Below are 144179 nucleotides of genomic sequence, written 5' to 3'. Positions count from 1 at the left end.
TACCCTGCCAACTTCGGGCGAACAAAGCAAATACAAGGAGACTGTACAGTATCTTCAACGCCTTCAATATCCTTACCTCAAGCTACAAGAAGGCCTAATGAATAAGTTACAGATTCTGCAGAATGCAGCGGCCAGACTTCTTTCAGGAACGCCTAAATATTCATCTATCACTGGTGCAATTAGAGGGCTACATTGGCTGCCTATAAGGAAGCGCACCAAGTTCAAGGCCTTGTGTCTGGTCTTCAAGGCACTGCATGGAATAGGACCTAAATTCCTGAAACAACATTTTAAATGGTACTCACCCAAAAGAACTCTCCGTTCTTCTGATGCCAAATTGGTGGTTACACCCCGGACGAAGAAAGCCAATTGGGGCGACAGAAGCTTTGTCGCTAATGCAGCCATAGCCTGGAATTCCCTTCCCCTGCACCTAAGACATCTAACCAACTTGATGGCCTTTAGAAATGCCTTAAAAACATGGCTTTTTACCAATTAGGCTGAATTTAATATACAACCTCTTTCTCAGCATTCAGCAGTAGGCACCTCACCCCAGCGCCAGGACACCTTTGGTAACAGCAGCGCTTTACAAATGCAAGTAACATTAACATTAACATATAAGGACCTCTCCATGGAAGTCAATGGCCAAGGGCTATTGACGCTTGAATGGGGCTGAAGACTGCATTCTTTTTTTTTAATTTAATTGTTTTTTCACCCACGTGAAAATTTAAATACAGCAATATTGAGTAAAGAAGAGGGTCAAGGCTATACATAATACATAGCTATGTTACCTGTTGATAAACAAACACCTAATATTTCAAAACAAGAAGCCAGAGACATTCGATTTCATACAGTGATAATAAGCTGGATGGAGCAGCAAAGGTATACATAATAAATAAAATGCTATTTGTCAATAAATTACAAAGAATCTCCGTTTGCCTCATCAGCCAGCAATTTCCATATACATAATCATTAAATAATGGTTTTAATTTTATATACAATGCGATAAAATGCTTTATAACCATAAATACATATTGCATGCCTTTTATCAGGTTAAGACCAATGAGAGACATATCAACCCCAAGAAAATGCTAGGTCAGTGAAATTTCATTTTATTTAGGTGTACTAATATATAACCTTAGTCCTTCCACAGTTAGAGATTCTGACTCTAACTCAAATCAAAGCCCTGCAACCCAGTTCATAACTGGGACCATAACTTGTCACCCAGTTTTTTCTTTTATGGCCTCCACATTATAGATAGACATAAATCTGTACCTCCACAATACAAATGTTGGAGGGTCAGGTTTCAGCCAATCCGAGGCAATACATAAACGTGCTGCCGAAGCAGCAACAAAAATCAAGTACATTCCTTTCGGAGCTCTGATGTTGGATCCTATACTATCTACCAGTTCTATTAACATTGTTGCTGAAGTGAATTTATCATTCATTTCTGGCGATATAGCTGAAAAATAACCTCTCTCCCATTAATAAAGGGGGATGTATGACGTTACAACTCATACTTTTACAACGCATGCCATTACAACGAATTTTTTACAACGCAAAAACTTTTACAACGCATGTATTTACAACGCATGTTTTTACAACGCAGGTACTTTTACAACGCATACCATTACAACGTAAGTATTGGTAAGTATATATTATTTTTTTTTAATTTAAAATAATTGAAAATAATATAATTTAATTTAATTTAATTGATTTAATTTAAATTTTATTTTATTTTATTTTTACCTTATACCCCTGTACCCCAAAAACCCAAAACTGACCCTGAACCCTAAAAATACCCCTGTACCCCAAAAACCCAAAACTGACCCTGAACCCTAAAAATACCCCTGTACCCAAAAACCCCAAACTGACCCTGAACCCTAAAAATACCCCTGTACCCCAAAAACCCAAAACTGACCCTGAACCCTAAAAAACTCCTTTACCCAAAAACTGAAAACTGACCCTGAACCCTAAAAATACCCCTTTACCCAAAAACTGAAAACTAACCCTGAACCCTAAAAATACCCCTTTACCCAAAAACTGAAAACTGACCCTGAACCCTAAAAATACCCCTTTACCTAAAAACTGAAAACTGACCCTGAACCCTAAAAATACCCCTTTACCCAAAAACTGAAAACTGACCCTGAACCCTAAAAATACCCCTTTACCCAAAAACTGAAAACTGACCCTGAACCCTAAAAATACCCCTTTACCCAAAAACTAAAAACTGACCCTGAACCCTTAAAATGCCCCTTTACCCAAAAACTGAAAACTGACCCTGAACCCTAAAAATACCCCTTTACCCAAAAACTGAAAACTGACCCTGAACCCTAAAAATACCCCTTTACCCAAAAACTGAAAACTGACCCTGAACCCTAAAAATACCCCTTTACCCAAAAACTGAAAACTGACCCTGAACCCTAAAAATGCCCCTTTACCCAAAAACTGAAAACTGACCCTGAACCCTAAAAATACCCCTTAAAAAAACCCAAACATATAAAATTTAAAATATAATTATATACTTACCAATACTTACGTTGTAATGGTATGCGTTGTAAAGGTACCTGCGTTGTAAAAACATGCGTTGTAATAGTTTTTGCGTTGTAAAAATTTCGTTGTAATGGTAGTGCGTAGTAAAAGTTGCGTTGTAATGGTTGTTTCCCATAAAGGGTAGTAATTTAGGCCATGAGTAAAACATATGCACAATCTCTGCTTGATCGATCAGCATCGTTTACATTTTCAATTGAGTTCAGGACCCATTTAGAAATTTTTGCAGGAGTATAGTACAAATTGGAGGTGGTCCGAAATAACTGGCTCTTTAGATTTGCTGTTATTAGATTTTTTTTGCACATTTCTAACGTCTCCTGGAGGCATATTGCTGTGGTATCTAGCCTAGTCCTCAATTTAGGGTCTTGAGCCTCTAAATTATCTTTTTGTATCGCACCCAATACATTATATATAGCCCCGATCCTGTAACTATATCTAGCTGCCTCAGTTGTAGGCATCTTCTCTATTATATATAATTCCTGCTTCTTTTTTAAAAGAAAATCCCTAATCTGTAGGAATTTTAAAAAATCTGTCTCTGACAGCTCGAACTTCTCCTGTAATTCTGTAAATGAACATAGCTGAGCATCATTATATAGATCCCAAGTCGAGTCAATACCTTTTTGTTTCCACCTTTCCATCACTGAATGTTCAAAAATAACAGGTAGTCGGGCGGTACCAGAGACTAGAGTGTAAAAGTTTATTGTAGGAACCACCAGTCGTCGTCTAAGATGAGACAATATTTTATAAGTGGCTCCTAAGACCTTAAATTAAGTTTTCTTGTACTCGCTTGACTTTAATATTCTCATAAAGCATCCTTTTGCTTCATTGTCAAGTTTTATTTTTATAAATAGTTGGATAGTCTATAGCAGCGCTCCCCCTGGTTTCTCCAATCAATAAAATCCCCATATATTGAATCGCGCATGCCCAATAATAAGAGGTAAAAGTAGGAAATGACCACCCACTCCATAATCTCGGCAAGGTCATATATTTAATAGACCTCCTATTTTTTTTATACTCCCACAAGAAGCTCACACACATAAATTCTAGTTTCTACAGACAAGATTTACTAATCTCCACAGGTATTGTCCTAAAAAAATACAATATTTTAGGTAGGATGTTAAGTTTTATTACATTGCATCTCCCAACTAATGAGAGGTGCAAGTGCTCCATCCTGCACAGATCTCCTTTAATCTTCGCTAATACCTGGGCTGAGTTGCTCTCCACTAAGAGATCCAGACTTGAAGTTATCCTGACCCCTAAATACGTTGTCTCTGACACTCTCCATCTATCCTTCAAATGTGTTCCTTCCACACAAATTATCTGCCTTTTGGCCTCATTTAGCTTATATCCTAAGACAGTTCCGAATTGTCCCGCAAGAGTTTAGATCTCGGCGAATGCTGTTGCTGGATCCAGAGTTGCTACAGCCACGTCCTCTGCATATAAAAATACCCTATACTCAGTCTGGCTCTGAAATACCGATCTTTTATTTGAGCTTTCCTAAATGTTCTTTTTTAAAAAGGTCAATATATAGCGCAAATAATAAGGGGGAACAGGGACAGGCCTGTCTGGTTCCCCTTGACATATTAATAGTCTCAGATTCGAGACCTATCGCTCAGACTCTGGCTTTAGGGGAATCATATAATGTTTTAAAAGCCCCTATAAATCAATTCCCAAAGCCTTTCCATTCCAAGAATGCCCACAAAAACCCCCAGGCCACCTGGTCAAATGCCTTTTATGCATCTAATAAAATCAGTCCCAGGGGTTTTTTGTGAGCTTCAGCCAGGTTGAATAACTTGATCACCCTCTTAATGTGATCCCCCGTAACATCCCAGGAATAAAAACCATTTTGCCTGATAAACACTAATGGTGTAATGTCTCTGGTTAGTCTGTGTGCCAGTACCTTAGCGTACATTTTTTCCATCACAATTCAGGAGTGAAATTGGTCTAAATGAGCCAGGTAAAAGAGGTTGTTTATCTTCTTTTTTTAAAGACTACAATTTTGGCCTCTGCCCATGAGGGGGGAGCCGAACCTCGCTGCGCTTCTAAAAAGGTTGACAGTATATCCTGTTTCAGTTCATGAAAAAACACTTAAAAAAATTCCAATGGAAGTACATTTGGGCATGCAGCCTTCTCTAGAGACAATGAAATTATAGCTTGGGAGATCTCCTCCAGAGAAATAGGAAGATCCAGGACCTCTTGATCATCTTTACTTAGAACTTTCCTTTCCAGGTCCTGAAAAAAGGCACCATATCTATTTTCCGGATTTTCAAGGTCTTCTCGATACAGGGACTCATAAAATTGTCTAAATACTTCAAGTATTTTGGATTTTCACTACCCCCCTGGATCTGTTATGACTTCTATCCCCTTCCCTACTTCCTTCTGTCTTGTCTTTTTTGCTAACAACCTGCCTGTGGTTTCCCCATATTCATAGCACTCTGACCAATACGTAGAATATTTAGCAGCAATTTCATTACTAAAGTGCTGATTGATTTTAGCTTTTCTGATAGACATCCACAAGCTCTTTTTCAATATCCTGGACATCAGACAAGCCTTTAGTCATTTTTTCTTCAGCCGGTGACATTTGCAGAAACAACTCCTGAATCTCCTCCTATTTAACTTTCTGCAAATGTAGTCTAAAGCAAAGAGTCTCCACCCTGACGCCAGCTTTCATTGCGTCCCAAACAATCCCTGTTGCCGCGGTCCCCCGATTTATCTCCAAAAATTGCTTTATCCATTCCTTCTTGTGCTCCAGATGTACTAGATTAATTAGTGGCTTCCTGTAAAATGTGAACACCCCCTTGGTCCTAACTAGGCCTGCTACAGGGATTACAAGGATTAGTGGGATATGATCTGATAATACCTTAGGACATTTTTATATCTTAGACACTGCAGCAATGCCTTTTTAAATGAAAAAATAATCCAAACATGAAAATTTGTTATCTGGGATAGAATAGCGCATGACACCAGGATCGGGGGATCTCTTTTTATTCCAGATATCCATTAACCCATGGTCCAGCACCAGACGTTGAAGGGCTTAAAATATTTATGGTTTTCTACCCCCGTATTCCTGTTCCCAAATTTGACTACTCCCCCCTCTAGATGAATATTTAAGTCACCACACAAGAATATGGGGCAAGCCATAGGGCTAATTCCATATTTAATAAGTCCAGGGTGTTAGCTTCATCAATGTTAGAACCATAAATTGTACACAGAGTAAATCGAGCTGTCCCTATCTTACATTCTACAATTACCCATCAACCTAAGTTATCAGCTAGTCTGCACTCCCAAAAACAGTGACTATTGGCTAAAAATGCAACCCCTCATGATTTAATCCCATGTTGTATACATGCCAAAAAATTAAGGCCTAGGTCATTTAACATCTCGCACTTCCCCCAAGGGATATGGGTCTCCTGCACACAAACTTTGTCTGTTCGCATTGCTTTGAGGTTTAGGGCTGTTCGCTGTCTTTTCCCCCCTATAATTGAGACCACAAATATTAATTGTACAAATATGTATATTATGCTCCATTTATATGTGTAGCCTGTTTTCCCCCTAATTAAACAAAACATGGCAGTCTTATTGCTTTTAGCCCAAAAACACATTCTTAATCATCTATCCACAACTGTTAATACAATATATGCTCACCACCCTTCCCTGAATATTGTGCATATAGATTATTGTCAACATTGCTGCCATCTTGCTTATGGTCTCCTCTGTATTTCTGATTTATGCCACCACTGAGGTCCATAATTGATGGTGTGTGCTCCTCCCAGACTGAGTCCCTATTCACTGTCTGAATTTATTGTCATACTGTATTTACAACCCTCTCAGTTTTTTCAACCTTAGCATTTCCTAGGAGTAAAAGAGATTGTTTCTATATACCGCATTCAATGTCTCAAGAAATTTCTTTGCCTGGACTTCTGAAATGACAAAGTAACCGTTGTCCTTGACAATCACTTTCAACTTAGTTGGGTTTAATTGGTAGACCAGTACACCTTTAGCTTGGAATTGCGGGATTATATAATATAATATAATCGCCATTGCCTCTCGACCGTGACATGCCAAATATTCAGTTGGATGACGAACTCATAACCCTTGGCGCTTCATTTCCTGTCCAGGCATGCAAAGTCATACAGGGCTTGCCGGAGCAAGAAGTTACCCAAGTAAATTAATATAGCTCTTAGTTTAGAGGTCCCCTGCCCCACGATGCTGCTTAAAGGGGAAGAGATGAACCCTTTGGACCGTGATATCCCAATCCCACCTAGAATGTTCAGTAAAGGCTTCCTCCATGAGTTCGACCATGTATTTACAGACATCACCCCCTCTACTCCTTCTGGGATACCCAATACTCTTACGTTATTCCTGCAAAGCCTATTTTCAAAATCCTCAAGCTTACATTGTATGTCAGTAGATTGATGATCAAGCATTGAAACTGTTTCCTTTTGAGCAAGCAGATCTCTTTCCATTGTTCCAATTCTATTTTCAACTTCCCAGACTTTCTCCTCAGTTTCTGTACATGATTTGGCAATTCTGCGAATAGCATTCTGCATTTTGCTACAAGAGGATTGGGTTTTCCAGCTCTCTGCCCGTGTCTCATCCCAGTGAAGCATGATGTTCTGGCAGATTAGATCCAGCAAAACTGGCTCACCAGGGTAATTTCCAGTTGTTTCTGGGACAGCCTCCTCCAAGCTAGGTGTAGCAGTGTAGTCCCACAAAAGGTCTTTTGATTTGGCACCGTCTTGGTCTCCGTCTTGACTTGACCTGGTCTTTTTTGCTTTCTTAATTGTGCCATCTAGTCCTATACCTGCTCCATCTGGTTGCGATGCTTGAGTATCATTCAGACTGTTCCCGTCACTTAATCTGCTATCCACCGAGTTTCCCTTCGTACAGCATCTGGTTGGGTCTGGGTCTGATTACCCTTCCCCTGAAGGACTAGAGTGATCTGATAGCAAGAAGAATCTATCACCTGAGTCTGCATTAGCCTGTTCCGTAGCTATTGAACACTGCTCTTTCCTCTGATCTTTCTTAGCTGAGCCATCCAATTGATTTGCCTGTTGCTTATCCTTTAAAGCATTAGATCATGCAGATCCCTGTTTTTGACCAGTTATACCCAATTCCTGCTTGCCTCGCCCCTCTTTCATCTTAACGATGTGGGAATTCTGGCCAGCAACACATATATCAGTTACCGTAGCTATAGATCCATCAATGGTGCCCTCCACAGCACGGCCCACGGCAACCCCCACAGTCATTATCACTGGGTTTTTACTCGCATCTTGTGGTTCATGCACCCATAATTCTTCTGAGGCCCTGGACAGTTGGGTAGTCGCCCCATCAGCGTTAGATGCAGGCTTTTTCAAGAGCTTGGTTATTGCTCAAACTCCAGACAAGGAATACACAACCTAGCAGAGGCAGACTTGGATAGTTAGGCAAGAAAATACCTACTTCCTAAAAGTGGTGTTTTCAAACACAGAATGTTAAAACCAACTTCACTAAAAGATGTATTTTATCATTCTGAGTTCAGGCATACTAAACTCGAATTTCTACCTAGTTCCCGGAGTCAGTTAGGATTATAAGATCTAATAATCAAATTGCCCATTCTGGCTTATGGGGAACAGGTAGCCTTGCAATAGTGAAAACCAAAAATGGCTGTAATTCGCTATACGGACATGCCACACACACACTAGGGCATGTCCTATCTTTTACCTACAATGCACCCTGCCCTTTGGCCTACCATAGGGGTGACTAATGTGCAGAAAAGGGAAAGTTTAGGGACTGGCAAGTGGATGCACTTGCCCATTCAACATGGCAGTACCAGACTGCACACAGGCTCTGCAATGGCAGACCTGGGACACACTTTCACAGGCTGCTTCTGTGGGTGGCACAACCAGTGCTGCAAGCCCACCAGCAGCATTTAATTTACCAGCCCTGGTCACCCGCTTTGCACTGTACTAGGGTCTGACAATAAATCATATAAGCCAATCATGGAGTCACTAATCCATACATCAATTTCCAATATGGAGACCATATGCACTTAAGCACTGATCAGCAGTGGTAACGTGCCCAGAGTCATAAAACTAGCTAAAACAGGTCGGACAAAATACAGGAGGAAGGCAAAAGTTCAGGGATGACCCTGTAAAAAGGGCCACGTCCAACATTCACTTTGAGAAGAGCCTAAAAACGTGGCTGTTCTAGGGGCTCTGGCTGAGCGGGTGGTCGATTCTCTTGCTGCTAGGCGTCGTGAGATCCCCTTGGGGATGATTCGGCGCACCATACGAATGTTAAATAATAATAATAATAATTCACTATTTTAAGCTGTATGTTTTCTAGGTGATGTATTAAAAAATGAATTTTCTAGACCTTTGCCCATCAAGTAATCCACATTAATAGGCATATAATCTGTTGTGATGTGGCACCCATGAGGACTATTTTTTGATAAATTTGCTAATGAACCACAGCCAGGCAATACAGCTGAAACACTGTAGCCTTGACAGTAACTGCCTGCACTACCAAGCTAGCACATCTTGATTCCTCGAGGCATCTCATCACATTGACTGTGGTTAAAATTAATAACTTGCGCAATAATTACCATTTCCCCTGTATACATTGATTGTTGATCTCGAAACATCATTTTTTCACAATCCTAATGTGCTTCGAATTCGTTAGGTCCTGATCATGACCATTTCATTGTATATATAGGGTCGGAGTGTTGCACATGTATAGATTACGGAGAGTTAACCTGATAATATTCACATGGCACGTGACTGCACATTCCAACACGAGCACAATATTTTTTAACTAATGTTAAACACATATGATGATCAGGTTATTAAAACTGATATTATATCAACAAAGAGAGCGGTAGGGAGGGAGCAACACTCTTAATCCCCACTTGACTTATAAGAACAACAATGAAAGAGTGTTACTTGTTTGGAGAACACACAAGTATTAGGGCACAAAGGAAAAACAACACCTATTTGGTGTGTTTAGAAAGCCCTCACTCACCGACCTGGTCGGTGACATGCTTCATCATCGGGCCCCACTGGGAGTGACCGAGTGTCACCCCAGTGTGCTTCAACGCCAGATTTCCTGCGGAGGGATGTATTACTATCCCGACCATGTCAATGTGTACAGGATTGGTCCAAGAAGAGGGGTTATATGTCAGTGGTGATAGAAAACGTGGAATCACGGGTCAGATAATCGACCCGAATGTCCTCTCATGGAGGATCGGGTATACAGGAAAAAAATCAGTGGATGTCCAGTGAATGAGGCTCGCTTCGCAGGTATTGGACGTAGTCCGGTGGCATCAAAAAGCACCATGTGATGGGTCAGAGGATGAACATCCCTTGAGTGTGTGCACTTTTTTACCATCATACGGCCACGCTCCCCTGTGTCTAAACAATATGATTAAAGTTTCTTTGTTTTGTATCAAAGCGAGCGTCTTTAGCGCTCTAGTCTCCTACCAGTGACATGGCACTGTTTACCTCAGTGTCACCGCCATTGGATCACTCCGCGCACGCGCGACGTAGCCACGCCCACCCCGGAAATGCGAGCGCTGCTCGCCCTGTTCACGCTACTTATTCCGCTCTGGTGCACCGGGTGCCCATCGTCGAGACCCGGTTCAGAGGGATCGTGCAGGTTCACATACGGGTGCCTGGCGTCGTGGGCGTGAGTGTTTCCGAGTCCGCTTAACCTGTACCAGCTAAGTACTTCTCATGGCTTCTTTTACAGTTTGTCCCTTTGTTCGTTCTTTTGCAGGGTGTGCCAAATACGCCATCACCCCCCTCCCGTGGTCTATGTGGTGATATTTTCTCACCTTCCAAGTGAGAACCTTTGCATTTTTGTTTTTTCTTTGCGGAGGATAGTGATCACTGGCCTTTGGCCCATTGATCCGCCTGTGGCACATATACAATGCGTTCCGCGTTGTCTAAGGGCTTACTACTATAGCTTCCCATTTTCCCATAGTGTCACTTATTCCTCTGCCCCCCCCCCGGCGCATCGTATCACACACGCGCTCCGGTGGGCGACTTCCATTGCCCACCAGCACGGGCATTTCTATTGATCGGCATCACACCAAACTGCTGTCTTGGACGCAGCTTAGCACACACCTGCAGGCGGTGTCACCTAATTCTACAGTTAGTTTAGAGATGTGTGGATTTGCCGGTCTACATGAGCACTTGTCACTATTTTTGATACTCCCAAACTCGAGAGTTAAAACTAATTGTTTGTTTGTCTCTTCATGTTTGTGCGTGTCATTTGTCTCCACAGGTGCATTTTAATTTTTGGAGTCTCTAATCCAGAGACCAGTAGGGGTTCTCACCACCGATATTTTATGTGTGGTCCCCTTACCATTTGCACTTTTTCAGACGACTTTTAACTTTCACGTCCCTTGGTAGGGTGGGACTTAGCGTGTCCATGCCGCCGGGGTTTAATTCACCATAGGTCCTGACGAATGCCAGGTTAATTACACCAACATTGGCAGAAACATGTTGACCATCACCTAAGAATATTGGAAACAGACCATTCAACTTAGTTGGTCCAGTTTGCCAACATATTTTTTTAATATGTCTTTATTGATCAGCCATTAAATACATTTTTGATACAATATAGGCATTTTTAAACCCACCACGTCACTCTTTTCACATAGTCTATCACTTAGCTCTCACATCTTCACATTACACGCTCCGCAGGAAATCTGGCGTTGAAGCACACTGGGGTGACACTCGGTCACTCCCAGTGGGGCCCGATGATGAAGCATGTCACCGACCAGGTCGGTGAGTGAGGGCTTTCTAAACACACCAAATAGGTGTTGTTTTTCCTTTGTGCTCTAATACTTGTGTGTTCTCCAAACAAGTAACACTCTTTCATTGTTGTTCTTATTAAAACTGATAAACATGCTATATGACTATATATTCGCTTGTTGGACCATTGATAATTGTTTACCTACTGAATGAGAAATGTTGCTTACATTAGACTATACTGAACCACTGTTCTGTTACATAAAGCACCAAGCCATCTGTTGTCTCTTACAAAACATTGGATGCGTGCAAAGCAACTTGCCATCAATGATTTTCTTTATTATATGTAATTCTTCAGCCATCTTTGAGGCAAATAACGACTCTTAGCTACAAAGCATTTTCAGGAATCTGGTCTGCATATCATTGTAAAATGTAATTTTCTTTGTGCCATCTCTGCCTTCTCAGGACTGCCTTATTGCCTAAATTAAAGCCTGTTATGGTACAACCATTGCCACATTTATAATATGGGATGATGCACGGTCTCATTTCACCGGTAAACTCATTCCACCTCATGCTATTAAGAACTTTAGACATTCTCATGACAAATGTCAAATCTATTTCCGATTGTCAGCTTTCACTGAGTAACCAAATGAATTGTAACTTTTTTTCCAAAGGCATCTAGTAAAATCTATTGGTTGCATTCATGTTGATGGGCTAGAGGTTAAGTGCCCCTGCTTAGCGCCCCCTCAATACGTTATTTTCAAAATCTGTACGGCTCTTACTATGTGAAATATGTGTGAGCATCTCCAACACTAACCCAAAAAAATATATTGTACACGATTTCTCTGGTTAAAGATAATCTCATCTGCATTCGTAGCAGCTTAGTAGCCAGCATTATATGTGTCAGGTGCTAACAAGTTTATTGTTGGCAGGTGGTTTATTAGTAGTAGCAAGTAGATACTTTATTGTTCAGTTAATTAAAATGTACACTGTGACACTCTCACATAGCCGTATGACACATCATAAATAAATATAATTTTCAAAAGAACTAATTTAAAATACAGTTAAAATCTTCGTAATATGTTCAGAACTGCAAGGTAAAAATTGATTTTTAACAGCACCGATCTACAGTTGAAACATTTCATAAAGTCCGAATGCACTTAATAGGCCCGTAGCGCCTAAAATGTCCTATTTACACTGTTTTGTGGATTAAACTACAATTCAATTAGTGCGAAACAACGAACAAAGTGCAAAGTGCCTACCAGGGTTCCTCTATTATCCTAATACTAAATGATAATCTTTGATGAAACACACGTATTGAGTACATGCACAGATTTACAAAAATCATTATAAAAACACAAATCTATGATTTTTGCATACCATCAGCCTGGTTATCCATTGTAAGAAAGTGAGTAACTAAATAAGTATATGTTCAGTTAATAATAAACGTATAATGTACAACATTTCATATTCCAAGCTTAAAATCATTTAGTAACAGAGTCTTAAAATGCACTTTAAACTAATTCAAAGTTTAAAAAGAAGCAGAAATGATTCTGTTATTTCCCCCGCCTGTATCTAATCTTTATGGATTCTAAAGTTCTATGTGCTCATTTTTATAAACATCATTATAATTCTTTACCTTAGAAAACTATCATTGTGTCTCGTTCATCTCAGTTCGAGCGCGGGTAAATAGCATGATCGACATTGCAAATCGTTATTTTACGCATTCAGCTAGTTTACCCTCCGCTACCTCAATGAACTTTAGAAATTTACCAGTGAATGATAAATCTTCTCCCAACAAACCAGCTATTACTGCTTGACGACATGTGCGATTGGCATATTTGTTAAAAACCTCTCTAAGCAGGCTTCTGTGTTCTCGCTATAGAACCGGACAACTCCAAACTATGTGACAAACGCCTTCTTTGTAATAATTACAGAAGCGACATGACATTGAATTGCCCACCCTTTTCCAAACTGGCAAATTGTTATGAAATTGAAAATTGCCTAGTCGGAGACTCATAGGGTTTAGCTTTACTTTTAGACCGTTTAAAGCCCACAGATACTTCTGGGGTTTTAGTTGGCCATATGATGCAATTACCATCCAAGCATGAGATCTTTTTGCTAGGGCCTCTCCATCCATCAATGATGATACTTTATTTACTGGTCCCGTTAATCACTCTATTAAATGCGCCTTGTGAGAGGGATAAAAGCAATAATTGTTCTGTATTAAAAGCAGCCATGGCCAGATTAAAATATTCATGGGCTACCGTATTTCTAGGGTTGCTAATAGCCTGCTATCAGTTGTCATCAGAGTAGAGTTGATATCTTTTTTTAGTTTATAACAGAATTTTCAGAAATGCCCTTAGATTGTTTACATTTTGTCCCTTGAGGCCAAACTCTAAACGAATGTGTGCAGGCGAGGCCCGTTTTGGGAGACTAAAAAGTGATGAGAGGTCCCTACCTTGAGTTTATTTATTATTTTATCTGCTTTCCCTCTCAGAGTATCCACGCTATATGACAGAGACGGGGCTTGTTTGGCTGCCATGATTGGGAATAGTGGTTTAAGGGACAGGCCGCTGAGGGTGTTACGGAGTGAGGCAAATGCTACAGTTAATGCATTGTTCCTTCTTTGCATCACTACACAGTGAGTCTTGAAAGAGTCTCTTGCATCAAATATAACCCCCCAAATATTTGTACTCTTGTACTGACTCTAACCTTAGGCCTTCAATATAAAATGTTGGTTGTATTACTAAACCCTGTGTCACCAGCATGGTTTTTGTTTTACTTAAATTAACTTTTAACCCACAAATCAAGGCTTACTGTGCATTTTCACTAATTAGGCTCTGGAGCCACACCTTCGTGTAACTAAGTAAGGGAATATCATCAGCGTACAGCAAATGGGAAAAGTTAAAACCGATCACCAACGGGGAATGTGAATTGGTTATGTTCAGACGAGGGGTAATGTCAGCAAGGTACAAGTTGAGCAAGAGTGGGGCCAAGACGCAGCCTTGTTTTAGGCCATTCATAGTTGGCATTTATTTTTTATTTTTTGCGCCTTGACCCAACCTAACTCTAGTCCATGTGTCTGTATACAGTAAGTGAATTGCTCTAGGTAAGGTAGATGAAATACCCCATTTTGACAATTTACCCCGTAGAATGTTTGTCTACATTGCATCAAAAGCTGAACAAAAATAAGCAAAAAGCATATGAATATTAAAGGAACAACACCTTGCTTGTTCTATTATGAGCCAACATCTGAGTGTTGATGGATGTGCCTAGGCCTTTAATAAACCCAGTCTGATTTCTAGGCAACACATTTTTAGCTTCGACTCAATCTGCTAGCTCAACCAGCAGGCATTTGGCGAAGAACTTGCCCTCGCAGTCCATAAAGGCTATCAACCAAAAATTGGCAGAATCTGCAGTTTGGCTGGCTTTGTGTATTTGGGCCAATATTGATCTCCTCCAGTTATCAGGAATTACTTGGATAAAAAGAATGTAATTGAATAAATAGGCAAGTTCTCCACCCAATATTGCAGATTCTGCTTGTAAAGAGTTTGGGGAATGCCATTTGGACCTAGTGCCCCAGCCCTGCGAGTGTTGCTGATGATTTCTTCCACCGTTCTAGGGTAGATTGTGATGGTCTGGGCTTCCCCGAAGACATTATTGTTGACAGATTTTAAGGATCCAGTTGTAGACACGATGCCCCTGTAAATGGCTACTAGATGCTGCTCCAAGTTTGTTTTGAGATATTTGGTGCCAAGCCTAGCGATTTCCTGCTGGTAGAATAATTAACTATTTTCCAGAATTCTCTAGACTTGTTGTTTGGAGGCAATCGAGGATTTTGCACCATTACCGGTCTAATTGGTTTTTGAAGCCATACCTCTTTATTATAAAGAGACCTTAGCTATGATAAAATCTCGCTCCTGTCTCTTCCGTTCAGGTTATTTCTTAATACCCTTCAGGCGCAATTCAGCTTCTTTTTTGCTGACGGAGTTTTTCCTTGAGCAAGTAGAATGTATAATCGTTGTAACTGATTGGTGACCGGCGTCTTCCTCTATTAAAGTGCTGATAATTGATCCCAATGGCCCAGAAGATTATGATTTACGTCATATAATTTTTCCTATAGATCTCTCACTTGAAGCTCGACCTCTTCGATACTAGTTACTGTCCAATGTAATTTTTTATAGTTGAACATCGTGGCGTGGCCTATGACTGGAGCCCTTAGTTCGTGGAATGAGATTTTTACGCTGAAACTCATTTGCTGCTGGTGGTCACTTATCAAACTATTGCCCAACCCGTAGAATGTGACCCCATGGCATAGTGGTAGAGATACTAAGGAGTAGCCGATCACTGACTGATTTATTCGTAGTGTATAGGTAGGTACCTATCACTAGTAATAAGGCCACAAGAATAATAATATACAGTCCAGTCTAGTTCTCAAATTATTCCCTTGCTCAATCCTTGGGTGCTGGCTGTGAGAAGGCAGGCATAACTTAGGAGAAAGGGGTATAAAGCATTTAAAACTCCAATACATTAAATATGACACAACACGCAATAGAAACCCAACACTAATTTATAAAAATAGGAAATATTTGTATGATAAAAGTGTTACAAAAACAACAAAAACCCAGTGTAGGGAACCACAGATATAATTTGCTTAAGAACAAATACATCTTGGGACATCTAGTTGTGCTTGACTGGGACAAAGTTCTAGGCCAAACGTGAAAGCATGGGTCGGCTACAGTGAGCAGTAGTGCCCAGTCAAGATTTTACCTTCTGAGTTAGTCACTTTTTTGGAGCCTTTTTTCTCGATGTCGAGAAGGTCTCCACGGCAGGCTGGGTTTGGGTCCGACAACAGCAGTTTGCTTCAGAGCTTCTGTAGGGCAAACCTGAATTTCAGGGTGGGTCACAGTTCGACATCACAGGCTTGACTTTCAATGATGAGTCGGTCAACTTATGGAGCTTGCTGGGGGAAATGCTCAAAATTATCTCAATCTTCTGGAAATGCCTCCTGAAGGTCCTTTTGGGTTCTTTATGGGTCCACAACACAGCCAAGGTTCCAGAAGATCTGGACTTACTGCAGTAGTAGTAGGTGTGGTTTATTGTATTAATCAAGGATTACAATAATAAGTATAAAACTTCACATGTAACATAAGAAAAATGGTAAAATTGAACAGTTATAACATACTGGCAGCCAATTTCAATGCATTAAAAACTCCAAGCATAAATGTATATTTATACTCAACTTCTGAGCAGTTTGCATGCAACTTGATATTGTCAGCGTAATGTTAACTATAAAGATGCCCAAGTAAACTTTTTATGTTTCAACCAATAGCAGTACCTACCTTGTTATTCCTACAGTTGATCAACACATTTCAGCCTTCCTTCAGTCTTACTTGACCTACTGTCTTTTCTTTCCTAATCCAATAAAGTGCTAATGTGCAAGAATGCCTTTATGACTTTACCTTTAAGTACATAAGAATAGATCATAAAATCAGACAGCTAGGGCTTTGTAGGCCTGATCTAAAAAGTGTATCAACATTATTGGACTGTCTTCGCTGACTCAATACCTAATAGCCTCCACAGTTTATCCTATTTTTTCTTTGTTAAACAGAGTGTAAGTTATTTTTCCTTGAAGATAAAAGACAACAACTTTGGACAGACACTTATGATATGCATAAGGTATTCAGCTGCAGAGCCAAAGAGACGACAGGCTATTTTTCCTATAAAATCTGGGTTCCATTTTCCTTCAAACTCCCTAATCAGAATGTATAACAATCGAAACCTTAAACATTTCTTTTTAGATTAGCCAGGCAAATTTCATTCTAAATATTGTTGGCTCAGAATAGAGTAGGTATTGGATGCTAAGTCTACATGGATGTATTTCTCAACTCTTGTCAGGTTCGAGTCCCACTGCTTAGCAGAAAAGATATCACGATTTGCCCCAGTGTCTGTGGATCAGGTAGATCATTAGATCTAAGCCCACCAGTAAGATGTGCAACTCAATATCCTTATATATAGATTAACTCAGTTCTTGGTATATTAGATGTTTAAGTGAAGTTGTGTCTTCTTTTACACATTTGCAGATGTAATTCACAGTGCCTCTATAATTGAGTGATGTTAAAACTTTTAGACCGGATTGCAGTCTTACAAGACAGTGAGGAGTTGCTGAGCATAGATGTAATAAATTATGTGCACGTTGCATATAGATTTTTGATCAAGACTGGAAATTACCTTGTAGTTCATTGCAGGAGATGCAAACAGTACATATAGAACAAATTTAAGGTTTAATGCCTTAAGTGATGGCCTAACCGCTTTTCCTCCAAAAGTTTTTATAAATCATGGTCCCTATCTGGTTATCGTTGTTGACTTCAATTTCCTGATGGCCAGGTGGTTCAACCATGATAATTTACTATCTAAAGTCACTCTGAGGTAGTCATATTGTTTAACTACTTCATTTGAAATTTCTCCTAGAACCCACCCCATAGCTTTAATTTGCTGCCCAAAGGTTATAATTTTTGTTTTGGACAGAATGGCGATTAGTCAGTTGTCCGAGCTGTAGGTATGTAATTGGTTTAGTAGGTACTGTAGTCCTTTCGGAGTCTGTGACAAGTTCGCCAGATCACTGGCGTAGGCCAAATGTGTTATTCTTATACCTCCCAATTTTGGAGGAATATCTTGATCAGACTTTAACGACTCGGTTGGGCCAGCGATATAGAAGGAGAATAACAGAGAGGCAAGGATACATCCTTTGCGAAGGCTGTTCTCAGTGCAAAAATGTAAAAGACAGAGTATTGTTAGTTGACAGTTTTACCTGTAGACATGTTTCGGTATGCAATTCAGTAATTAAGTGTAGAAGATTAAGATCTATTTACCACATTATTAACCAATCCCACATCTATTGCCGGTTCAATTTATCAAAAGCTGTGAAATAATCCATGAAACAGAAGTATAACTTTTTTTCTGTACACGTGCTTGCCCCCCCCCCCCCCCAAGTAGAGCCAATGTAGTGATATTATCAACTGTTAAACACCCTAAGCGGAAACCTGTTGGTGTTGAAGGGATTAAGGATATTTCTTCTGCCCAAAGTTTTAAGTTATTTCGAAGGTGCTTAGCAAATAGTTTCCCTTCAAAGCCTAGGACTGCTATTAATCTATAACTGGTTGGATCTGGTTTTGGACCTTGTTTATATATCAGATGTACAATCATCCCGCTTAAAAACATAGGACTTTTTTTCAGGCTTAGTTACATGCAAGAAATGCTGTTGTAGCAATGTGCTCCAAAAAGTGACATCTAACTTGGCCAGATTTAAAGGCATACAGTTAGATCCAGCTGCTTTGGACAAGTGAGAACTTGTTAGCTTTGGTATTTCCTCTTTTGTGATATCCAGATATGTCCAAGTTCTTCTATGGCTCGAAGGAGCAAGTGATTACTGATTTGTACAGGAACTTTATGTGAGTTTCCCATTCATCACTTGGGACATACCAATCATCTGCTGCTTATACCAGCTTGTGCTGTATCCCACCACAGACCAAAATGCTTGTTTGTTTCATAATGAAATGACATGGAACAGTTTTACAACGCGTTATCTTCACTGTACGGATTTATCTGTGTGTTTTTTTTAAAATAAATCTTTTTATTAAACAGTCAGCATAGAGGTACAATTCCACATGGGTCAATAGCAGGGAGCACAGTGAAATCAAGATACATACAGGTACAGCAGGATAAAGTTTAGAAATCACAGGGAGGGGGGGATCATAAAGGTTACGGGGGCAGTACATATATAACCATGGTATGCATTCCAGGGAGCCCAAATCTTAGATCATTTTTGGGGACAACTACAAGCTGTGTATACTGTCTTTTTCCTCAACATACACCAATTGAAATCTTTCTTCCAATTCTGCGACTTTAGGAGCAGGTGGCGCCCCTCCCCCCACAGCTGGGCGATGTGTCTCTTAGCAATCATGCAGCCCATTGTGAGGCATCTGCATTAAGGTTGGTGGGTTACCAGATGTTGAGGAGGCATCTAGGGGCCTCCGGCTTAATTTCGACTTCCAGAGTTTCGCTCATTAATTCGTGAATTTTGTGCCAGTACTCCTGTATTGGATTGCAGTGCCATATTATGTGTATGAACGTGCCCACTTGAGAGCATCCCTGCCTGCAAGACCCATCTGTTGGACCACCCATGTTTGTCAATTGGGGACCTGTGATGTAAATTCTGTGCAGTATCTTTAGTTGCACGAGGCAGAGACACGCTGGGATGGCAACTGTTTGGGGGGAGGAGACTGCTGCCTGCCAGTTTTCGTCATCTAGTTCGATACCATCTCCGACCCATTTCTCTCGCAGGGAGAGCAGGGGATCGTCCATGTTGTTGATGAGTTTTCTATGAGTCAGGGAGATAGCTCTTTCAGGTAAATGGCCATCTAGTAATCTGTCCTCTAGTGGAGAATAGCCAGGTGGGGAGGAGTCACGGGGCAATGCTGTTTGTCGTGCATGTCGAATTTGAAGGTACCGAAAACGCTCAGAGTCTGCCATAGCGTATTGACGTTGGAGGGTGTCAAAGGGCTTCACGTCATTTTTGTCCCAAAGGTCTCTAATGTATGAAATGCCAATTAGATCCCACTTATCAAAGCCCTTGGAGTTTCCCAGGTCTCCCAGTCTCTGGGAGTCCCACAGAGGCGTGGCACGAGTCAGTCTATTGTTCCACCCTAGCGATGTAGTCGCCGAGTACCAGACCTTGACTGTATGGTGGGAAGGATCAGTAAGCGGGTACCTGTTCGTCTTTGAGTATTGAGCTCGATATTTAAAGGGTCGAGTATAGGTATAGTATAGGGTAGACCGATGCGCCCACCGTGCCAGCCGAGCGTAAGTTTTTGTAGGGCGATACGTGGTCTTCCATCCCAGAGAAGGTCCCGTTGGAGCCCTTCTATTTCTTTGAAATACGAATTTGGGACAGGGTCGGGCGAGTTTTGGAGAACATATAGAAAGCGGGTCAAGGACATCAATTTAAAAAGGGCCGCCTTGCCCAGCAAAGAAAGTGGAAGTGATTTCCAGTTTGTAATATCGCGTTTGAGCCATTGCAGTGGGGGAGCAAGGTTACGGGCAAATCGGAGTGAACTATCAAGAGAGACGAATATACCCAGGTATTTAAAACCTTCGGAAACTATTGGGATGGGGCAGTGTCGAGGTATCGGAGGGGGTCTCCACAGAGGACATATAGGAGAGATTTCTGCCAATTAATACGAATCACAGAGTACCTGCCAAAAATGGCCACGATGTCAAATACAGCAATTAGGGACCTTTTGGGGGATGCAAAATATAGAAGGATATCGTCCGCACATAAGGAGATGCGGTCTTTCCACTCCGCCGACCATCGTAGACCACGGATCATTACGTCCTTACGAATTCAAGCCGTTAGGGGCTTGAGGGCCAAAGCAAATATTAGGGGAGAGAGGGGGCATCCCTCATGGGTCCCTCGGCTAAGTTTAAAGGCGTCCGACTTTTTGTTGTTCACAACTACCTGTGCCATCAGGGAGCTGTATAGAAAGCGCACCCATTGGCTGAAACTCGGTCCGAATCCCAACTTTGTGGGTACAGCGAAGAGATAAGGCCATTCGACTGAGTCGAAAGCTATAGTGGCATCTAAGGAAACTATGACTGCATCTTCACGAATGGTCGGTGCCCTGCCCAGGACCCCGTGGACTCTACGCGGATTCAAAGCAGTGTTTCTCCTAGGCATAACCCCTGATTGATCTGGGTGAACCAGACCGCTTATTACCTTAATCAACCTATTTGCTAGCACTTTGGTTACGATTTTAGGTTCTGCAAGGAAATAGGGCGGTAGGAGGAGCAGTCAGTTTTGGGCTTCCCTTCCTTGTGAATTGCGACAATGGTTGCAATTCTTTGATCCAGTGGCAGTGACCCCTGTTCTAGACTGCTTTCGAACATTGATTTCAGGTATGGGGCTAATTCATCCGGACGGAGCTTGTAAAGCTCGATCGGGATGCCATTTGGGCCAAGAGCCTTGCCAGAGTGGAGTGCTCGGATTGCGGTTGCTATTTCGTCAGTGGTGAGGGCACTATGCATAAATTCCCAGTCACCGTCTGATAGCACTGGGAGGGAGATGTCTCGTAGGAGTACAGAAGAGTCAGTCTCGGTGTATGGTGCAACGGAGCTATAGACTGTGTGTTGCAAAGTGGTTGACTATGTCCTGGGGATCTGTTCTGGGGGATCCCTCAGTGCTAATAAGTTCTGGGACAAGTCTACTGGCATGTTCCTTTCTGTTCAACAAGGCAATTAATTTACCTGCCTTATCCCCCCAGTAATAGAGTCGGCCCAGTCTGTCCTGACCCAGTAGTTAAGCACAGTCAGTGACAAGAGCTTTGTATTTGTCCTGGCGGAGGCGTCGGGTGTGAAGGGCACCAGGTGAGGAGTCAGTATTAACGCCTTGCTCAAGGCGATAAATCTCTTCCTCTGCGTCGGAGATGTCTTTTAGCTTGTCTTTTTTGGATCTCGCTATTCGCGAGAGAGCCTCACCCCGAACCATAGTTTTGAAGGCTTCCCACAATGTTTGCGGTGAGTCAACAGTATTGTCATTCTCTAAAAAGTAATTATCAATGGATTTGATCAGATCTTTGCATATTTTCAAGTTTTTCAGATACCAGGGATTGATTGGGGCAACGCGTCCAACCTGGGAGTGGTCGAGAACAATATAGACCCACAGGGGGGAGTGGTCAGAAATGCATCTAGCTAGACGGTGTACCTCGTGAGATCTGTAACCTGTGGGGCAGGGACAACTATATAATCCTAATGAGAGAGGCTGTTGTGGTCCCCTGAGTGGAAAGTGTGCTGGATCTTGTCAGGGTGGTATGTTCTCCAACCGTCCACTAATCCCATTGCCTCCAAGAAGCTCGAAAAGGAGTGTGGAGTATAAGGGATTGTGCGAGCGGGATGCCTGTCCAATGAGCCCGATATTATGGAGTTGAAGTTGCTGCTGAGCACAAGGTGCCCTTCTGGTAGTGCTAACAGCACTGTGCTGAGGTCAGAAAATGTGACCCTGGAGGTGCATATATTGACATGAAAGTAATGGTTCGGCCCTCCCAGGTGCCCGTAATACCAACATACCTGCCACGGTCATCCACGTGGGTGGACGTAGCTGACAGGGGGAATGACTTCTTTTGCATGATGCCCACCCCTCTGGAATTAGACGCAAAACCTGAAAGCGCCACCATAGAGTAGCCCCATCTATGCATAGCTTTACAAGTGTTACCAATGAGGTGAGTTTCCTGAAGCAATACAATGTCCAGTGACAAGGTCTTGACATACTGCAATACTATACTCCGCTTGATTATGTCCCCCAACCAGTTAACATTCCAACCTAACATTTTAACTTCCTTGTTACGCTGTACACCCATTGACCAGTATGCTGAATGCAGCAGAAGCCTCTGCTACACTCTGGGACAACACCATCGAAATAATGTCGAGAACAATAAACAAAAAAAACATAGAACCATTGAACAAAATACCCCACCGCTGCCCTGCCTTCTGGGCTCAAAACTGCCCATCAAAAAACTAGAAGAGTTCCTGTCGCCCTAAAAAAAATTAAAAGGGAGAAAAAACAGGGGCTCCATGTCCTTGCACTATGCTACAATACTGTCACACCCTTATTTAACGATCAGATAGCCCAGTATCCCCTTTAAGTAAAATACAGCCATCCCCCACCCTAACCTGCCCCATACCACTTGTTCCCTTTATTGTTCCAAAAGGCTGCCATAGTCCAAGACTCCATCTCAATCCGGTCCACTGTCTGCTTGGCCCCCAGCTCCTTGCTACATTGGATTTTTAGTCCCTTGGAAGTCAATCCAGTCCACAACTGCCACGTTCTTCCCTCCGATTTAAGTTGTATTTAATAAACTCAGACTTTCAAGCATTGCTGTACTTTAAGCTATTTTGCATTTTTTTTTAAACTTTTTTTAATTACATATTTTTTCAATAGTGAAGGAATTGCTGATAGTTATAATATTTATATATTGTGCTAGATACATTTTAGACCCAGCAGCTGTTGGCTAGTTGGGAACTCATCAAAGCCAGACAAAATCCACCGTCCTAGATAGGATGACTATGATACACTTGTCGATAACCTGCACTCACCTTTGGTAGCTTGGCATAGAGCAGTCAGGCTTATACTCAGGGTCAAAGTATAAAGTTTTGGCCCAGGGCACCCCTACAACACAGCAAGTACGCTACAAAAAGACTCCCCAGCATATGTGTATAAGCAATTGTCAAACTTACATATGCTTTAGTTATTAGCAATTCTCAAACTTTCCCATTAGCAGCAGGATGAACATATATGTACCAGACATATATCGAATAGTTTCTTACCTGTCGGTGTAGTTTTGCAGCTTGAAGATCTTACTGGATTCACTATGCTGTGCATATTCCGCAATCTGGTGGTTTGGTCCGGAATCGTAGTCTTTTTTCTCTTTTTTTTTTTTCGTAGCCCAGGTGGGCGTCGACGTCCCACCATTTGGTGTACCTTCGGTGACGTCGGCTTGCTTCCGGCGGAAGCTCCCACCCTTGGGCGCCATCTTCGGATTCTTTTTTCTGTCTCTTTTCCTTGTGTTTGTAGTGAATCCATGGCTATGTTTGTTAATCCTTTTTTTGTTTTACGTAATTTTTTAACGTATCTTGTAAGCTTAAACTTTCTTTACTTCTTTGTGTTTCCACCTTCTTCTCCAGCCTCTTCTTTCTGGCGGAGGCAGGTGGGTTCGCTAGTGAATCCAGAAAGATCTTCAAGCTGCAAAACTACACCGACAGGTAAGAAACTATTCGTTTTGCAGCGTGAATCTTTCTGGATTCACTATGCTGTGCATAGATTTTGTAGCGGTTTTGTTACTTTTGTGGCGCTTGGGTGGAAGATGAGTGTTGGTTTTTGAAAATATGTTGAAGCACCTTTTGTCCTACTTGTGCTTTTTTGTTCATCTGTACATCCACGCAATAGTGCTTAGTGAACGTGTGCACTGAAGCCCATGTTGCCGCCAGGCATATGTCCTGAATTGGTGTGTTGGCCAGAAAGGCAATTGTTGCTCATTTCTTCCTGGTCGAGTGGGCCTGTGCCCCTCCTGTTAGCTCCTGGCCCGCTTGCTTGTGGCAGAATTGTATTGTTTGTGCTATCCATCGAGCTATGGTGTTCTTAGTCACTGGTTTACCCATGTAACTGTTTGCGAAGGATACGAAGAACTGTTTTGTCTTCCTGTGTCTCTTCGTCCTTTCAATGTAGTGCATCACTGCCCTTCTTGCGTCTACAGTGTGGAGTGCCCTCTCTGCGCTTATTGTGGGATTTTGGAAGAAGCTAGGAATCTGAATACTCTGAACGTCATATATGCTATAAAGTGTCCCTGTGGTTTATTGTTCGTAGGAAAAACTGAACGTAAAATTAAGACTCGCATTTCCGAGCATAAGAGTACGATTCGCAACAAGAATCCTAACAGTAGCATGGCAAGACACTGGGATATCAATAGACACTCAATTGCACAAGTCAAATTTCAGGTTCTCGAGGTGGTCACATCCACACCCAGAAAGAACATCACAAAGACATTACTCCAGAGGGAGGTATTCTGGATTAAACGCCTAGATACACAGGATCCAAAAGGGATCAATGATAGAGTAGATTTATCATGTTTCCTGTGATTACTGCACCATTTTGGTATGCTTCCAGACTATGAAATTCAGATTGTAGTATGCTTTCAACCAACATGTTATGATGATTGCATTTTTTGACCACATGATGTTGTTCATAATTTTCGTAAATAGAGGAAAAAGCGAATACTTATTTATACTTACATTTTCGGTGCATATATGTATATGTTACATTGTCAACATTTATTTACATTTCTGATTATATAAGTACATGTCACATTGTCAATATTTTGTATCCTCTTTTTATCTTTTTTGAGTGCAATAGGTTTCCTCCACATCACGATTATTTTTGTTTAGGTCAATCGCTTACATGGTTGTTTGGTTTTGCGAATGGCTGAGATTGTGGGTTCGAGGCGGAGATTTTTCACGTTTCATCATGGCGTATATTATTGCATGAGAGTTCAGGCTCTCATTTGTTAGTGACAGTCCTCTTTCTATCATTACACTCGTTCCCTATACGTAAGCGCGACCGTAGGCTTAGTTGAACCCATCGGGTGAGATCGCGAACTACGGCGTGGGGTTCCTCCGGGCGTCGTCTCTACCTTTCTCTACAAGGTACGGTGTGAGTGCGTGAATCTGGTTCACAAATTCGTTGTTTGACCGAGTGACATTATATAGGTTCCCTTACTGTTGCACTATTACTGTTTGTTTGTAGAATCGACTTCGAAGTTTAAAAATATACCGGATATTGTCATAAGAAAACGGATGTTTGGTCGTAGGGAACATCGAGGAGGTTAGTCTCTAATGGACTTTGGCTAGTCAGTCTTCATGTTTGATCTATAAATTTTGCACATGATAATGCACTGAGTCAATCGCACATTCATGTTTTTTTCAGATAATAATCGTAAGGTACACATTCTGACCCCCAGCGGTATTGTTCAGTCACCCCGATCATCATTTTTTTCACCCAGGTCAGTGTTGTGAGTGCTTCTTTTTTATGATCGGTTACTGTCATATGGAGCAATATAGTTACACACCTCAATTTCTACCCATAGAAACACGGCAGCGCCGTAGTGAAGAATTTCGGACAGAGCAGTATACTTCGTCGGACCGTATAGCCACGGACATCTAGATTATTTATACTCTCAAGTGAGTATAACTGATAGAACATCGTGATTTTCTATCCAGCGTTAAAATGTTATAGTGTGTCGTCACCTTCTCTTTCGTTTTTCCTGATTAATAACTTGTTTCAGTTGCCATGGTATATGATTGAGCAAATATATGTTGTAATTTAGTTGCAGGAGGTTACAGCGTCATGTTAACCATGTTTTTGCACAGTTACTTGATTTTTTGGATTCATAGCACATCAGAAACGTGTTCAATGTAAATAGAATCACACTTTTTCATGTTTTTCATGAGATAGAAATGTTCATAACTGCAACCTTTGACAATGGAGGTTTTTCAATGTCGTGAAAATGTATTTTTTTATGTTTTTCAGGTATTGCCCCTGATGAAGGGCCGGGTGGCCCGAAATGCATTGGGCATGGGCACTTTTTTGAAAGAAAAATGGAGTTCTAAAGGAATATCGTGTGATACGCACGTTCATGGAATATTATGATTTATAATGTTTTGATTGACTTTCAAAGAACTACTAGTAAAAAACACATTGAATCAACAAACAAGAGATAATTGTTTCGTTTGATGTTTTTTAAAAAAAAGTTTTTGTTCTTATCACGTTTAATATTTCCAATGGGGTTTGCAACAGTGCATTGAGGACAGGCGGTTTCGCTTGGTCACATTGTTTCATGTTTATCGGCGCATTTTGGACATTGCGCATACCTCAATAGCAAGCATGGAAAAATTTAAAAATATATCTGATAACTTCAACAAAATAAGGTGTGCCTCTCCTATTAATAATTTTTTGCTATTCTTTTGGCCCCTTCCAGGAATCTTTTTACGACTTGGGATGTAAAGAAGCTTCTCCCTGTTTCTCCTCTTGTGTATGCCACAATCGCTGCCAGGTGTACCCTCAGCGAGGATGAGCTTAGCTTAGCTTTTATTAGGTGCGTGAGGTACCTTTACACCGTTGATTCCCTGGTCAGCTTTCTATGGAGTTTTTTCTTGCAGCACCATTGAGTGAATCTTTTCCATTTTTCCCCATAGCACATGCGTGTGCTGGGCCTTCTTGTCTCTCGCAGCACCCGCAGGGTGCTCTCTGGTAGTTTTAGATGTGCGAACTCTAAGTCTTCAGGAGCCAAGCTGAGAGGTTGAGGCTCTCCGGCTCTGGGTGTAGAACTTCTCCGTTTTCCATGGAGAGAAGGTCTCTTCTTTTCGAGAACTTGTGGGGAGGGCCCTGCGCCATCTCCATTATCAGTGAGTACCAGGTCTGCCTGGCCCATTGTGGTGCCACCAGGATGAGCGTCATGTTGCTCGTCATGCATTTGTTGAGAACCCTGGGGATCAGTGGTATCGGGGGAAAAGCGTAGGCAAATGTTTTTGACCAGCTTATCCATAGGGCATTCCCCTGGGATAGTGCCTCTGGTTGCCTGGATGCAAAGTATTGGCATTTTGCATTCCGGCATGTTGCAAACAGGTCTATTGTCGGAGTGCCCCACCTCCTGAATAGTCTCTCTGTTTCCTGTATGTTGAGTTCCCACTCGTGGGATGCTGAAGTCTGCCTGCTGAGCCAATCCACTTCTACATTGTCCTTCCCTGGCAGGTGTATGGCTAGCAGGTCTATTTTGAGTGGTATTGCCCATCTCCAGATTTCCTGTGCCAAGCTTGACAGAGGGAATGATTGAGTTCCCCCCTGTTTGTTGATGTAAAACATCTTTGTAGTGTTGTCGGTTTGTATCAGCACCTTCTGGTTGTACATGTGTTTCTGAAAGGCCTTGAGGGCCAGCAGCACTGTTTTCAGCTCCAGGTAATTGATGTGTCTGACCGCATCTGTAGGGCTCCACAGACCCCTCACTCTGAGCCTATTCATGTGTGCGCCCCATCCCTTCTGGGATGAGTCTATGGTGATGGTCACTGTTGGGTCCGGTGGTGTTAGAGGTTTCCCTATTGTTATCCTTTCTTTGGTCCACCACTTTATTTTTTCCTGCACCATGTGCGTTACAACCACTAGATCCTCCCAACTTCCTGTAGCTTGTGACCATTGCTGTTGCAGCGACTCTTGGAGTGTTCTCATCTGAAGGCGTACATTGGGGACTAGGTGTATGCATGACGCCATCATTGCCAAGATCTTGCTCACTGTCAGAGCTCGCCCCTTCTGGTAGTGACGTTTCTCCCTCAGTAGGCTGAGTGTTCTCTTTTCGCTGGGTAACACCCTGCATTGGACGGTATCGATTTGAGCTCCCAGGAAGATCTTCACTTGCTCTGGTTCCATTGAGCATTTTCCCCAGTGTATGGAGAATCCCAGGCTTGTTAGCGTTTTTGTGACCTGCTCTGCATGATCCTTGCATGTCCTGTAAGAGCTTGCCTTTATGAGCCAGTCGTCGAGGTAGGGGTACACGTGTATCCCCTTTCTTCGCAGATGTGCGGCCACTGCTGCGAGGCATTTGGTGAACACCCTTGGTGCGGACTTTAGACCGAATGCCAGGGTTGTGAATTGGTAGTGATCCTTGTTTACTGTGAATCTTAGCATGTGCTTGTGCTGCCTGTTCATGGGGATGTGCAGGTACGCATCTTTGAGGTCTATGGTGGACAAGAAGTCCCCGGCCTTTATCTGTGGGATGACCTCTTGTAGGGCCGTCATCTTGAATTTTTGAGTCTTAACATATTTGTTTAGGAACCGTAGATCCAGGATGGGTATTAGGCTTTCGTCCACCTTCGGCACCTGGAAGTAGCTTGAGTACACTCCCCTGTTCCGTTCTTTGAATGGGACCGGTTCGATGGCCTCTTTGAGGAGGAGTTCCTGAGCTTCCTCTTGGAGTAACTGCAGCTCCCTTCCCGAGTGCTCTCTTTTCTTTGGCTTTTTATTTGGTGGTCTCTTTTCCAACTCTATGCAGTATCCGAACTGCATGATGTTGAGTATCCACTTGTCTGGTTATTTTTCTCCACTCCTGGAGAAAAAATCTTAGCCTGCCTCCTACTGGTGTTGCATGTTCCTTTGTGTCTTGTCCGTGTAGCCCTCACCTCTTTCTTTTCACGTGCTCCTCCCCCGGAGGGTTCGAGTGGGTGAGCACCTTTTCCCGTGTGCAGTCACTTAGAGGGGTGTTGTTCACTGCCTCTCCTTCTATGGCCCCGTCCGTTTCCTCTTGATCGAAAGTACTGGCCCCTGTTCTGATAGTTCAAGTTTTGCCTCTGCTGGCCCTGGTGACTTTGGTTGTCACTCTGTTGCCCCTGTTGGAACGCCTGGTGTGATTGTCCATGTTGGTTTCCACCCCTGCCGTTCGGCCTCCGTGAAGGAGTGCCCCTTCTCATCCCCCTGAATTGCAGGGCCCCCATGGACCTTGCTGTCTCATTGTCCTCTTCAGTTGGGTGAGCTTCTCATCAACTGGGGCTCCGAACAGCGTTTCACCATTGAAGGGTGTGTTGAGGATGTTGTTCTGGACCTCAGTTTTGAAGCCTGAGATCCTGAGCCAGGCTTGCCTCCTCTCTGTGAAGCCTATAGCCATCAGTCTGCTGGCTGTTTCAGCCCCATCCAAGGCTGTCTTCAGGCATGAGTTAGCAATGCTTTTCCCTTCTTCCACAAGGTGCGATGCCCTCTCACGGTATTGCTCGGGGATGTGCATGAGCAATTGGCCCATCTCATCCCAGTGCTGGTATTGTATTTCTTCCCCATCCTCGGCGTTACCGATCTGCATGTAGCCGGTTCCCTGAAAGCTTCCTTCCCCTGGTCTGTGACACTTTTGAGCATGGGCAAGAATTGGCTTCTTGTCTGAGTGGGGAGTAATGTTTCCAGCAGGAAATCTGCTTTTGGCTTCTCCTCTTCCAGCTTAACCCCATAAGCTGCTGCTGCCTTCCTGACGACCTCATTGTATGCCCCAATGTAATCCGGCGGCGAAGGCCTCGAGGGGGTATGTCTCCACAGCCTCCTCCGGGTTTTCGGCATTGATGTCCTGCCATTCCTGGTCTTGGGCCGTCGAGGATCCTGAGCCGTAGTTCGACTGCTGCTCCTCATAATCCCCTTCTGTGTAATAGTGGTCCTCTTCGTGCTCCGAAGTTTTCGGCGGTTCTTCGACGTCGAACTCCTCGTGCTCCTGCACCTCCGCGACGGCCGTTGCTGGCTTAGAGGGGATCCTGTAACTTCTCATCTTTTCATCGAAGTATTTCTTTCTCTGAAGGATGTTCTCCATTTCGGCCTCGAGCCTTCTCTTCTTTCTTTGCATCTCTGCGGCCTGCTCGTCGTCGAGCGTTTCGGCTGCTCTTTTCTACGGCGTCATCGACGTCGAAGCTTTCTTCGTCTCCTTTTCTTTCAAAGTCGAAGACCCTTTTTCGGGGGCTTGCTTCGACGACCTTTGCTTTTTGCCGGCCTTCGGCCTCCGGGAGTCCTTCTCGAAGGATCCGCCGGGCTCTTTTTCGGAGGATGCAGCTTCGGTCGTCGAAGTTTTCGGCGCCGGTGCTCCTTTCGAGGCTCTGGGCTCTGACTTTTGAGTCTGCCTCTAGCTTTCGAGGCCCTGTGGGTGTTTTCGGGGTCGTAGACTCTCCTACCTTATCAGGCGTTTTCTTATCGGTCTCTGCGACCGTGAAGTCATCTGGACCCTCGGCGATGTTGTTCTCGTCGTCGGTGGAGAGGCCCAGTTCGTAAAGCGTCGGGGCCTGGCCCTTGCCCTGCATCGTGTGGTGAGCTGCCCTCTGTCTCTCTCGAACTCGGAGTGTTGTCGGCTTGAAGACGGAGCAGGCGTTGCAGTCTCTGCTTTCGTGGTCAATTGGCAGGCAGAGGTTGCAGACTGGGTGCTGGTCCTTCTGCGCGAACTTGTGGTGGCAGTTCTTGCAGAATTTAAAGGGTGTCTTGTACATCCCTGCGCTCAGGGGGCCCCCTGTGTGCGCATTCCTCCAAGGACATCGAAGATCTCGATCTTCTTCCCTCTCTTCGTCGTCTCTTCTCTGATGGACTTCTTCTCCCAATCTTCTCAGGTCTTTACCGTCGAAGAGCTGTTGTATTTCCTCCTTTTCTCCTCCAAAACTTCTTGAGCTTCACGCGACGATCCAGACCCAACGGCGGAAAAAAAGAATCTGAAGATGGCGCCCAAGGGTGGGAGCTTCCGCCAGAAGCATGCCGACGTCACTGAAGGTACACCAAATGGTGGGACGTCGACGCCCACCTGGGCTACGAAAAAAAGAAAAAAAAGAAAAGAAAAAAAGACTACGATTCCGGACCCAACCAGCAGATTGCGGAATATGCACAGCATAGTGAATCCAGAAAGATTCACGCTGCAAAACTTCCCTTGCCCAATTATCCCTTCAGCCTTGTAAGCTGTATAAACCCATGCGCGTACTTTCAGGAAAACCCACAAAGTGATATTCCTTTTACTGCAGCACAAGCAGCCCGAGGCCACCACAGTCTGCTGTTGATCCAACTCGCAGTCCCTCGTTCCTCTCGTCAACGTCCCAGCATCAAACCAGGGTAGTATGATTCCAATTACAAAAGCATCTATAAACTGCTGAGGACGGAGCCCCAATAGGTTATATCCACAATGGCTTGGGTTAGGTTAGAATTTATTAAGCGCTCAAATCACCCTGGGGCATCTTGGCGCTGACTAGCAAATTTATCTACAGGTGGAGGAGTCGGACAGCTCTAGTCATTGAAGAGGAAGGCTTTCAGCTGTTTCCTGAAGGTACCATATTTTGAAATAGCTCGTAAGGCCCGTTGCGAGCTTGTTCCAGTATCTGGGAGCTAGATAAGAGAATGCTCGACCCACCCGTCCCAGTCGGACGGATTCTAGGGACTCTTAGTAATCCATGAGTGGTGGATCTCAGCCTCCTACTGGGGCAGTATTTAATTACTTTATTTTGCAGGTAACGAGGGCCTTTTTTGCTAAGGGAGTTGTAAGTGAGACAACAGATTTACAAAACAAAAAAATCATTTTTCACAGTGAGCCAGTGCAATGGCCTTTGAAGATGAGATCCGTTCAAAAGGCCACATTTGAAATGCACAGGCCCCCTCCAAATTTAGTCCTAGCTACCATCCTATCCTGGGAGGCTTGAGCAATATCTTTAGTGGGGCCAGGATTCTGGCCCTTGAAATGTAGGTGCCAATTCCACCCCTCACATATCCATCCCATTAAGGCCCCTGAGTGTGAGACATCTGTAGTTTCCCTTAAGAGCCACTAGATTATGGCCATCTATCAGGAATGCACAGATGTAGCTGCTACCCCCAGCACCCAGAAGTGGATTGGAGACAGGCTAACAGGCACGCAGAGAGGTAAAGGCATTGAAATGCACACTTTCTCAATATGACATTTTCCCATTAGTAATCTCAAATCTACTCACTACCAAAGAGAATTTGACATTACTAATCCATCAATACGTAAACACCATACTGCTAGGTTTCTCCAAGTAGGAAATACAGCTTTAATAGCCTTTCCATAGATTCCTCCATATTGATGAATGCAAGAAGCAGTACTGAACACACCATCCAGTGGTAGTCACTACTAGGGCATGTAGTGCACACATGCACATGCCCTACTTCTTCCCTACACTACACCCTGCCCCCAGGGAGTACTCAGATGTAGCGAGAGACATGCAGAACTTTGGCAAGTAGCTTTTAAATGCCATGCTGAGAAACAGTAGCCTGCAAACACAGGCCCTGCCACAGCAAACCTGTGGTACGTTTGAAGAGCTACCTCCGCAAGTGGCACAACCAGTGTCGCAGGCCCACAGAGTAGTATGTGAGTTACATGACCTAAGTATTCCTTACACTAGACAAGGAACTTACTAGCCAACTCAAATTAGCCAATCATGTATGTCACAAGCGCAGTAATTTTTTTAAAAGTTGTATATAGTGCAAACTCGACCCGAAAATATCAAGTATCAGAGCACTTTACATGAGCATCAGTTTAGTTACAAATGGACACAATCATTTTTGTTAGGCATGGGGAGATTAAGTGATTTGCCCAGAATCACAGGATGTTGAGAGTCCCTGCAGAGACTCGAACTGAGTTCCCCAGCTTCAAGGTTGACTGCTCTACCGTAAGGCTACATCCTCTCAAAGCACTCAAAGTTTTAAGCCAGAAAAAACAAGGTCCAGACAGGAGATCATAAGCCACATCAGGGGAGACCACACCAGAAGAGGCCAGGTCTAACAATAAATAAATTGAGAACCATAAGCATCTAATCACTACATAGTTTTCATGTATGTTAAGCATAGAATAAATATATATTTTTTTCAACCATAAGCAATATGTACATTTAAGCAGACCTAAAGAATATATATTTAAAAACATAATGATTATACATATTTATACAAAGAATTACACATAACTAGGTACATGCAATCAAATAAATGTCTATATACACAAGGATATGCTGTACATTTGTGTTTTAGTATGGTGATTATGTGGGGAAGAGCCAACTCTTAAGTAGTCTTCTGAAGATAAGATAGATATCCTTGGATCTTATGTTTTGGGGTAATGAGTTCTATAGTATGGCTGCTTGAACGGAAATGGATGTGCCACCTATGTTTTTTTTGTTACATGGTGGGATTTTAAGACAGAGTGCCAATCTGGAGCAGAGGTTTCTTTGTGGAATGTACTTGGGTGATTTTATTCCTGATTTAAAGAGGTCCTGTTCCATGTGTTGCTGTGTGTGTCATACAAAGCAGATTGAATGTGGATCTTCCGGCAACCGGTAACCAAAGTAGATCCTTTAAGGCAGGTGAGATTTGAGCTTGTGGCTTTACAGGTAGGAGTAGTCTGGCTGCAGAGTTCTGAATCCATTGCAGACGTTTCATAGTTGATAAAGATGATCTGTGATAAAGGCCACTAGCGTAATCAAGTTTAGACTGTATAAAAGAAATAGTAGCCTGGACCTTGTGTGAAAATCCTAGGTGGGGTAGGATGCATTGCAGAGTTTTCATAGTAATGAAACTTGATCTTGCGAATTTGTCCACTTGGCCATTCATTGATAGCTTGAAATCCATCCTAAATTCCAAGGTTTGTTACTTCCTTAGATGCTTTAAAAGGTGGTAACCGATATCAGGCCAGGCGCTGAGTGGGTCATAGTTTTTCCACTTGCCACATGTGAGTATTTCAGTTTTAGAAGCATTCAATTTGAGCTAGCTCCATGTCATCCAGTGATCACCGGCTCTGATGCAACTGAAGATTCGTGAATTTCCAATGTCTTTGGGGCCTTCCAGTTTAAGGAGTACGTGCCCTTGCCCTGCATCGTGTGGTGAGCTGCCCTCTGTCTCTCTCGAACTCGGAGTGTTGTCGGCTTGAAGACGGAGCAGGCGTTGCAGTCTCTGCTTTCGTGGTCAATTGGCAGGCAGAGGTTGCAGACTGGGTGCTGGTCCTTCTGCGCGAACTTGTGGTGGCAGTTCTTGCAGAATTTAAAGGGTGTCTTGTACATCCCTGCGCTCAGGGGGCCCCCTGTGTGCACATTCCTCCAAGGACGTCGAAGATCTCGATCTTCTTCCCTCTCTTCGTCGTCTCTTCTCTGATGGTCTTCTTCTCCCAATCTTCTCAGGTCTTTACCGTCGAAGAGCTGTTGTATTTCCTCCTTTTCTCCTCCAAAACTTCTTGAGCTTCACGCGACGATCCAGACCCAACGGCGGAAAAAAAGAATCTGAAGATGGCGCCCAAGGGTGGGAGCTAACGCCAGAAGCATGCCGACGTCACCGAAGGTACACCAAATGGTGGGACGTCGACGCCCACCTGGGCTACGAAAAAAAGAAGAGAGAAAAAAAGACTACGATTCCGGACCCAACCAGCAGATATAGCATGTGAGCTGAAATTAATTGATGGTAATGATTATGTTGAAAATCAGGGTCAAGTGATAGAGCCTTGTGGGACCCCTCTTTTGTGAAGTACAGTTTGGTGGAGAATGGATGACATTTATTCTGTTTTGAAGGTAGGACGCAAACCAGTTGAGAGCAGTCCCCTCTATGCCAGCTTTGTAGAGCTTTCAGATTAGTGTCATGGTCAACTGTGTCAGAGGCAGCTGAGGTCCAAGAGAAGTAGTGCAACAACCCCATTCGGGTCTGTGTTTTTAAGGTCATCCCAGATGGCAATAAGGGTAGATTCTGTGCCTCTTCCTGGACAGAATCCGGTTTGAAAGTATGGAGTTATCTTCAATAAGTTGTGGCAACTAGTTTGCCCAGAAAAGGTCCATTTGAAATTGGTCTGCAGTTGTCGGGGTTAAGTTGATCCAGGGTAGTCTTTTTCAATAATAGTAAAATGTATGCTGCTTTTCTTTTGTCTTCTGGAAAGATTCCAGTAGTTAAAGAATTATTGAAGATCCATATATTCACTTGATATTTGTTTGAAGGAATTATGAGGCTGTTTTAGCCTACTCTTGGAGGGGATTTTTGGCAATGAGCTACTGGTGGTGGTTTTCCTCTGTTTTAAATAGTAGTCCAACGTATCTGATTTGGCTGTGTAATGATTTGCCAGTTTGTCATAGGTAATAGGATGAGTTCCTTCTGTGCATTTCAGTTTACAAAATTATGTTAGAACGTTAAAGGTCTTTATTTACACAATCAGCATTTTGAATTCTGTCTGAAGAGTACCTCTTTTTGTAGCTTTTTTTGATTGTTGACTTGTTTAATCTGTTAAATTTATGTAGGTTTAGTTTGTCTCAATTGCAGTTTCTTTTGAGTCAGCTGTGTTACAGTTTTCTAATTTGCTGTTTTGTCTCAGAGTTCTGTATTTCGCCATGGTGCCCCTTTTCTTTTGTACCCGGTAGTATTAGGATATCAAACGTTTCCTGTACCCACTCAGTTTTCTAACAGAAATTGTGTCTAGATCCATGATGGATGTTAGTTTGTTTTCTAAGTATATAAAAGGAGTTTTACAATGTTCAATAGACAGATGCTTGTAAGGTGGTTTTAGGTGTGTTGTTTTTTTGGAGTTTCATGCTGGAAAGCTAGTGGTCTGACCATGGAGTAATATTTTCAATGGTAAAAAGTTCTGGATTTGCAAAAATACTAGGATGTGTCCGGTGATGTGTGTGGGTTCAGTAGATCTAGGCCAGTGATGATAGGTTTTTTGATGGGGCCTATTGCGCTCGTCAAACCAAATGTTTAGGTCAGCAAGAAAGCTCAGGTTGAAGTGTAGTTTTATCAGGTTTGAAACTGCCAAGAAACGTGTCGGGGAATGCATGCTGTACTGCTAGGTGGAGGTCTGTAAAGGAGAAGGGAGTTACAGGAAGATGGTGTAGGGTTGCATCTGGTGAAGAGGGCCTCACAACCTTGTATGGAAACATCAGCTTTAGTGAGATTTATTATTTGCTTGAACATAACATTCATTTCACCTCCTCTTTTACCTATACAATTTTAAAGTGGTGCTTGTTTTTAAAGAGTGATTGAGTATTTAATAGTAGGCAGTTTAGAGTGTGTTTTGGTCGCCGTGACTGTTTTCTATAAGAGTGAGCATGTTTTTTGTTTTTTTTAAGTTGTAGCATTGGCGTTTAGTGCTGGCATTAGCTGTATGAGGAAAGCAAGTGTTTTTCTAGATTGCATTCTTTGTCCAACAGGTTTAGAAGGTGCATGTGTGTGTTTTTAATAGGGAGTTGGTGAGTTGTGTTTTTCTAGGGTAGCCTTGTCATGTTATAGACATGCGAAGCTGTGAAGAGTAGCATGTCGTTTATTTTGTTTGTATGTTTAGGATGGAAGGTGTAGGAGGTTTGGGAGGGTGGTGGAGCATGTGGGTCATGTTGTGAAGGCTCCGAGTTGTGCACTGGATTATAGGTGGTTTAATGAGAGCAGTGTTGGTGTATTAGCGTTAGGTGTGGAGAGAGAAAACTTGGGAGTATAGATGGTTTAAGATGTGTATTATTTGTATCAGGAAGGTGGAAGTGGGTGTTTATTTCTAGTTTGTGATTACAGTATTATGAAATGAGTGTGAGATTTTATTGAGCTGGTGTGTTTTATGTTTTGTTTTTGTAAAGTAGAGATGTACGGATTATCTGAGAAGCGTTTGAATGTAAGGTATTGTAGGTGAGTGGAAGCTGAATGGTAAAGGGGGTGATGTGTTTTGGAAGAGTATGTGGGTTGTGAGGGGATGGACGAGTTATGTTTCTGTTAGATTTGATAGCTGGAAGAGGTAGTGTGCAGTGGACTGTAAGGATTGTTTGGTTGAGAGTTTATGGTAAAAAGAGGGAGTTGGTGGATGAAATGATGGAGGGCTGAGTTTAGGTTTGGTGGGGACAGAAAGTCGTCTGTTAAGATTAAGCAGACTGTAGAGCTGGAGTTTTGTATGAACAGGGAGTGTGTGTCTGGATGGATTGAAGTTATGGATAGTGTGTCATTGTGTTGGTGATGTGTGGATTTGTTAGTGGTATAGGACAGAGTGGTGTTGTGTGAAAATGACAGTGCCTTTGTGTGGCATTGGGGGTAGAAGGGTGTATAGGTGTGGCTTTGTAGTGGTTGTTGACAATAAAATGTGGTTAGGGTTCTGTTTGTAGTAAAGGAGTACAGTGCATTTCCTGCGAGTGTGTTGATATGTTCGTTGATGTGGATCAGTTAAGGTGGTTGATGCTGAATGGCAGAATTTTTTACCCTAGCCCTGACCAGGCGCAAATGTTCTAAGACTCAAAGTGTGGGCTGAGTAGCCTTAAGCTTAAATAGCCCTAGCGACACCTTCAGCCAATGGGAATCCTAGCCCTAACCAATGTGAGCACTAGTCCTACACTCCAGGAACAAAAGAAGAACAGGCCCTAGCAACCAACCACAGCCCTAGCAGTCAATGAGAAATCAAACTGCAAGTCCAACAGAAACCCAAGTCCAACAGAAACACCCGCAAGTACAGGAACCAAACAAAACCCAGACCTATCAGCCAATCAGAACCGGACCCCAAGCCAAATAGAAACCCTAGATATAGGAACCAATCAGAGCACAGATGTAACAACCAGTAGGGAACTTTAATAAAAAACAGGCAGATAGCCAGGGCGCAGGGAGCTGCTCCTGAAGTTCGATTCTCCTTGTATACAGAATGGCTCAATCCACACTTTGCAGATCCTGTTTTACCCCGCAGGTAAGGCTGAAATCTAAGCCGCATGAATTACTGCTTTTCGCACACTAAAAAATACATTTAAAAAAGTCACTTTCTAGCCAAACACAAGTGCTACACACACTATCCAAACACTGTTTAAACCATAAAGCATATTAAGCAGTCTTAAACATACTCTGCTTAGTCTCTGAAGGTGCTGCGTGAATTTGTGGATTCACGCAGATTCCAGAACTTTTCACCACTGAAATGTGAGGAAAATGTGGTTTTATGACAATTTTTTAGGTTTGCAAAGGATTCTGGGTAACATAACCTGGTGAGAGCCAGTCCAGTTGCCCCATCCTGGATTCCCCTGGGTGTCTAGTTTTCAAAAATGTATAAGTTTGCCAGGTTTCCCTAGGTGCGGGCAGAGCTAGGGTTCAAAAACTACAGGTAGGCAATTTGCCAAAAAAAAAGAGTAATTTTTCATTATTTTTTTTTATTTATTTATTTATTTATTTTTTAATCGGGAGACTTGGGACAGTTCAGATTTGTAAAGCAACTGTTCTTACCTATTGCCTTTCGATGCATTTCTGCCTCCCAAATGAAAAATAATGTGTAAAAAAAAGTCATTTTGAAAAATCACCGATAATGCTCATGCTAGTATGAGTATTCCCTATTTCGGAAATGTGCAAATATCTATGGTTTCTAAACTCTAAATTTTGTTTCCATTTCGGAAATACATAGGTGTCTTTAATACTGATTTTTCAATGTATACATTTTCCCAGAATTATTGCAATATATCCGGTACATAATAAAACAAGCATTTACAATGCAATGGTTTCGCCTTTGGAAAAGTTAGAGCTATTGGCATTGTAAATGACAAATTTTGTATTTATGTGTTGGTTTTGAAAACCGATAAATAAACGGCATTGTCATTTACATTGCCATTAGCTTAATCTCTCGCAAATGTGAGACGGACGAGCAGTGACACCGAGGCTTGGTGTCTGCAGGAGGAAGGGAGAGGGTGAGCGGGACTCAGAGCAGATACACAGCACAAGCGTGGATTTATACAGGATGACCATACCCAGGCACAGGCGTAGCTACGAGTGGTGCAGCAGGTGCAGTGACACAGAGGCTTGGTGTCTGCATGAGGAAGGGAGAGGGTGAGCGGGACTCAGAGCAGATACACAGCACAAGCGTGGAGTTATACAGGATGACCATACCCAGGATGACCATACCCATACACAGCGCAAGCCGGGACACCGTGTGATGTGAGTCGCTATGTGCGTCGCACAGTGGCACCCTGCGAGTTGACAGGCATGGTAATGAATTAACAGCACAAGGTGTCCATTTCAATATAGCTACTGGCACGAGAGCCTGGGGTGAGAGTCTGGGCAAAGGATGAGAGGCGGCAAGAAGGCACACTAGCAGAGCCTGCCAGTAACCACAGGCACAGACAAAGAAGGATGATGGGGGCGCTAAAATAAACAACCACACCACGCACTCCGAGGCAGAGTCTGCTAAGTACCACGGACACGAGGTGCCCAGGGAGAGATTGTGAACACTAGAGCGCGCATGCAGCGAGAACAGAGCATGTAGTGTGGTCGTGTCACTGGTCAGGCTTGACGGAACATGCACGGCCTTTACTTGCAATACAATCTTGCATACCGGCGCACAGTACCAGCGTGGAGCTTTTCAGGGGCTCGCTCCAACCTTCGCATGCCTGAGACCTTACCCCTGGCTGGGGGTGCTGCTACCACGAAAATGTGCAACAGAGAAGCACTACATCCGAGGACATTTTGTAACTACAGAGAACACAAGGTTTTGGGCATAGATGCTGCAGTGAAAATAAAACACAGACGCTTGAACGATGTAGAAGCGCTTCAACAAGTAGCACAGACAGGACATGAAAAGCAGACGCATGATATGCAGGTGCGCTGAAGAGTCACGCAAGTTTTTATTAAGTCACATAGGCGCTAGGGAGAGAAGCGCTAGGTTGCAGACACTCACCAAAGCCGAGCCCCACCACGATGCGCCCCCCGAGCAGCGTCTCCTTGCTGCCAGCGGCCCAGCACCCCGTTGAGGTACCCCCCCGGCCAGTGTCGCCAGCGCGGCCGCCCCCACGGTGCCCGACACCAGCAGCTCCTGCCACAGCGCCGAGAGGCCGAGCTGCCGCCGCAGCAGCAGCATAGCCCCGGACACCACTCCCGTGTCATAGCCGAAGAGGAAGCCACCCAGCGCCGAGAGGGCGGACAGCACGTACACGAAGGCCGGGGCTTCATCCTTCTGGAAGCGGCGTCGGGCTGCGCAGAGCAACGAGAAGTCGATGGGCCCTGGCGCCATCTTGGGCGAAATGACAAAACACGCCTGCAGAAAAAAAAAAAAAAAAAAAGGAACCGCCCACCGCCGCAATGACGGCAACAAAGGGGCGGAGAGGGAAAAAACCAAAAAACGCCGGGAAAGCCCACGAATCGCCTCTCAGAATGACTGACGCCTCTCTCTTCCAATGGCTAGCCTCCATTTATGGAGCTAGCCAATGGAACAGAGAGGCGGGACTTTTGTCCATACTAGTGAACAAAAGTTTTCGCCCTGCGCGAAAGTCTGCTGCGCAGCTTTCGCCGAGGCGAAACCTAAAAACATTGCAAGTCGCTGCTCAGTTTTTGGCTCTGGGTTAGTCGGGTTCTTGGTGAACCTACAAGTGGATTCCCCAGGAAGGGACCCAGAAATTAGCCAAAATACAGCTACATTTTGGTTTATTTGTGAAAAAAGGGAAAAAAGTGCTGCAAATGAAAGAGTCTCGGTTTTTCCGTGCAAATGTTATAAAAAAGGTTTTGTGGGGCTGAAATCACCATTTTCCTAGCTTTTAGGGAATGACAGCCTTCGGTCAGAAAACCAAAATTTGTTGCACCGTTTTGGCATTTTTCTGGGACATAGCCTATTTTTGCAATTTTTTTGTGCTTTCAATCTCCTTCCAGTTAATGGTAGAAATGGGTATGAAAGCTAAAATGGATTCTGGAAAGCTATACATTTTAGTAAAGTATACAAAATTATGAATTATGCAAGGGGTAAAGTGGTTTATATCCTTCAAGTTTTCTTTATAGAAATTAAGTTAAATAGAAAAAATTGCAAATTAGTTGAAAAAGACAGCCTTTTGTGTCAACGTTTTCACCTGTAACTTCTTCTAATTATGGCAGCTCTTTGAAAGCAATATACAGTTATATCCTCTGGACCTTCCTGGTTGTGGGGATATATAGGACCAGCTATATCTTCAGCAATGGAGACGGCAGTGTCTGCTTTAAGGGTTACTGGGTCTTTTTAACAAAAGAGACATGTGCAGTCTATGCCTATCCCCCTCCTATCGCCACGCGGGCGAGTGAATACTGTAGTGCGTACTCTTGCCAGATCACATCCTGTCGCTGTTCACTCCCATACCTCATCTATCCCCCAACAACCATTAGGCCCTCAACTCTCATAAACCTCCTGCTCAAAGATGTATTTAACAAAACCTAAAATTAACATGCAAAACTGATACATTTATCTATAGAACTGTGTGTCATTCATCATGTTGTGCTAGATATTTGCCTCACTTAGGTACTTTGTATTACTTTTTATTCAGCACAAGTGGTTGGCCATTTCAAAGGAATGGCAGTAGTCACTGTCAAATTAAGCAGAAATACACACAGAAGACAAACTTTTATACGGAGCATAAAGGAATATTAATCTCCTTGAGCTATTAAGATCGGACATAATAAAAAGGTGATGAAGTGTTGGGACATATGGTTTGGTGGTCCGGTGTTGGGACAGATGGTTTGGTGATGAAAAACCAACAATTAACGTATATGCCCGGTTGCCGACCACACGTTTTCAATTAACTTTACAGAATGCACATTTGATCAATCTTAATTAAATATAAACATCTGCACAAGACTAATTAGTGATAGTCACACAAAAGGAGATTCCATTTTATTGCCTTTTACTTACAGAATGCAGTAATTTCAATGCTATAACCTGCGCATTTCAACTGTACAGTTAACAGCAAAGTAATTTGATGACTCTTTATAGGTACCTTACTGGATGCAAATATAAAGGTTTTGTTATCAAAAGTCAATAAATAAAATCCAACCTCTGCCATCTAAAATGTTTTAAATGCACTATACAGTCCATTGGGTGCCATGGTGGCTTTTACATCACACCACCCATCATCATATGTGCAATTTTTCATCCAAGAAACATCAGAATGTCATAGCCTCTTCTCATTCAACATCGTCTTCTGATAAACTCTGTGCAGTAACAATTCTCTGGAAGAAAAAAAAGAATGCAAATGTAAGAAAATAGAATGGACATCTAGACAGTCTCATGTACGTGAGAGCCATGCAAATTTAACAACAGGACATTGACAAACGTTTCAAGCACCACTTTCAGAACTGGGAGAATACGATATTTTTATGTTGCTCATCCTCACATTTAAAAACTTTTCGGTTGCCGCCCTGCATCTGTTAGAATCACCTTTATGGCAGACTGTACACAGAGTGTTATCCAGCTGCCAAATAAACTTCCACGTAAGAGCTTTGAGAAGTGGTTTCTTTCTTACACTTATGGTTTCCAATCAGTGGATTGGGCCTCTGAAAACGTAAAAAGTCCACAACGGTAAAGCAAAAGTGTTAGGTTCCCTAAAATTCTCAAGTATGATTTAATTTTTCCAAAGACAGTAGAATCATGAATGTACATGGTCAACAAAATCAGATTGGCACTTTACTGTTTACATTTATTATGAAGTTACCTTCTGCTTAATTACTTGTTATATTTAGAGCAACATGTTGAACAGTACGCGATAAAAACTTGTTGCAAAAGAGACACATGATGGGTGCACGAGTACTATCAATTGGAATCTTTTCCAAGAGCTTTGAATGATCACGTTTCGCACTCTAAGGTGGTGCCATGAAAAGGAGGAGGAGAGAAAGTCAGATGGCAAAACATTCTGAATTCAGCTTAAGGGTGTTTTAAAATCAGTGCAGGAGACCACAAAAATGATCCCAGCTAATAAATTGAAGGCAATGTGGTAACCTGATTATGAAGCAAACAAGCTATCAAGACCGGTTATGTCAAGGAATAATTTTGGTAATGCAAATGTACACAATTCAAGGAGAACTCTTCAATAGGGATATAGAAGGAAAACGCTATTTACCAGTATGTATCTGTTCTTGGCATGTAGGGCTGCTGACATTCATATCTTAGCATAATCGCCACCTAGTGTTGGGTCCCGATGTTTCCACCATGTTGTCCTGGAAGAGTCTTCGAAGTATCACGAGATAGGTGACTCCTCCCCTGGACTACAGTGCGCATGGCAATCTTCTCCATCGTCAGATTGTTTATCGCCATTGTGGCAAAGATGGAGTATAGAATAGTAAGAGATGACCATGTTAATGTATGTTAAGAAGGTAACCCTGCAGCTGTGACAGGCACCGGGGAGGAGGGTGGGCGATATGAATGTCAGCAGCCCTACATGCCAAGAACAGATGCATAATGGTAAGTAGCATTTTCCGTTTGAGGCATGTGGGCTGCTGAATTCATATCTTAGCATAGACTGTATAGCAGTTTCTCCTCTAGCGGTAGTTACCTGTACCAGCTGCAGTGGTTTGAAAGGGTTTTAAGGACAGCCTGCCCTACCGCAGCTTGTTGCTTAGCCTGCATGTCAACACAGTAGTGTTTAGTGAAAGTGTGTATGGTAGACCATGTAGCTGCCCTACATATGTCTTCTAAGGGAATATTTCCTAGGAAAGTCATGGATGCCCCCATTTTGCGCGTTGCGAGTGTGCTCTTGGGGGAACTGTTAAAGTGCGCTTTGCTTTTTGATAGCATATTTGAATGCATTTAACAATCCATCTGGCTATCCCTGTCTTGGAAATGGGATTTCCCTTATGTTGTGTTGAAAAGGCAACAAATAGTTGTTTTGTCTTTCTGAATGATTTTGTTCTGTCAACATAATATAGCAGAGCTCTCTTAACGTCTAGTGTGTGTAGAGCTCTTTCAGCTACTGATTTCGGGTTTGGAAAGAAAACTGGTAATTCTATGGACTGATTGATGTGGAAAGTGGAGATGACTTTTGGCATAAATTTAGGGTTTGTACGGAGTACTACCCAATTGTGGTGTATCTGCATGAAAGGTTCCTGAATGGTTAGTGCCTGTAGTTCACTTACTCGCCTAAGGGAGGTGATGGCAAATAAAAAAGCCACCTTCCATGTTAAGAATTGTAGTTCACATGAATGAAGTGGTTCGAAGGGAGGTCCCATGAGTTTGGTAAGTACTATGTTTAGGTTCCAGACTGGAGAAGGTGGATGCTTTGGAGGGATAATTCTTTTAAGTCCTTCCATAAAAGCTTTGATAAGTGGTATTCTAAACAGGGAGACATGTTGTCTGTTTTGAAGATATGCTGCTATAGCAGCAAGGTGTAGCTTTATTGATGAGTATGCTAGGTTACATCTTTGTAGATATAGCAGGTAACAAATTATGTTTTGGATGGAGGCAACCAATGGATTGATTTGATTATTACAATAGATTACAAATCTTTTCCATTTAGCTGCGTAGCATGCTCTGGTAGTGGGACATCTTGCTTCCTTGATAATGTTCATACAGTCGGGAGGCAAGTTAAGATATCCGAACTCTAAGACCTCAAGAGCCAGATCGCTAGGTTCATCTGATTGGGATCTGGGTGTCTGATTTCTCCATGGTTCTGTGTTAGCAGTTGTGGCGGGAGGCTTAGCCTTTGGTGGGGGACTACAGATAGTTCCAGGAGTGTCGAGTACCATGGTTATATGCCCATGTGGGAGCAACTAGGATCATTGCGAGTGACTGTTGCCTTAGTTTGCGTGCCACCAATGGAATCAGAGGGGTTAGTGGAAAAGCGTACGCAAATCTGCCTGACCAGTTCATCCATATCGCATTGCCCTGTGACAACGGGTGTGGGAACCTGGCGGCAAAGGACTGGCATTTTGAGTTTTCTTTTGTGACAAACAGATCTATGTCTGATGTCCCCACTTTTGGAAGAATGGATGGAGAACTTGAGGATGAATCTCCCATTTGTGTATTTGCTGATAGTGTCTGCTCAGTAGGTCCGCTGTCTGGTTGTCTATTCCTGGGATGTGTTCTGCCAGGGGGTAAATGTTTTGAGGAATTGCCCACTTCCATATGCTTTGTGCAAGGTGGGACAGTTGTACAGAGTGTGCCCCTCCCTGTTTTTAAATGTAGTACATGGCTGTCATGTTGTCCGTCCGGATTAACACAGCCTTTTTTTTTTTTTTTGCAGAGTTTTATATAGCGCAAACTAGAACCGAACCGAATCAGTTATCAGAGCGCTTTACATAGCACCAGTTACGTTACATGAGGACACACTTTCATTTTAGGCACGGGGAGATTAAGTGATTTTCCCAGAATCACAGGGGGTTTTTGGCGTCGTTACCGAGACTCGAACCCAGATCCCCAGGTCCGAGGTCGAGCGCCTTAGCCGTTAGGCCAACCCCTCTCACCTTGTTGGTCAAGTATTTCTGAAAAGCTCTCATTGCTAGGAATACTGCTGGTAACTAAGTAGTTTATATGTAGTGTCTTCTGTTTTACTGTCCAGAGACCCTGGACTGTATATTGAAGGAGATGGGCTCCGCAACCGGTCAGTGATGTGTCCGCTGTTAATACTATCTGTGGAACGGGCTCTTGGAACAGTCGCCCCTTGAAAAGGTTTTGTGGGTTCCACCACTGCAGAGAACGGTAAGTGCGACTGTCTACTTACACTAGGTCTTGTAATTGTCCTTGAGCTTGGTTCCACTGACGTGCTAGGCATGGTTGTAAGGGGCGCATGTGCAGTCGAGCATGAGGGACGATGAATATGCAGGAGGCCATCATGCCTATGAGCTGCATGAACACTCAAGCTGTAGTGTGTTTTATCTAGGTACCTGAATCAATATTCCTATTCTTTGCCCTTGTCCGGTTATAAATCAATAATATCCCTACAACGGCATAGAAACCCTTTTCATAATTCAGTCATAGTGCATGCTGTCACATTAAGCAAGCATATTCCTCCAGTCCCCTAGAAAGCACACAGAGTTCTTAAACAAATCCAAGCCTCCAGCAACCTGGGAAATCCCCGCTGCTTTGTTTTGATTTCGTCCGAGAACTCCTGTAAAGCACTGTAAGAACGACCAGTTCTTAGTGACATCTTTATTGACGTCTTATGTCCAGCCTTGCGTCAAACCCGGCACCTTTCAGGTATAGATATACCAACGTTGCCTTAAGCAAACACACGGTGGCAATCCTGGAGCAGTGCAGCTATCTACTTCCGAAGAGCTCAGCTGATGCGAGAGCCCACGGACGCTGACCCTCACTTTTGACGCGCTGAGAAAGACGCTGTCTTTTCTCTTGCCGAGAAATCCAGCCTCTGGCGTTTCCAGCCTACCCTTGCGGGTGACTGGGATACCGAGTCCTGGGAGAGAGATACCAGACCTCCTGCCTTCTAATACCCAGGTACTGAACTGACTAAACCCTTACAGAGAATTCTTGAGTCAGATTCTTGGCAAAACAAACTTAACTTAAACTGCTACTTACTTACTCCTTCCCACGTATTAGGCTTAGGTCAGGTACACCGGGGTAGGCGTAGTTAGAAGCACCAGTTGAGTACGATTAGTCAATGTATATATGTATGTATCTATTCTATCCATTTTAAAGTATCATATGGCTAAGAAACCATATCCATGCTTTTACAGTATTATTTCATAATCCTGCTTTTACTGTATGCACTTTACTTAACTATAAGTATTGCAATTGTAGCAATTCATTTCTCTTGTATGAGGAAAGAGACTGCTCAATAAATAACACCTTTTATTGAAAACGCCCGTCTCTCTTTTTCTCTGCAATCTGGTGAAACTAAGTACGCACCTTTGACTGAGTGAAATAGCGGTCTTTTGTTTTCACACGACTCTAGAGATATACTCTTATTCAGGGAGAGCAAAGTTGTCATGTTTTATGGTTGTCATAAACTAAATCCCTTCTTGCCTATCCAGGGAGGTTAAACTCCTCCTCGCTTATTCGAGAAAGTTTCTAGTGAACTCTGAGCTAGCTGGCAAAAAACTTAAGTCTAATATAGTCAGTAGAGACCTAGTTAACCTCAGTCCTACGTCTACATTACTGAAGATATTATTCCAATGAGCAGAGCCTACTGGGACTATAGGAACTACACTACATGGCGCCCAACTACAAGGCGATAAATCTATTGCAAGACGTTAGAGTAACTTAGTCGTGCTTTTTCACACAGACACTTTCTCCCGTAAATACTCCAAAGACGTCTGGAGTGGGTCAAAGGTTAAAATCCGCCGGAACTTAGTAGGAAGAGATTTCTATGTATAGTTTTTGGTTTATTCAAAGTTGAAGGATACAGTGTTCCAAAATATTGTGCACCTAATCTTGGTTTCCTTGAAAACTTGATCTGCAACAAAAAAAAACTTCCTGTCAGTAAAATGTCAGACAATGAAGGAGATATGGAGATAGCTAGAATAGCAGCTCAACTCCTAGCGGAAGACAAGTCTCCTACAGCAAGACCCGGATGCAATACTCATCCCGGTCAGCATAAGAAAAACTATAACTCTTAAACTAATAGAAAATGGACTAACATCGAGAGGTGGTACAGTCATATTCGTAATTGAGGCACATGAATATCGGCAGACAGAGGTATTCTATTCATGGATAAACTTTCCAGCAGCAAACGCACATGAATTCCACTATCATAAAATAGTCTGAATTTAAAATCTGAATTTAAAAAAAAAAAAAAAAAATAATAGAGGAACCACCGGATGAGTACACCCCTTTCGAGGAGGTGGAAATCCCATTAAAATACCAAGAGCACCTGCTCTGGTTTAAAGGCGCCCTAAAACATAATAATCACATCACCAGGCTCGGTCCACTAGGTAGACCAGGAGCAACGTGGCCGGTTCTAGCCAGCTACACACCACATCCTGACATTGAAAAAATGTCAATACCAGAACTTTTGGTACAGTTAAAACAACTGATTAAAATACATAGACAATTAGTCCAATATGTAATGCGGACTTCAACAGTCCAACCAGCTATTAACATTCCACAGCTGACCCCTCATCAGGGGAACACAAACAAAATTACACCACAGAACATACAGTCATGTCTGGGTAAAGTACCCGCAAAACGGGAACAAATTCCATTCTGGTTAGCACAAACAAAATCACTCAAATAGAGGCAGTATTTCCGGATACCACCCCTACTGAGAAACACAGAATTCTGACTGTCTTCCAATGGGGATCGCATCACATGTGGAGGACTGTGACACTTGGGGCACAGTCTTTGCTTCCATTTACACAAAAACACATGGTGTTCCGTCCATGGCGGTAATACCGGATGTGCTAAGACAGATTCAAAATGAATACGGTCCAGAACCTGCTTTAACTCTGGGTATGAAATTACTGTAAGACTTCAAGCAGGTCTCAGCTTTATTATTATCCAACATAAAAGGAGAAGCAGCATCTGTGGCGATCCGCCAGAAATTGAAAGAAACAGATATAGCATAACAACCATTTGAACTTGCCAGAATCATAGAAAAATCCTATGAAGAGCTAGGAAGAGATAGTTTGGGTGGGAAACCAGTAAAACCCCAACTAACTGAAAATCCTGAAAAGATATTTATTAAAAATAATCTAAACACTCCAAAAAAGAGCTGGGATGGAAATAAACAATCCACTCCCAAAGAAAAAAGATTCCAGTCCCGAGGAAAGTCTCCTCGGCAGAGAGAAAGATCTCCGGACCAAGGACACAAGTCTCCCCAGAGGGAGCCCTCTGAGAAAAGATACAACCTTAGAAATAGGGATAATTTGAAAAAAAACTGATCGATATAAAGATATTGATACACATCCATCTCTATCTTTTCAGACTTCCTCGCAGAAATTGGAACGAAGAGGACGGTCAGAACACAGGGAAGAGCACGTCAAGTCCAAAGACAAAGAACCTGCTCATCAAAGTAAAAAACTAAAATTTCCAAAAAAGAAGGTAGCCAGCATTAAAATAATCAAACATGCCGAGGATCCTGAGGACACAGCTGAAAAACGGAGAGTGGGCTCAGACAATGCTAGACAGCTTAGCAGAAGTGAGCATAGCTCGCAAGATCCTGATGAATCATCTGGAGACAGTGGACACGAATGAATACATTCAGGTGGAAACTGCAGATACCAGAGTTAGCAAACCTCATAAAATATACAAAATAACATTACGTATAGAGGGAGATAAGACTAGGAAAATAAGGGGTCTATTTTGGGATAACCTCTCAAAAGGCTATGACATCCTTTTGGCTGAAAAAGACTGGCAACCGGAGTTTGTCAGGGAGTGCCCTCATGGCGAAGAAATGATTATGCCTGCCTTCTAAAATCACATTTCAATTCATAAAAAATATACACTTGCAAGAAAGTGGGCAGTAGCCCAAGCTCCTGCATTATATAACAAGCATTTGCAATGCAATAGGTCTCGCAGCATTCAAGTTTGAGTTATTGGCATTGTATATGACAATGTGTTGCATGAATTCTTTTGCAAACTCTGTATTGGCTGGTGGTGTTTGTGCCCGGTGAAAGCGTGCACTGACGGATGGTGGTGTTTGTGCCCGGTGAAAGCGTGCACGAACAACTTATGGTGTCTGTGCCTGGTGAAAGTGTGCACTGACGGCTGGTGGTGTTTGTGCCCGGTGAAAGCGTGCACTGACGGCTGTTGGTGTTTGTGCCTGGTGAAAGGGTGCACTGGCGGCTGGTGGTGTTTGTGCCCGGTGAAAGCGTGCACTGACGGCTGGTGGTGTTTGTGCCTGGTGAAAGCGTGCACTGATGACTTATGGTGTCTGTGCCTGTTGAAAGTGTGTACTGACGGCCGGTGGTGTGTATGCCTGATGAAACCATGTACTGATGGCTAGTGGTGTGTGTGTGTGCCTGTTGAAAGTGTGCACTGATGGCTGATGGTGTGTGTGCCGGTGGAAAAGCGTGCACTGACATGTTTAGAAGTAAAGTGCGCCATACTGCGATTGCTACAATAGTTAATTGTGGATGTGCTAACCATTGATGCGTGCACTGATGGCTGGTGGTGTGTGTGTGCTTGTAGAAAATGTGCACTGATGGCTAATGGTGTGTGTGCCTGGTGGAAGTGTGCACTGCCAGCTAGTGGCGTGTGTGCCCGGTGAAAGCGTGCATTGACGGCTGATGGGGTGTGCCTGGTGAAAGTGTGCACTGATGGTTGGTGGTGTGTGTGTGCGCCTGGTGAAAGCGTGCACCGACGTCTGGTTCTGTGTGCGTGTGGTGGAAGCGTGCATTGATCGCTGGTGTTGTTTAAATAGCAACATACTTGGGTCCAGCATAAAGAGCACTCTTTGTAAACAGGCATTAAGAGTGAGACAGCACACAATGATCCAATGGTAATTACTAGTTGAAGGCAAATCGCATATAGAACATTAGGAACACTGCAATTCTTTACATTGATTCAGACGGTCCTTGCTGCATTCAGGACATTATCAAAAATCAGTCTGTTTCGTGAGAAGTAATACCTTACATCCTAAACAGCTGTTTTAACAGAATGTTCCCGACTTTAAAAAGAGAGATGCCTAAAACATTGGCAGGGAGGCAGCATCCTGAATTTAGGTTGTATGAATGTTACTTTATTGTTTAACTGAAAGAAAAAAGCTCAACTATAATAAACTCCTAGCCAACGCTGCAACACCATTCTGCCAGCTAAGCAAGCCGAGTAAGAAGGGATGTGCGGACTTCACCCAAAGGTGTCAGAGCGAATTCACAATAGAAACAGAACTGATACATGAGAACATTACTAGTGAACAAAATACAAAGGCAAACGTTACATTACATGAGGCAAAAGTGACAATGATAACAAACCGTGCCTTACACAGTGTGTAAGGCACTTTTTGTTATCTTAGTCTAAGCCCGCCTGATTCTATGAAATGGCGGCGGGACGCGGGACAGGCCTTTATCCTTTTCTTTCACTTTCCGTTCCGCACTTCCGCCGCCGCGTATGCGCGTGCCGCGTGCGTGGGGGGCGTGGGCAGCAGGGCTGGCTGCTGCTGAGTGGTGGTGAGCAATGCCAGGCAGCCCCAGGGCACGCACAACATCATGCGGGCTAATAAGCAGTAAGCCCCTGTGCGTGGCATATGGGGCGCGGCAGGCGGCGCGCATAGCCAAAGAAGAAGACAAGAGAAGAACAACGAAAACTACGAACTTAACTGCCTTCCAAGTCCAAGACAAAGCAGCCAGGCGCGCCCACGCTGAGCTGCCTTGTCCGATTTCCGAATCAGAGTCCGAAGACCAAAGTAAGTCACTCAGAGTCTGTCACTCCGTCTCCGTCACCGACCGGCGGGGCAGGGCTGCTGCTGGCTGCCTGCCTCCAGGCCTGCTGCGTGCACTAATTAGTTGCTTTCCTGTCGCGCATTTGCCTGCTTCTTATTTATGTCCCAACTTGTCACTCGTGTTTGTCCCTCCTATAGAACATGCTTTCTCGCTTCTGTACTTCTTTGCTCCCGGGGCCGCACTCAGTGTTGCTCTCTGTTCTTGCCTGTGTGCCGCTTCCCTCCATATTGGGTTCGCCCTTGCACTCAACCAGCCCCCCAACCCCTGTTGCTTCCTCGCCTGCTCCATTTGCCCTCGGCTGCTGCAGCAAGCAAGCAAGCAGGCAAGCCTATATTATAATAGTTACAGTGCGCAACGCACGCCAGGGACGGATGGTAACGGGCCCCGGCCTATAAACATTAATTATGGTGCCGTGGTGTGCACGCCCTACCGGCCTGGCCTGAGCCTTTTTAAAATTAATTAAATAGTTGGTAGTGGTACGCACTGGAGGCGGGCCGGGTCTTCATAATTAAAATGGTGCACGGGAGTGGCGGCGCGCAGAGTAGTGCTATTTTTATTTTGTATAGTGGTCATTTTCCTGCAGTTTTGCTCTTTTAGACTACTGTAAATAAAATGCGCTTTTATCAGCCAACGTAACGGTGTTCAATGCATTGGTCTTGTTAAGATGAATAGCTAAAATACTAGATTGTTATTCCATCATGTTTTTAAATGTTCAGCATCACATGCTTACTTTCGTGAGCTTTCTATGTACTTATGACATATGCATCATCGTTATAGTTGCTTCAGTCAAGGAAAAAATGCGTGTCTCTGCATCAGATGTTTGGTGATTAGCAGCTGTCCTAAGCAGGTGTTACAAAAGGAACCTTACATTATTAATCTAGTATGTTTGCACTCCAGAATTTTTCAAGCTAGCTCAGTTGGTTGATGCACCTGTTACAATGATTCAACTGCAACCTAATGGCCACTAGTTTGGAATCAAAGCAAGTTCGGCTCAGCATTTCATCCTTCTCATGCTGAGAAGATGAGCACCATGCCTCGAAATTGTTTGAACACCTTCTGGGGCCTAATCCATTTTTAAAATAAAACGTGTTCTAGCATCACTTCGTAATGGACATACACAGGTGATATTCACGTGGCTCCTTGCTCGTAGTGGGGAGTAGAATCAGGCCAAGCCCCTCTCCTGTGATAACAAAAACAACACTCGCAGGCAACAAAATACACATAAATGAGAGAGCTGGACCAAAAGCAGCAGAGTGCGGATCATCCTTCTCTTGCTCTGTCAGGGTAAGCTGCGGTCTGCTGAGCTACAAATGGGATCACATCTGAAAAGAACCCACCCGAGAGAGGAAGTGTAAACAAACACAGCGCGGTGTAATTTAGATCGATTATTGCAGTGGATTCTCGTGGATCGAAGCGCTCTCTTGTAGTGGGCTCAGGTGCACCAATTATCCCTAGACACCTGCGACTGACCTCTGTCTTTTGGGGTCATGAGACGATGAGAGAGAGGCAATGTGACCTGTCATCACTCAAAGATCTCTAAGCAGTTGCAAGACCTGGCATCCTTGACGTGTTTTCCTCTGTCTTTTTGCTCTACCACCTGTATTTTTGATGTTATGCTGGACTTCTTTTTTGCTGTTTTATGTACTCCGTACACTTTACCACTGCTAATCAGTGCTCAAGTGCAAATGCTACCTCTGTCATTTTTAATTCTGCTGGGTTCTCCATAATTTGCATATTTGATTTACTGGTAAGTCCCTAGTAAAGTGCACTGTGTGTGCCCAAGGCCTGTAAATCAAATGCATCTAGTGCGCCTGCAGCTTTGATTGTGCCAACCATATAAGCACCCCTGTAAACGTGTCTCCAGCCTACCATTGCAGTGCCTTTGAGTACAGTTTTAAACTGCCAAGTCGACCTGGCAAGTGCAGTCTCTTGCCAGGCCCTAAGCCTCCCTTTTACTACATGTTGGACACCCCTAAGGTAGGCCCAAGACACTCCCAGGGGCAGGGTGCAGTGTATGTTAAAGGTGGGACATGTATGGTATGTATTACATGTCATGATAGTGAAATACTGCTAATTTCGTTCTTCACTATTGCCAGGACTAGCTCGCCAATAGGATATTATTGGAGCTGCCTTGTATGTTTGCTGACTGGGAACACATTTTAAACCTAGATTGAGGACAGATTCCTCATCCCTTGTCAATACTTTTGTGGATAAATTGACTACTGTCGATGGTGGGATTTCTATTATTTGTAAAAGTTTCTGCGCGCGGGGCGCTGTAGAGTGCGGGGCGCTGTAGAGTGCGGGGCGCTGTAGAGTGCGGGGCGCTGTAGAGTGCGGGGCGCTGTAGAGTGCGGGGCGCTGTAGAGTGCGGGGCGCTGTAGAGTGCGGGGCGCTGCGGGGCGCTGTAGAGTGCGGGGCGCTGCGGGGCGCTGTAGAGTGCGGGGCGCTGTAGAGTGCGGGGCGCTGTAGAGTGCGGGGCGCTGTAGAGTGCGGGGCGCTGTAGAGTGCGGGGCGCTGTAGAGTGCGGGGCGCTGTAGAGTGCGGTGTAGAGTGCGGGGCGCTGTAGAGTGCGGGGCGCTGTAGAGTGCGGGGCGCTGTAGAGTGCAGGGCGCTGTAGAGTGCGGGGCGCTGTAGAGTGCTGTAGAGTGTGTTGCGCTGTAGAGCGCGTTGCGCTGTAGAGCGCGTTGCGCTGTAGAGTGCGGGGCGCTGTAGAGTATGGGGCGCAGCGGGGCGCAGCGGTGCGCTGTAGAGTGCGCTGCGGGCGCTGTAGAGTGCGGAGCGCTGTAGAGTGCGGGGCGCTGTAGAGTGCGGGGCGCTGTAGAGCGCTGTCGAGTGCGGGGCGCTGTAGAGCGCAGGGCGCTGTAGAGCGCGGGGCGCTGTAGAGCGCGGGGCGCTGTAGAGCGCGGGGCGCTGCAGAGCGCGGGGCGCTGCAGAGCGCGGGGCGCTGTAGAGCGCGGGGCGCTGCGGGGCGCTGTAGAGTGCGGGGCGCTGTAGAGCGCGGTGCGCTGTAGAGTGCGGGGCGCTGTAGAGTGCGGGGCGCTGTAGAGTGCGGTGCGCTGTAGAGTGCGCTGTAGAGTGCGCTGCGCTGTAGAGTGCGGGGCGCTGTAGAGTGCGGGGCGCTGTAGAGTGCAGGGCGCTGTAGAGTGCAGGGCGCTGTAGAGCGCATTGCGCTGTAGAGCGCGGGGCGCTGTAGAGTATGGGGCGCTGCGGTGCGCTGTAGAGTGCGCTGTGGTGCGCTGCGGGCGCTGTAGAGTGCAGTGCGCTGTAGAGCGCGGTGTAGAGTGCGGGGCGCTGTAGAGTGCGGGGCGCTGTAGAGTGCGGGGCGCTGTCGAGTGCGGGGCGCTGTAGGGCGCTGTAGAGTGCGGGGCGCTGTAGAGTGCGGGGCGCTGTAGAGCGCGGGGCGCTGTAGAGCGCGGGGCGCTGTAGAGCGCGGGGCGCTGTAGAGCCCGGGGCGCTGTAGAGCGCGGGGCGCTGTAGAGCGCGGGGCGCTGTAGAGCCCGGGGCGCTGTAGAGCGCGGGGCGCTGTAGAGCACGGGGCGCTGTAGAGCGCGGGGCGCTGCGCTGTAGAGTGCGGTGCGCTGTAGAGTGCGGGGCGCTGTAGAGTGCGGTGCGCTGTAGAGTGCGGGGCGCTGTAGAGTGCGGTGCGCTGTAGAGTGCGGGGCGCTGTAGAGCGCGTTGCGCTGTAGAGTGCGGGGCGCTGTAGAGTATGGGGCGCTGTGGTGCGCTGTAGGCTGCGGTGCGGGCGCTGTAGAGTGCAGTGCGCTGTAGAGCGCGGTGTAGAGTGCGGAGCGCTGTAGAGTGCGGGGCGCTGTAGAGCGCTGTCGAGTGCGGGGCGCTGTAGAATGCGGGGCGCTGTAGAATGCGGGGCGCTGTAGAATGCGGGGCGCTGTAGAATGCGGGGCGCTGTCGAGCCCGGGGCGCTGTAGTGCGTGGGGCGCTGTAGAGCGCGGTGTGCTGCGGGGCGCTGTAGAGTGCGGGGCGCTGTAGAGTGAGGGGCGCTGTAGAGTGCGGGGCGCTGCGGGGCTCTGTCGAGCGCGGGGCGCTGTAGAGTGCAGGGCGCTGTAGAGTGCAGGGCGCTGCGGGGCGCTGTAGAGTGCGGAGCGCTGTAGAGTGCGGGGCGCTGTAGAGCGCTGTCGAGCGCGGGGCGCTGTAGAGCGCGGGGCGCTGTAGAGCGCGGGGCGCTGCAGAGCGCGGGGCGCTGCAGAGCGCGGGGCGCTGCAGAGCGCGGGGCGCTGCAGAGCGCGGGGCGCTGTAGAGCGCGGGGCGCTGTAGAGCGCGGGGCGCTGTAGAGTGCGGGGCGCTGTAGAGTGCGCTGTAGAGTGCGGGGCGCTGTAGAGTGCGGGGCGCTGTAGAGTGCGGGGCGCTGCAGAGTGCAGGGCGCTGTAGAGTGCGTTGCGCTGTAGAGCGCATTGCGCTGTAGAGTATGGGGCGCTGCGGTGCGCTGTAGAGTGCGCTGTGGTGCGCTGCGGGCGCTGTAGAGTGCAGTGCGCTGTAGAGCGCGGTGTAGAGTGCGGGGCGCTGTAGAGTGCGGGGCGCTGTAGAGTGCGGGGCGCTGTAGAGCGCTGTCGAGTGCGGGGCGCTGTAGAGTGCGGGGCGCTGTAGAGTGCGGGGCGCTGTAGAGCCCGGGGCGCTGTAGAGCCCGGGGCGCTGTAGAGCCCGGGGCGCTGCGGTGTAGAGTGCGGTGCGCTGTAGAGTGCGGGGCGCTGTAGAGTGCGGGGCGCTGTAGAGTGCGGGGCGCTGTAGAGTGCGGGGCGCTGTAGAGTGCGGGGCGCTGTAGAGTGCGGGGCGATGTAGAGTGCGGGGCGATGTAGAGTGCGGGGCGATGTAGAGTGCGGGGCGCTGTAGAGCGCGTTGCGCTGTAGAGTGCGGGGCGCTGTAGAGTATGGGGCGCTGTGGTGCGCTGTAGGCTGCGGTGTGGGCGCTGTAGAGTGCAGTGCGCTGTAGAGCGCGGTGTAGAGTGCGGAGCGCTGTAGAGTGCGGGGGCGCTGTAGAGTGCGGGGCGCTGTAGAGCGCTGTCGAGTGCGGGGCGCTGTAGAGCGCTGTCGAGTGCGGGGCGCTGTAGAATGCGGGGCGCTGTAGAGTGCGGGGCGCTGTAGAATGCGGGGCGCTGTCGAGCCCGGGGCGCTGTCGAGCCCGGGGCGCTGTCGAGCCCGGGGCGCTGTAGTGCGTGGGGCGCTGTAGAGCGCGGTGTGCTGCGGGGCGCTGTAGAGTGCGGGGCGCTGTAGAGTGCGGGGCGCTGCGGGGCTCTGTCGAGCGCGGGGCTCTGTCGAGCGCGGGGCGCTGTAGAGCGCGGGGCGCTGTAGAGCGCGGGGCGCTGCGGGGCGCTGCGGGGCGCTGTAGAGTGCGGGGCGCTGTAGAGCGCGGGGCGATGTAGAGCGCGGGGCGATGTAGAGCGCGGGGCGATGTAGAGCGCGGGGCGATGTAGAGCGCGGGGCGATGTAGAGCGCGGGGCGCTGTGGTGCGCTGTAGAGTGCAGTGCGCTGTAGAGCGCGGTGTAGAGTGCGGAGCGCTGTAGAATGCGGGGCGCTGTAGAGTGCGGGGTGCTGTAGAGTGCGGGGCGCTGTAGAGTGCGGGGCGCTGTCGAGCCCGGGGCGCTGTCGAGCCCGGGGCGCTGTCGAGCCCGGGGCGCTGTCGAGCCCGGGGCGCTGTCGAGCCCGGGGCGCTGTAGAGTGCGGGGCGCTGTAGAGTGCGGGGCGCTGCGGGGCGCTGTAGAGCGCGGGGCGCTGTAGAGTGCAGGGCGCTGCGGGGCGCTGTAGAGCGCGGGGCGCTGTAGAGCGCGGGGCGCTGTAGAGTGCGGGGCGCTGTAGAGTGCGGGGCGCTGTCGAGCCCGGGGCGCTGTAGAGTGCAGGGCGCTGCAGGGCGCTGTAGAGCGCGGTGCGCTGTAGAGTGCGGGGCGCTGTAGAGTGCGGGGCGCTGTAGAGCGCTGTAGAGTGCGGGGCGATGTAGAATGCGGGGCGCTGTAGAGTGCGGGGCGCTGCGGTGCGCTGTAGAGTGCGCTGTGGTGCGCTGCGGGCGCTGTAGAGTGCGGGGCGCTGTAGAATGCGGGGCGCTGTAGAGTGCGGGGCGCTGTAGAGTGCGGGGCGCTGTAGAATGCGGGGCGCTGTAGAATGCGGGGCGCTGTCGAGCCCGGGGCGCTGTCGAGCCCGGGGCGCTGTCGAGCCCGGGGCGCTGTAGTGCGTGGGGCGCTGTAGAGTGCGGGGCGATGTAGAGTGCGGGGCGATGTAGAGTGCGGGGCGATGTAGAGTGCAGGGCGCTGTAGAGTGCGGGGCGCTGTAGAGTGCTGTAGAGTGCGTTGCGCTGTAGAGCGCGTTGCGCTGTAGAGCGCGTTGCGCTGTAGAGCGCGTTGCGCTGTAGAGTGCGGGGCGCTGTAGAGTATGGGGCGCAGCGGTGCGCTGTAGAGTGCGCTGCGGGCGCTGTAGAGCGCGGTGTAGAGTGCGGAGCGCTGTAGAGTGCGGAGCGCTGTAGAGTGCGGGGGGCTGTAGAGTGCGGGGCGCTGTAGAGTGCGGGGCGCTGTAGAGTGCGGGGCGCTGTAGAGCGCGTTGCGCTGTAGAGCGCGTTGTGCTGTAGAGTATGGGGCGCAGCGGTGCGCTGTAGAGTGCGCTGCGGGCGCTGTAGAGCGCGGTGTAGAGTGCGGAGCGCTGTAGAGTGCGGGGGGCTGTAGAGTGCGGGGCGCTGTAGAGTGCGGGGCGCTGTAGAGTGCGGGGCGCTGTAGAGTGCGTTGCGCTGTAGAGCGCGTTGCGCTGTAGAGTATGGGGCGCAGCGGTGCGCTGTAGAGTGCGCTGCGGGCGCTGTAGAGCGCGGTGTAGAGTGCGGAGCGCTGTAGAGCGCGGGGCGCTGTAGAGCGCGGGGCGCTGTCGAGCGCGGGGTGCTGTCGAGTGCGGGGCGCTGCGGGGCGCTGTAGAGCGCGGGGCGCTGTAGAGCGCGGGGCGCTGTAGAGTGCGGGGCGCTGTAGAGTGCGGGGCGCTGTAGAGTGCGGGGCGCTGTAGAGTGCGGGGCGCTGTAGAGTGCGGGGCGCTGTAGAGTGCGGGGCGCTGTAGAGTGCAGGGCGCTGCAGAGTGCAGGGCGCTGTAGAGTGCGTTGCGCTGTAGAGCGCATTGCGCTGTAGAGCGCGGGGCGCTGTAGAGTATGGGGCGCTGTAGAGTATGGGGCGCTGCGGTGCGCTGTAGAGTGCGCTGTGGTGCGCTGCGGGCGCTGTAGAGTGCAGTGCGCTGTAGAGCGCGGTGTAGAGTGCGGGGCGCTGTAGAGTGCGGGGCGCTGTAGAGTGCGGGGCGCTGTAGAGTGCGGGGCGCTGTAGAGCGCTGTAGAGTGCGGGGCGCTGTCGAGTGCGGGGCACTGTAGGGCGCTGTAGAGTGCGGGGCGCTGTAGAGTGCGGGGCGCTGTAGAGCGCGGGGCGCTGTAGAGCGCGGGGCGCTGTAGAGCGCTGTAGAGTGCGGGGCGCTGTAGAATGCGGGGCGCTGTAGAATGCGGGGCGCTGTAGAGTGCGGGGCGCTGCGGTGCGCTGTAGAGTGCGCTGTGGTACGCTGCGGGGCGCTGTAGAGTGCGGGGCGCTGTAGAGTGCGGGGCGCTGTAGAGTGCGGGGCGCTGTAGAGCGCTGTCGAGTGCGGGGCGCTGTAGAATGCGGGGCGCTGTAGAATGCGGGGCGCTGTCGAGCCCGGGGCGCTGTAGTGCGTGGGGCGGTGTAGAGTGCGGGGCGATGTAGAGTGCGGGGCGCTGTAGAGTGCGGGGCGCTGTAGAGTGCAGGGCGCTGTAGAGTGCTGTAGAGTGCGTTGCGCTGTAGAGCGCGTTGCGCTGTAGAGTGCGGGGCGCTGTAGAGTATGGGGCGCAGCGGTGCGCTGTAGAGTGCGCTGCGGGCGCTGTAGAGCGCGGAGCGCTGTAGAGTGCGGGGCGCTGTAGAGTGCGGGGCGCTGTAGAGTGCGGGGCGCTGTAGAGTGCGGGGCGCTGTAGAGTGCGGGGCGCTGTAGAGTGCTGTAGAGCGCGTTGCGCTGTAGAGCGCGTTGCGCTGTAGAGTGCGGGGCGCTGTAGAGCGCTGTCGAGTGTGGGGCGCTGTAGAGCGCGGGCGCTGTAGAGCGCCCGCGCTGTAGTGCGCGGGCGCTGTAGAGCGCGGGGCGCTGCAGAGCGCGGGGCGCTGTAGAGTGCGGGGTGCTGTAGAGTGCGGGGCGCTGTAGAGCGCTGTCGAGTGTGGGGCGCTGTAGAGCGTGGGGCGCTGCAGAGCGCGGGGCGCTGTAGAGTGCGGGGCGCTGTAGAGTGCGGCGCGCTGTAGAGTGCGGGGCGCTGTAGAGTGCGGGGCGCTGTAGAGTGCGCTGTAGAGTGCGGTGCGCTGTAGAGTGCGGTGCGCTGTAGAGTGCGGTGCGCTGTAGAGTGCGGGGCGCTGTAGAGTGCAGGGCGCTGTAGAGTGCAGGGCGCTGCAGAGTGCAGGGCGCTGTAGAGTGCGTTGCGCTGTAGAGCGCATTGCGCTGTAGAGCGCGGGGCGCTGTAGAGTATGGGGCGCTGCGGTGCGCTGTAGAGTGCGCTGTGGTGCGCTGCGGGCGCTGTAGAGTGCAGTGCGCTGTAGAGCGCGGTGTAGAGTGCGGGGCGCTGTAGAGTGCGGGGCGCTGTAGAGTGCGGGGCGCTGTAGAGTGCGGGGCGCTGTAGAGTGCGGGGCGCTGTAGAGCGCTGTAGAGTGCGGGGCGCTGTCGAGTGCGGGGCACTGTAGGGCGCTGTAGAGTGCGGGGCGCTGTAGAGTGCGGGGCGCTGTAGAGCGCGGGGCGCTGTAGAGCGCAGGGCGCTGTAGAGCGCTGTAGAGTGCGGGGCGCTGTAGAATGCGGGGCGCTGTAGAATGCGGGGCGCTGTAGAATGCGGGGCGCTGCGGTGCGCTGTCGAGTGCGCTGTGGTACGCTGCGGGCGCTGTAGAGTGCAGTGCGCTGTAGAGTGCGGGGCGCTGTAGAGTGCGGGGCGCTGTAGAGCGCTGTCGAGTGCGGGGCGCTGTAGAATGCGGGGCGCTGTAGAATGCGGGGCGCTGTCGAGCCCGGGGCGCTGTAGTGCGTGGGGCGATGTAGAGTGCGGGGCGCTGTAGAGTGCAGGGCACTGTAGAGTGCAGGGCACTGTAGAGTGCAGGGCGCTGTAGAGTGCGGGGCGCTGTAGAGTGCGGGGCGCTGTAGAGTGCGGGGCGCTGTAGAGTGCTGTAGAGTGCGTTGCGCTGTAGAGCGCGTTGCGCTGTAGAGCGCGTTGCGCTGTAGAGTGCGGGGCGCTGTAGAGTATGGGGCGCAGCGGTGCGCTGCGGGCGCTGTAGAGCGCGGTGTAGAGTGCGGAGCGCTGTAGAGTGCGGAGCGCTGTAGAGTGTGGAGCGCTGTAGAGTGCGGAGCGCTGTAGAGTGCGGGGCGCTGTAGAGTGCGGGGCGCTGTAGAGTGCGGGGCGCTGTAGAGTGCGGGGCGCTGTAGAGTGCGGGGCGCTGTAGAGTGCTGTAGAGCGCGTTGCGCTGTAGAGCGCGTTGCGCTGTAGAGTGCGGGGCGCTGTAGAGCGCTGTCGAGTGTGGGGCGCTGTAGAGCGCGGGCGCTGTAGAGCGCGGGGCGCTGTAGAGCGCGGGGCGCTGCAGAGCGCGGGGCGCTGCAGAGCGCGGGGCGCTGCAGAGTGCGGGGTGCTGTCGAGTGTGGGGCGCTGTAGAGCGCGGGGCGCTGCAGAGCGCGGGGCGCTGCAGAGCGCGGGGCGCTGCAGAGCGCGGGGCGCTGCAGAGCGCGGGGCGCTGTAGAGTGCGGGGCGCTGTAGAGTGCGGGGCGCTGTAGAGTGCGGGGCGCTGTAGAGCGCTGTAGAGCGCTGTCGAGTGCGGGGCGCTGTAGAGCGCGGGGCGCTGTAGAGCGCGGGGCGCTGCAGAGCGCGGGGTGCTGTAGAGTGCAGGGCGCTGCGGGGCGCTGTAGAGTGCGTGGCGCTGTAGAGCGTGGGGCGCTGTAGAGTGCGGGGCGCTGTAGAGCGCGGGGCGCTGTAGAGTGCGGGGTGCTGTAGAGTGCGGGGCGCTGTAGAGTGTGGGGCGCTGTAGAGCGTGGGGCGCTGTAGAGCGCGGGGCGCTGCAGAGCGCGGGGCGCTGTAGAGCGCGGGGCGCTGTAGAGCGCGGGGCGCTGTAGAGTGCGGGGCGCTGTAGAGTGCGGGGCGCTGTAGAGTGCGGGGCGCTGTAGAGTGCGGGGCGCTGTAGAGTGCGGGGCGCTGTCGAGTGCGGGGCGCTGTAGAGCGCGGGGCGCTGTAGAGCGCGGGGCGTTGTAGAGCGCGGGGCGCTGCAGAGCGCGGGGCGCTGCAGAGCGCGGGGCGCTGTAGAGTGCAGGGCGCTGCGGGGCGCTGTAGAGTGCGGGGCGCTGTAGAGCGTGGGGCGCTGTAGAGTGCGGGGCGCTGTAGAGTGCGGGGCGCTGTAGAGTGCGGTGCGCTGTAGAGTGCGCTGTAGAGTGCGGTGCGCTGTAGAGTGCGGTGCGCTGTAGAGTGCGGGGCGCTGTAGAGTGCGGGGCGCTGTAGAGTGCGGTGCGCTGTAGAGTGCGGGGCGCTGTAGAGTGCGGGGCGCTGCAGAGTGCGGGGCGCTGCAGAGTGCGGGGCGCTGCAGAGTGCGGGGCGCTGCAGAGTGCGGGGCGCTGCAGAGTGCGTTGCGCTGTAGAGCGCATTGCGCTGTAGAGCGCGGGGCGCTGTAGAGTATGGGGCGCTGCGGTGCGCTGTAGAGTGCGCTGTGGTGCGCTGCGGGCGCTTTAGAGTGCAGTGCGCTGTAGAGCGCGGTGTAGAGTGCGGGGCGCTGTAGAGTGCGGGGCGCTGTCGAGTGCGGGGCGCTGTAGAGCGCTGTCGAGTGCGGGGCGCTGTCGAGTGCGGGGCGCTGTAGGGCGCTGTAGAGTGCGGGCGCTGTAGAGTGCGGGGCGCTGTAGAGTGCGGGGCGCTGTAGAGTGCGGGGCGCTGTAGAGCGCGGGGCGCTGTAGAGCGCGGGGCGCTGTAGAGCGCGGGGCGCTGTAGAGTGCGGGGCGCTGTAGAGCGCGGTGCGCTGCGGTGTAGAGTGCGGTGCGCTGTAGAGTGCGGTGCGCTGTAGAGTGCGGTGCGCTGTAGAGTGCGGGGCGCTGTAGAGTGCAGGGCGATGTAGAGTGCGGGGCGCTGTAGAGTGCGGGGCGCTGTAGAGCGCGGGGCGCTGTAGAGCGCGTTGCGCTGTAGAGCGCGTTGCGCTGTAGAGTATGGGGCGCTGTGGTGCGCTGTAGGCTGCGGTGCGGGCGCTGTAGAGTGCAGTGCGCTGTAGAGCGCGGTGTAGAGTGCGGAGCGCTGTAGAGTGCGGGGCGCTGTAGAGTGCGGGGCGCTGTAGAGCGCTGTCGAGTGCGGGGCGCTGTAGAATGCGGGGCGCTGTAGAATGCGGGGCGCTGTAGAATGCGGGGCGCTGTAGAATGCGGGGCGCTGTCGAGCCCGGGGCGCTGTCGAGCCCGGGGCGCTGTCGAGCCCGGGGCGCTGTCGAGCCCGGGGCGCTGTCGAGCCCGGGGCGCTGTAGTGCGTGGGGCGCTGTAGAGCGCGGTGTGCTGCGGGGCGCTGTAGAGCGCGGGGCGCTGCAGAGCGCGGGGCGCTGCAGAGCGCGGGGCGCTGCAGAGTGCGGGGTGCTGTAGAGTGCGGGGCGCTGTAGAGCGCTGTCGAGTGTGGGGCGCTGTAGAGCGCGGGGCGCTGCAGAGCGCGGGGCGCTGCAGAGCGCGGGGCGCTGTAGAGTGCGGGGCGCTGTAGAGTGCGGGGCGCTGTAGAGCACGGGGCGCTGTCGAGTGCGGGGCGCTGTAGAGCGCTGTCGAGTGCGGGGCGCTGTAGAGCGCGGGGCGCTGTAGAGCGCGGGGCGCTGCAGAGCGCGGGGTGCTGTAGAGTGCAGGGCGCTGCGGGGCGCTGTAGAGTGCGTGGCGCTGTAGAGCGTGGGGCGCTGTAGAGTGCGGGGCGCTGTAGAGCGCGGGCGCTGTAGAGCGCGGGGCGCTGCAGAGCGCGGGGCGCTGTAGAGTGCGGGGCGCTGTAGAGTGCGGGGCGCTGTAGAGCGCTGTAGAGTGTGGGGCGCTGTAGAGCGCGGGGCGCTGCAGAGCGCGGGGCGCTGCAGAGCGCGGGGCGCTGTAGAGTGCGGGGCGCTGTAGAGTGCGGGGCGCTGTAGAGTGCGGGGCGCTGTAGAGTGCGGGGCGCTGTAGAGTGCGGGGCGCTGTAGAGTGCGGAGCGCTGTAGAGTGCGGGGCGCTGTAGAGTGCGGGGCGCTGTAGAGTGCGGGGCGCTGTAGAGTGCGGGGCGCTGTAGAGTGCGGAGCGCTGTAGAGTGCGGGGCGCTGTAGAGTGCGGGGCGCTGTAGAGCGCTGTCGAGTGCGGGGCGCTGTAGAGCGCGGGGCGTTGTAGAGCGCGGGGCGCTGTAGAGTGCAGGGCGCTGCGGGGCGCTGTAGAGTGCGGGGCGCTGTAGAGCGTGGGGCGCTGTAGAGTGCGGGGCGCTGTAGAGTGCGGGGCGCTGTAGAGTGCGCTGTAGAGTGCGGTGCGCTGTAGAGTGCGCTGTAGAGTGCGGTGCGCTGTAGAGTGCGGTGCGCTGTAGAGTGCGGTGCGCTGTAGAGTGCGGGGCGCTGCAGAGTGCGGGGCGCTGCAGAGTGCGGGGCGCTGCAGAGTGCGGGGCGCTGCAGAGTGCGGGGCGCTGTAGAGCGCATTGCGCTGTAGAGCGCGGGGCGCTGTAGAGTATGGGGCGCTGCGGTGCGCTGTAGAGTGCGCTGTGGTGCGCTGCGGGCGCTGTAGAGTGCGGGGCGCTGTAGAGTGCGGGGCGCTGTAGAGCGCTGTAGAGTGCGGGGCGCTGTCGAGTGCGGGGCACTGTAGGGCGCTGTAGAGTGCGGGGCGCTGTAGAGTGCGGGGCGCTGTAGAGCGCGGGGCGCTGTAGAGCGCAGGGCGCTGTAGAGCGCTGTAGAGTGCGGGGCGCTGTAGAATGCGGGGCGCTGTAGAATGCGGGGCGCTGTAGAATGCGGGGCGCTGCGGTGCGCTGTCGAGTGCGCTGTGGTACGCTGCGGGCGCTGTAGAGTGCAGTGCGCTGTAGAGTGCGGGGCGCTGTAGAGTGCGGGGCGCTGTAGAGCGCTGTCGAGTGCGGGGCGCTGTAGAATGCGGGGCGCTGTAGAATGCGGGGCGCTGTCGAGCCCGGGGCGCTGTAGTGCGTGGGGCGATGTAGAGTGCGGGGCGCTGTAGAGTGCAGGGCACTGTAGAGTGCAGGGCACTGTAGAGTGCAGGGCGCTGTAGAGTGCAGGGCGCTGTAGAGTGCAGGGCGCTGTAGAGTGCGGGGCGCTGTAGAGTGCTGTAGAGTGCGTTGCGCTGTAGAGCGCGTTGCGCTGTAGAGCGCGTTGCGCTGTAGAGTGCGGGGCGCTGTAGAGTATGGGGCGCAGCGGTGCGCTGTAGAGTGCGCTGCGGGCGCTGTAGAGCGCGGTGTAGAGTGCGGAGCGCTGTAGAGTGCGGAGCGCTGTAGAGTGTGGAGCGCTGTAGAGTGCGGAGCGCTGTAGAGTGCGGGGCGCTGTAGAGTGCGGGGCGCTGTAGAGTGCGGGGCGCTGTAGAGTGCGGGGCGCTGTAGAGTGCGGGGCGCTGTAGAGTGCTGTAGAGCGCGTTGCGCTGTAGAGCGCGTTGCGCTGTAGAGCGCGTTGCGCTGTAGAGTGCGGGGCGCTGTAGAGCGCTGTCGAGTGTGGGGCGCTGTAGAGCGCGGGCGCTGTAGAGCGCGGGGCGCTGTAGAGCGCGGGGCGCTGCAGAGCGCGGGGCGCTGCAGAGTGCGGGGTGCTGTAGAGTGCGGGGCGCTGTAGAGCGCTGTCGAGTGTGGGGCGCTGTAGAGCGCGGGGCGCTGCAGAGCGCGGGGCGCTGCAGAGCGCGGGGCGCTGTAGAGTGCGGGGCGCTGTAGAGTGCGGGGCGCTGTAGAGTGCGGGGCGCTGTAGAGCGCTGTAGAGCGCTGTCGAGTGCGGGGCGCTGTAGAGCGCGGGGCGCTGTAGAGCGCGGGGCGCTGCAGAGCGCGGGGTGCTGTAGAGTGCAGGGCGCTGCGGGGCGCTGTAGAGTGCGTGGCGCTGTAGAGCGTGGGGCGCTGTAGAGTGCGGGGCGCTGTAGAGCGCGGGGCGCTGTAGAGTGCGGGGTGCTGTAGAGTGCGGGGCGCTGTAGAGCGCTGTAGAGTGTGGGGCGCTGTAGAGCGTGGGGCGCTGTAGAGCGCGGGGCGCTGCAGAGCGCGGGGCGCTGCAGAGCGCGGGGCGCTGCAGAGCGCGGGGCGCTGTAGAGCGCGGGGCGCTGTAGAGCGCGGGGCGCTGTAGAGTGCGGGGCGCTGTAGAGTGCGGGGCGCTGTAGAGTGCGGGGCGCTGTAGAGTGCGGGGCGCTGTAGAGCGCGGGGCGCTGTAGAGCGCGGGGCGCTGTAGAGCGCGGGGCGTTGTAGAGCGCGGGGCGCTGCAGAGCGCGGGGCGCTGCGGGGCGCTGTAGAGTGCAGGGCGCTGCGGGGCGCTGTAGAGTGCGGGGCGCTGTAGAGCGTGGGGCGCTGTAGAGTGCGGGGCGCTGTAGAGTGCGGGGCGCTGTAGAGTGCGGTGCGCTGTAGAGTGCGCTGTAGAGTGCGGTGCGCTGTAGAGTGCGGTGCGCTGTAGAGTGCGGTGCGCTGTAGAGTGCGGGGCGCTGTAGAGTGCGGGGCGCTGTAGAGTGCGGGCCGCTGTAGAGTGCGGGGCGCTGCAGAGTGCGGGGCGCTGCAGAGTGCGGGGCGCTGCAGAGTGCGGGGCGCTGCAGAGTGCGGGGCGCTGCAGAGTGCGTTGCGCTGTAGAGCGCATTGCGCTGTAGAGCGCGGGGCGCTGTAGAGTATGGGGCGCTGCGGTGCGCTGTAGAGTGTGCTGTGGTGCGCTGCGGGCGCTGTAGAGTGCAGTGCGCTGTAGAGCGCGGTGTAGAGTGCGGGGCGCTGTAGAGTGCGGGGCGCTGTCGAGTGCGGGGCGCTGTAGAGCGCTGTCGAGTGCGGGGCGCTGTCGAGTGCGGGGCGCTGTAGGGCGCTGTAGAGTGCGGGCGCTGTAGAGTGCGGGGCGCTGTAGAGTGCGGGGCGCTGTAGAGCGCGGGGCGCTGTAGAGCGCGGGGCGCTGTAGAGCGCGGGGCGCTGTAGAGCGCGGGGCGCTGTAGAGTGCGGGGCGCTGTAGAGCGCGGTGCGCTGCGGTGTAGAGTGCGGTGCGCTGTAGAGTGCGGTGCGCTGTAGAGTGCGGTGCGCTGTAGAGTGCGGGGCGATGTAGAGTGCGGGGCGCTGTAGAGTGCGGGGCGCTGTAGAGTGCGGGGCGCTGTAGAGCGCGTTGCGCTGTAGAGCGCGTTGCGCTGTAGAGTATGGGGCGCTGTGGTGCGCTGTAGGCTGCGGTGCGGGCGCTGTAGAGTGCAGTGCGCTGTAGAGCGCGGTGTAGAGTGCGGAGCGCTGTAGAGTGCGGGGCGCTGTAGAGTGCGGGGCGCTGTAGAGTGCGGGGCGCTGTAGAGCGCTGTCGAGTGCGGGGCGCTGTAGAGTGCGGGGCGCTGTAGAGTGCGGGGCGCTGTCGAGTGCGGGGCGCTGTAGAGCGCGGGGCGCTGTAGAGCGCGGGGCGCTGTAGAGCGCGGGGCGTTGTAGAGCGCGGGGCGCTGCAGAGCGCGGGGCGCTGCAGAGCGCGGGGCGCTGTAGAGTGCAGGGCGCTGCGGGGCGCTGTAGAGTGCGGGGCGCTGTAGAGCGTGGGGCGCTGTAGAGTGCGGGGCGCTGTAGAGTGCGGGGCGCTGTAGAGTGCGGTGCGCTGTAGAGTGCGCTGTAGAGTGCGGTGCGCTGTAGAGTGCGGTGCGCTGTAGAGTGCGGTGCGCTGTAGAGTGCGGGGCGCTGTAGAGTGCGGGCCGCTGTAGAGTGCGGGGCGCTGCAGAGTGCGGGGCGCTGCAGAGTGCGGGGCGCTGCAGAGTGCGGGGCGCTGCAGAGTGCGGGGCGCTGCAGAGTGCGGGGCGCTGTAGAGCGCATTGCGCTGTAGAGCGCATTGCGCTGTAGAGCGCGGGGCGCTGTAGAGTATGGGGCGCTGCGGTGCGCTGTAGAGTGTGCTGTGGTGCGCTGCGGGCGCTGTAGAGTGCAGTGCGCTGTAGAGCGCGGTGTAGAGTGCGGGGCGCTGTAGAGTGCGGGGCGCTGTCGAGTGCGGGGCGCTGTAGAGCGCTGTCGAGTGCGGGGCGCTGTCGAGTGCGGGGCGCTGTAGGGCGCTGTAGAGTGCGGGCGCTGTAGAGTGCGGGGCGCTGTAGAGTGCGGGGCGCTGTAGAGTGCGGGGCGCTGTAGAGCGCGGGGCGCTGTAGAGCGCGGGGCGCTGTAGAGTGCGGGGCGCTGTAGAGCGCGGTGCGCTGCGGTGTAGAGTGCGGTGCGCTGTAGAGTGCGGTGCGCTGTAGAGTGCGGTGCGCTGTAGAGTGCGGGGCGCTGTAAAGTGCAGGGCGATGTAGAGTGCGGGGCGCTGTAGAGTGCGGGGCGCTGTAGAGTGCGGGGCGCTGTAGAGCGCGTTGCGCTGTAGAGCGCGTTGCGCTGTAGAGTATGGGGCGCTGTGGTGCGCTGTAGGCTGCGGTGCGGGCGCTGTAGAGTGCAGTGCGCTGTAGAGCGCGGTGTAGAGTGCGGAGCGCTGTAGAGTGCGGGGCGCTGTAGAGTGCGGGGCGCTGTAGAGCGCTGTCGAGTGCGGGGCGCTGTAGAATGCGGGGCGCTGTAGAATGCGGGGCGCTGTAGAATGCGGGGCGCTGTAGAATGCGGGGCGCTGTAGAATGCGGGGCGCTGTCGAGCCCGGGGCGCTGTCGAGCCCGGGGCGCTGTCGAGCCCGGGGCGCTGTCGAGCCCGGGGCGCTGTCGAGCCCGGGGCGCTGTCGAGCCCGGGGCGCTGTCGAGCCCGGGGCGCTGTAGTGCGTGGGGCGCTGTAGAGCGCGGTGTGCTGCGGGGCGCTGTAGAGCGCGGGGCGCTGCAGAGCGCGGGGCGCTGCAGAGCGCGGGGCGCTGCAGAGTGCGGGGTGCTGTAGAGTGCGGGGCGCTGTAGAGCGCTGTCGAGTGTGGGGCGCTGTAGAGCGCGGGGCGCTGCAGAGCGCGGGGCGCTGCGGGGCGCTGTAGAGTGCGGGGCGCTGTAGAGTGCGGGGCGCTGTAGTGCGTGGGGCGCTGTAGAGCGCGGTGTGCTGCGGGGCGCTGTAGAGCGCGGGGCGCTGCAGAGCGCGGGGCGCTGCAGAGTGCGGGGTGCTGTAGAGTGCGGGGCGCTGTAGAGCGCTGTCGAGTGTGGGGCGCTGTAGAGCGCGGGGCGCTGCAGAGCGCGGGGCGCTGCAGAGCGCGGGGCGCTGTAGAGTGCGGGGCGCTGTAGAGTGCGGGGCGCTGTAGAGCACGGGGCGCTGTCGAGTGCGGGGCGCTGTAGAGCGCTGTCGAGTGCGGGGCGCTGTAGAGCGCGGGGCGCTGTAGAGCGCGGGGCGCTGCAGAGCGCGGGGTGCTGTAGAGTGCAGGGCGCTGCGGGGCGCTGTAGAGTGCGTGGCGCTGTAGAGCGTGGGGCGCTGTAGAGTGCGGGGCGCTGTAGAGCGCGGGCGCTGTAGAGCGCGGGGCGCTGCAGAGCGCGGGGCGCTGTAGAGCGCGGGGTGCTGTAGAGCGCGGGGCGCTGTAGAGCGCGGGGCGCTGTAGAGCGCGGGGCGCTGCAGAGCGCGGGGCGCTGTAGAGCGCGGGGCGCTGTAGAGTGCGGGGCGCTGTAGAGTGCGGGGCGCTGTAGAGTGCGGGGCGCTGTAGAGTGCGGAGCGCTGTAGAGTGCGGGGCGCTGTAGAGTGCGGGGCGCTGTAGAGTGCGGAGCGCTGTAGAGTGCGGGGCGCTGTAGAGTGCGGGGCGCTGTAGAGCGCTGTCGAGTGCGGGGCGCTGTAGAGCGCGGGGCGTTGTAGAGCGCGGGGCGCTGTAGAGTGCAGGGCGCTGCGGGGCGCTGTAGAGTGCGGGGCGCTGTAGAGCGTGGGGCGCTGTAGAGTGCGGGGCGCTGTAGAGTGCGGGGCGCTGTAGAGTGCGCTGTAGAGTGCGGTGCGCTGTAGAGTGCGCTGTAGAGTGCGGTGCGCTGTAGAGTGCGGTGCGCTGTAGAGTGCGGGGCGCTGCAGAGTGCGGGGCGCTGCAGAGTGCGGGGCGCTGCAGAGTGCGGGGCGCTGCAGAGTGCGGGGCGCTGCAGAGTGCGGGGCGCTGTAGAGCGCATTGCGCTGTAGAGCGCGGGGCGCTGTAGAGTATGGGGCGCTGCGGTGCGCTGTAGAGTGCGCTGTGGTGCGCTGCGGGCGCTGTAGAGTGCAGTGCGCTGTAGAGCGCGGTGTAGAGTGCGGGGCGCTGTAGAGTGCGGGGCGCTGTCGAGTGCGGGGCGCTGTAGAGCGCTGTCGAGTGCGGGGCGCTGTCGAGTGCGGGGCGCTGTAGGGCGCTGTAGAGTGCGGGCGCTGTAGAGTGCGGGGCGCTGTAGAGCGCGGGGCGCTGTAGAGCGCGGGGCGCTGTAGAGCGCGGGGCGCTGTAGAGCGCGGTGCGCTGCGGTGTAGAGTGCGGTGCGCTGTAGAGTGCGGTGCGCTGTAGAGTGCGGTGCGCTGTAGAGTGCGGGGCGCTGTAGAGTGCAGGGCGATGTAGAGTGCGGGGCGCTGTAGAGTGCGGGGCGCTGTAGAGTGCGGGGCGCTGTAGAGCGCGTTGCGCTGTAGAGCGCGTTGCGCTGTAGAGTATGGGGCGCTGTGGTGCGCTGTAGGCTGCGGTGCGGGCGCTGTAGAGTGCAGTGCGCTGTAGAGCGCGGTGTAGAGTGCGGAGCGCTGTAGAGTGCGGGGCGCTGTAGAGTGCGGGGCGCTGTAGAGTGCGGGGCGCTGTAGAGCGCTGTCGAGTGCGGGGCGCTGTAGAATGCGGGGCGCTGTAGAATGCGGGGCGCTGTAGAATGCGGGGCGCTGTAGAATGCGGGGCGCTGTCGAGCCCGGGGCGCTGTCGAGCCCGGGGCGCTGTCGAGCCCGGGGCGCTGTAGTGCGTGGGGCGCTGTAGAGCGCGGTGTGCTGCGGGGCGCTGTAGAGTGCGGGGCGCTGTAGAGCGCGGGGCGATGTAGAGCGCGGGGCGATGTAGAGCGCGGGGCGATGTAGAGCGCGGGGCGATGTAGAGCGCGGGGCGATGTAGAGCGCGGGGCGCTGTAGAGCGCGGGGCGCTGTAGAGCGCGGGGCGCTGTAGAGCGCGTTGCGCTGTAGAGCGCGTTGCGCTGTAGAGTGCGGGGCGCTGTAGAGTATGGGGCGCTGTGGTGCGCTGTAGAGTGCAGTGCGCTGTAGAGCGCGGTGTAGAGTGCGGAGCGCTGTAGAGTGCGGGGCGTGCGGGGCGCTGTAGAGTATGGGGCGCTGTGGTGCGCTGTAGGCTGCGGTGCGGGCGCTGTAGAGTGCAGTGCGCTGTAGAGCGTGGTGTAGAGTGCGGAGCGCTGTAGAGTGCGGGGCGCTGTAGAGTGCGGGGCGCTGTAGAGCACTGTCGAGTGCGGGGCGCTGTAGAGTGCGGGGCGCTGTAGAGCGCGTTGCGCTGTAGAGCGCGTTGCGCTGTAGAGTGCGGGGCGCTGTAGAGTGTGGGGCGCTGTAGAGTGCGGGGCGCTGTAGAGTGCGGGGCGCTGTAGAGTGCGGGGCGCTGTAGAGTGCGGGGCGCTGCGGGGCTCTGTCGAGCGCGGGGCGCTGTAGAGCGCGGGGCGCTGTAGAGTGCGGGGCGCTGTAGAGCGCGTTGCGCTGTAGAGCGCGTTGCGCTGTAGAGTGCGGGGCGCTGTAGAGTATGGGGCGCTGTGGTGCGGTGTAGAGTGCGGAGCGCTGTAGAGTGCGGGGCGCTGTAGAGTGCGGGGCGCTGTAGAGTGCGGGGCGCTGTAGAGCGCTGTAGAGTGCGGGTCGCTGTAGAATGCGGGGCGCTGTAGAGTGCGGGGCGCTGTCGAGCCCGGGGCGCTGTCGAGCCCGGGGCGCTGTCGAGCCCGGGGCGCTGTCGAGCCCGGGGCGCTGTAGTGCGTGGGGCGCTGTAGTGCGTGAGGCGCTGTAGAGTGCGGGGCGCTGTAGAGTGCGGGGCGCTGCGGGGCGCTGTAGAGCACGGGGCGCTGTAGAGTGCAGGGCGCTGCGGGGCGCTGTAGAGCGCGGGGCGCTGTAGAGCGCGGGGCGCTGTAGAGCGCGGGGCGCTGTAGCGTGCGGGGCGCTGTAGCGTGCGGGGCGCTGTAGAGTGCAGGGCGCTGCGGGGGGCTGTAGAATGCGGGGGGCTGTAGAGTGCGGGGGGCTGTAGAGTGCGGGGGGCTGTAGAGTGCGGGGCGCTGTAGAGTGCGGGGGCGCTGTAGAGTGCAGGGCGCTGCGGGGGGCTGTAGAATGCGGGGGGCTGTAGAGTGCGGGGGCGCTGTAGAGTGCAGGGCGCTGTAGAGTGCAGGGCGCTGTAGAGTGCAGGGCGCTGCGGGGCGCTGTAGAGTGCGGGGGGCTGTAGAGTGCGGGGCGCTGTAGAGTGCGGGGCGCTGTAGAGTGCGGGGCGCTGTAGAGTGCGGGGCGCTGTAGAGTGCGGGGCGCTGTAGAGTGCGGGGCGCTGTAGAGTGCGGGGCGCTGTAGAGTGCAGTGCTATGTGATGTAGAATACTGTGTGCTGTAGAGTGGTGTACATTGTAGAGTGCTGTATGCCGCAGAGCGTTGTGTGCTGCAGAATGGTGTGTGCTGTAGAATGGAGTGTGTTGTAAAATAGTATGTGCTGCACTGCCCCTGAACCAGTAAGAACAAAAACGAAACTTTAAAACTGCAACAAAGTAGCACACTGTAGAAGCCTGTGTAAAACTGAAACTGACGAGGCAGGAGATGGGCTGTACGCGCTCACGAGGTCAAATCACGGCCTGAAGCGCGTGGCACTTTGCAGTCCTCATTCCCCTGAAAGTAACAACATTAGTTGTCTCGCCTTAGACAGCAAAGCTTTGCTTTCGTCTAGGCGAAACCTAAAAACCATGTTGGATGGGATGACGACTCTCCTCCTCACAAAATCCAGTTAAAATGTCAACCAACTGCACAGAGGCAGTACCCAATTAAGCAAGAAGCTAAAAAACAGGTTAGGGAGATCTTAGATCAACTTGAATACCAGGGGGTGATTGAAACATGCACCTCTCAAATGAACAATCCTTTGTTTCCTGTCTCCAAGCCAGACGATTCCTACCGTCTAGTTTTGGACTACAGACACCTTAACTCATGTTGCAAAACTTTTGCAGTACAAAATTCACATAGTGCAGCACTAATGAATAACATCTACAAATACTAAACAACATTAGACCTCTCTAATGGATTCTCTTGTCAAAACATAGCACCTGAAAGCAGGTATTTGACCGCTTTCTCAATGATGGGCTCGCAGTAAAATTCTGTCGACTCCCAAAGGGGTTCAAGAACAGCCCAGGATTATTCTCAGCAAGAGTAACAGAGTTACTACAACTGTATGATGATGAGGCATTATCTTATGTCGATGACATCTATCTAACAGATGATGACTTGGATACTCACTTGAAAACACCATAATACTTGGGTTCGCAGCAGAGGGTTACAAATTCAACTTTAAAAAGTCACGAATTGCCCATCTAACTGTCCTGTTTTTAGGATATGAATTATCAAGTGAAGGCAAAAGCCTAGAAGACAATTTCTTAGAGAAATGTGCCGCAATCCAAGCACCAAGAACGCTGAAAAACTTACAATCAATTCTAGGTTTCCTGAATTTCGGAAGAACATACATTCTAAATTATGCAGAGAGGGTTAAACCCCTCTATGAACTAATAAAACCAGATTTTAAAACAATCAAATGGACTCAAAAACACACAGAAATGTTGAGATCATTGCAAACAGACGTTAGCTAAAACAAAATTGCAAACACGCGATAACACACGCAACCTTGTGATCCGGGTCATCCCAGGAAGATGCAGATTCACATACCTAACCTCTAATGAGGGAGAAACGGTACCAATAGCATACAAATTACATTTGTACACAGAAGCTGAAAAAACATTCAGCATTAAGGAAAACATTGTAAATGCGGTTCAAACAGCTGTAGCAAAAGAAAGAGACCAAGCCAAAGGCAGACGGATTACTGTTAGAACAGCAGAATCAGCCTTTGAGGCATTAACAAGCCCATGTAATTTACCTACTGTGGCATTAAATCCAAAATGGATACAATGGGAAAATTCTTTGCTACAGACAAAGTGAAATACTATTTTGACCCGGAAATGAAAAAATTAAAAAATCTAGAATATGAAAGAGAATATCCTCTGCCAATCGACATTCGACCCATACAACAGTACGCCTGTGTAATATATACAGACGGACATGCACAACCCTCAGTTTGGGGAAAACAAGCCTATAACGCCACATGCGAGATTGTTAAATACGTATGGCGCGGAGGTAAATTGAGACCTCTAGTAACAAAATCACACTCTGTAGAAAATAATTCAGATAAACAAACTGAAGTAATAGCATTAAAAATGGCGCTAGATAATGCAGATCGCGAATTCCCGACACTAATAGTGTGCGATTTATATTACTGCGTCAAATCATACAATAACAACTTGCAGAAATGGGTTCAAAACGGTTACAAAGATGACACAGGTGCCACAATAAAGCAAAAATCGCTTTGGGAACAAGTAGTTCTTTTACAGAAAGAACTACCAAAGACTCACGTGATACATTCATTGAGTCATGAACGTGATGGCATTCACGTTTCAGGGAATTCAATGGCTAAGACAGCCACAGCGGAAGCAAGTAAGCCGGCTTCCGTAGCTACAAAAAAGCGTTCAGGAACATACGTAGACGGGGAAACGATGCTGGCAGTAAAAACGTCATCAAAAGGCGACTGTGCAGCGCTACCTGTCAACTATCCACTCAATTATACATACGTAATCGATGCAAACTCCGTTCCTTTTGCTCAAATCCCTGAAGTGGGGGATAGAGTAATTCCAAACACGAACAGGAGAAACTTATTAATAACAGACGCACATATGGGTGAGGGTCTGAACACCTTAAGATTAAGGAATCTCTGAAAGAATTACAATCAATATACTGGTGGCCGGGAATGAGCCTACAACATCACAAATTCGCAATAAACTGCCCAGACTGCAACAGAGATCGCAGTGGCGAACCGGCCGGTGTATTGCCATGGCCCTTCGCTTAGAGAGAACAATGCCATCTATATGCAAAAACTTAGAAATAATGCGTCCCATTAATATTATTTAAGACTAGCTTCACTTAAAATGTAGACCCCAGCTCTCGGCTGACGTCTGAACTGTTATAAAAGATTTGCGAGTCTATAGCGTCATAGACTCAATTGGCATGCTACATTCTGACCATGGTCCTGCTTTTAGCTCTTGAGCTTACGAGGAGGACATGACCAGCATGGGCATTGCATTGCGGGAATCTTATCACTTCCTTCCTGAGGGAAATGGGATGGTGGAAAGAAAAAACCGAGACATAAAGCAATCTATAACGGCAAAGGTATTAGGTTCGGGTGTTGGGTGGGTCAAACATTTAATAAGTGTCCAACGTAGTCTTAACAATCTGCCAAGAAATTCTCTAAAAGGTTTCAGTCCGTACGAACTATTGTTCGGGACTAGAATGCATATCCAGGACCTCGATAGTCAAACTTCAGTGGTAGCAAGAAAATGCTTTGATATCAAAGATAGTTTGGCTATTTTACAGGACTTAAATGAAACAAGAAAAGACCTGAGCAACATAAAGTTGAAACAACAGCCAACAGCCACTGAAGAGAAACCACCTGTCCCAGCAAGGCCTGTCTGGATTCCAAAGATTGGGGATCTGGTCAGAGAGAAAATCGCAGTGAAGAAGGAATTTGGGCCTTCTTACAGAAAAGCAGTACCTGTCTTAGCTTGTCAACGGAACAAGATCAGTTGTACTACCGCCCCTTGCTGGTAAAAAGGAGAACCGAGTTGTATCCATCGACCTGGTTAAACCACAATCATGTGGCCAATAATAAGTAGTAGGCCCAGTGGACTCTCAAGAAATAGCAGAACACCAACGGTTGCTACAAATCAAAAGGTTCAAACTGAGAGACTAATCACATTTGATAAAACTACAGTGAATCAACAAGGACTATGCAACAAAGCCATGGAACTTAAGCCTCTAGAAACCCAAATTGCAACAATTCGTCAAGAAACACCTGTCTACAACGATGTAGCCACAGACTATACTAATAAAACAAAGAAAAATCCAGAAGCAATTCCAATAATTGACAGAACTGCGTCAGGCTACTTCATCAACTTCGATGACTTCTCTGAGGATCCGAGCGAACCTGAGGAGCAGCCGACAAAAACAAAAACTCTTAAAGACAAAACTAAAAAACTCTTTCATCAACTAAAAGAAACCTATCTGATTTCTCCATGGATTGAATTTTGGGTGGTGCTAGGTGTACTTTTCCTCCTGCTTTGGCTCATCATGGTGCTATGCTTGGGACACTTCATTGAGGGAAAATATGTTACAATGGACACAGCAAGCCAGAATATCAACCTGGTCCTAAAGCCACACAAGTCTTCACACATCGAGAAAAGAGAACTTTCTTCAGTAAACTTCTCAGCCAATCCATTACCCGGTGGGGTAGCATGGGACAAAACAGATTACGATATATATGGCCCGGTCGAGCTCTTGAAGTATCCTCATCAATTTAAGGTTTCATTAAGTAACTTTGTAAAACCGAGTACGTTCTCTGATGATTGGGACTTTGAAAGTATTAATGATATGATGTCAGACTTAGTTATGTCAGCAAAATTTACAGAACATGATTTACAAGGTTCATCAAATTATGATCAGATGTACTGCTACAACCATTATGGTAACCATTATTTGCATAAATCTGCTCAACCTAGAAATGTTTTAAATTATAATCAATGGGAACATTGTGCAACTCCACCAAAAGGTAGTTCAAAAACATTCTATGAGAAATTCCCATACTTCTCAGGGTTTAACACAAGTGACGCAGAAACATTTTATTTCAAACTGTTAAATAAGACAGGAATGAAAACCATGCTAACAAATACAAAATTAATCTATTCAGAATCATTTTTTTAAAAAAATGAATACATTTGGTTTTGATTTTTGGAAAAATAACATTGAAACGAAAACAATCTGGGGTACCAGAGACTGGCAAGTCCAAGGTATAGAATCATTATTCAGAGCCTGCATGATCCCAGAACAAATTATATTTTTGAATGACACAATTCAACAAACAACCTGTCTTGGCCTAGCCAAAATTAAAGACTAAAACAAACCGTCTATTCCAAAGCCAACACCTGACAGTAATAGCACTACAGATGTTGAGATAGACGTATCCCATATTTTTAACCAAAACAGAACACATCCAGATTGGAAGAAATGGTTGATCCGGCCCACAGACACAAATAACTGTCAAGATAGATTCTTGAACAAAATACAGGGGTACAAATTGACCAGGCCAGACCCTAGATACTCCCAGCGACAACATCCAGTGTAGGAAAACTCTGCCTTGAATGGCTACATACATCCACACTGGCAGAAATTAAGCAATACTTAACTATACTTAAAGAAGGTGCTGACTTGCGTGATTTCATTATGGGACCACGCAAACAGCGTCAAAAACGTTTCATAGCAGCCTCTATATATGCAGCTTATAACGAAGTTTGGAAAGAAACTCAAATTAAAACAGCAGAGAAAATACGGGAAATTGACCGTATTAATTTGGAAAAATCACTTTCTGTTGTGGACAATGGGTTAATGACTGTCTTCCAGAATATATTCACTGGACAGTATTGTATCATCTGCAATCGATATAATAGAACAGGACATGCTAATGTTACAACATGGTCAGTCCCAATTGCGTTCTATTGTACAGCTTGGCTGGACGTTACAAAATCTGCGTTCAGGCTACGTGCCATGGCATTTTATCAACACAACGTCACTATTCGCTATCTTTAACCTTACTGATATACAAATCAGCTTGGCACAAAAGGGTGCAGAATATACAATTCTGAGCATTGAAAAACTTGAGAGATTACCATTGACAATGTCAGAACGACCTGTCATTGAATGGATAATACACGGGATAATAACTATTCCGATAACAACTTTCCAATTTCGATACTGCCAACAGTATATACAGGCAGGCCAGTATGAAAAGTTGGGTAAAGGATACATCAAGTCATCAAGGAAATTACCTTACACTCACACGTGTTATAGTGAAAAAGGGCAGAATGTATTTCTTAGTGGTGATAATTGTGAAAAGTCACTAAGTGGTACACTTCTGTGTCAGGGTATAAATCTACATGGGGCCTGTGAGGGGACTACAAATAATCTTTCATGTCACCAGCTTGGCACACCTGCAACTCGAATAGAGCCATTCTTTAGACGGCTTTCAAACAGGAGCTACATTCTAATAGTGGACCACAGATGTTGTGGCCTGGTGCCAGGAAAAGCTTATCTCGTAAGCGTTAACGTCCAGGGTCACTTGCTGTATGCAAGTATTGTATCCCAACGACACTCCAGACAGGGAGGGAAAAATTTGGCCCAGTTTGAAAATCTCTTCTATTCAAATTGATACTTTAAGCAGAATGAAGTCTGTTCTTCTACAGACACCTGTGCCCTTGAGGTCATCAAAAGAAACGTATGATCTCCAAGTTGCAAGGACAACGGCAGAGATACATAACCTTTTATCAACAAATTGCCCCCTACACTTCTCAGAAATGGTAAACGAAATCTTAAACATTTCTGATACGAATGGTATCGCGAGTGTATTTAAGACAATTTTTTCGGGACTGTTGACACCTTTCAAAGCAGTCCTGGGCATCTTTCCTAATTTTGTCCATTCACTCTTTGGCGGCCTTCCACTCCTGTTGGGACTCGTAGCAGGCATTTTATTTTTGATTCTCCTGCTTCGTTATGGCAAGCCATGTCACAGACAAGACTCCAGCAACAATGGAAGAAATGATCCTAGCTATACGCTTTTCTATGGCAAGATCCTGTAAGAAGTGGATGGATAGCACTGCTGTAGCGAGATCCTTCAAGATCGGAAGAGGCACGCTTTGAGAGCCTGCCTTATCTGGAGGGCTAGTACTGTAAACTTTGGAGAAACTCTCACTATCTCCCCAGATTAAGCAGACTAGATAGCCTGTAGAATTTGGAGGGATGAAGTTGGTGTCTATGGTGTGAGTCTGTTAGATCTGCAGTTATCCTACTCAAGCAGTCTGATCAGGGGCAGGCTAGCAGTTTTGTCTACATACAGAGGGCAAGATCTTAAGCGACAGCTCTGCTGTGAAAGACCTAAATCTTGCATGGAAGCTGATGAGGGATTAGGTTGGAAAGTCATTGGGATAAATATTTAACCAGAGTTTTGCCAATTGTCAATGGGTGGCATTTTGCTTCCCTCCAGTGTTGCAGTCTATCATCAGCCCAACTTCTTGTGCTCATCTAGTATGCTCAAGACTGAAGGAGAAGTGGTTCAAACAGGTCTATGCCTGGGATCGCAATATGGTAGCAAACAGTGACAAGTGGTGATGCAGCCTGCTAATTGCACTCTTAACAACTTGCAGGGTTATATTGGGCACAAACACAAAAGAGCTCTGTTCTACAAAGTTACTTAGGTGTGCCAAGGTAAGTTGTGTGAGAGGAGTGGGGCAAACAGTGTGAGGACTGGGATCAAGATTTCTGTCCCCAAAACCCACCATATAAGAGCAACTGGAGCTAAACTGGTTGCACCCCTGAAACCTTATATAGGTGACCTGGGGACTTCTAAAAGGTTAGGAGATTGATACACTATGCACAAGTTACTACTTGTGTAACGATATATCTGTAAGAGACATTAGTTAGTGATAGATTCCTTACCTTAGGATAACCCAGGCATCAGACTTTCGTCAGCAGTACCCATGCGCGTCGATAGACGTCGTCGTACGGCTCCGCGTGCCTCATTGGCATCGTATTCGCCAAGATGACGTCATTGAAGCTACTTAGACGCGCACGGACGTCAGTTCTGTACACAACTTTCCGTGACAGAGCCATTTAAGATACTGACCACTGGTGCATAGAAACTAGAGCCCGAAAGGATGACCTTAGCCCTAGAAATTAGTTCGCAGAACGGGGAGGATGGGTGGGGTGGGAAGGAATCTATCACCAACTAATGTCTCTTAGAGATATATCGTTACACAAGTAGTAACTTGTGCATCTGAAAGAGACACGTTAGTGATAGAATGCCAGTGTTAAATACATATAAGGTCATACAGAGAGTGTGCTGGCAACAAGTGGGAGGGGCTGACAGTTAGCTAATTCTGGTGGATACATCCACGACCTCACCCCGCCCTGTTTGTTGCAATACCACATGGCGGTGGTGTGTCTGTGAAAACCTGCATTACAGTCCCCCTGAAAGAGGGGAGGAATGCCTTCAATGCCAGAAGGATCGTCCGAAGCTCCAGAAGGTGGATATGGAGCTGGGACTCCGCCAGAGACCAGAGACCTCTGTTCTCCGCCTCTCCCATGTGGCCGCCCCATCCCTGGAGGGACGCATCCGTCACCACTGTGTGCTCCGGTTGGGGAAGAGAGAGGGATCTACCACCAACCCAATGCTGATTTGTGAGCCACCACTGCAATTGCTGTGCAGTGCCCTCCGAGATCTGGACGTAATCGGACAGGTTTCCTTGATGCTGCGCCCACTGGAACTTCAGGTCCTGCCTCCTCATCCCAGTCTTCGACAGACTCACATTGTGCTTCTAGAGGATCCTCAAACCCTTCCCAGTCCTCCTCTTCCTCCACAAACCCTTCCCAGTCCTCCCCTTCCTCCACAAGTGGACAAGGACGTGGTTGAATAAAAGGGTAAAAGTTCCCCATCGGTGTCGGGAGACATCCCTCCGGCACCGTGCCGACGTCGGAAAAGTAGTCGATGTGTGCGTCAGCCTCCGGCTTTGGCGACGTCGGTGGGGGCCGTACGGGTTCCACCGGCAAGGACAGGGAGCCACAGCCGGAACCATGGAGGCCTCTGGGCGGCCTCGGGCCCTTTCAGATACCCAATTAAAAAAATCTCTTAGGACTGGTGTTCCATCAAAAAGCGGTCATTTGAGAATGTAAACCAGGCTACTTTCATATTTATAAAAACTTTATTACTCCCTTTTACTTGGACAAAGTTTTTTTTCCGCACTGGTGGTATTCTTTACAATGGTCTCTTAACTTCACTCGATAGGTGAATAATTAAATATTACTAAAAAGTTAAGACGTAAATAATGAAAATAGCAAACGTTGATTTTCATGCAGAATTTAATAAAACAATGATTTGCAACAAATGTACAATTAATGTTTTTTAACTATTTACTCTTTACTCTGAACCGAGTAAAGAGCAATGTAGGTGTTAAAAAGGACACCTCTTGTTTCAGTTTAAAAATTATACCCAATATCTCCCCTGCAAGGTCCTTGATAGTGGTATCAGGGCAGGCTTCACTGGAATGGAGTTTATCCCCGTCTACCATGAAAGAAGACATTGTGCATGCAACATGAAGCTAGCTGTGATGCTTGTCCCCTAGAAGGTCCCCTAGAAGCTCCCCTGTTACTGGAGCGACGAAAGGAACCGCCCCTGAACTGTTGTGACTGTAGAGCTCCCATGGACTTGCCGGTTTCCGTGTCTTTTTTAATTTTTTCTAGGGTTGTGTCTACATCAGGACCAAACAGAAAGTCAGGGTTAACCTTTTCGGTGCGACCGCGTTTCCCCCTCCGGTGCTGGGCCGTAATAGAAACGGGCGTGGTCATGACGGAACGGTTCCGTCATGAGCACAGCTCAACCGACGCTCATGACGGAACCGCTCCGTCATGAGCACCGAAGGGGTTAACAGGCTGATTAAGCAGAGTAGTTTGGATCTCTGACTTGAAGGAGCCAGGCAGGTCTTCTGAGCATCACACTAGTGTTGATGGACCTAGCTGCCGTGTCAGCCGCATCTAACGCACATTTAATGGATGCGTTTGAGATTAGCTTCCCCTCCTGTATTAGCATTTCAGCTCCTTCCTTATAAGCATCAGGCAGGTGTTGTAGCAGCTGCTCTAATGTGTCATAATGAGCCCTATCATATCTGGCTAATAATGCTAGTGTATTTGAGATTCTCCAAATATTAGCCGCTTGAGCCGCTACACGTTTGCCAGAAGCTTCCAAGATCTTGGATTCTTTGTCCGGAGGAGGAGCATCACCACTTGTCTGAGTTTGCTTTCTTACGAGCATTAGCCACCACCAAGGAGTCCAACTGGAGCTGGCCTTTGATATACGTAGGGTCCATAGGCGCAGGCCGGTACTTCTTCTCAATCCTGGGATTTACAACCCGTGCCTTCGTTGGTTCTTTGAAAATGTCACCAGCGTGTTTGAGCACACCTTTGAGCATAGGCAACGTCTTCACTGATCGTTCTGAAGTTGAGAAGGTATCGAACAGAAAGTCCTCCTCTACTGGGTCAGCGTGCATATCCACATCATGGTTAAGGACTGCCCTCTCAATTAAGGGGTTAAACGCTGCAGTATCCTCATTAGGTGATGTTTTGACTGCATAGGACTGAGTGTGAGTCACGGTGTCTGGCTCATCAGGGTACACAGGGTCAGTCCATGGTTGGGACTCCTCTTGATCCGTGTCAACAGGATAATTAAACTGGTCTTCATTGTACCCTTCCTGTACATCATCCGTGGCATGTGTGGGAGAATAGGTACATTCCTGTTGGTAGGACTGTATAGGTTCAAAAAGAGTAGGTGATGTGGCAGAGTCCCTCTTCTTTTTGAGTGGTATTTTGTACGACTCCATAGGAGTTTCCGGTCTGATTTTTCTTTTATAAATCGTGAGCCTTCCTGATTCGGAGTCGATGAATAGTTTCGACTGATCATCATAGGTGGACGCCTGGAACAGAACGTCCTGCCCTATGGGTCGAGTGGTAGAGGGTACCGATAAAGACTCGGATGTGCCGGTGCTCGATTGGATCTGGGCCGCCTTAGGACGAACGGTCGGGGGCAGTCCGTACTTTATCGGCGCCGTAGGCATTGAAGACGGACTGACGTGTCTCGAGGGAGGCATGGTTTTCGATCCGACTGACTTCGACTGTTCAGCCTGTTTTATATTATGTCCATGCGTAGACTCGAGCTGTTGCGCAGCAGGTACGCTTTTTTGCTTGGATTGGTTATGTTCTTTGGGGTCGAGTGTCATTTTCGACTCGAAGGCCTTGACAATTACTGGCTTCCGAAGCTTCGGTTCGAGGGTCTTTTGAGTCCTTCGGTAGTGTCGCCATCTTTGGACCCGGACGTCGACGACGGTAGCGTGACGCGCTTGACTTTAGAGACGGGCTCACTCGCTCCGATCTTTGGGTCGACACCCCCGTGTGACCCCGTCGGGTCGATGACACCTTTCGCCATGATCGGTGCCGAAGGCGTCGAGCCGATGACTGTCTTGAGCAGTTTCGATTTAGTGTCTTTAGGTTTTGGTTTCGATTTCTCCACAGATTGTGGGCGAACGACCGATGGCTCTTTTGAAATGTTCTTAGCCGGGCCCGGAAGCGGGGCTAGAGAACGTGGATGAAGATCTTGGCTAAGGCCTACCGGCGATGCCTTGACCTGAGCCGTGGAAAGTATAGAGTCTGTATAGGGCCCCGCCACTGCGGTTGGGCCTGGCTCATCGCTTGAGTCGTCGTCGACTGCTCCGATTGCTTGTGCGTCGTCTCCTACCTCGACGATGTCTTCATCCTGGACGGAGATGTCCTCATCAGAGTTCCAGTTCTGGTCCGACGCGGGATCAGACTGTCGACCAGGATCCTCTTCTAAGCCCCCTTCGTCGTCAGCCCCGAAGATGTTCTCTGGGTCGGGCGCCGACTCTCGTGCCAACTGTCTTGCGGCGCGTCGAAGCCTAGGAGTTTTCTTTGACCTAAATCGAGAGCAGGCCATACAGCTGGCCTCGTCGTGGTCCGGTGATAGACATTTATTGCACACCGGGACATCGTTTGAACGGACTCCGCTCCATCGTCGATCGTGGATGGGGCATCTGGTGTCGAAAAGGCAAGCGGCCGTCGACGTCCGGCTTGAAGAGCTGGAACAAGTACGAGGCACCGAACGAAAGACAATACAGACGCCCCGAAGGCCTTTTGGCCTTGTGAAAAAGTTTATAGTTATTCCGAACGTGAGTTAAGAAAGTACATCCGAACCCAATGGCGGAAAAAAACAATCTAAGGATGGGGTGGATGCCCATGTGCACTGGAGCCACCTAGCTCGTGATACTTCGAAGACTCTTCCAGGACAACAATGTGCAATCATCCGGACCCAACACTAGGCGGCGATCTATGCACAGATATAAATTCAGCAGCCCACATGCCTCGAACATAGATAAATAGATAGATAGATGGGCGATAGATAAATAGAGTGAGGGCAATAGATAGATAGAGTGAGGGCAATAGAGTGAGGGAGATAGATCGATAGAGTGAGGGGCGATATGTGGTACTGAGTGGTATTTGGAGTGTTTGTTGCTTTGAGTGCATTGTAATTATGTGGCGTGTAATTATGTGGCACTGAGTGGTATTTGGAGTGTATTTTGCATTGATTGCAGTGTAATGTGGCGTGAAATGTGGCACCGAGTGGTATTTGGAGTGTATGTTGCATTGAGTGCAGTGTAATTATGTGGCACTGAGTGGTATTTGGAGTGTATGTTACATTGAGTGCAGTGTAATTATGTGGCGTGTAATGTGGCACTGAGTAGTATTTGGAGTGTATGTTGCATTGAGTGCAGTGTAATTATGTGGCGTTTAATTGTGTGGCCCTCAGTGGTATGAGTGTAAACATTTTCTACTGCAAGTCGTCCCACTAAAACAGAGTTTTTTTTATTTTGTTTAAACGACTCAATATGTACCTACTAAAATGCTCAAATGGAACGCGTCTCCTTAAAAAGGAATCTACGTACCTATGTGTCTTTAACCCAAACTTGTATTTGGGTACACCAGTAAGATCTCTGAAAAGATACTGTACTGCAGTTTCTGGTGGACTGCCTAGTGTTCACCATTTTGGAATCACAAACGAGGGAGAGTTTAAAAAAAAAAAAAAGAAACATTTGGGGGAAGTACCCTTTACCGGTTAACTTTAATTAGAAGCATTGATATTTTTAAGGGAGAGAACCTAGATTGTAAAATACAGTTGGAAGTAAAACCTTCGTGAGTTAAAAATGGTAGATTCCCTCGAAATAAGAGAGTTGGCATGTAGTGATGCCGCGGCTCACACAGCTGTGCTGGCGCGAGACTCAGGGGCCTAAGTACAAAGTCCATGTCTATTGGTGGAGAGCTGGGACAGCCTTTCTGAGGCATAAAACTGGAACTTTCAATAATGCGGCTCGCAATGAGGCAGGCATGCTGAAAAGAAGCCATTAAGTGGGTTGAATAAGCCCTAGAAGAGGTCCCCTGTACTTAGCACTAGGGGTCCACGAGAAGCCCTGCCCCCCATTAATGACGGGAAGAAAGGAGCCTGCTGGAGTGTAATTACATGAAGGGCACCCGGCTACAAACACTCCTACTGGAATAGTCACAGACCCATACATGTAAATGGCAAAACTAAAGAGTCTCTTTTGCAAAGTGTAACTATTCCCATCCCACAAAAGTGAAATCCTTACAGCGTCTTCCTCCGGGGAGCATTTACCCAGGTAAACACAGAAACACAATACGTTTCAGAAAAAAAGCAGTCTATGGTTACTAACCCCCACCATCCTTGCATGCTTCAGTTCAGGAGGCTCAATGTGACCGGAGTTCCACAAAACCATTGCTCCAGCTGGAAACAGCATGCAATTGTTCAACATTTAAACTGTCATGATCCCGAACTGTAGATTACGTGATAAAACAACACTTGCCGACGGAGCAATATGGTAAACGCTGAAAAACAGAGGTGGAAGAAGCCACGTTTGTACTGCTATAAGACAAAAAATATGTTTGCTTGAGCAAATAATGCCAGTGTTTTGTGTTCAAGCCCGCTGCAAATAATCAAACTTTCAAGCCTTATCCACAACAAATCTCAAGATGTTACGTTGTCAAAAAGACAGAAAAGTCAGCAGCTTAAAAAATATATTGGTGTCTACGCGAGCCATTGCCTAATTAATAACCTAAAACACAGCAAAGCTTTGTTCGTAATGTCTTGCTTCATTCGGTTTTTGGCTACGAGGAACACAGTGCACAAATGCTGGGACCACTCGGGTCCGATCCAAGTAGATAATGTATGTGTATGTATGCATGTATACTTGTTAAGCGCAACTGTCACCCAAAGGGTATCCTGGCGCTGTGACCATAACAATCCATCAGGTGTAATACACTACATTGCTCTTGGAAAGAGGTGGGTTTTAAGATCCTTCTTGAAGGAAGTCAGATCTTGCCTACTCCACAGCGACAGAGGTAAGGTGTTCCACAATTTGGCGGCCGCAAAGCTGAAGGCACGGCCGCCCATCCTCACTCTGTTAATCTTAGGGACCATCACCAAGAACGCCGAAGAAGACCTCAGGGGTCTAGCGGCTTGGTACCAGGAGAAGAGATTTTGAAGCAGCGTTGGTCCCAGTCCATGCAAAGCCCTGAAGACAAGGCATGAGGCCTTAAAAAGAATCCGCTGCTGGACAGGTAGCCAGTGGAGATCAGAGAGTGCTGCCATTGACGATGCAGAACGTGGACGAGATAAAGCCAATTTGGCTGCCATATATTGAATCCTCTGTAACTTTGATACCAGGATATTGGGAGCCCCCAGAAGCAGTGCGTTGCAGTAGTCTAACCTACTGAGGATGGTACTACGCACCACTTCTGCCCTGGCTCCTAGAGGAAGTAACGGCAAGAATTTTCGTAAGGCTCCAAGCAAGCCCATACAAGTCGCCGTGGTCCTGTTGACCGAGGCGTCAAGCTGCAGGCTAGGCTCAAACAAGACCCCTAAGTTGCGAGCCGACTCGGCCGCGGTCACCGTACCCAAGATGGAGGCTGGCCAAAAGTCGTCCGGCAGCAGGCGAGGAAGCCGATCCAAGGAGCAGTGAAAAACCTTGGTTTTCGACCCGTTGAATTGAAGCGAGTTGAGTCATAGCCATTCTGCTGTTGCCGACATGCACCGGTGAAAGGTGTCCCTCGAGACTGTCTCTTTGTCCTCAAATGAAAAAATCAGTTGAGTGTCATCGGCATAGTTGATGACTGATATGCCAAATGACTTTATCAAACTTATTAGGGGTCGGAGGTATAGGTTGAAGAAGATCGGACTGATCGCTGACCCCTGAGGTACACCTTGATTCACCTGACGCACGGCTGAACGAAACGGTGGCAACGCCACGGCTTGCTGTCTGTTGCAGAGATAGGATGTTAACCAGCTTAAAGCCAAGCCGGTTACCCCTGCTCTCCGAAGGCGGCCCAGTAAAACCGCGTGGTCCACCGTGTCGAACGCGGCCGACATGTCAAGCAGCACTAAGAATGCTGACTTATCCATGTTGACACGCGTTCGTAGATCATCCAACACGGCGACCAAGGCGGTCTCAGTGCCATGGGCCGGCCTAAAGCCGAATTGGGCTACATCCAGACAAGAGTTGATTTCAAGGAAGTTGGATAAGGCTCTTGTGACCAGCTTCTCTATGATTTTTATCGGGAATGGTAAAAGCGAAATGGGCCTGTAATTGGCCTGACAGAGGGTCCAAAGAAGCCTTTTTTAGCACAGGTGTTACTACTGCCATCTTCCAACTGTCTGGGACTGAAGCTGTAGCCAACGACTGACAGCAGATGGTGTAAAGTGGAGGAAACAGCTCTGCCTGGAATGACTTCCAGATCTTATGTGGCATTGGGTCAAGTGGTGAACCCGAGGAAACGCAATTGGCCAGTACGCAAAATTCCTCCAAAGAGGGGATGGGAAAACAGAACAGCTGAGGTTGCCCTTCCTTGTCGTCGACCCACTCAGAATCCGAAGAATAGAAAGATTCTGAGGAGAGAGGCAGTAACGGGCCAGGCTGACCGGAAGCCAAAAGTCCATTCAAAATTGTCCTGAGAGGCCGGAATAACTGGAACTGCGCAGGCTGGGTTAGCTAGATTATTAACCAGTTTAAAAAGAGTCTGCGACTTATTAGAAGCCTTAGCCAAGGTGTCTTCCAGAAACTTAGCTTTGGCCATCCTTAAATGGGCTTTATATTCCTGCAAGACCTCTTTATAGGCCGCCCTATCTGATTCCCTGTACCCTCTCCTCCAAGCACGCTCTGCCTGTTTACAGCGAAGTTTCTGCAGGCTAAGATCGCTAGTAAACCAGGCATTGGCTCTCATGGGTTTGTCCCTCACCCTCCGTAAGGGGACCAATTCATCTAGTGATGTCAAGATCTGCTGGCAAAGGGCAGCATAGCTCTTATCCACACGGTCCCCCACGAAGAAAGCTCTAGGCAGTAATGTGGGTAGACTCGACCCCCTTAGTAGGCGGGACCATTGCCTGCTGAGTTTGAACCTGCCCGGACCATTTATGCTTAACGGTCCTCCAGGCAAGGAGATGGACATGAGAATCAATGCGTGATCGGTCCAATTGATCCATGACCTCATTAACTACAACCAGCTCTTTGTCAGCAAATACCAAATCCAAAGTGTGCCCCTTAGCGTGAGTAGGTGACAGCACAAGCTGCTCTAGTTGTACATTGCTACACGCTTGGCAAAGTTCTCTAAAAGCCAGATCTTGAGGGCCGGTGGGCCATAAATTAAAATCGCCCAACACTATGAATCTAGCATGGGAGTTTGATAGGTCATAGATCAAGTCGACCAATTGCTGGGAGGCCGAGGCAGTCAGGGAAGGCGGTCTATAACAAAGAAGACCTGCTACCAAAGTACCAACCTGGGCCGTTAAAGAGAAGCCCAGGAGCTCAAACCCCAACACTTCTTTTACTGTGAGCTGGGAGAGGGAGAGCGAGTCTCTATAGATGAATCCCACTCCACCACCCCTCCCAGAAGCTCGGGAAGTGTGCCTTATGAGGTAACCTGGTGGGCAGGCCCAGCCGATCTCCACCCCACTGTCCACTTTAGTCCAGGTCTCGGTTAGAAATAGTATATCCAAATTAGAGGATTCGATTAAAAAGGCAATCTCAGCGTGGTGCTTAACGAGTGAACGAACATTAAGCAAACCACAGGAGAGAGCACCATAAGAAGATGAAAGCATAGTACGCTGCTTACCTAAATCAGTGTGACAGTTCAGCGCACACAATTGCGAGATAAGGTAAACAAAAGCTCCAGAGGTCGTTCACACAGCATTGGAGGGAGGGGGGGGGACAGCAGAGAGAGTGGGGTATGACGTTATGCCCAAGGTGAAGGATCCATGCAGTTATTTCTAAATGAGTTGGCTCTTGTACTGTGCGTGTAACCGCCCCATATTCAAGCTTTCAGGAGCTGTGCTGCAGCTGGAGTGTACCGCTTTTGTGCCTGCGCACGTGCGCGCTGCAGTTTAGGGATGGCTGTATAGTACCGGAGTGGGCTGAAAGTCTGCACAGTGGAGTTTTAATGTCTGGTATGTTAGCTATGGCGTATTGAAGAAACTGAGAAAATCAGTAGCGAGTGAAGACCCCTCCAAAAAATGACCGGAGTCTTTCAAATCCGAAGCTCTGTTTTGTGTAACCTGAAACTCTCCATGGAAAGGGAGCAATATAATGAACTATGTCCATGAGAGCGGCCACGGGCGGCGCTAAGAAAAAGCGCAGATCTTTAAGGAGGAGGAGGAGAAATGCGAGACATGGCCTGGCAGCCGTGAAGTGTGAAGCAGGGGGCGGGGGAGCGGATCCCTTTGAAGTGAAGCTCTCGGAGGCAGGCGGCTCGGGGAGCAAATGGTAAGCGCGTGCACGAGCACCTGCACTCGACCTAATCCGCCTGGTGGTTCCAGAGCTTGGTTTGCCCTCAATACTCTCGTCCTGTTTTCGCTTGCGCGATTAGTAGGATGAGACCTAAAAACCTCCGCCCAGTACAACATATATATATATATATATATATATATATATATATATATATATATATTTTATACACACATGGAAGAAACCGAATAGGCCGAAATAAATACAAAACGACCAATCCCAATATTTGAAACTCCCAGCGCCAAACCAAGCAGCTGCAGAGAGTAAACCAAGCCGCCGGCCAATCACAACGGAGGCCGTAGTGAAGAGAAGCGAGAGGAAGGGGCGGAACTCCAAAAGAACCCTCGGCCAAACAGGAAGCGCGGGCAGTCAAGGAATCCTGCAGCATAGCAGGCACTGAAGCCGCTGTAAGCCTGTAACGTGCAACGGCCAAAGCACAGAGCACAAACAAAGCCCCTCGCAACGCAAGCGCGCCAGAGCCCACCCAGGAGCCCGCCGACAATGCAGTGAGGAACGCCGCCAGGGGAGGAAACGGACCAATAGCGCGCCCAAAAGACGGCCAAGCACTAATCCAACAATCACCTACGTCCCCCTCCACTCGCAGCAGGACCGGCACTCACCCATGACGGGAACAGAAGAAACGGAGGACTCGAACCAGCACCAAGCAGGATGAAAAGAAACCAAGCAGCAAGAACAGGGAGACCCGCGGAGCCACGCAACACAGGTCTCCCGAGCCCAGGAGGAGACAGCGAAGCCCAGCAGCCCAACTCCACAGCATCCCACAACGGTCCACGGGAGCCTCCCAGAGCCCAGCAGAGGAGGAATCCACAGGACAAGCGAAGCAGGTAAGTGCCCAGCACTCACCCAAGCGTCTCCCATCAGGTAAACCCCCGACAGGAAACAAAATAGGATGTGCTTCTAGTGGTTGGGAGTGTTATAGCACCTGGCAGGAGGGGTGGGGGGTGGAGCCTAAAAGCGTTTCCTGTTTTGTTTCCTGTCTTGTGGGATACCTCATGAGTGATGACTGGGTTGAGGACGAGGGACGTAGAGGTGATGGTAGACATTATATATATATATACACACATATACATATACCCCATGGTGTACGTTGTAAGGATAGTGCAAGTCACGGAGGCTTTTCATAAACAGAGGGATGACAACAAAGGAAGAGGTCCTTTAACCCGTTTGTTGCTTCGAACGTTCTACGCCAGTGCTGAACGTTCGAAGAAACAGGTGCGGCCGCGTCGGCCAACGGCCGTGCCCTGCACTGGCAAGGTAGTGCTCGCGACGACCGTTGGCTGACGGCAGCACTAAAGGGGTTAAAAGGTTATGGAACTCAGAGGTGACTTGCAATAGCCCTATGTATGGCAGAGGGTACTTTATCCCATATAAAACATGGTCACACAATCTTACCCACAAACCACTTAAAACCTTGGTATGTAGGTCTTTCATTTCAAAGAGAGTATGTTTGCAAACATGAAGAATAAAAATAGAACCTTCGGTGCAGAAATAAACACATTAAAAACCTGTTAGATATTTGTTAAAAAGACAGTAGTTTAAAAGAAACAAAAAGCTGCAGTAATTTGTAAATGTGTAGAAACATCCAGAAATGTTTTAACTTTTCTACAGTTAACTAAGGCATGGCAAAAATAAACTTATTCTGCTAGTCATTTTTACTAGGAAAATAAAGCTGAAGAAAAGCAACAATTAATGTTTACAGCTTTAAACAGCTGCTCAGTGACCCGATAGATGCCAGCAGCTGAGGTGAAAGCTAGGACATGGGGACGTCAAAACCAGACTATAAGAACATATTACACTTGAGTTCCTATGCCTTGTCATTATAATCTGCGACTGGGTGCGTCAAATGTCTCAGAATATCAAGAAAGTAGAGACAGGAGTTCATACAGGGATTGTAGAATACCTTAAGTGTGTGTAGTGGTGGGGTGTGGTGGTATGGTTGTGTGTGTGTGTGTGTGTGCGCGCAGTGAAGAATGCAATGAAACACAATCTTTAGCTGCTCTACTGATTAACTTTCATGTTGAGTAAAATTCTTAATGCCAGATCATAATTATCTGTAAGTTACCTTCAAGATCCAGAAGACTGTGTGCACCTCTAATTATTTGGTTCTATTTTACTAATAAACCGATTCACAAATTGAATATAGTTTACTGTGCAGGAGAAAGAACATCCACATGTATTTCTACGTATTCAAGCAGTGTGAAGTCTTTTCGAGCAACAGAAAAAGTAAAAAATAAATACCTGACTGATGGTTGGTAGTTTAGTCAAAAGCATCTGGAATACTGGTGGTGGAAGAGTCTGTTGCAGAACTTGCAATAACTGCTGAGGCTGTCCACAAACAGCTATGGCATTAGTTAGGTGATCCACACCTTTTTCATATTCCCCTGCAGAAATAAAGATAAACGAGTTAATATTTTTAAAATAAACTCTTAGCTTTATCGATAATGACAACAAAGTCGGTACTGAAAACATTGGGGGAAAAGACAGACTCAACAACTCATCTTTTTTAAAACGCTTAAACAAACATCGTCAATACCGATAGGTCGGTCTTTAAAAAGAATGTTCCATGGTAATGTGAAGTATTACAAGTACATAGAGTGGGAATGGATATGTTATTTGTGTAAAGACAAATAACTGCAGAATAGTATTGGTGTAGATTAAAACATACAAATCCATGCAGGTTAATGGCTGCCTTGCTCCCATCTAGGCTGCTGCCAGAAAAAACACCATACATGTTCTAATAACTTAATAGCATGTGTGCGTTCCCTTGAAAGTCCAACTTCGGGCAGCTGGATAAATAAACAAAATTATCGCAGCGTGCGAAGAGCAAGGACTTGTGTGGAAGTAGACAACTTGGGTCCAATCAAAACATGTACTTCTGGCTTCCAACATGTGGGCGAAGCCAAAGCAACTCTCCTGGAGTTAACATAATAGCCTGGTGGTAGCTGCGCTGTGAAGCCACACCATAAAACAAGCATTTGCAGTGCAATAGGTCTCGATTTTGCAAGATTAGAGCAACTGGTGTTGTAAATTATAGTGTTTTTACTAGTGTGTTTTGGTTTGTAATGTACGCATGTGGTGTGTAGTGGAATTATGTGGGTTAGACTGGAATTGTTAGTCGTGGCATGGAATGTGTGGTGCAGAGTGGATTTGTGTAGTGGAAGTATGTGGCATAGTGTGCACTGGAATTATGTGGATAGTAATTATGTGGTATTGCGTGTACTGAAATTAGGCTGAGTGCGATTGTGTGTCAAAGTGCAATTATGTGGAACTGTATTTTGTGTTATGTAGTGGAGTTTAATTATGTGCCGTGCTGTTGAATTTTGTGACACAATGTTGGGTTATGTGTTGTGAATTGGATATATGTGAGGTGTAGTAGAATTGTGTTGTGTCGTGGAAGTATGTGGTTTGTTGTGGAATGTGGTGAGGAATTATGTAGTGTGGAATGGATTTGTGTGGAGTTGAACGGTGGGTGTGGCATGGAACTGTGCAACATGGAGCGGAAATATGTGGCATTGTGTGGAGTATTTATGTGGATTGTTATGCGGCATAGAGTGGTTTTATGAGGGGTGTATATATGTGGTATTGAGTACTATGTAATTTGGTGGAATTGAATTATGTGGTGAAGAGTAGTATTGTGTACTGTAAATATGCTGGGTTGTGTGGCGCTGAATTGTAAAGTGTGGAATTGTGTGGTTTTGTGTTGAATTATTGCCTTGCACTACATGGCGCTATTTTGCTAGACGCAGGATGTTTTTTGGTGTGGGATCTTACTATTGGAGTGGAACCCCACCTATTTTGGGGTTGCTATTGCTAAGGTATTGCGGTGGGCATTTCACTCTAATGTTCGCATCGCATTTATCTTCTGTCCTGTTTTAATGATGAAACCCAATAAATAATTATTGCCAGGGTGCCTGACCATGAGGATGTCCTTGATATGAACAGCAGTCATTATTGTGGTGGACTTCAGAACATTATAAAGCTAAAAACAAAACAAATAAAGTTAAAACTGGCATCTAAGTTCAGTGTAATTAGCAGTCCGTTTCTACCCTCATTTACACGTTTCCTTGCAAGGCACTTGTGAAATGTGTTGATGGTGAAAGAAGCCCATTAAAATTAGAAAGACTGACTTTCGGCCTCGATATCAATTCATTTCTCTCAAACATGTAATTGAAATCTCAAGGCGGCAACAAATTCAAACAGACAGATAATAGACACAACAAACGCTACTAAAACTAGCAAAATTCTAGGACTTGCTTACTTTAAGTAGATGAGTGGTCAGCTGACTGAAATCAAAAGGGGTTTGCAATGTGGCCAAAAGGTGTCGCAAGCATCAACAATGAGATGATGTAGGGATAATAACTGCTTCCAACCGAAGATGCTCTTAAAGAATGCTCATCGCATTAATGTCCTGTAATGAATATGCTACTTACCAGTATGCATCTGTTCTTGGCATGTAGGGCTGCTAACATTCATATCTTAGCATTAGATCGCCGCCTAGTGTTGGGCTCGGATGATTGCACATTGTTGTCCTGGAAGAGTCTTCGAAGTATCCTGAGATAGGTGGCTCCTCCCCTGGACTACAGTGCGCATGGGCATCGGCTCCATCCCCAGATTGTTTTTCGCCATTGTGGCAGGAGATGGAGTGAAAGTGTAAAGGATGTCCATGCTAATGAAAAAATACAATAGTATATCCGCAGCTGCGACAGGCACCGGGGAGGAGGGCGGGCGATATGAATGTTAGCAGCCCTACATGCCAAGAACAGATGCATACTGGTAAGTAGCATATTCAGTTCGAGGCATGTGGGCTGCTAAATTCATATCTTAGCATAGAATACATAGCAGTCCCTCCATCAGCGGCGGTTGCCCGTGCCAGCTGCAGAAACCTGAAAAAGTGTCTTTAGAACAGCCTGTCCTACAGCTGCTTGCTGCTTGGAATGCACATCAACACAGTAGTGTTTTGTGAAGGTATGTGGTGTGACCCACGTGGCTGCTCTGCAAATATCCTCTAAAGGAATGTTCCCTAGGAAAGCCATGGATGCCCCCAGTTTGCGTGTGGAGTGCGCTCTGGGGGGTATTGTTAAAGTGCGCTTGGCTTTTTGATAACATATCTGGATGCACTTAACAATCCACCTGGCTATCCCTGCTTTGGAAATTGGGTTGCCTTTGTGTTGTGGTGCGAAGGCAACAAAGAGTTGTTTCGTCTTTCTAAAGGGTTGTGTTCTGTCTATGTAGTACATCAACGCCCTCCGTACATCTAAGGTATGGAGCATTCTTTCCGCCACCGTTTGCGGGTTTTGAAAGAATGCTGGCAAGTCAATAGTTTGATTAAGATGAAACTGTGACACCACCTTAGGAAGGAATTTAGGGTTAGTGCGTAGCACCACCCTATTTGGGTGAATTTGAATGAACGGCTCTTGTATGGTGAGCGCTTGCAGCTCACTGACACGCCTCAGAGACGTAACAGCTATCAGAAAGGCCACTTTCCACGTAAGGAATTGGAGCTCACACGAGTGCAGTGGCTCAAATGGTGGCCCCATCAGTCTGGTGAGAACGACGTTGAGGTTCCACACCGGAGCTGGTGGGGTTCTTGGGGGAATGACTCTCTTCAGACCTTCAAGGAAGGCTTTAATGGCGGGCACCCTGAAGACAGAGAGGTGCTGCCTGTTCTGAAGATAAGCCGCTATGGCTGAGAGATGTATCCTAATGGAAGTGTACGCCAGATTGCACTTGTAGAGATGTAACAGATAACAGATGATGTTGGGAATAGATGCATCTAGCGGGTTGATGTCATTGGACGTACAGTAGATGACAAAACGCTTCCACTTAGCAGCATAGCATGCTCTAGTAGTAGGTTTCCTCGCCTCCTTGATGATACTCATGCATTCTGGAGGTAGGTTAAGGTATCCAAACTCTAGGACTTCAGGAGCCAGATCGCCAGGTTGAGCTGTCGTGGATCTGGATGCTGAATGTCTCCATGGTTCTGCGTCAAAAGACTGGGTGTGAGGCGCAGTCTTTGATGCGGCACCACCGAGAGTTCGAGGAACGTGGTGTACCAAGCCTGGCGCGCCCATGTTGGAGCAACCAGGACGAGTGTCATGGAGTGCTGCCTTAGCTTTCTTGCGACCAGCGGTATTAGAGGGGCTGGCGGAAAAGCGTATGCAAATTTGCCTGACCAGTTCATCCATATCGCATTCCCCTGCGACTGTGGGTGAGGGAACCTGGCGGCAAAGAGTCGGCATTTTGCGTTCTCCTTTGTTGCGAACAGGTCTATCTCCGGATGACCCCACTGTTGGAAGAACGGGTGGAGAACAGAAGGGTGTATCTCCCACTCGTGCATCTGATGGCTGTATCTGCTGAGCAGATCCGCCATCTGATTGTCCTTGCCCGGGAGGTGTTCTGCCATGAGGAAGATGTTCCTCTGAATGGCCCACTTCCACATGCTCTGAGCCAGATGAGACAGCTGTGGCGAGTGGGTGCCTCCCTGCTTTTGAATGTAGTACATCGCGGTCATGTTGTCCGTCCGGACTAGCACGACCTTGTTGCTCAGATGTACAATGAAGGACTTGAGCGCCATGAAGATTGCCATCAGTTCCAGATAGTTGATGTGCATCTTCTGTTGCTGCGTCGTCCATAGTCCCTGCACTGTGTAAGTGAGCACATGAGCTCCCCATCCCTGGAGAGACGCGTCCGTTGTCAGGATAATCTGCGGCACAGGCTCTTGGAACAGTCGGCCCTTGCAAAGGTTGTGTGGAGTCCACCAATGCAGAGAGTCGTATGCCCGACTGGTAACCAACACTAGGTCTGTCAATTGCCCACGAGCCTGTGTCCACTGATTCGCTAAGCACTCCTGGAGCGGGCGCATATGCAACCGTGCGTGAGGGACTATGAAGATGCAGGAGGCCATCATGCCTATCAACTGCATGAACACTCTCGCTGGCAGGGAGTGTCGTGGTCTGAATCGTTGGATCAGCGACTGAATGCTGTCGATTCTGACTTGGTTTGGCTGAGCCATGGCTGTCAGGGTGTTGATCGTAGCACCCAGGAACTGCCGGACATGTGCCGGCTGAAGATGCGATTTTGGGTAGTTCAGGGAGAAACCCAGATCGTGAAGCAGGCGAATTGTAGTCGACATGTCTGCGGCGCACTGTTGCTCCGACTTGGCTTGTACGAGCCAGTCGTCTAGGTAGGGGTAGACATGGATATTCTGCCTCCTGAGGTGCGCCGCCACTGTCGCTAGACACTTGGTGAACACCCTCGGGGCTGTTGTGACTCCGAAGGGTAGGACTTTGAACTGGTAGTGCCTGCCTTGAATAGTGAACCTGAGATATTTCCGGTGTGACGGGTGTAGTGGAATATGGAAATAAGCATCCTTGAGATCTAAGGTTGCTAAGAAGTCTCCCTGGTTTAGCAAGGGAAGAATCTGCTGCAGTGTAAGCATGTGGAAATGTTCCGATAGTATGTACAGGTTGAGGGGACGTAGATCGAGAATGGGCCTGAGAGAACCGTCCTTCTTTGGAATAAGGAAGTACAGGGAATATACCCCTGTGCCTTCCTCCCCCACCGGCACGAGCTCGATTGCGCCTTTTTGCAGCATCGCCACTACTTCCTGCTGCAATAAGTGCAAGTGCTCTGCGGACATAGGCCTTTGCCTTGGTGGGATGTTGGGTGGAGTGGATTTCAACTCTAGGCAATAACCATACTGAACTAATTGTCGCACCCACCTGTCTGTGGTGATGTTTCTCCAGACGGGCAGGAACTGCTGCAGTCTCCCCCCGACAGGTGTTAGGTGGTCGGGGGGCAGTGACAGAGAGTCACTGTTTGCTTGGAGTAGAGGTGCGGGAGCTGTTGTTTCCTCTGCCGCGACCTCTGTTGCTGTTGTTCCTATAACCTCCCTTGTTCTGCTTAGTGAACGAGGCTTGCGCCCCACCTTTGGAGAACTGGGATTGTTGACCCATCTGTCCTCTGGTGACTCCACGTGCACCTGAGCGACGAAAATTGCCGCCACGAAACTGTTGGGACTGCAGGGCCCCCATAGATTTAGCAGTTTCCGTGTCCTTCTTTATCTTCTCTAAGGTGGTGTCAACATCCGGACCAAACAGACTATCAGGATTGACTGGCTGATTCAGAATTGTCGTCTGAATATCCTGCTTGAACCCTGAGATGCGGAGCCAGGCTTGTCTTCTCAGCATAACGCTAGTGTTGATAGCCCTAGCAGCTGTGTCCGCAGCGTCAAGTGCACACTTGATGGCTGCGTTTGATATTAGCTTTCCTTCCTCAATAAGCATCTTGGTGCCTTCTTGGAACTGTGGGGGCAGGTGTTGTATAACCTGTTCTAGGGTGTCGTAGTGCGCCCTATCATAACGCGCCAGGAGCGCCTGTGTATTTGCGATGCGCCAAAAGTTTGCCGCCTGTGCAGCCACTCTTTTGCCTCCTGCCTCAAGCACTTTGGACTCCTTGTCCGGGGGAGGAGCTTCACCCGTTGTCTGGGAGTTGGCACGTTTCCTGGCATTGGCAACCACAAGAGAGTCCAGTGGCAACTGTCCCCGGATGTAGACGGGGTCCGCAGGAGCAGGCCTGTACTTCTTTTCAATGCGAGGGTTGACCACTCTAGCCCTCGTAGGCTCCTTAAAAATGTCTCCAGCATGTTTGAGAACACCTTTCAGCATAGGAAGTGTCTTTACTGTCCTCTCAGATATGGCAAAGGTGTCAAAAAGGAAGTCTTCCTCAACCGGGTCGGCATGCATGTCCACATCATGATTGGCCGCCGCCCGTTCAATTAGTGCATGAAATCCTGCTGAGTCCTCAGTCGGGGATGCACGTGCATTAAAGGTTTGCGGGTCTTGGCCCGCACCCTGGGTGTTTTGGTCACCAGAGTCGTCGTATGAATCTGGTTGTACATCAGGGTCATCGATGGGGAAATTGTACTGTTCATCCTCATCATCTTCCTCACCCACAGAGTGTTCTGGGGAGGGAGTAGGGCTCCGTCTAGGAGGAGGCTGAATCGGCTCCGTGAGGCCTAAGGCGTCAAGGGGCACCCTCTTCTTCTTCAACGGGATGACGTAGGGGTCCACCGGCTCCGAAGTGATCTTCCGTTTATAGAGGGTCAGCTTGCCGGTGGCAGCATCGATGAAATGCTCTGAATCGTCCACCGAGTCGAGTACACGACGTGGAAGAGGGTCTGGCAGTGAGGAAACCTGCTTCGGAGCCGATTTCGTCGAAAACGCTTTCGGCGCCTCCTTAGGTGGCAAGAGAAAAAGGAGTTTCCCCGAAGGCTTAGCCGGAGCGTCCTTTTGCGGCTGCGGTGATGGCATCGGAGCCGATGGAGCAAGGGCCTTCTCCCTGATTCTCTGCAGTGACTCCGCAATGGGGGACGGTACACTGCCAGTGGGTTTCGTCGCCGACAAGGATGCTTTGAGCGGTCCCTCGGATCCGACGTCCTCGCGGGCCTTGTGCGGTTTGGGCGCGGAAACCTTCTTCGGGTCCTCCGAATCTTGAGGCCGGGGCGCCGACTTCTTGGGCGTAGCCTCTTTGGAGCCGACCTTGGCGGGCTTGGACGGCGCCGGAGCCGTTGATCCGAGCCGACCATCTTTCTTGGGGGCCCTTTCCTCGGGCGTCGGCTTCGATTTCGGAGCATCGGAATCGACCGACTTCCTCGGCTTCTGCGGACCGGAGGTCGACGGAGCCGACGGGGTGACGGGCACCGACTTCTTCACAGGCACGGCAGCCATTTTAGGAACACTCGAGTCCTTTGGTTTCAGTTTCGATTTCGGGTCGGCCATTTTAGGTGTTGACGACCCCGACGGTTTCAGTTTCGGTTTCGAAACATCGTGCCCAGCAAGTGAGTCCGAAGCCGGGCCCGAAGGCGGGGCTGTGGCTTGCGGCAACGGGTCCAGGGTAAGGCCGACAGGCGATCCCGTGTCCCGGTCGTCCTCGAAACTGTCGGGGCAGAGCTCGTCCGCAGAGCTGTCCGCCGCGGCCCCATAAATTTCATCGTCGTCTCCTACCTCTTCGACGTATTCGAGGACCTGACCCGCGACTCCGTCGTCGTCTCCCGGATCCGCCTCGACCTCCGACCGTGAGGGGGAGATTTGTAGAAGGTGACCCTGGACTTCTTCTTCCGGGTCGCCGAAGATGTTCTCCGGATCCGGGGCCGCTTGCCTAGCTTCCAAGCGCACCGCGCGCCGAAGCTTGAGAGTTTTCTTGGAGCGGAACTGTGCACAGGCCTTGCACTTGCCGTCGTCGTGGTCCGGTGAAAGGCACTTGTTACACACAGGGTGTAGATCGATGTGTGGGTACTTAGACCCACAGAGCGGGCAGTACTTGAACGGGCTCCGCTCCATGTCCGTAAAGGCTTGCTGTCGTGTCGCGATGAGAAGGCCTCAAAGTTTAGAAAGCGAAGAAAACTCCGCTTATTCCGGCTTCAAGAGACGGAAGACTCGAGACCGAGCGCAGACAATACCGACGCAAGAAAATCGAGGCCTTTTGGCCGGTAAAAGATAGTTTTACTTGGTTCCGACAGTAAGACGTCGAAACCACATCCGAACCCAATGGCGGAAAAAAACAATCTGGGGATGGAGCCGATGCCCATGCGCACTGTAGTCCAGGGGAGGAGCCACCTATCTCAGGATACTTCGAAGACTCTTCCAGGACAACAATGTGCAATCATCCGAGCCCAACACTAGGCGGCGATCTAATGCTAAGATATGAATTTAGCAGCCCACATGCCTCGAACTCTCTAGCCCCTAAAAATAACTTTGTTCAAAGTGTGCTCTACACAAAACATGTGCTCAATGACCCAGGGAATTATGACAGCTTCAAGGGGAGGGGAACAGGAGAGGGGGAATAGTATCTCCTGACAGCAGTCAGAACAATTATTTAATGTTGCACTGCTCACAAATCTACCTGTGTTTTCCATCAGGAGGGGCGTCGTTTCCCCCATATGATTTGGGTAACGTGTGATACACAGCTAATCCCTTACCTGATCTAGCCACTGCCAGTTGAGGTTCCTTTGATGGTTGGTCATGGAGGGATGAGGGCTGCAGTTTGCAAGTGCATTTCAAGATACAAGGCAAATAATGGGCCTGCATTGTCTGCACCAACCACAGGAAGATGGACATCAGACCACAAAACTGAATAACAGAATGAAAAGAAATGTTGGGCAAGGAGGCGATGCCTGTCCCGTGACTAACCAAAAGTGTGCGATACTAGGCCGAAAACAAAATTAAATTCGAGCAGAGATGCAATGCCTTCATGCACCTTCCAGCGAGATGGATGCTGTGTTGCCTTCCCAAAAAGATAGTGTGAACCACAAAAGAAGGACATCTGCGCATCAGTTGCTACACATTGCGTAGACCATGTCTTGAATGGCTACCACATTGCTTACAGGTGGAAAGAACATGGCCACCTATGAGAATAGCCCTGTCCACAAGAGACATTTACGATTTCATAGAAGGATCCCACAGTTTTTTCTACCAGTGTTTAATTTACATAAACATAATTAAATCTGCAATGGTTTATAGTCAAGGGCCTCATTTACATAGACATGTCCCACAGCATAGAAAAAACGAATGCCTAATTTACATAGATATGTTCAAGTCAGCAAGGCTTTAGAGACAAGTGCCTCACTTAAATAAATATGTTCAAACCGGCGAGACGTTAGGGACAAGTGCGGTTCTTCGAGCATATGACTGCATTTTCTGGGATGTCCTTCAGCAGGAGCTGGCCCTCGGAGTGTCTGGTGGTTTCTATTGACTGTGTGCAAAAGAAAATCCTATCTGAGCATGTGAGATTTTTCATTCAACAGATTTATTTGCAAGGTTTATGTAAAAAAGATTTGATATTCTAAAACTGTGTTGTTTGAAATAGATTAATAAATGTAGAAATGTATTTTATAATAATTAGTTTCATTGCACTTGAAGTTTGTTTAAAAAAAACTGTCTGTACAGCAATATGTATATTCTTAAGTCTGTCCAAAGGTATAGCTGATGATGCCTCATTTTTAAATAGTTGGTTGAAGATAAAGTACAAATGTGTATTTTGAAAGATGTTCATGTAAGGTGTAGTTTATTAGGCTTTATTTTCTCTTCTATCTACAAAAGGTATAGCTGAATGATATTGCATAATTATAGATACTTTGGTAAACATGCAGCACCCCTGTGGTGTTTGAAAGATGATCTTATAAGGTGTTATTAATTAGGTTTCTGTGATGAGTTTGTACAGACGGTAAAGGTAAATTTTGGCATACAATTAAAGATAGAATGGTGAAATAAGGTGCTGTTAATTAGGCTTCTTTTTGTAGTTTAAGTTGAATGATGCCATATCATTTTAGATACAAAGCCGAAGATATATGCGGTTTTAAAAAGGATCATTAAATGTGTTGTTAACAAGGCTAGGCCTTTTCCCATCTGTGCTAAGCCTTTTTTGGGCTACTTGGGGTAGTTCACGCTTAGGCCCCTGTAACTTTTTGACCACATAATGTATCCACGCCAAATTTGCGTCCTTTTCTTCCAACATCCTGGGGATTCTAAAGGTACCCAGGGTTTGTGAATTCCCCTGGAGGGGACCCATAAATTAGCCAAAATACAGCTAAGTTTTGTTTATTGGGGGAAAAATGGGAAAAAGTACTGCAATGAAAGCGTCTGGGTTTTAACCTGAAATCACCATTTTCCCAGCTTTCAGGGAATGAGACTCATCAGAAAACCAAAAAATGTTTACACAGTTTTGCCATTTTTCTGGGACATAGCCTATTTTTGCTATTTTTTGTGCTTTCAACCTCCTTCCAGTCAATGGTAGAAATGGGTATGAAAGCAATAATGGATCCTGGAAAGCTATACAATTTAGAAAAGTAGACAACATTCTGAATTCAGCATGGGGCCATTTGTGTAGATCCATCAAGGTTTCTTTATATAAAAAAACTAACAGTTAAATATAGGAAAAATTGAAAATTAGTTGAAAAAAAACAGTCTTTTGTGTCAATGTTTTCACCTGTAACTTCCTCTAATTAGGACAGCTCTTTGAAAGCAATATACCGTTACATCCGCTGGACCTTACTGGTTGTGGGGATATATAGGACTTTAGGTTCACCAAGAACCCGACAAAAACAGAGCCAAAAACTAAGCAGCAACTTGCAATGGTTTTTTATTATGTACCGGGTATATAGCAATTATTGTCGGAAAATGTATACGTGGAAAAGTCGGTATGAAAAAGACAACCATGTATTTCTGAAATGGGAACAAAATATAGAGTAGATATTTGCACATTTCTGAAATTGGGAATACTCATACTAGCATGAGAATTATCTGTCATTTTTCAAAATGATTTTTTTAACACATTGTTTTTCATTTGGAAGACAGAAATGCATTGAAAGTCAATAGGTAATAACAGTTGCTTTACAAATCTGAATTACTTTAAGTCTCCCGATAAAAATGGTACCTCACTTGTGTGGGTAGGCCTAGTGCCCGCAACAGGAAATGGCGCAAAACATATAGTGGACACACCGCAATTTCACAGTGAAAAATGACCCTTTTTTGGCAAAGTGCCTAGCTGTAGTTTTTGTACCCTAGCTCTGCCGCACCTACGGAAACCTAGCAAACCTATACAATTTTGAAAACTAGACACCCATGGGAAATCAGGGTGGGGTGACTTGACTGGCCCTCACCAGGTTCCTTTTCCCAAAATCCGTTGCAAACCTAAAAAAAATTATCAAAAATACACACATATTTTCCCCATATTTTGTGGTGGAAAGTTCTCACTTGTGTGGGAGGGCCTAGTGCCCGTGACCGGAAACAGTGCAAAACGCAACGTGGACACACCACAATTTCACAGTAAACAAGCATTTGCATAGCCAATAGGTCTCGCCTTTGGGACCTTATAATTGTTTAGCCAAAGGCGAGACCCTTTGGCTATGCCAATGCTTGTTTCTATTTGTTTACCTTTGCTACATTCGTGGCACACGTGCTTCACTTTAACCATGTAAAGAAATAGAAAAAAACATTTATTTTTTTACTTTTGCAGCAATCGCGGCACCGGATAGTAGTAAAGTGTGTGTGCCGCTTTATTTCGCGCGAGTAAGGGATGTTTCAATATCTGTATTTAATTTTTAAGACTGAAAAATACCGTAAAGATGGTGTACTTTTAAGTGACTATCCGGGTTTTCAAAAATAACTGCAAGTCTTTAAATTGCAAATTGGTACCTTGTAGAGTTAACAAACAGGTGGGATTTTTAAAGGGATGAAAAGTGTATAGGGGCCAAGGTGGAGGAGAAGCTAGCGTATCTCCCTACTTAGCCCCTGCCTTCCAGTACACACTTCCTACCAGACTGTGAGGAGGCCGAGGGCTGGTACACTCAATTACACTAGAAGGCGAACAAGGATCCCACTGCAGCTGCTCCCTTCAGTCAGAGAAATATGGAAATAGAAAAGAAGGGGAAGGATTAGGAAGAACAGAGAGGAAAGGGTGGAGACAGACTAAACAGCAAACACTAAACAGGGCTGCCACACAGAGGGGGAGGAGAGCAGATCTAACAGTAGAAAGGACTCGGTGAGACAAAGAGAAAACCCGGAAATAAGAGGCCATAAAGAAAAAGCATAATACAGAGGAAGCGCACCCAAAGAACGAGAGAGATGGGAGGTGCAACAGCAGGATACACGAAGCAGCCATCCGCCAGGTGGGGCAGACCAAGGAGAAATCACAGCCTCATCTGCCGCCTCAGTGCGAAGCAGTGAGGCCATAAGGAGCGAGGAGGAAAAGTGGACCGATAGGGAAACTAGCCATACTTCTAAAAATACTTGCCATTCTAGTTGTCATAATCCCTCACCTGGGCATTCTTCTGTTTTCTGAGGGGTGCCGGTGACACCAAGGATTACCACCAAGAAGAAGTGTTAGAGAAAATGTACCTAGTGTATTTATTGAGCTCCCTACATCCTTCTGTAGTACATACGTGGGTAAAGCCACACAGCTAACTAACATTGAAGACTGTAATAGAGATAATGGGTGCCAATAATCGAAAGTACTGACGATACGAGTGTGGGTCGGCACCATGCGCGAGCAGTTCAAGGGCAGTGACGACCGATGCGCAAGGCAGGTGGCGAGGAGTGAGCCGACACCGCCACGAACAGTCTTCTATTTCCGTTCCACATGTCCACTGCGTCTCCCCTCCCTTCCGTCACAGTTCGTGATATCCTTAGAATTGCTGCGCCACTGGTTCTACCATGACAGTTCTCTTGCATTGGCCGATTTTTTAATGTTCGTGGTGGTGTCGGCTCACTCTACGTCACCTGCCTTGCGCATCCTGCCTATTGAAATGTGCTTACAAAATATTTTTGTCTTTGATACTCATGACACAATAGTTTGTCCGACAATATTTTTGCTTCCGATAGGCTGTCTAAACTCACCTGCACACCATTCACAGAGTTGCTAACTATCTCCTAGAACCCGCATGGCTATTAACAAGTTAGAACAGGCAATAAAAGCCAGCTAAAGGATTACCGTGGCACGGAACAATAAGTTATTTAGGTGAAAACGAAATAAAAATTTTTTAAAAGCAGCGATAGCAAGGGGCTTTCCTGAAAAGATAAAAAGGGGGGATTATTGTGCTTCGGGCGCATTCAGAAAGTATGGTCTCTAGGTATGTGCTTGTGGGTTAAAATAAAGCAGGGAGGAAGAAGTGCATGGAGGAAAAAGTGCATGGAAGCAATGTGTCAAGAAGGCAAACAACATGTAGTCGGTACTCTGTGCTATACAGTACATAGGCAGGGTATTAAATGTTTTACAAATAAAATATTCCACTTCTGTATTAGTGTTATTATAAAACATTAGCAGTGTTTTTATCCCAGCTAATCCAGAATTCCTGAAAAGTATTCATGCAGATCGGCATGCAAAACTTAATTTGAGAAATTATGTAAATCAAATTCTCCACATCACCCCCTTATCAAATAATGAACAGTGTAAAAATTATAATAAAAAAAGCGTTGGACATTCTTTAGGCTAGGACGACAAATCAGTTGTGCAAAGGATAGAATCTATGTTGCTACAGTTTGAAAACTACAACCTTGTGCTAGCAGTTCTTCTCCAAGCTGTATTTCCTCAAGAAAGAACTTCTGAACGGCCTCTGCATCCTTAAGATCAGGAAGCTTCAAATAAAACCAAAACAGGAAATCACTGCAATTGTTACCATATAAGATATTAACGTAGAATTATGATCAAAGCAACGTGATACTAACAAAAAGTATACCGGCTGTGGTCGCAACACATGCTTAAGACATTCACAGGTGCACAAAGGGGTAATCACACAAAAGACGTCCCATCTAATTTGCTCTTCAGATCTTTTAAGGGTCTGGATTTGTCGCTGCTTGGAGGAAATCATGTCCTCCAGAAACTCCAGTCACTAAATGCTAGTGAAACTCTACAAAAGAGGCTCTGTTGCAATCTTTTCATATGGTGGTGTAGCAGTCTAGAACTCAAATCAGCGAGACCTTGGAGAGGGGAAGGGAGGGGAGTGGCAGGGGGGAATTGAAGAGATAGGGCAGGGTCTTACGACGATAGTTGAAAAGAGACAATTCCATCAGTGAGAGCCATATGCTTCAAGTCCACATTGAAATGGACTGTAAAGAAAAATGTCCAAAGTTGATCGGTGTAAGGAAAAGGGGTGATTAAGCAACGATCATTCAAATACAATTTATTGTACTGCAAGCATGCCTAACACTGGTACAAGCTTGCTTATCGTAAGGCTTATTATGTAGTGCCCAACAGTCTGCTGCATCACAATTCCAGGAGCAAAACACAATTCTACGCAATGAACTTGTAGCACAGACATAAAGCAAACTCCGGGTTCCAACAACAACTCACTGTGAAGTTTTGAAAATTGGAAGCCACAACCAGCCTTCCAGTTGAGGGCTGGTGATGAGAGAGCTCACTACTGAACCATTATGCCTGTGCTCTCCCCGAGGCCCAAGTGTCTTAGGAAAAGAGGGTGGTAGGCCTACACAGACTACCCTGCATCCTTAACTTTGGTCATACAGGTAAATGTGTGAACTAGGAAGAGGCTACTTTGAAGACTAATTGTAAATAATGAGGGAGTAAGGGGGTCAAGAGCTTCTGCACCTGTCCATTAGGGACATCAGTGCTGGTCCGGTAGCATTATCACCACGAGCCTCAAAATCAGTTTTTCCTTGCTTCCAAGTCCTTCCCCACTTCTCCTGCTCTTGCTGCCACATTGCCTTTCCAGGTCCCAGTTAAAGTTCATGTTCCCTTCCTTGTAGCGTCATCCAAGTCCCTATTTTCCATCCCCAGCCGTGGGTTCTTCAAGTGGGACTAGATTAGCATAAATGTTTTGCATTATACAAAACAACGTTAAGGAAGACTTGTAGCCAGAAAAGAGGGTGGGTGGTGCTATCTGTGTTGTGTACAAAGTGCATTAATGTTATTACTAGATCGGAATATGAATGCGAATCTAGCCTCATATAGGACCTGGTGGTGGAGTTACCCGTGCGAGTTTGAGTCAGGTGAATGGGGTGATGTGGTTGAGGGATGCTTCTCAAAGATGCAGAGCTTGGGGGAGAGGGGGTTAGAAGAAGTTCAAAATATTTTCTCTACGCAGTCTTCTCTACCGGGGTTTTCACATGAGGTACAGAGATTTCTTTAATTGCCATTATCTGCTTGAAACTATGCGAGTGTGTTTTCTTAATTCCTTACAAAAATTGCTCTATAGAAGGCATGGACATTTGGATGTTTATGGGGCTCAGTGGGTGAAAGCAGGATGAGGCAGACTATTCAATTTGGTCTGACTTTCGTCTTTAAATAGTTAAACATGAAGGTTTGCGTCGTACAATGCTGGCTTGCACACATTTTCAAAGGTCAGGCTGTCTCAACATGCCGATAGGAAGAAACTGCCAAAACTCAAAACAAGCTACGGCAGAGTATTTTCTGCTGCACCTATGACATGTCCTGCTCCTCATCTATTTCTTAATTCAGCAAATCAGCTATCGTTGCAATCTGTACATTAAGAGTCACACTGAAGAAGCAAAGCCTCATGGATTTAGTAATTTACAATATTAGCTTATTTGGTACTTTTGGAAACAGACTGCAATTATTTTTTATAAAAGGCTATCAGGATAGACCTTCTGTCGCTGTCTTCCACCACCAGCCTAGACATGAAGAGCTTAAGAAAGGACAGCCTGAAGACTGGGATTCACTCAGTGCGTAGGTTTAATGTCTAGTCTCTTGCATTCCTCTAACTTCCTACATCCATCTAGGGCACATCGGCCACTTGACACCTATAAAACAGCGGTGGTTTCCCTACATCAAGGAAGTGATGGAGGTGACCCACCAGACTTCAAACATTTGGCTCCCTGAATAATCATCAAAGAGGCATTTATTCAACCATTCCCTCCATCAGTCACAGGCGATTGCTAAGGGACACATTACAGACTTAAGTACCAGGCCAGGTGTCCTCCAGACCCAACTCAAGCAAGCCCATGCTTGTTGTGACCAACTTAGAGTTTGTCTGGACTGTTCTGAGTGGAGCAGAACGAAGTTGATTTCCACAGGACAGTACTTAAAATGGTAGCTGTACAACTTGAGATTTCATATATTTTCACTTCTTGTTTGCCTTTTTGGTGGGCTCCATCATGTTTTTTTTTAACTCATTAAGTGGACAACATAAATAGTGCAAGCTAAAACAATCGATCATGCTTTTTAACATCCGTTTACATTTCAGTCAAAGCTTTTATTATATTTTTAGTTAGTTGTTTTTATTATCCAATGTTTCGTCCTTTCCAGTTATACTAGACATTCTTCCATTTTTTAGTCTCGGTATCATCTTTGACAAACTTAACAGGAAGAACCAGATCAACACAGTCTGCTCTGCCTGCTTCCTCACTCTCCACAAAATTTTCAAGTGGCTCCCTATCTCCACCGGACGACTCGAGCAAGCCCTCAACACCAGCGGCCTGGATTATGGCAATGCTCTGTACGCTGCACTCGCAGCACCCTTCACACAAATACTCCAAATCATACAGAACACAGCCACACTTAATCTGAGCCTCCCAAGACGGACCAGCATCAGGATCCTTCACTGGATCCCCGTACACGAATGATGCCAATTCAAGCTGTTGACACGGGTCTATAAAGCCCTTCACAACCTAGAACCTGCATACCTCAACCACATCCTGTGATTCCATCACCTCGCCAGACCCCTACACTCTGCCTGTCTCACCCTTGCTCACAAGGCCTGCAGAAACAGTGGATGGCCGTTCCTTCTCCCTCCTCACCTTCCAGGAATTCAGAGGGGACTTAAGACCTGTTCTTAAACTGCAGGTATGGGGCTGCAGTTGAAGAACAGGTCTTAAGCCGATTCCAGTGCCTGGGTGCCCTCACGGGTGATTAGTGTGCCCTTTAAATCCTTACAGGTGCCATGTGTTTTTTGTTATTAGTTTATTAGGATAGAGTTTGGTGCGTTGTTAAACACATTTTTCATGAATTTTTTGGCCCCAGCTTTCTTTTTTCAAATTTATTGACTTTTTTCTATTTCTGTGAGAACATGATAAAGACCATCTTTACAGACTAGTCCACATACCCTGCAGCATATCTCTGCAGTGACATCAAGTACAAATTAAAGTTCAATTGGACATTGTGATAGAGGTGTCAAACCATTGTAAGTCCGATGGGTCCCTTTCATATTCAGACACTTGACAATCAAGGTATTTGATTGTATAGAGGATCTTCACAAACAATTCAGTCCTCGTTTGGGTGCTTGCAACAGTTCGTAGACAGTGCTGCATGGACAAGATTGATGCTCACGGGGAATAAACAGATAAGAAAGATCAATGGAGAATTTGAAAAAGGCCATTGAGAAGGTAGATTTTGTAGGCAAAGCCCCAGAAGTTAATGAATTCATCAAGCAAAGGCACCTTTTCTGCAGGGTTAAGAACATGAATCACACAGCATCAATTTCAAAAGAGACTGACAACTTTAGGCATGGGATAGCTAATCATATGTCAGTTCTCCCAAGACATGTCCTGCTAGTGGTGAAAGGAGCAACCACATATCCAAAAAAAAAAAACATGCATTGCTCAACCACTGAGCGATTCATCTGGAATGAGTGTGCCCCAAAGACTGAACAAGACCTTCTAGATTAGGACATGGTAGCACATACTGAGGGGGCAGTAACTTTGCTTTAGTGTAGAAAGCTATGGTGGGTGGAAAATAAAATTAATTGTCACAAATATCTAAATACTTTTTACTAATCCATTTTGCAATATCATGGGAGGGCTGGATATGGCCCCAAGCAACGACATACAGACCACAGTGGAAATAACTTTCAAACCCCCTTGTCCCCATTCAAGCAAGCTAGATGGGTGGCACCTCAAAAACAAATTTAGACAAAGCTGCATAGTGTACACAAAAGGTTAGCAATATACTTGTGATGTGCAATCAGTATGCCACTTCACAGTAGCATATATGTTGTTCGCTTGCAACCAAAAGGGAATGTCACTGCTGTGCTGATATCTGCTCAGCTATGTGAGCTTCGATTAAGGTAAGAGGCAAGTCCCATTACAAGCTTGCAGCAAATCAAAGTGCATACATTAACTTCCTCTCTGACAGCAAAGTACACCCCGTTATGTTTTCTTATGAACAGTGAGAATGATCTTACCTTGGACAATCCTTCTCTCTCTTTGTCGAGCTTTTGCCTCCTCCTGCCTATAAACAAAAAATCATATGCATATATGTGTCAATGGTACACCTGAGAGAAAACTGCAAATGTATTTTGGTGCAATATATCAGAACCAGTAAATGAGAAGATTAGATGCGCCTAATATCTGAATATCTGCAATTCATAAGGAAACAGACTGACTTGTTTTCTCACAACTATCTGCACTAACCGAATCAGGAGTTAGTTGAATGAACATCTGGTGACAATGGATATTGAAAACACACACGATTACTACCTCAACAGGAGTCATTTCTTGTTCTAGTTCACAATAAAAGAATAATCATCTCGATTCACCAACAAAACAGCTAGAATATCTCTCAACATAATGAAATTCTTAGTCTTCCTTCATTCAGTGGCGAAACGCAAAATGAGCCCCCCCATTTCTCACAGATATTCATCGACTCTTAACTGAATGAGGCTCGCATTAAGGGTTCCGGTGCTCAGGGAGCTGCAAGGGCCCGTGTTTTAATCCAGTCTTCATTCTAAATTTGCAAACACCACTGGAATTCAGAGACACTCGCGGTATGTATGCTCTAGCCAAACCTTCTGTGGCCTACGCCATACTTCAAAGACCAATTCTCTAGGCCCTAGAGTCTAGGGGATAAAGTAAATCAGTAATGAAATCAAGATTCACATCTTGACCTGTAGCCTTACGATGAGGTTCTCCTAAACATGCAATTCAATTAATTTGTAGGAAATTCCGAGATGCAACTTTTTTTTTTTTATTTAAGCCCTTCTGTGGTCACAGGTTTGAAATTGGAGTCCCTCATTCCCAAAGCAGTCACTTAACATGACAGTGGCCTGAAAATTTGACAAGCCACTAAGCAGTCTCCGATGTGTCAAATATTTATGATTACTATTCTGTAAGCCGGCAATAATGCACAGGGCCACTTTTGTCTGGATAGAAATGCACCAGGATATGTTGCTATGGAGAATGACTATCTCCACCATAGCCAGGAATTTCCCAAGTGGCCTTTACATGTCACAGAGGCAGCCAACAGGCCATGCATTTGTCTTCTGTTTTGGGCGTGTACCGAGGTGTGGAATGTTAACCTCAGGCTGAAGAGCTGTAGGAACATGCCTTCCGTTACGCTTCTGCGTAATCGAAATAAATGCCTTTTAAATATTAATACGGATGGGGGGAGTGATTACTTCACGACAATTTTGCAACAAGCAGCGGCAGCCATCCTACATGAATTTATAACGATTGACTATGTTATCGCTAGGCCATTGTGGAGACTCTTAAGTATGATTTCTTTTTTTTTAATGAACCACTAGTCCTCAAGAGTCTACAGGTAATAAGCTGTATGACAGGGGAGTAATAACCATTTCCTTGTTTAAAAGAAAAAAAAATATAGACAAAAGTAACGCACGTGTAAGCCATTTACCTCAAATCTACAATGGAGACTTTGGCTCGAGCAACAAGCTGCACAAGCAGAATGGCTCCCACAAAGACGCACAAAACAGTCGGAGCACCAAAACCCCTTGCGTGCGGACGCACAGGTGCAGTCCGACGCAATAGTGCTCATGTGCAGACGACTTCCACACATCAGACGACATGGCATTTCCTTCCCCCTATTCAACCTCGGGAGCTGGAGAAGAGCTTGCCTAGCTCCAGAGGCAGTTTAGTTTGTTTCACTGAAATGACGATCAGCGCACACGTCGTACTGTCGTCATTTCAGTGAAACCGAAACTGCAATGAGCTGAAGCTCATTTCAGTTTCACTTTTTACGTGCTCGTGGGGCTATCTTAGCCCCTCCAAGAACATAGAAAGACAGGATAGGTATCAGTGGAAAGGGGTGAATCTACCTTTTCCAATGAGTCTCCTCCCTAGTGAATTCCTGCTTGGGGATCACCTTAGGGGGCGATCCCCAAGCAGGGATCCACCCACTGGGCACCGGAAGGGGGTGGGTGGTGATGGGGGGGGGCAGCTCCTTGGACATTCCGTAAACCAGTGGACAATGCAGCACTTATCCAATAAAGACAATCTTCCTGGATAGGCAAAAGTCTGTATTAAGCGATTCCGTAAACCAGTGGACAATGCAGCACTTATCCAAGACAATCTTCTTGGATAAGCAAAAGTCTGTATTAAGCGGAGTGTTTTTCCATTCCACTAAAGCCTGGTGATTAAGGCCGAGTTACAATAACCGCTTCAAGAATACTCTTAATGTACTCGCAGACCGTCTTTACTTTAAAACCGCGTTAAAAGTTCAAAAATCAAATCCATGAAAAGCTCAACCAACAACATGTATCAGCCTGCATGGACTCAAGATCATTGTAATACATTAAGGTCATTTTTGAAGTGCAGAAGCGCCAGTATTCCTTTATAGGGTTTTTTTTATCTTTAATCCCCTTAACCACATTAACCAATTTTTAAAGTTTTTTAATTCAACATTGTTAGGATCTTTAAATTCTTAAACTGCGTTATAGTTTGGGTGGTTTGTTACACATAAAAACTCAAGACAAGTGTCTCAAGTATTTTGCCTTGGTACTTGGGCCAGGCTACTAAAAGTGGGTCACACATACCCTTCCTTAGGATTATTAACAAAAAAGACCTGATGGTGGAGCCTTCTGGCTACCAGCACCTAACCCGTTTTTACACTCTAAGTAATGTCCCTTCTGTATTGAGTGGAAGCTGTGTGCACACTGATTAGTACACACCGCCACAGTACTTGTTCCCAACAGGAACTGAACAATTCAGGAAAAAAAAAAAAAAGCAAAGGTGCACCACTCAAGAAAACTTTATCAAAAAGGACAAATATAGTGTCCATATCCATGAAAAAAGAGTTCTTCAGTTTTTTCTTTCCTCTTTTTTTGTTTCATTTTTATTTCACTAGGATAAAACACAGCATTCAACACAACGAACAGCTGACGCGTTTCGTCCTTGTGCAGGACTTCTTCAGGGCACTAGATGAAGATGGAGTCAAGCCCCTTCATAAGTTTTTGGGGATATAGGATTCCCTTCGGAGAGCTGTTCCCCGTCCAGTAAAGTATTATGTAAAAGAGCAGAGCTGTTTATATCTGGGCAACAAATAATTAATGTCTAGTACAGACACGTCCCCCTTCCTTAGGAGTTAGTAGTGTGTCAGCCTAGTCACAGCCCACATTAAGTTTGATGTTTCTCCACCACATCTTGCCGGTTGGAATCCCTCCATGGGGACATCTAAATAAAGTGAAGACAACTGCTGTCAGGTGGAGAGGCTGGAATGTCAGTCATCTCCCATTATTAGTCACTCTTTTAACAGTCACACATGCTGGATGCTGCACTGGTTAGCTTTCCCGAACATGAGGAGACTCTACAAATCAATATTGCCTAACATCTACAAAGAGATTGAGCTACTAGCACCAGAACCTCATTAGCACAAGAATCAGGATGAATTAATACTCATTATAAATGAAGTGTAATCCCTAAATATTAGTGTAAAGTATTTTTATACAGCCAGCTCATGCTCATAACATGCTAAATAATAACCAATATTCTACATATGGACACATGCTCCGTGGTCTCACTAAGCACCTGAATAGGTTACACGTAGATACTGATGTCTCAAATTCGGCAATGGAGTTTGGATGCCTATTTATTTATTTTATTTTAATTTCTTCTATAGCGCAGGAATCAATCCCGTAAGGGTATCTCCGCGCTTTGCCAGCTAAGAAGGTATTAGGTAGAGCAGCCTGGGTTTATGTGGGTGGAAATGCTTCTAGGAAAAGAAGGGTTTTTAATGCCTTTCTGAAGGACAAGTGATTATTGGTGGTTCTTAGGTCAATGGGAAGGTTGTTCCAGAGGGCAGGACCAACAGCGGAGAAGGCGCGGTCTCCATGCCTAGTCTTCTTTGTGTTGGGAGGTTTTAACAAGGCTTGGTTGCAGGAGCGAAGGGACCTGCTGGGCTGGTACAGTTCAAGAGACTGGACTAGATATTTAGGGCTTGCTCCAAACAGACACTTATGTACCGTGCAGCAGATCTTAAAGTGGATGCGCTGTCGTATGGGAAGCCAGTGCAGTTCTTTCAGCAAGGGCTTAGAAGGAGTCCTGGCAGGTGCACCCATGACCAGTCTGGCTGCCGTATTCTGGACCACCTGCAAACGGCCTACTGCGTCCGTGTTGGCTAATGTCAGCAGGCCGTTACAGTAGTCCAGGCGGCTAGTTACTAAGGCCTGTACAAGTGTCTTTCTACATGTGGCAGGAAGAAAAGGGAAGACACGTCTAAGTAGACCAATGATGTGGAAACATAGACCCGCGATATAGTTAGTATGTTCTTTCATGGTCAGTTTTTGATCCATCTTCACTCCGAGATTTTTAACATGTGATTTGGGTACAGGTACTGGGCCAAGGTCGAGTGGCCACCAGTCAGGGGACCAAAGAATACTTGCTTTGCCAAAGAGCAGGACCTCAGTCTTTGTTACATTACACTGGAGGCAGTTCCTCGCCATCCAGTGTGACACCGCTCTCATACCCTCAGCAAAGTTCTCCTTGATTTTAGGGTCAAGGGAGCTGAAAGGGTAGAGGAGCTGAGTGTCGTCAGCGTAGGAGACCGGTATGAACCCGTATTTCCTCACAATCTCAGCAAGGGGGGCCACATAAACATTGAACAATGTAGGGCTAAGGCATGAGCCCTGTGGCACCCCCTTCGTGAGCCCCCTAGAGATGGAACGAAAGGGGCCCAGGCTGATAGATTGTGATCTCCCGGCGAGGAAACTCTCCAACCAAGATAGTGCAACGCCTCCGATTCCTGCTCCCTGTAACCGGTTCAGTAAGATGTTGTGAGACACGGTATCGAAGGCTGCGGACAGGTCCAACAGCACTAGAATCATGGAGCCCCCTCTATCTTGTGACATTTTGATCTGATCTGTCACAGAGAGGAGGGCTGATTCAGTGCTGTGGTTGGGCCTGAATCCAGATTGAGATTGGTCCAGGCCCCCTGTCGCTTCGATATAATTGGAGAGGGTGGTGTTCACGTGTTTCTCTGCCAGTTTGCTGATGAAAGGGAGAAGAGAAATCGGGCGAAGGTTGGAGAGTATAGACCAGGGCAAGGTGGAATTTTTGCGAATAGGGTTCACTACCGCTTCCTTCCAGGCTGATGGGAGTTGGCCCCTGGCAAGAGACAGGTTAAGTAGGTTCTGAATATGAGGACCCAGTATCTCGATTAGCGGGGAGATGAATTTAGCTGGTATCAGATCAGTGGGAGAACCAGATTTAATTTGGTTAATAAGAGTGGTCAGGTCCTTAATAGTTATTTTTGGAATGTCTAGAAGAGTTTCTCCAGGAGTCAGTTGCGGGGCAGTTTCAGGGACCTCAGTTCCCAGAGTGTCAGAGACTATAGTAATTTTTTTGTATATTGCTTCAATTTTGTCCTCAAAGAACTGAGATATTTCATCGCATAGTTCTTGGGTAAAAATGTCTGGACTTTCACATACTTCAGGACTAGAGAAAGTTTGAATGATTTTAAATAGCTCTCTTGTAGAGTTGCCTGCCTCTGCAATTTGAGTGGTCAGACTCATTTTCCTAGCTTTTTTAATATTTTTGTAGTAGGAGGACATAGCCTCCAGGTAGTGACTCTTGTCTTCCCTATTACCTGTACGTCTCCACAATTTTTCCATTTTTCTGCATTTCTTCTTTTCTGTTTTGAGAGCTTCCGTATACCATGTTTCCCTTTTCGCTATAGTGGGTTTTTTGGCATTTTTCTGAGGAGCTAGCGTGTCAATAGCTGTCATCAGAGTAGAATTGAACATGGAAAGAGCAGTGTCAATATTGTTAAGAAGAGGCTGTTCCCAAATTTGAGTGAGTTTGGGAAGAGTCAGTTTGTGCCATGGCCTACGTTTAATAGAGTGAGTAGCCGGGCGGTTAGTGGAATTGGATAGGTGTGGTATGGAGAAATCAATACGTTTATGGTCCGACCAGTTAATATGTTTAGGGGGGTGGCAATGGACATTAGGTTGGGTAGTAAGGATCAAATCTAATGTATGACCACCTGAATGAGTGGGGCCACTGTTTCTAGGGTGTAAACCTAGTAACGCAAGGTCAGAAAGGAATGCGTTAGTATCCTGATGGTCAGCAATATCAATATGGAAATTGAAGTCTCCAAGTAAAATGAAGTTATCATTAGCTTTAAAATAGGGGGCTAGTAGTTCGGTGAGGGCAAGAGAAAAACCAGCGTTGGGTCCCGGTGGACGGTAAACCAAGGCTCCCTTCCATTGTGTTTTTGAGTTGATTTTTAAATGAAAGATGAGTACTTCCATAGTAGGGAGCATCACTTGTTCTAGGACTTTAATACTCAGGGTATCTCTGTATATAATAGCGATACCGCCTCCCAACTTCACAGGGCGGTTGAGGCGAAGGATTTTATATCCCATGGGTATCCCTAGGGTGATAGTGGGGATGGTATGAGGTTTCAACCATGTTTCAGTTAGGAAACATATCATAGGTTGAATGCTGTACATAGTGTCCCACAGTTCTATACAGTGCTTGGGGAGTGATCTAACATTTAGCAAAAAGCTATCCCAGTTACCCTGAACGTCAGTATTATCTGTAGACCGTCCAGAAATGACGTGGGAAGGCAAGGCTTGAAAGCCGCATTTGATGCAGGAGAAGGGACCCTCAGGACACTGGAGCGCTTTATTTTTACAGCAGACTTGCTGTGGGGGTTGTAGTGCCCTAAGTGCCTGTGGATCATACCTGATACGAGGAGTGGGGAAGGAGCGAGCTTAAGGTGGTCAATGGAATTTTGAAAGAAATATATTTTACACATTGAACCAAACAGGTTCTACAACTATTCAACTAACGAAACAAGTCAATCAGTTCAAAAATGAACTGCTGCAACTTTCCGCAGCACCACGTACATCCCCAGGGCCATGTCAACTTTCAATGAACATTATTTTACAAGTATCTAATAAGGGTGAGCATCTTTACATAATACTGGCCAAACGTCCCAGCGTTTAAATGTGATAGACAAAAAACTTCTATAATTGTATATCGCATAGGTTTGCCCTACTCATATTGATAGTTATTTAGTACTACATTGCAGCATCAATACTTACTTTGGGCTGCGCGCATAAAAGTCTATACACTCACAGTTCTCGCTGCTTCTTAAACTAGTAAAACCTTAAGAATGCATTGTATTGTCTAGTTTCTAATTTGTCTAACTTGATTCGCCCATTACACTAATTCAGGGAAGAACTGTATTCACTTGGTTGTCACGGAAATATTACGTAGCATACGATCTCTCTAATTTAGGACACTATTGGTTACTGCTACTCTCTTACATGTAAATTGATGGGAATTCTTCTATTGTATATCATGAATAACATACGAGAGTGGTAGCTAGCCAGCGCTAACGAGCAAATAAGCACTACAAATATCGAAAACCTGATCGGAAGCTGTGCCCCTTCACGTGGAAACCAGCTCTGACCGTTCTCTTAAAGCCACGGTATTTGTGAGATACGAAAAAAGGAGAATCCCATTAATGGAGGGGGGGGGGAGCAGGAGATACATAATGTCTCAAGAACGATAAGGTGGTAGGGGTCCATTAATACCGCTCTCGGGTGGCGAGAGATACTTTTCTCAACGCCATCTGATCCAAGAGCCGTTGAGATGAAATAGCGCACGTTCTACAAGCTTGGTTCTGCGCTCGGAGGTTGCGAAGCAATTGGTGACTGTAGCAGAGACTCCCGCCCTCCCTCCAAGATAGGACCAGAAATACTCACGTTCCCGCAGTCGGTGTTTAAAGCCAGGGTCGCTGCGCCTTTTTCTGTCAAAGTAAATGCAATAACCGAGTACTAGAGCCCCGCACACGCCCGCAGCGATAGCGCTTGTCCTACCGGCCGCCATCATTGCTGCGACCCAGAAAAGCGCACAGGCGGAAGGATCGACCTAATACTCCGCTGACCTGCACACCTTCAATCGCCGTCATTGAACGAGCGACTCTAAAGCAAGGCGTCGAGTTTAGCGACGGAAGTATGCAACAACGCATGCGCGCTATACAGACCCTACTCCCCCGCCTGCTGCTGTCTATGACGAAAGTCAACGATTGGTACGTTGGTTGAACACACGTTTTTTTTTTTGTTGGGTAGTGTAAACACAGTTGTAGTTCTGACCTACGCAAGAATGAGAGTTCTACGGGTAGAGATTAGAGGTGGACGAGCAAGTAAATTTACAACGAGAGCCGAGTCAAGGGTCTGGTTCATCAATTAGGGCCTATACACAAGCCGAGACTCGAAAATGTTTTTGTTGAAAGACACATGTCAATTATAACAGTTTTCTATGTAAATCATACAAAAACATCATATACCATAACATAACGTCTCTTCAGAAATATTTTTTTAAAGTGCATTTTGTTTAACATGTGGAAGCCTTGACAATAATATATCACATTGTAGCACTGTACTTAGACGTACTTAATAAAAGGGATAGTTTTTAAACATTGACTTAGAACCATTCCTGTCCCACCCGCATCGTGGCAACAGTGCCATTTGTGAACTAAGTGGAAAGACAGTTGTCATGAGAACATTGGTTGTGTCCAGATTATTAGAAAGATAGAGAAACAATATAGTCAATTACATCACATAGGTTTTCATAGCTGCCAACAGGTCCATACATGAAGTCCAGGGTTTGTCCTTCAAATTCTGGGTCTAGTAGCCTCGAAAAAGACTGACATTCATTTTGTACTACTGCAAGGCATATCTGTCCCATAGAATAGCATTGGGATTACCTTAATACATCTTTTAAGTGTAATTCCAAATTGGGAAAATATGGATTTATCAAGTTTGGTGTATCTGATCTCACAATTTAAAATCTCAATTAATGGGGAAGTAAGATTTTAAATTGTAACTCTGAAAATACACTTTTAGAAAGTTGACCTTTTCTTACCTTAGCCATTTTGGCGGGACATGCATGCTCGAGAGAGGAACATGGCGACCACTAGCTAGACACTAGCGGCCGCAGGTGGTAGTCCGGGTTTTTTTTAATCTTTTGCTGGAGAGCGAGCGAGCACACGTTTCAGCGGAAAGCTCACAGCAGGAGTAAGAAAAGCGGAGAAGCTGCAGCGAGGATAAAAACATCGGAAAATAGCGAAAACTTACCGGCGGTTATCAAGGCAGCAGGGCGCTGGGCGATGTCCAAGGAGCCCGGGTGTGTCCCAGGAAGGAGCTGGGGAATACAGCGCAGTGAGCAGTCGACGCGCTGGAATGAGGCAGCGGGGAGTCTCCAGTGGATTCGGCAAGCTGGAGTAAGGGGCAGAGGCAGAACAAGCAGGGCTTGTCTGCAGCAGGTGAAGGAGGTGGGGGCTGAGAGGAAAGGCTTGCATAGAGCTGAGGAGCAGCAGACATGAGAGAGGGGAGGAAGCCTCCTGCATATGGAGACAAAGACCCAAAGGGAAGGTGAGGCCCTCTCCAGATACACGCTGAGGACCAGGAATATCGGAGGTAAGGCCAGACTTCTTCCCATTTCACCAGACGCCCTGCCTGACCTACCACCAGGGGGGGAAACCATAATTAAAGCAAAAAGTGGGCAACAAAGGGCAGCCCCACAGAGTAAAGGGGTTGGGGGGGTCTTAAAGGAGACCAGGGAGGAAAAGAACATAAAGAAATCCTCCCTTCCAGCTGCGAGAGTTAAAGTGACCCCTTCACTTAAATCATTCTTTCGTGTTTTGCCAATTATGCAGAAAGATAACGCAGTTAGCATAAGTGCTAGCACCAAAGAGTGTAATCGTGAAGGCGTAATGGTGAGTGCTAGTGACTTGGGGAGAGATAACGACACTAGAGTTACTGTTCTAAATGACCATTCGAGCACACTGGGAGCAGAGGGCAGTCCCCAGCAGCTGGATATAATAGCAGTTCCCACCAGTAATAGATACTCCACCTTTACGTTAGCTGAGGAGCTGGGAGTATCCCCGCAGATACAGCCGTCAGCATCAGTATCAGAAGCAAATGGGGGTAACCAGAACAATACAAGTAGCCCACCTATCTCACAAAGAAGAACAAGTAGAGACAGAGCTCTCACCGGCTAGCATCCTATTGGAGCTGAAAAAAGATATTAAAGAGCGCTTTGAGGTATCAGAGGCTAACCAAACAAGCATACAGGCATCTTGTTCAGAATTAGTCCAGAAGCTGGATGAGGTTACTGTCCGTACAAAGACTCTGGAGGAAGAAGTCAGTGCTGTAAAACAGGATGTAGAGAAAAACACAAGTGAGAGCTCAAATTTGGAGAGGCAAAATCAAATGCTAAGAGACAATATAGAAAGGATTGAGAATCATTCCCGTAGGAACAATATAAGATTCTTGAATACTCCTGAAAATGAAGAAGGGCCGGATATGAAGGCTTTTATAATCTCCCTCCTCCGAAAAACCATTTTGAAGGATAAGGAGGAGATCAATCTTGAGAGTGAAATACAGAAGGCACACAGAGAGCAGTTCAGACGTAACCCACAGAGAACCAAGCCCAGAACGATCTTAGTAAATTTCCTCTCTTATAACATCAAGGAGGAAGTATTAAGTAGCGCTTTAAAAAATGGCCCATACGTGATGAATGTTTTCTCTTTTCTGGCAAGGTCTGATGTGTGTAAGGCCACAGAACAAAAGCAGTGGGAGCTAGGCGGAAAGATGGAGGAGCTCCAAAGGTTGGGAGCGAAAGTGCAGTTGAAATTCCCCGCTATGCTCCTTTTTATGTGGAACAATAAAATGTATAACTACCGCCCAGTGGAAGACGTTGAGGCACTAATAAGTAGAATGTGCAACGCGAGTTAGTTGAAGTAAAAAGTAGCTCTCAAGCTCTCCAGCATTTTTTAAATGTATAAAAAAGTTATGTGTTAGTAGATCCTCTCCCCCCGGATTATACGCCTATAGGCCTTATTATGCCTAATGATGTAAGGGGGGATCCTCAGGGGGGCACTGTAGTGGAGGGGAGAGGGAGTTGGGGGGTGCACGGGTAGGGAGCAGTGGGGAAAAAATCCCAAAAAATAGTCCTCAACACCGCTTATGCAGGAATGCTTTTCCAGTGCAGGATCGGAACTGAAAGAGAATCTATTAAGAATGATGACTTCAACTGACATTCCAAATATTAAAATGTTGACTTGGAATGTGAATGGTATGAAATCTAAACTTAGACAGAGGAGAATACTTGAGTATTTAAAAAATAGCCAGGCACAGGTAATTTTATCACAGGAGACGCACCTCATGGCAAGTGAGAGTAAAGAGTTGTTTAGGAGATGCGGTTGGGTGCAACATTTTATTTAGTCAGATCAACTATTGTGCTGCAAGGGAGTGGCTATTCTGATTAGGAGTGGCTGTGGTCTAGAAATGAAAGAGTTAAGTACAGATAACTCAGGCAGGTGGGCGGTAGCCCGGGTAAGGTGGGCCGACATGGACTTATTTTGTATCGGATATTACTGCACCCAATGAGGATAATCCTCAATATATTGTAGACCTAGAATTGAGGATGGCAGCATTATCAATTCCTGTAATTATAGGTGGAGATTTTAATGTTTTGCTAGACCCTATGTTAGATCGGTCTACAAAAAGAGAGTACACCTGTGTTCCAAGGATGAGGAAAGTTTTGAAAAGTATAATACGTAATTTTAACTTAGTGGAGGTATGGAGACATTTTGAAGGGCAAGATAAGGAGATACACGTACCATAGCAAAACACATCACAATTTTTCAAGACTTGACTATTTCTTAGTTGATAGATCCTTTTTAGCAAATATTAAGAAGATTAAGCATCTCCCTGCTCATATTTCAGACCACTCACCTGTAGTAGTAACCTTACAAGCTGTGGCACCACAACCACCCAGGAGATGGACTCTAAGGCACGGTTTGCTTTTAGGAGAGGGGGTGGATATAGCCTTGAAGGAAGCAACAATTGAATATTTTGTCATCAACCATGACACCGCCTCTATGGGTATAGTCTGGGATTCGGAATCAGAGTTCCGGAGCAGATTGAAAACCTGGCTGTTCACTAGCCCCTAAGTGCCTCCATTATACTTCTAGCCTGCCGTTTGCAGCGCCGGGACACCCCCATCGGGGGTAGCCGTGCGCTTTACAAGCTGCAAAACTAAATAAATAAATAAATGCCTCTAAGCCATATATTCGAGGAATCCTAAAAAGTCTAAACTCATCAATAAATCGGAAAGCACGTGTAGAACTTGAAAATAGTGAAAAAGAGATTTTGATTCTGGAGGAGGCCCTATATACTGTGAGTTAAGGGGAAGAAAAAGTGAGGATGGAAGAGAGGTTGCAGGAAGCACAATTAGAATTTAAAATGAAAATAGACCAAAAGTGTAAAGCTAGATGGCAAGCAGTGAATATAAAGGAATTTGAATATGGCGAAAAGTCTGGTGCCTTGCTTGCTTGGAAAGCAAGAGTGGAAAGATCATGAAATGACATAAAAGAGGTAAAAAGGGAAACAGGAGAAAATCTAGATAGTTGGGATGCTATGCATGAGCATATAGTTACAATATTCTCACAGCTCTATACGGAAAACACAACTGCTGATATTATAAAGATTAGATGTTTGTTTGGTACACTCGATTATCCCTTATTAGGTAAAGAAGGAAACAATGTTTTAGAAGCTTCAATCACAAAAGAAGAAATAATAGGAGCAATAAAAAAGTCTAAAAATGGGAAGGCGGCAGGGATTGATGCCCTCCCGGCAGAAGTATATAAACACATAGTTGATTAAATAGTACCTGTCTCGGAGACGCTGTTTAACGCAATATATAGAGGGGAAGTGCAGGCTCTGGAATCATGGCATGAAGCCTCTGATGTTCTAATTTTGAAGCCCGTCAAGGACCCCGCTAAAGCAGAATCATACAGGCCAATCTCCCTTCTAAATGCTGACTACAAGATCTTTGTCAGCATTTTGGCAGGGAGGTTATCCAGAATAATACCTCAATTAATACATGAGGATCAAAAGGGGTTTATTCCTGGAAGGCAAATGTGTGAGTTAACCCAACAACTAATAGGGTGTATTGATGTAGCGACAGAAAGATCGGTCCCCTTGGCGGTGGTCACTCTGGACGCCGCTAAGGCGTTCGATCGAGTTTGTTGGGAGTATTTATGGGCAGTTTTAGAACATATGGGGTTCGGGCCTCATTTTATAACCACACTAAAAATATTATACAACAGCTCTACAGCCAGGATCCTCTTAAATGGAACTCTTACTAAGAGTTTTATAATAACAAGATGAACACGACAGGGATGTCCAATCTCACCCTTGTTATTCAATTTATACATCGAGTCATTTGCCCAAGCACTCCGCCAAGACAATCAGGTGAAGGCTTTTAATATAGGAATGTTCAAAAAGAAAATCTCACTATATGCAGATGACATAATCATCTATACAATAGACCCGGCTATTACGATCCCAAGGGTTGAACAATTGGCGGTAGATTATGGGTCTCTGTCGGAATACTTGATTATTAGAGAAAAATCTGGGATTATGTGCCTGAATATTCCGGATTGGAGAGGGAACTCACAGAGAGAGATTACATATCTAGGTATTAATATTCTAAATGCTATACAGGATGTCCCACAGCATAACTTGGAAAGAGTTATAAAGGAAATTGAGAAGACCCTAGATAAGTGGAAGAATCTCCCATTGAAGATATACGGAAGGGCTAATCTGATCAAAATGGTCATTCTACCGAAATTTACATTCCTTTTTCATTGTATACCTTTAACGTTTCCAAGTAAGGTAATGGATAAGGTACAGGGTAAATTGGGCAGTTTTGTCTGGGCATATAGGGGAGCACGTATGTCCTGGAAGAGACTTAGGCGAAGATTGGTAGAAGGAGGGCTTGCACTACCAGATGTCAAATTATACTGCATGGCATTCCAGTTCAAAAACTGTAGGATTTCACTTCACACAACAGGGCATAGGGTGTGGGGAGGTTTGTGTGAAGATAAGATTAAAGAGTGGGGAGGGAAAGGTTTTCTGTTTAAGTTTGGTGCTAAAATTAAAAATAAAAAGTAAAACTAAAGACACTGAAGGCTGCTTTGATTTTGTGGGTGAAGTTCAGGAACATATTAGGAATCGGATATTATTCAGGAGAGGCGCCAATATGGGATTCACCTGGTACCCCTGAATGCCTGCAGGACCAACTGAGTGCTCCACTTAGGAGGGCAGGTATAGACGTTTGGGGGGATTGGATAGTTATGGATGAAGTGGTCCAATGGGAAGTATTATAGAGTAAGGCAGGGGGGTCTCTGTCTCGGTTTAAATATCTCCAGCTAAAATCGTGGGGGGAGGCAAATAGACATGAGACAAAGAGTTTGAATAAAAATGAAAGAACGAAACAACGGTAAAGAAGGAAATAAGTGGATGGTATCACGCACTATTGACTTCCGAGGAGGAAAAAATCAAACCCCCTTATGAAGTATGGGAAGAAGTGATTCAGAGTCCTGACTTACCAAAAGTATGGCAGCTTTCGTTCAAGCTACTGTATAAAGTAGTTAAACCATCGAATTTGAAGAGGAACCATTTCTTTACAGCGAATAGATTATATTTGACACCACAAAAACTGGCAAAATTCGTAACAGGTGCCCTACCCAAATGTCACAGGTGTGGTGAAGTTAGTGCTAATGATAAGCATATGTTTTTGGTATGCCCTCAGTTGGAGAAGTATTGGTCTGAGGTTGAAAAGATAATCAATGACATTTCCAAGTCAGCCTTTTACTAGTAATGCTAAGGGTAGCATATCAGTCGGATGTATGACATTACAACGCATGCTTTTACCACGCATGCTTTTACATCGCAAGTTTTACAATGCATGCCTTTACAACGCATAGTGTTGAGGGGTGCTGGATAGTGAATGGTTTAATTTACTATTCCAACTCCAGTCCCCGTGGATAGTAGGGAAGGTGTTGGATAGTAAATTAAATCTATTCCCTATCCTAGAGCGCCCCCCAGTGCAATGCGTTGTAATAGTTTGCGTTGTAAAAGTTGTGATGTAAAAGCACTGCGTGGTAAAAGTTGCGTTGTAAAGGATGTTTCCCTATCAGTCAGGCAATGACATTACTGGGGACAAACAGGGATTGCTATTTTATCTAATTCTACTCGCTAGGTGGGAAATCTGCAAGAAATGGACCGAATCCTCCCCACCACAAGGGATGGACTGGCTACGAGCAGTAAGAAGAACAGCAAAAATAGATATCGAACTGGAATCCAATACACAATCTAAGATATGGGTGGCCTTCCAAAATTGGAATCGGACATGAGTGCACAATGCCTTTTTCTGTCCAATGATTACACCTGCGTGGTCTGTGCAGCCACGATACTGGAAGGTCACGAGAGCAGGAACTATGAAATATCGCAAAAGTCTGGGGAGGTTTAGATAGGCTGTCAGGCTTTTATTTGCATATAATGGTGGTATGAGGACATTTTCTTACTTTAGCCATTTTGTGCCTTCAGCCTTCCTATGAATACACATCTGGGGTGGGTGACAACTGGGCCTTGTGCAGTCACTTTAGGCAGTCACACACAATGGGTACTTAGGTGTGACTTAATGGGCCACAATGAGCCATTAACTGGCTTGATTGGCTGGGGAGAGGCAGGGGGACAGAGCTAATAACTAACTACCACACTTTCATCTGAATAGGCTGTGCCCTGTCCACACACAAAATGACTTAACAATCTTGCATTGTCACTCCAGCCAGCTTGGAGCCAGGACAGGGGAGGCAGGGCTTCTGTGCACTTCAAAGCCACTGTCTAGAATCATCTCCCACCTTTCAGGACCAGGGCACCAAATTATAAATACTGGACCTCTTTTGAACCTGCAAATAATCTGCCAGGAAGAAGGACTGCTATGCTACTGAAAGGACTGTCAGTATGCTGGACTCCTGTTCAGCTGTGCTGGCCTGCTGCCCTCCTTGCCTGGTAGTGAGAAGGACTAGACCTGCACCTCCCCAACCCAGAACCAAAGTGACTCCAAGGACTTGCTGGCTTTCCTCCTGTTTTCTGAAGTCTCAGGGGCTCAAACAACTTCCAAGTCACCTGATAGAACATCTGGCCTCTGCCATCTTCCACTCCGTCCTGGACCCTTGGAAGTGGGCCTAAGGTGTTCCTCCTTCTGTGGTCCTTCTTAGAACCGATGTTGGACGACGCAAAGCTTTGCAAAGCAACACAGTGCAGATCACTCACCAAGAATTAAGGTACTGGGTTCAGTGTGCAGAGGTGGGTCATGATAGCCGGCACACATAACATTACATAACGTAACATGTACTTTTGTATAGCGCACGTGTCACCCGAGGATCTCAAGGCTCTGAATAACAGATGTATATTGTTACCCAACTCAATGGTACTCATTTTATCGACCTTAAATGGATGAAAGGCTGAGTGGACCCGCCGGGATTAGAACCTGTGACCATGAGGTCGAACACAGGCCCCTGCTGTGGATACATTTGTCCACTGTGCCAACAGACCCAGACACGCTCCTTCACGGTCGGCCAGAACTTGTGACTTTGTCCAGGTCTGGCATGACCAGATAACCACAGTCGGTGCTTTGCACTATTATGCGCTATTTTCACCGAAATCTTTAAAATTACATATATCAGGATCGACTTATTGGATTTTTGTTGTTTTCTTGTTTAATTTATTAAATTATTCCCTATAGGCCAGATTTATGACCATAGCATTTTGAGACTCGCAAATTGCGACAAATTGCAAGCACAATTTGCGGCTCGCAAAATGCTATGTACAACAGTCTGAGACACTGTTTGTGATTCCCAATGGGGTAGCAGATTGCATGCCTCATGAATATAAATGAGTCTGTCTCAATTTGCGATCCCATTGGGAATGGCTAGTACTCCCAGGGATGGTGGCCTGCTGGGGTCAGCAGCCCACCATGTCTGGGACTGCTTTGTCAATAAAGCAGTATTTTTTCAAATGCATCCCGTTTTCCCGAAAGGAAAACGAGCTGCATTTAAAAAATAAAAAGGAAACTTTTCAGTTTAATTTTTTAAGGGAAGGCTCTGGTCCATGGGACCACTGCCTGCCCGTAAAAAACTATTTGAGCATTCATTCCCAAAGGGGAACCGGTCCCCTTGGGACCCCTTCCGTTTATGAGTGCCTTACCACCCTTCTGAGAAGGGTGGTAAACTGCGAGTGTTTTGCAATCCCAATTACGGTTGCAAAACATTCATAAATAGGTTTTGGAGTCGCTATTAGGAAGGGATGCCCTTGTAACGCCCCTTCATGATAGCGAGTCGCTAAGCCTATTTTGTGAGTCGCTAATTGATTAGCGTCTTGCAAAATATGGTTGGTACATTGGCCACACGTTTTTGCGGTCGCAAAAGGGCCTAAAACCCCTTTGCGACTTCAAAAAACGGTTGTACATCTGGACCTATATTTCTAACCAGGTGTTAAGCCTTTTTGTGTGGTGTGTTCACTGTTTTACTGTTTAAAGTGTTGCACAAATACTTTACACATTGCCTCTTAAGTTAAGCCTGACTGCTCTGTGCCAAGCTACCAGACGGTGAACTCAGGTTAATTTAGGGTGTGTACATGATTTACCCTGACTAGGATTGGGCTTTCTGCGTGAAGAGGTTACATACCTCTGCCAACCAGAAACCCAATTTCTAACAATAATAATATAAAAGCTGTTTGGATACAACTCTACATTAACACATCTTTACTTACAAAGTAACTAATCATTCTGCCAACCAAGTTGGTTTCTTTACTTCAGATCACAGCTCAACAAACGTTTCACCTGTTATTCAGAAATCGCAGCAAAAGTTGATTACTATGATACATGCTCATTTTGACGACGACCAGAAACAGCAATTAAAGAGTAAATTGTATGCCCCTCTATAAAGACATTAGAAGGTTTCGTAGGTGCCTCCTCCTCTGCCCATGTGAGAGCTAAAATTGGTGTAACTATGGGGCTTGAAAAACATCTTTAGAAGTAAGATTGCCCAAGTATGCCACAGTATTCAATAATTTCATGTGTTATGAGTGAAACCTTGAGGCATGCGGGCACCCTATGACTCAGCGTTTCATTAAAGAATTCCCATTGTGTAAGTAGCAAGGGGACGTGATTTGTGCACTACGGGAACCCTAATATATGTTTACCTTCAAGCCGCCAAACGCACGGATTTCAATGTGGAGGACTGTTTTTTCCAATAAAATGAAGCAAATGAAAAGTTGAGCAAAAAAAAACCTCTGTTATAGTAGTGCAGTTCCAATCTGGAAAATACACTAAGGACCTTATTTAAGGTTTGGTGAAGTGGGAAGAATACCATAAACCGGCGGCCCTTTGGGCTTGTCAAACCTGCAGTGTGCCCACTATATTTAAAGTCAGCGAACCCCTGATTTACCATTGGAAGAGTCTCTGCAGGCTCTACCGGCATTAACCGTTAACCCAGCAGTCTGTCCACAAAAGGATGGTTGAGTCACAATGATGGTCATCGCTCCCTATTGAGTGCTGAACTATCATCCCTCATTTTCCCTGCCTGTGCCATGCCAGGAAAAAAATTAAAATAGCCCCCACTCACTTGTAGAACACTCCCACACCCAGAAAAAGTAAATGGCATTAGAGTGATTCAGAAAAAAAACTCTCGCTTGGGAATTTCTCTGACCAAAAAAGAGTTGTCTGAGCAAGCACAATAAACATGGCCACATATTCGGCAAACAACTCCTGTAAAAACGCCACTATAGAGTTGGCTCCCTTGACAGCAGAGTGATCTCTGTCAGGCTGGCAGGAATGTCTAAATAGCACAGGCAGCCTTTCACCTTGGTATCGAAGGTTATGACCTCCACCCCCTTGGTGGGATGATAGGTCACCTGGAATGGCCTAAAGAAGGCATAACTTATTTATTTCCAATTGCAGAGATATGATTGTTGAAAGTAAAAACAAATGGGATAGAAAAACCAAACGCAAAAGCACTGTGATAGAATCTGTTTGAGACTGCACAAGAGCCATTACTTTTTTTAGGGCCTGACTCCCCAGGAGCAGAAAGATCTAGAACTAACTTCAAGAGCTGTACCATCACATTCAGACATCAATAAGGGTGAGCCTGCCTCATCTCCGTGCAGAATACTTTAGGGTGTCTGTTCACACAACCATTCCCTATCACTCAGACCCGAGTAATTCAAGTCTTTAAACCCCTGTCATAGTTGCAGATGCTGGTGGCTGCAAGAGGCCACCACTGAGCTGGCTGGGTAGGGGACAGGGGAATCTTATATGCAAACAGGACCCCAGCAGTCATCTGAGCATATTTTGAGTTTCCCCTCTGCCACCTTTTCATGGTGGTGAGCCTACCATGAATAGGCTGGCGGTGGGGAAACTGAGGGGGCCCTAAAGGCCCCTATGCTTCTGCCACCAGGGGGATGCATTCAGGGGGGGGGCACACCATAAGCCCCCCCCCGCCATTTGCATGCACCCTAAGTTCCAGCATGGCATGGACTTTACAGTCCATGTCGTGCTGTACCTTCTTATGCGTTCCCATTGCGGTTTCAATTTTCAAGGCAACGCCGTGAGAGCGGCAAAAAAAGACTACCAGACACAAGTTGCACTGGTGGGCGGACCATGCACAGGTTTGGCCGTGCTGTGCCGGTGCAAAGCCGGCATCGCACTGCCAAAGTCGTAATCAGGCCCTAAGTATTACCTAAAGGTTTATACTGTATTTTGAGTTTCTAAGCCCCTCCACCTCCTAGCATACACCAGGGCTGTTCGGCCGTGGTACCCCTTGAAAGTAAAGTGTCCTTCCAGTATGTTTGCCCACTAACCTATTATTGCAACAGAACCCCACGGAAAGAACTTACAATTCGCTTGAGAATTCATTATGGGAATACAGTCTGCCTCTGCGTTTGCCTGTACCCAGTCTATCAATACAAATTCATCCAAGATGGTATGCTTTTGTCTTACCTCCATTTGCTTCCATTTCATTATTTTCATTTGAATGAGCACACGTTTCTCCTTTGCATGTTGTCAATTTGGATTGTGGCTTCTGTTGGTGGTTAACCTGTTTCTTCAGTTGTGAGCTGTCAGGTTTATGTTCCGACACTGACATTTTTTTTGCATTCCAAAGGGCTGGTTATTTGGAGTGCTGATGTCCGTGGTTTTAACTTCTTTGTGGAACATCAAACACAAGTGGTACAGACTATAGAAATGCATGTTAGCTGTGTGTGTGACGGGCATATTCACTAGTTAAATCCTTTGTAAGTCTTTGTATAACATATTGTAGAGAGTGTATTCCTTGTTTTGGGTATTTATACCTTTATGGAACTTTCTTTTATTATAAATTTGGGTGTATTTATTCCCTTTTCTGAAGGATCATTCTCATGAGTGAATGACCCCGACGTCTCACTGAACTTGTTCAGAATGATCTTGTTTCCACTTGGAGAAAAGGTTTATAAAGTTTTGAACTACAACAATGTAAGTCAAATCTTATGGAAAAACAATAACTTGTTTTGTGGGGTATTTGAAATTTAGAGACATCTTTATTCCTATTGGACTGTCCGTGAATTGTTCTATGGAGTATCAGTTCATCACTTTCTTGGTATTGGTATTCGAGGAAGAAAAATCTTGCCCACTGGTGATCTTTTCTCCTTTTTGTATGGAAAATATGTTGGCAACATTGTTACATTTATTAGTTGTTTTTCACTCAGCACTTAAACAGAACATTCTGTGGTGATGCTGGCAGAGCTTTGTGTGTGATGTCACCTGGAATGTTGACAGGTGCTTCTTGCCACGAGTGTTCCTTCTGTGGCAGTTGCTGCTTGCACCTTGGATACTGCCAGTCTGGACAGCCCTCTGTGCCTACAAATAAATATCTTGAATACATGTATCTTGCAGCGGTGTCATTCGTCCTTCCTTCAGTGGTGACAGAAGACGGGATGTCATTTCGAACAGCTAGCTACAATGATTGATGTTGGAAGACATGACTGAACCAGCTTTGTTAGGTACTGGTTTGAACCTAGCTAGCACTTCTAGGCAAACCATAAGTACATTTTGTTCTTTTCTTTTCCTGAGGCACATGTTTTTATGGGGTTACAGAGAGCATCCAATTTTGTTTTTCTTGTATGCCGTAAAGGCAAAGTGTGCTGTTGACCGCCCATTTATACTCCAGTGGGCAAGCATAAGTTTCAGATACAGCTCAACAATTTTGCGCTATAGTCCAAGCACACTCCCAGCTTCTTTGTATGTATGGGCAGTTTCCTCGCCAACTGCCGTGTTGCACGCCATTTTTCTCAGCGCTGCCCTGCCTTCTCTCAACGTTCTGCTTTCAGGGCCGGACTGGGAAGTGAAAGCAGCCCTGGCAAATTTTGCCAGACCAGCCCCCTTCCGGCGCATAGCGAGCCAGCCCCCGTCCGTAGCGTAGCGAGCGAGCGCAGCGAGCGAGCCCGACGGCCAATAGGGGGGTTTGGGGGGGTTCTCCCCCCAAGAAATTTTTCAAAAACGACATACCAAAATGGTGAATTTTACAGCACATTTTTCATTACATATTCAAATTGTATAAACTTTGAAAGCACAGTAAACAGTAGATGATGACCTTAAAGAACATCAGGTTACCCACCCAGTCATATGTATTCATAGGCATTCTTTCAGAGAGCACCAAAAATAGACACAAGTAGTGAATCAGAGAGAACAAAGTAAAAGTGAGACCAACCCCCACATGGTGTGTAGCGAGCAAGCGCCGTGAGCAACCACTAGGGTGAGTTTGGGGGTTTGAACTTCTACCCCCCCAAGAAAATTTGGGAGACAGAAAAGCCAAAACAGAGCGAGAGAGCGAGCGAGAGAGCGAGAGAGCGAGAGAGCGAGAGAGCGAGAGAGAGAGCGAGAGAGAGCTAGAGAGAGAGCAAGAGAGAGAGCTAGAGAGAGAGCTAAGAGAGAGCTAAGAGAGAGCTAGAGAGAGGGAGCTAAGAGAGAGCGAGCTAAGAGAGAGCTAGAGAGAGCGAGCTAAGAGAGAGAGAGCTAAGGTAGAGAGAGTTAGAGAGAGAGAGAGATAGAGAGAGAGAGAGCTAGAGCGAGCTAAGAGAGCTAGAGAGAGCTAGAGAGAGCTAGAGCGAGCTAAGAGCGAGCTAAGAGAGAGAGAGCTAAGAGAGAGAGAGCTAAGAGAGAGAGAGCTAGAGAGAGAGAGAGAGAGAGAGCTAAGAGAGCTAGAGAGAGAGAGCTAAGAGAGAGCTAGAGAGAGAGAGAGCTAAGAGAGCTAGAGAGAGAGAGCTAAAAGAGAGAGAGCTAAGAGAGAGAGAGCTAAGAGAGAGGGAGCTAAGAGAGAGAGAGAGCTAAGAGAGAGAGAGCTAAGAGAGAGAGAGCTAAGAGAGAGAGAGCTAAGAGAGCTAGAGAGAGAGAGCTAAGAGAGAGCTAGAGAGAGAGAGAGCTAAGAGAGCTAGAGAGAGAGAGCTAAAAGAGAGAGAGCTAAGAGAGAGAGAGCTAAGAGAGAGGGAGCTAAGAGAGAGAGAGAGCTAAGAGAGAGGGAGCTAAGAGAGAGAGAGCTAAGAGAGAGAGAGCTAAGAGAGAGTGAGCTAAGAGAGAGAGAGAGCTAAGAGAGCTAGAGAGAGAGAGCTAAGAGAGAGCTAGAGAGAGAGAGCTAAGAGAGCTAGAGAGAGAGAGCTAAAAGAGAGAGAGCTAAGAGAGAGAGAGCTAAGAGAGAGGGAGCTAAGAGAGAGAGAGAGCTAAGAGAGAGAGAGCTAAGAGAGAGAGAGCTAAGAGAGAGAGAGCTAAGAGAGAGAGAGCTAAGAGAGAGAGAGCTAAGAGAAAGAGAAAGAGAGAGAGAGCTAAGAGAAAGAGAAAGAGAGAGAGAGCTAAGAGAAAGAGAGAGAGAGAGAGCTAAGAGAAAGAGAGAGAGAGCTAAGAGAGAGAGAGAGCTGAGAGAGAGAGAGAGAGAGAGCTGAGAGAGAGAGAGAGCTGAGAGAGAGCGAGCTGAGAGAGAGCTGAGAGAGAGCTGAGAGAGAGAGAGAGCTGAGAGAGAGAGAGAGCTGAGAGAGAGAGAGAGCTGAGAGAAAGAGAGAGAGCTGAGAGAGAGAGAGCTAAGAGAGAGAGAGAGAGAGAGAGAGAGAGCTAAGAGAGAGAGAGAGCCAAGAGAGAGAGAGAGAGCTGAGAGAGAGAGAGCTGAGAGAGAGAGCTGAGAGAGAGAGCTGAGAGAGAGAGAGCTAAGAGAGAGAGAGCTAAGAGAGATGGAGAGCTAAGAGAGAGAGAGCTAAGAGAGAGAGAGAGAGAGCTAAGAGAGAGAGAGATGGAGAGCTAAGAGAGAGAGAGAGAGATAGAGGTCACCAAACCAGCAGCCTGATTATAACTGTAGAACTAACATGAAAACTCTCAACAATGCCATCAAACCCATACACCTCACACACCCACTTTTATAAGCATTCCAATAACACATAGGAAAGAACAGACACACCCCATATTAACAAGATCTACCAAGAACCCAAGCAGGTGGATTAGCAGACTCTACTAACACAGGTTAGGTGGAAGATCACATTATCCACACTCTACTGTGATATGTCTACAAGTACTAGAAGTGGGCGAGCAAAGAGATTAACAGGGAGAGCCGAGACAGAGCCAAACCAAGGGTGGGCTCTGGCTGCAAAAGCTCATGCGCGAGCTGAGCCCTGAAAATCATGCAAGAAACAACATATTAGAATATAAGTTGTCTTCAAAATTAAAAAAAAATGTGTTTCTTTAATATTGAGTGTTTAACCTTAGTCCATCAGATTGTATCTCTGCATCGAGAAGTATTTATTGCAAGCGAAAGGTTTTAAACAGAAATTTACAAATATTCCTGCCCACGCCATGCTAAAAATGCTATTAGTGAACTAAGAAGCAAGTGAGTTGTCATTTCCACCCTATATGTGGCCTAAATTCTTATCATACAGAGAGTAACATTAAATCAATCACAAAAGAGGTTTTTTGTACTGCACACAACCCAAAAACACTTATTTGAAGGTGCTCTGATATGTGATAATGATGAAAAAGGAGGCTCTGAGGCAAAATATTTGCTCAGGATTACACTGTTTGGTCAACCACGGAAGCCGGGGTTGATAGCAGATTTTCGAGTTTCACACTGTGCAGTTCAGCCACTTGATGGGTATCTCTTTCTGACATCAAAGATTAATGGTTTGTCCTTAATTCTTGGAAGAGGAGATTAGCGTGTGGGTGACAGTCACAATCCACATTTTATTTTCTCTGGTTTTACATAGTGCGCACTTGTGAAAGCTTAACAACAGACAAAGACCACCTTGCCTGCTGATTTTTAAATGTTGCAGGTAGATTTGTCAGATTTACAGAATGCGGAGCTGAGGCCAGGATTTAAACCTTGTTCACCCCCATGTTACATGGTTGTCAGCAGTAGCCACTAGGACACATAACCTTCGTTCTTTTTGGGCTCAAGATTCTAAGATGAACCCGAGCTGAGCCAGAGCCGGCATTTACCTCAAGCCTGGTTTGAGCTTTCAGTGGCTTGCTCTGTCTATCAAGTACAACCGTTAGGTAACATAACATAAAATAACATTTGATCTCTAATTGAGTCACATCCTTCCATCAGTTGAGCGCTTGCTTTTTTTCAGTTCAGATCCTTCTGCCACGGTTTTCTATGATAGACCCACCTCCACTGGTGTGAGTCATTCCTTGCTTGACTTGAATCTCATTTGCCTGTAGTTTGAGGTCTATACTTCCTCCGAGGAGTTTAATTCTCTCCTGGATTGAGTCCTATCTTCCTTCTTTTTAATTTTTTATTTTTTTATTTTATATAGCGCAAACTCGACCCGAAGGTATAAGCCAAGTTACATGAGCACCAGTTGTGTTACAGATGGACACATTCATTTTGTTAGGCAAAGGGAGATTAAGTGGGTTGCCCAGAATCACAGGATGTTGCGCGTCCCTGCTGAGATTCGAACCCAGTTTCCCAGCTTCGAAGTCGACTGCTCTAGCCGTTAGGCCACAACCTTGGTGGGGAGTTCTAGCATCTATAGACTAGTTGAATCTTATAAATTAAGTTGTCTCATGGTTAGAGTTCTATACCTCCATTAATTGAGGTCTATAATCCAAGGGGTCGAGTCCAAACCTTCATTGGTGGGAGTCCTACAGTCCCATGGCCTTATCCTAGTCAAAGAATATAACCAGGATCTTGTCTCATGTCCTAGCAACAATAACCCTGGTGATGTACTCCTGAGGAGAAATGACCAGAAACCTTTACAATATGTGGCAAAGCAGCAAACCTCAGCCAGGCTTTAAAGATCACTGTGTATAAAACAGCATGGGTAAAGAGCTCTCATGAATATTCATCATGTGCCTCGTGTCTGAGCCCAACCACTCCAGTAAGGTAGGGTTGTGAATTGGGAGCGGCAGCTACTGGGATCCGTGTACAAAATAATTTATGGATGGAATAGATGGTGAACTGGGTCAACTCCCCGGTTCAGCTCTTCAATGTCTTTAAGAGAGAGTTGTTGTTGTGTATTAATGACATATAATTAAAGTTCCCATTCTGGTGAGCGCTATATGATGTAGAGTTGGGCAAGCCACTGAAGCTCCAGCCAGGCTCGAGTCGAGACAGATGCCTGTCTCTGGCTCAGCTCGAGGTCCTCTGGACCCCTCAAGACCAGAGGGAGCAGAGCTCTGCTCTGCCGGCCAAAGCAAAAGGGATACCAATACTGTGGCTTAGTTTTACAATGTGATACATGGCATCAATCCCGGCTGACCACATTTTGTGGCGCTAGGCAATATTTTATTTCACCAAGCACCTTTTTCTTCATTATCACATCGAAAGTGCCTACAAACACGCGAGCTCAGGCTGTGGACTGTACAAAAATCTGAATAGAATATGAAGTTGCTTAATTTCTGATATATGTTGCTGTCATCTTGCGAGAAAAACGTCAGTCATCATAAGTTCAGTGTAATTATGAGTGACTGTTAGTCACTCATAATTACACTGAACTTATGAAAATGTCACACACATAGCAATCTGCAACCTTGGCAGCTACGGCCGGGCACTGGCAGGCTCAGGCTCTAGCTGACGACTCCGACTTAAAAGACAGTAAAAATAGACAGCTAACAGGGGAACATCCTAACGAGGGAGCTGAGGAGCAGGTGGTCAGGGGGAGAGGCCTTTCTCTTGTTGCCACGCTTGGTTTCTCTTGTCCACATGCATGCAGAGTGCGGGGCCTGTGAGATCATCGGCCTGCTGCTGGGCCCGGCCCCTGCTGAGAACACACTAGTTCTTACAAAATACCCTCCTCAGAGGCCTGCCGCAGCACACTCCTTAGGACAAGATGCCTGAACACATCCACCCGAAATTATGTTTTCTTTGCAATTCACACCGAAACCGCATTAAAGCGGGGGATGGGAACTCAGGCCTGACACATCCCTGTGCTATCAGTTCACCAATAAGGCCTCGCAAAGACCTGGCAAGCCTCTGGATAAATTGCATTTTCCAAGGGTTAATTAAGCTGTCTTGAGCCAACTTCAGTGTTTGCATTAAAGACAGACAGTCAAGATACAGTCCACACTTAATTCTTTACTGTTTCGCCTCAATATGAGCCTTCTTTGCCCCCTGGTCCAGTATCAGCCCCTGCTGCCCTGCTCCGATCTCAGCACTCGCACTGCCCCTCTGTATACTAAGCCCCTTCAGATCCATGCACTATACTCAGTTTTATACCTGGTCTATATTTAACACCCTCACGGCTTCATTCCAATGGATGTTTACTCTCCTTTGCACCATCTGCTAATATGATGCAACTTTCATGACCTAAAGACAGTGTGCCTATCCACAGTGCTAATGTCACTTTCCACCATGCTACTTTCATATTAAACTTAAGTTAAAAACAACTGTTCTCATAGAAGTGAATTCATATAAAAAATAATAAATACGGGTAGGCTATTTTGAAGGCATCATACTACCAGGGTAAGTTCAGATTTGACCCTATAAACTATTACTAGAACAATCAATAACACAACCATATAATACATAAGCTATTGGAAACGGTTAGAAACACAGCCCGGCCTTTCATTAGTGTGATATGCAATTATAAAAAATATCCCAAAGACACTGGGTTGCAACGTCAATTATAGGCAGGCAAACTGGAATTATGTGATTCTGCTGCATTTCCCACAGTTACAGATTTAACGCATTTGCCACACAATCCATCATGTGCAGCACAATTTGCAGATGCGAACAAAAAATTCTGTTTCTAGCCACAACGGATCAAAAGTTACTAAAAGCATGGAAACGTGTTCCTGTACAGTGTAGGCCCTTTACATTGGTTGACTGATCATCCCTCAGTTGTCCATTGCCACAGTTGGGTGTTAAACCAATACTACAAAGGTGGCATATTTAATTAGATAGTGTTGCTATGCGAAATTACAACATCATGAAATAGTACTATAACAAAATGGCCCGTAATTTTACTTAAATACTGCTCCATAATTCCAGTTGCTATTGTTATAGGTAAAGTGAAAGAGGACAAATAATGGATGAAATCATTGGTGTAGGTGTTGTGTTATTCTGTTAACATTCGTGCAAAAGCGACGGAAAACGACCTCAGGTGGAAATTCAATATAACCTAACAGCTACCACAAAAAAGAAAACGGAGAAATGTTACTTAAATACTCTAAAATGCTCAGAGAACAAGTAGACCGGTGCGGTTACACTTACTCACGGTCACGTGCTGTTGGTGGGAGACACAGGACAGGAGGGCTGCCTACTTCCAGTGGCGGGCAGCGTGCCAGCGGCCTAGCCTAGCCACCCCACCACAGTACAATAAATTAAATGATGGTGGCCGCTTGGCGCTCCGGTCCTCTCCTGCCTCTGGCTGGCTCTCGTGATCAGGGCCTGCAACCTGCTGTAGTAGGGCACCCTGACTGCGCACGCGCCGGAGGAGGCAGGGCATAATTGCGCGCTGCGCACAGTCAGGCACCTCCCTCTCCCCCAACGTTACGCTTCCGCTTTTTTTTGGGGGGGGGGGTTAGGTTGCACTGCACGTCAGTGCAAAGGTCGACAATGAGGCTTGTTGGTGCTGCCTGCTGCAGTGTATGGCCGGCGCTGAGTGAGAACAGTACTGCTGGGTGGGGGTCCGGTTTTGGATCAGGGGGCCGGTTTTCGGTCCGACCCGACAGGTACAGCGTGTCAGTGTCAGACTGACACTGACACGCTGTACCGGTCGGGTCGGACCGAAAATCGGCCCCCACTCACAAAACCGGCCCCCTGATCCAAAACCGGCCCCCCACCCCCCACCCCCTCCAGCCGACCGGGGGATTGCCCGGTGCCCGAAAGCACCAGTCCGGCCCTGTCTGCTTTAGGTTTGTCTCTGCCGTTATCTACTCCCACGCTCCTATTCCTATTCCTACAGAGAGCCTAGGATTTGGTAATACGCTCGCAGCTGCTTTGTTGCACAGCACTTATGATTTCAGAGAGAGTCTTGGAATCGGTGGGGTGCAGAAACTCGTCTTCTCACAGCTGTTTTCTTTCGGTCGCATGAACGTCTAAAACCTAGACCCGGTTACACCTTTGCCCATCCGTATATCTGAAACCCCACATATAATTCAGCAGGGGCAGGCTGCTACTAAGATAAAGACCCCTGATACCAAAGAGCTTAATGTAATTTACTTAAACACAAGCTCAATGGATAAGCACCAGTTTAGAGATTTTTAACCTTTTAGATACTGGTGCTCCAGAAATACTATTGGTCACAGAAACATGGTTGAACCTGGAATCTATGCCCGATATCTTAGCAGCCCTCCCAAGTAATTATTACTTGAATCAGGCCAACAGACCCCCTGGGAAAAGAGGAGGAGGGATAGCAGCAGTCATCAAAAAAGAACTATCACGTCTATTGCCTCTTTTGAAGTGAGTTCAGTGGATTGTCTCACATTAAAACTTTAATTTCCCAAGGCTACATTAGTGTGTACACTGATCTATAGACCCCCTATTGCAATAGGAGGGCTTGTCACCGATGTAGCTAACTATTTGACCCCACTTACCATAGACTATGCAAAAATATTGTTAATTGCCGACCCGAATTGTTGGTCTTCAGAGGAAGGGGGAGTCGGGGCTCCAAAGAGGTCACAGATCTGTTAACCAATCTGAATTTAGAAGGACATATAACGGGACCCACCCACATTAAAGGACACTCATCAGATCAATTATGGATCTCTAACTTCTCGGTCCATAACCTAATGGTACAACCATGTGCATGGTCAGACTACCACCTCATTTACTTTGCTATAAACTGTCTATCTTTAGTTAAACCATTGAGTGACACAAAATTATTGACCAGAAATTGAAATCATGTTCGATTGCCAGATTTCCTTAACACGTTGCAGTCTACTCTACCACCTATAACGAATAATGTTAATGAGCTGGAGAGAGCTATCTCAAACTGGCAACTACGGGCATGTGAGTTGCACTCTCCATTACAGAGGAAAGATAGGTGCCTGAGGTTGCATGAAACCTCTAATTGGTTTACTGAGGAGTTAAAACTTGTAAAACTTAAAACTCGCCAGGCGGAACGGAAATGGCGGTAAAGTTACTCCCCTACAGAAAGGAAAATTTATAAAAAAGCACTAACTGACTTCAAAGCTGCTATTGTGGAGGCAAAAAAAGCCTTCTACTCATCCTGGGTACTTAGCTCGGGTAACAAATCCAAAGATATTTTTAATAATTAGTCAGAGAACTTTCCAGTCTTGACCGCATCACAATGACCATTACCCCCTCCCAGATCTTATGTGATATGCTGAATACTTTCTTTATTGAAAAAATTAAGACCATCCAGAATTCTATCTCCACTAGCCCTCAGGAATGGAAATCACATAAGCAATTTGTAAATCCCATAACGATGTCCAGTTTTCAAAACATTACCTTAGATCTGCTTGATGAACTCAGAAACAAGATACAATCTGGCTCCCCCAATGACCATTGTCCTGCTAGGATACAAAAATAACTTCTTTCTCATTTCCCAACTACTTTTCTCTCTCTTCTCAACGCCTCCTTAGAGCTAGGGGTAGTCCCACATGCCTTCAAAGAGACAGTGTTAGTCCCATTGCAAAAGAAAGCTGGAGTAGACCCCAGCCTTCTGAGCAATTACGGACCTATCTCTCTTCTCCCATACCCGGTAAAATTGCTGGAGGCACATGTAGCAAAACTTCTTTGTGCTTTCATCGAAGAAACACATTTTCTGGCTTCTCATCAGGCACGATTCAGACCATTGCACTCTATTGAATCAGTTATCTTGAGTGTTATGGATGATCTAAAGGAAGGTACAGATACAGGGTGTACACAGGCCTTGGTATTATTAAACCTGTCGGCTGTATTCAATACAGTGGATCACTCCATCTTAGCGGCAGGTCTGAGGGGCACAGCTCTGGATTGGATGCTCTCATTTTTAGGGGAACGCACCCAGTCCGTGATGCTGGCACCTTTCAAATCAGCCTGGGTCAACACCACATGTGGGGTACCTCAAGGGTCATCCCTTTCCCCCCATGTGTTCAATATATATATTTGTCCTCTGACCCTCGCTCTTCAAAACAGGGAAGTGAAAGTATACAATTAGGCAGACGACATACAGTTGATTTTTCCGATTGATGAGACGGAGGAATCCAAGGATTCCTTCTAACACACAATGCTTTCCATCAAAGATTGGATGAGTCATAATGATCTCAAATTAAACTCGGATAAAACAGAGAAAATGATCTCCAACAACAGAATAGAACAGTGGACGCCAGCACACTGGCCAGCTGCACGTGGTACTCCACCTATCCCTAAAAATTCAGTCAAATGTCTGGGCATTAAGATAAATGCTAATCTATCCATGCATGAGCAGATCAACCTGGTTACGTCCTCTTCTGTTTATCACTTGAGGACCTTTAAGAAAATTAAGAAATTCTTTTCCAGGGAGGCAAGCATAGCTATCAGGCTGGCCTTGTTAATGTCCAAGCTGGACTATGCCAATGCCATCTATTAAGGGCTCCCTGCTAATGAAACTCTTAGGCTACAGCTGATCCAAAATCAAGCGGCTAGGCTAGTCTTTCAGCAACCAAGACATTGTCACACTAATGAAGCAGCTACATTGGCTTCATGTGTCTCAGCGGTCCATGTTTAAAGCTGGGTGCATGGTTTTTGATGCACTTCAAGAAATGGGCCCCAAATTTATAGCCACAAAGATCTCAAGATACTTACCCAAACGGAATCTCAGATCAGCCTCTATGAATATGCTGACTATTCCTAGAGTCAAGCGAAAGAGAATGGGTGGCTCTCGCTTTGCGGTACTGGGCCCCACACTTTGGAATTCCTTGCCAATAGAAATCAGATTAAAACTTGAGTATACCAGTTTTAGGAAAAAACTGAAAACATGGTTATTCACTTTAGCCTACTGATAGAGCCCCGTAGGACAGCTCTCCCACTTCACAGCGCCAAGAGACCGTTGGTATACGAGCACTTAATACATTCCTTAAACATAAACATAAGTCACCTAAAACAGAGAGAGGACTACAGTGTCTTTCCTGAAACAAGCATTTGCAATGCAATAGGTCTCGCCTTTGCGAAAGTTTGAGCTTTTGGCATTGTAAATTACAATGCCTTTTATTTATGTGTTTTGAAAACCTGCAACGGTGCGTAAACATGCACTTTGTACTTATAGTCGTTGCTTACGAGAAGCAAGGCTGGCAGTAACTGCGCATCTTTTACTGCCAGCCTTGCTTCTCGTAAGCAAAGACTATAAGTGCAAAGTGTGTGTTTACGCATCGCTTGCAGGTTTTCAAAACACATAAATGAAAGGCACTGTCATTTACAATGCCAATAGCTCAAACTCTCACAAAGGCGAGACCTATTGCATTGGAAATGCTTGTTTTAAATGTCATTACATTTCCAAACATAATAAAACGTTGCTGGGTCTTGAGACGGCACAACAGGTGTGCACCTGGAGGTTTCAGTAGGTCACCTGCACCCCTCCCCCTGCCAGCCATCAGGGCCCAGCACCTTCAGACCTCCTCTTCTCCCACCGTCGCCGACACCCCCTACAAACCACTCTCCCCAGTCAATTTGCAGTGTTCCTGTCTTTTTCAGGAAATGCTGGCTAATTTCTGCTGAATTATTAATTGCTCCCCTCCGCCACCCGGAGCACTTAGCAGCGGCTGCTCCATGTGTAGAGGCGGCCGGATGTATCGGTTCACTTTTCAACAGGAAAGGGTATTTTAAAAAATCCTGACAGACACAAAACATTACATGGTGATGGAGTGAGAGATGGTGTGCACACCAGGGGGCGGGGGTAGAGGGCATGACAGACATGAAAACGAGGCTTCCTCCAGCTCATGTCCTCACAACACCTCTGCCATCTGCTGCATCGAGAGAGTTATAGGTTTATGGAGTCGTTTGTGATTTGTGGTTATTCCCTGTGTAGATTTGTAAGACTTTAGCAGCTGTCTGTGCAGACATACAGAGAATTAATTTTTAGATGCAATGGCAGGGCAGTTAGGAGGTTTCCTGCCAGGCCGATGCCCCTGACAGGACACTCAATATAGACAACTAGGGTTGCAGGTAAATGATAATAGCTACACAATCTATAAACGTAAGAAATACTACAAAAATAATAATAATAAAGTGACCACACAATAATTAAAAAAAATCATAGTAAATTATTACTGTAAACAGAATAAGGAAAACATAAACAAGACAAAAATAACGAATACATCAATACTTAGTCCTCAACTTATTACACACCAAAAACACTTTAGACAGTGCATAATGTGTAAAGCGCTCTGATACCTTCGGGTCTAGCTGATGCGATATGAAACTCAAAATAATAATAAGAACGTGTTACAAGCAAATACACACTGGCATCAGGGCAACAAGCTTTCTTAGAAGTCCACAAATAAAAATTGCACCTTTAATCCCTTCCAAAGTGCCAAAAGCGTTGACGACTATTCGACCCCCCAAAGTCAGAGACTGCCGTTGTTGTGGTTAACAGGGCAGTAGCGGTGAGGCGCAGTCGGTGCATGCCCACAGGTGCCTCTGAAAGGATATTAGGGCTTGGACACAGTCCACCGCATGCCAGGCACAGCCTGGCAACTTGAGGGGGGCTAGGAAAGCATGCCAGCTTCAGGGGCCATCCTTTGCGAGGCCCATTTCGGCTGACTTATGAGGGGCAGGGTCATGCCCACTGTATAATAGTGCAGCCGCAGTGCCATATAGCGCCTCGTTCCACCCAGAAGTGACTTGGCGGACCGGTTGCATGCTACCAGGAGGGTTGTGGAGGCGGAAACTCCCGCTCAGCAGCTCGAGCGGGGGTGGAGGGACTAGTCCGGGGCTTCGCAGGCTGGTAAGCTCTGTCCTGGTAAACTGTTGACTAGTTCTTAACAGGCTTCTCCGGTCTGCAAACCAATGTTAACAAATGACACTGTCTGAGACGAGGGGTGTGGACCTAGGTCTGACAAATGAGTGAGAATAAACAGACATTATGAAAATGAGGGATGAAAGAGACAGAGTAGGAAACAGAGAAAGCGAGTGGGGGAGAGAAAGTAATAACGTTGTAAGAACTGGGGAAAAGAAATTATTATGGCTAGATGAGCAAAGAAAAAAGGAGAAAGAAATATAGGAAGCGGTAAAGGATTGAAGTATAAAAGAGCGGAGCAGTGAAAAGAAAGTGTCAGGGAGGAAGTGGGGGTGACAAAAGTACAGACGGACAGGACGGGATTGCGGATGCCGAGATGGGGCTCGGGAGCATAGGATGTGGTGTACCAGACAGTGGGGATGGCGGGGTTTCCGGGCCGGTGGGGGGGGGTGAGGCTTAGGCTCGGAGCTGCCGTCTTTGGAGGGTGTGGGGTTGGGTTTGTGTCTCGGCGTGGTTTATCATCCTGGGGATCCTGGGCAGGGTGACTGGTCTCGTCGGGGGGCTCATGTGGAAGGAAGCACAGGGGGACACTGTGTTTAGGCAGCCTGGGGAGTAGGCAGCGAAGAGTTTCATTGCTGAATTCGGGGGGCGTTACCTTCACGTGGAAGTGCTCCTCCCTCAGCAAAGCAGCTGCAATGCTCCAATTAACAGGGAAGAAAAACACCCAGTAAGATAACAAAGCTTTTACTACACACGTAAGGCAGACGAGCCCCTACAAGTGGGCCGTCTCTAAAAGAGAAGAGTCCACATCAGAAAAAGCTTTTTCCCAATGGCTGGCCACCGTTAAGCATAAACGGTGACGCCGGCCAATGGGAAAGAGGGGCGAGGCTTAAAGTCCATTACTAAAAACTACCTAAAAACATAAAATCTCGCCAGCGAGACTGGGCATGTGCGCAGCCCTCGCCAGAGAGACCTAAAAAGGGTGAAAACAAAGAAAGGACTTAATTTTCCTCTGCGCTTGTTTCAAAGGAACGGAATAAAGAAAGGACTACATCACCTTCTGTTCTTTTGATATTCACAGAAAGAAACGTACAACAGATTC

The 144179-nt window shown here is 47.5% G+C and overlaps 1 protein-coding gene across 1 annotated transcript; it reads right to left on the bottom strand.

Annotated features, from left to right (window-relative positions):
• Positions 1-41943: 41943 nt before the first annotated feature.
• Positions 41944-117756, bottom strand: TOMM20 (translocase of outer mitochondrial membrane 20). Its single transcript, XM_078680412.1, has 5 exons — positions 117536-117756; positions 109775-109821; positions 105173-105254; positions 91363-91505; positions 41944-42306 (listed from the first exon to the last, which is right to left on the bottom strand). The coding sequence occupies exons 1-5, from the start codon at positions 117660-117662 to the stop codon at positions 42262-42264; spliced, it is 444 nt and encodes a 147-aa protein (XP_078536538.1). The 5' UTR covers positions 117663-117756; the 3' UTR covers positions 41944-42261.
• Between the last annotated feature and the right edge of the window lie 26423 nt (positions 117757-144179).

The sequence above is a fragment of the Lissotriton helveticus genome, chromosome 3_1 (assembly GCF_964261635.1).
Source record: "Lissotriton helveticus chromosome 3_1, aLisHel1.1, whole genome shotgun sequence".
NCBI classification, from domain to species: Eukaryota; Metazoa; Chordata; class Amphibia; order Caudata; family Salamandridae; genus Lissotriton; species Lissotriton helveticus.
The sequence above is the reverse complement of the archived record's forward strand: the minus strand, read 5'-3'. Positions and strand labels throughout refer to the sequence as shown.

What these genes read in the sequence shown, in the direction of transcription:
- TOMM20 (XM_078680412.1), bottom strand. Translation starts at nt 117,662, where the DNA reads ATGATGGCGGCCGGTAGGACAAGCGCTATCGCTGCGGGCGTGTGCGGG. An exon ending in AGAGAGAAGGATTGTCCAAG is followed by an intron (nt 105,255 to 109,774) that starts GTAAGATCATTC and finishes TTTTATTTGAAG; the next exon opens with CTTCCTGATCTTAAGGATGC. An exon ending in AGAAGAACTGCTAGCACAAG is followed by an intron (nt 91,506 to 105,172) that starts GTTGTAGTTTTC and finishes TTATTTCTGCAG; the next exon opens with GGGAATATGAAAAAGGTGTG.